The sequence below is a fragment of the Chelonia mydas genome, chromosome 1 (assembly GCF_015237465.2).
Source record: "Chelonia mydas isolate rCheMyd1 chromosome 1, rCheMyd1.pri.v2, whole genome shotgun sequence".
Lineage (NCBI taxonomy): Eukaryota > Metazoa > Chordata > Testudines > Cheloniidae > Chelonia > Chelonia mydas.
This window is the reverse complement of record NC_057849.1, coordinates 63,771,509-63,915,687: the sequence shown is the minus strand read 5'-3', so window position 1 is coordinate 63,915,687 and position 144,179 is coordinate 63,771,509.

The following is a 144,179-nucleotide window of genomic DNA, read 5'->3' as shown; positions in this document are numbered from 1 at the left end:
ATTTCCCCAGCCCCATTCCCTGTTCCCATTTCCCCCCCACACACACACGCCCTCACTTCCTGATTGACTGCAGACTATATAGTAAAACTTGAGTTCAGCTTAGCTATACCTTAACCAATCATTTTCCTGAAATTTAACTAACCAATCCTAATGTATTGTAACATGATTATGTAACCAATTATATCCCACCACCTTAATTAGTTTACACCCAGCAAAATGAATTATACAGCAGATAGGAACAATCACAAAACCAGACGGAGATTATACAGACAAACAATAGCAAAGTGGGAACTATAATGACAAAACAATACAGAAGTGAGGATTTCACATCCCAGCTATTGATAAGTGAGGTCTTGCCAGACAGGATGCTATCAAACTAAGTTTCCTTTTACATCTTCTAGGCACTTCTCTTTCTCTGGAGGCGATAGGCACTATCAGGACAGGACTGTATTCCTAACAGCCCAATAGCACCTTATTTCAATGTAACTAGTTTGGAATGTGAGGAGGTGACCGGTCGCTTCCCAGCTTATGGCTGCCTCTGCTGCTTAACCAAAGACCTTAGCCTAAGAACAGGGCCTCAGATTGTGACAGTAAGAGAAGGCCCTTACACTGGCAGACAGTGATTTTGATTCTTTCTTTTATACCTCTAACTAGCCAAGTGATAAGAATATAAATTCTTAGAGTATAGGCCTTTACAGACAGGCCTGAATATCTATATCCTAACAATCACACCCGCCTGCCACCTGGTTCCTGACTCTTGGTTTGCCCTTTGGCCCATCTTGAACCCTGACCTCCTGGTACCTGACTTGGAGCAGGAGTTGGGAGTCAGGCCAACTTGGTCTCACTGTCCTCATTTCAGTCATGACACAAAGATGTTCAAAATCAAATTCAGTAGGTAAATCTGTTTGCATCTTTCACGCCATGTGCTGACCACTCACTTCATTTTGTTGAAGAAGCTGCTGCAATAGTTGTTCCCCACACTGTTCTAGTTTTTAATTGCTCATAAATTGCATACTCTGTCTTCCACTTCTACTAGTCTGTGGGATGTGTTGAAAAAGCATCCTACCGTTACATTAAAATGCAACAACAAGATGGTCAGCATGGGCAGAGGTGATCCGTCAACTATTAAATCAGGTTAAGCATCTTTGTAACACATGAGGTGAGATCAAAGTCTTCACATAGTCTTAAACCACAGCATAAGTTACAAGCTGGTAACTTGCAAACAAACATTTCTGAGCTTTTGGTGTTTTGGTTTGGCCGAGATGTGGTATAGTATCAAAAATTAACATTGTGAGCAAAAAACTGTGGAGTGTAGATCTTGGCATTCAAACGGCTTGTGGTTTACTTGGTAGCCTTTGAGACCCTTTATCAGAATTACAGTCTTCTGGGGTCATTACATGTAAGGAAGCTGCTGCTCACAGGCTGAACCATTACGTGTATCCATGCACTTCAAAAAGAAATGACATGAGGGAGGAAAGTAATGCCAAGCAAACTTCCAAAGATGGAAGGTCATGAAATCCTGGAAATTTTTGAATGCAAGGTTTTTCAAACCTGCCTTAGACAAAATATTAACACAGTTGGATGACAGGATGCATAAATATGATGGAGTCCGATAAGTGTTCACTCTTTTGATAGTGTAAAGTCTCAGCAGGCCTAAAGAGACATGCTCAAAACTTAGCAAGCAGCTACCCTGAGAATTTAAACTCAGTGTTTTGAGAATGAGACTGAATTCTTTGCCAATTTTGGCAAGCAAAATATTATTGATTACTTGGAAATGAAGGTGCCCATTGATCTCCTTATATACACTCACAAAAAGTCTTTAAATGCAAGTTCCTCCAACAGCACTGCATATTTTTGCTGTCTTCCTGTAGCCAGGGCTGCTAATGAAAGGAGTTTCAGCAACCTAAAAGTAATCAAGAGCTATCTAAGAACATCCATAGGTCAGGAAAGGGTAAGAGAACTGGCAGTTATTTCTGTAGAGAACTTGGAAGCAAGATGGATAGACTTTGATGAGGTAATTAATGAGATTCAAAGAAGACTAGGAAGGTCTCTTTGTAAAAGTACTTAGTGGAGATTATATCATTTGTTGGTTTTGTAGTGGAGAGATGGTGGGAGATTTCAGTTTTCAAACTGGGCCAGAACATCCTTGGTAAGATACTGAGGGGAACTCCATCTGTTTACAAACTGACAGCCTATAGATTAAAATAAAGTGTAATCGTATTTGTAGTGTAGTAACTATTTGTCTATGGACAAGGTGCAGCACAAGCTTCCCCAACTACCTCATCAATGTGTATAAATCTTAGACCTGCAAGGACCTGCTCTAGGGGCAAGAGCTTAATTCATTCCTGGGTCCCTATGCTGAGGCAATTTTAAAGGTCAACTGTGGAGGTGTTTTTGAGCTGTAGATACCTGTCTGCTAGGAACTCAGAAAGCACTTTTCACCTAGGGCATTGAACAGTCATCAAATAGCATCAACTTTGTCACTTCTTTTGTTGTTCTATTTCCTGTCCCTCAACTATCTCCTTTATGATATTTTGAATATTTCCTGCTGCTAGCTGAGCTTGAAATACCAGGAGAAGAACTCTTCTTGAAGTATTTTGATTCCTTTGATTCCTGTTGTGACTTCAAACAGGAAATGCATAGCGCTGAACAGTGCTTTCTTTTCAAAACTAGCCAAATATGTCCTACTTTCCTCCAACGTGTGGTACAAATTTGGAGTGAAAGATTTGGGTACTCTCACTTCATTCAAATCAACTCACTCATGTCTCCTCTTCTGTTGAGGATGAGGGTTCTATATTTCAACAGTTTCTCTCTCTTCTATAACAATTATTCTCTAGTCTTTTCCCATTCCCAGCCCCCCCTTCATTTCTCACAAGCAACTCTTTTCTTCAAAAAGAAAAGGAGTACTTGTGGCACCTTAGAGACTAACCAATTTATTTGAGCATAAGCTTTCGTGAGCTACAGCTCACTTCATCGGATGCTCTAAGGTGCCACAAGTACTCCTTTTCTTTTTGCGAATACAGACTAACACGGCTGTTACTCTGAAACCTGTCTTTTCTTCAAGATCCCTTCTGATCTACTTTCCTCTGCCCATGTCTCCGCCAGCCCACCCTGTCCCTCTGTGTTTCTGCACAACTCACTGTTGTAACATTGTGCTTTGTTCCTTTTCCCATCTTTGTAGATGTATTTCCCTTCTTCACATTCCTGTTTCAGTGCTTTCCACCAGTCAGTCATCCTTTGACATATTCCCACATGTTTACTTAAATCTAAGGATAAATATTTTGTAAGTATAAACCCCACAGCCCCTGAGTTACACTGTCGTTCATGTTGTGGTGCTTTAAATATATATTTTTTCATCTGGGAGTGATTTGGTTTCGAGTCTCTTTTACTTAGAAATAATCAAGATTGCTGTAGGCTTTTGGAAGAAAATAAATATGAAGTTCCTTTCAGAGAGGATAAAGTAGAGGGGCTCAGTTTTCTGGTTTCAGAGTAGCAGCCGTGTTAGTCTGTCTTCACAAAAAGAAAAGGAGGACTTGTGGCACCTTAGAGACTAACAAATGTTACTACATGCTACAGCTCACTTCATCGGATGCATTCAGTGTAAAATACAGTGGGGAGATTTATATACATAGAGAACATGAAACAATGGGTGTTACCATACACACTGTAAGGAGAGTGATCACTTAAGGAGAGCTATTACCAACAGGAGAGCTGGGGGGGAGGGACCTTTTGTAGTGATAATCAAGGTGGGCCATTTCCAGCAGTTGACAAGAAAGTCTGAGGAACAGTGGGGGGTGGGGGCGGAATAAACATGGGGAAATAGTTTTACTTTGTGTAATGACCCATCCACTCCTAGTCTCTATTCAAGCCTAAGTTAATTGTATCCAGTTTGCAAATTAATTCCAATTCAGCAGTCTCTTGTTGGAGTCTGTTTTTGAAGTTTTTTTGTTGAAGAATTGCAACTTTTAAGTCTGTAATCGAGTGACCAAAGAGATTGAAGTGTTCTCCAAATGGTTTATGAATGTTATAATTCTTGACGTCTGATTTGTGTCCATTTATTCTTTTATGAGGAGACTGTCCAGTTTGACCAATGTACATGGCAGAGCGGCATTGCTGGCACATGATGGCATATATCACATTGGTAGATGTGCAGGTGAACGAGCCTCTGATAGTGTGGCTGATGTGATTAGGTCCTATGATGGCGTCCCCGAATAGATATGTGGACACAGTTGGCAACGGGCTTTGTTGCAAGGGTAGTCTCTAAGGTGCCACAAGTACTCCTTTTCTTTATTTAGTTTTCTGGGTTATTCAGATGATTAAAAGAAAACAGTAATTGGATAAAATTCAAAACCTTAACTCTTGAATTTCCAAATGACTGTGTGTGATTTTTAGATATGCAACTCCCATTTCCTGTAATGGTATGTGTAAGGATGGTGATAACTTGGGGAAAGGAATGGGTTACAAGTAATGTAATGGCTTGGAATCTTTTAAGAACACAACATAAGAACATAAGAATATAAAAATGGCCATACTGGGTCAGACCAAAGGTCCATCCAGCCCAGGATCCTGTCTACCGACAGTGGCCAATGCCAGGTGCCTCAGAGGGAGTGAACTTAACAGGCAATCATCTAGTGATCTCTCTTCTGCCATCCGTCTCCACCCTCTGACAAACAGAGGCTAGGGACACCATTCCTTACCCATCCTGGCTAATAGCCATTAATGGACTTAACCTCCATGAATGTATCCAGTTCTCTTTTAAACCTTGTTATAGTCCTAGCTTTCACAACCTCCTCAGGCAAGGAGTTCCACAGGTTGAATGTGTGCTGAGTGAAGAAGAATTTCTTTTATTTGTTTGAAACCTCCTACCCATTAATTTCATTTGGTAGCTTCTAGTTCTTATATTAATGGAACAAGTAAATAACTTTTCCTTATTCACTTTCTCCACACCACTCATGATTTTATATACCTCTATCATATCCCCGCTTAGTCTCCTCTTTTCCAAGCTGAAAAGACCTCGCCTCTTTAATCTCTCCTCATATGGGACCCATTCCAAACCCCTAATCATTTTAGTTGCCCTTTTCTGAACCTTTTCTAATGCCAGTATATCTTTTTTGAGATGAGGGGACCACATCTTTATGCACTATTCAAGATGTGGGCATACCATGGATTTATATAAGGGCAATGAGATTTCTCCATCTTATTCGCTATCCCTTTTTAAATGATTCCTAACATCCTGTTTGCTTTTTTGACTGCCGCTGCACGCTGAATGCACGTCTTCAGAGAACTATCCATGATGACTCCAAGATCTTTCTCCTGATTAGTTGTAGCTAAATTAGCCCCCATCGTATTATATGTATAGCTGGGGTTATTTTTTCCAATGTGCATTACTTTACATTTATCCACATTAAATTTAATTTGCCATTTTGTTGCCCACTTAGTTTTGTGAGATCTTTTTGAAGTTCTTCACTGTCTGCTTTGATCTTAACTATCTTGAGCAGTTTAGTATAATCTGAAAACTTTGCCACCTCACTGTTTACCCCTTTCTCCAGATCATTTATGAATAAATTGAATAGGATTGGTCCTAGGACTGACCCTTGGGGAACACCACGAGTTACCCCTGAACATTTACCATTTATTCCTACCCTTTGTTCCCTGTCCTTTAACCAGTTCTCAATCCATGAAAGGATCTTCCCTCTTATCCCATGACAACTTAATTTACGTAAGAGCCTTTGGTGAGGGACCTTGTCAAAGGCTTTCTGGAAATCTAAGTACACTATGTCCACTGGATCCCCCTTGTCCACATGTTTGTTGACCCCCTCAAAGAACTCGAATAGATTAGGAAGACATGATCTCCATTTACAGGTTACAAACCATAGTTAATAGTTCCGCAATTTCACATTTGAGTTCTTTCAGAACTCTTGGGTGAATGCCATCTGGTCCCCGTGACTTGTTACTGTTAAATTTCTCAATTAATTCCAAAACCTCCTCTAGTGACACTTCAATCTGTGACAATTCCTCAGATTTGTCACCTGCAAAAGATGGCTCAGGTTTGGGAATCGCCCTAACATCCTCAGCCGTGAAGACTGAAGCAAAGAATTCATTTAGTTTCTCTGTGATGACTTTATTGTCTTTAAGTGCTCTTTTTGTATCTTGATCGTCCAGAGGCCCCACTGGTTGTTTAGCAGGCTTCCTGCTTCTGATGTACTTAAAAAAACATTTTGTTATTACCTTTTGAGTTTTGGGCTAGCTGTTCTTCAAACTCCTTTTTGGCTTTTCTTATTACATTTTTACATTTAATTTGGCAGCGTTTATGCTCCTTTCTATTTACCTCACTAAGATTTGACTTCCACTTTTTAAAAAAATGCCTTTTTATCTCTCAGTGCTTCTTTTACATGGTTGTTAGGCCATAGTGGCTCTTTTTAAGTTCTTTTACTTTGTTTTTTAATTTGGGGTATACATTAAGTTAAGCCTCTATTATGGTGTCTTTGAAAAGTGTCCATGCAGCTTGCAGGATTTCACTCTAGTCACTGTACCTTTTAATTTCTGTTTAATTAACCTCCTCGTTTTTGCATAGTTCCCCTTTCTGAAATTAAATGCCACAGTGTTGGGCTGTTGAGGTGTTCTTCCCACCACAGGAATGTTAAATGTTGTTATATTATGGTCACTATTTCCAAGCGGTCCTGTTATAGTTACCTCTTGGACCAGATCCTGTGCTCCACTCAGGACTAGATCAAAAGTTGCCCCTCCCCTTGTGGGTTCCTGTACCAGCTGCTTCAAGAAGCAGTCATTTAAAGTATTGAGAAATTTTGTCTCTGCATTTCATCCTGAGGTACCCAGTCAATATGGGGATAATTGAAATACCCCACTATTTTTATTGAGTTATTATTATTGAGTTTTTTTATTTTGATAGCCTCTCTAATCTACCTTAGCATTTCATCATCACTATCACTGTCCTGGTCACATGGTCAATAATAGATCTCTACTGTTATATTCTTATTAGAGCATGGAAGTACTATCCATATAGATTCTATGGAACATGTGGATTCATTTACGATTTTTATTTCATTTGATTCTACATTTTCTTTCACATATAGTGCCACTTCCCTCCCCCCGTCCCTCCCGCACGACCTGTTCTGTCCTTCCGATATAGTTTGTACCCCGGAATCATTGTGTCCCATTGATTATCCTCACTCCACCAGGTTTCTGTGATGCCTATTATATCAATATCCTCCTTTAACACGAGGCACTCCAGTTCACCCATCTTATTATTTAGACTTCTAGCATTTGTGTCCAAGCACTTTAAAAACTTGTCATTGCTTATTTGTCTGCCCTTTTCTGATGTGTCAGATTCTTTATGTGACTGATTTTCGTCTGATCTGGCCCATACTTTATCCTCTTCCATCCCCTCCTCCTGACTAAAACCTAGAGAATCTCTATCAACAGACTCTCCTCGAAGAGAAGTCTCTGTCCGATCCACGTGCGCCTCTGCAGCAATTGGCTTTCCCCCATCTATTTGTTTAAAAACTGCTCTGCAACCGTTTTAATGTTAAGTGCTAGCAGTCTGGATCCACTTTGGTTTAGGTGGAGCCCATCCTTCCTGTGTAGACTCCCCCCCCATCCCAAAAGTTTCCCAAGTTCCTAATAAATCTAAACCCCTCCTCTCTACACCATCGTCTCATCCACGCATTGCGACTCTGAAGCTCTGCCTGCCTACCTGGCCCTGCGTGTGGAACTGGAAGCATTTCAGAGAATGCCACCATAGAGGTCCTGGATTTCAATCTCTTTCCTAGCAGCCTAAATTTGGTCTCCAGGACGTCTCTCCTACCCTTCCCTACGTCATTGGTACCTACTTGTACCACGACCACCAGCTCCTCCCCAGCACTACACATAGGTCTATCTAGATGCCTTGAGACATCTGCAACCTTCGCACAAGGCAGGCAAGTCACCATACGGTTTTCTCGGTCATCACAAACCCAGCTACCTATGTTTCAAATGATCAAATCTTCCATTACTAACACCTGCCTTTTCCTAATGACTGGAGTTCCCTCCCCTGGAGAGGTAACCTCAGTGCGAGAAGATACCTCAACATCATCTGGAAGGAGCGTCCCAACTATGGGAAGGTTTCCCTCTGTTCCCGTTGACTGCTCTCCTTCTCTGGGCCTTTCATCCTCCTTAACAGTGCAGGGGCTGTCTGACCGGAGGTGGGACAAATCTAGTGTCCTGGAAAGCCTCATCAGCATACCTCTCTGCCTCCCTTAGCTCCTCCAGTTCTGCCACCCTGGCCTCCAAAGCCCGTACACAGTCTTTGAAGGCCAGGAGCTTCTTGCCCTGAATGCACACATATGCCACCTGCCCACAGGGCAGGTAATCATACATGCTACACTGAGTGCAATAAACAGGATAGGCCCCACTCTGCTGCTGGGCTTCTGCCTGCATTTTCTCCTACAGCTACCTCGGTTAATGATAGGGGTTTTGATTAAATCAGGAAGTTTTTATTATAGTTTAGGTTAAAGTTTTTAAAGAATGGCAAGTGTACCTCGCCCCATTTCCACTGCCCTTCCAAACTCCCTCTCAAAACTCCCTGTTAGCGGTCCTTGGTCACTTGCTCACTGCTTTATAAAGCCCTGGCCCTCTTGAGAGCCCCATCCCCTGACTAAGGCTCAGCCAATGAACAGAGGCTTCTAGATTTCAAACCTTGTTTAGAAGCTCACAGCTTCCAACTGCAGGCCACAGCACACGGTCCTTCAAACAAACAAACAAACACAAGCTCAGCACACAGCAAGTAACCACCAAACACAAACACACACTACATACAGCCACTTACCCAAAGGGTCCCGTATTTGCTCCCCTTTCACCTGGAGAACTCCCTCTCAAAACTCCCTGTTAGTGGTCCTGGTTCGCAAAGCTGTTCCTCCAGGGTCATGCCTTTGATAATATGAGAAGCAACTGGGGAACTGATAATTTATTTGTTCAAGGAATGTCAAGCCAGTCATAGATTCATGCTGTGGGGATGGGTTTTGTGCTGAAGTATTACAGCAGGGTACAACAGGTAATGTAATAATAACCAAACTGCTGATTTGCATTCTCACACCCAGTTTCTTGCTGGGTCCAGAAAGAAACTGCCCACTGCAATTTATTTGGACCCTAGCACGTTTTCAGACATGTATTAGTGTGTGGTACAACTGGTAGACCATTATAAATAGCCTGGCAAGAGACTGGTATAATTATTTTCCTCAGACATCACTTCAGTAGTTATCTAACATACTCCCTTCATGTTTCTTCTTCACTGATTGCCTTGATATAGGGAAGATCGTCTATGGTGTTAATGCAGAGGTGTAGGGAGTGGATGTTATGTTCTGAATCTGACTGTGTCACAGAGTTCTTTTAAATCTGTCATGGAAGCTTCATCACACTGAAAATGAATAAAAGATTTCTCATTCTGAGGACGCTTTTTTTTATCTTATAGAAGACTTTTTGCATCCAGGCTGGTTTAATAGTGTGTCCTGTGTCTGGGTCACCTATACCATGGAAACTTTGCCATTAACTTCAGTGGAACTAGGACCTCCACCATGTTTTCTCTGCTTGAGGGGGGTTACATGTTTACTTTTCCCGTATTTCTCAGGTGGGCACGTTAGACAATTGCTAATTTTCTGAAGCCTTTCTTTTTGTGTGTTCCATAGCAATATTGTCTTTCATTCCTCTCTCAGATGTGTATTTTGGGGAAGATAACGAAGAGTGGATGTTTGGATGGACAGGAGCCCAGCAACAGGACACAAAGAGACCCTCCCTTATACCTCTTCACAATGGTTAGGAACTACTGTAGTCATTGATTTCCCCTGAGTGGAAGAACTACTCTAGAATAGTGTTGCAATGGACAAAAAAGAAAGAGGAATGGATGAGACATATTTAATTTGTTTTATGTTAATAGCTTATATCTAGGTTAAGCCTACTTTTAATAAGTTGCCTCCTGAAATTTTTGTATTCAAGTTTTTAAGAGTTGGATAAATAAGTGAGACAGGTAAAAAAAGTGAAGGACAAGCATGGAAAATGTTCATCTTGTAGAACAGGCATACCATTGTGTGTTTTATCAAGGTTTCTTCCAGAGGCTTCGACAATAATTTAAACCTTAAAATGTTGTAAGTGTTGCATAGGGATTTAGCCATGCAATACTCATTAAACTCATCTATATTATTTGTACATCTTTGTTTTGCTTGCAGTGCTGAAGACTAATGCTAACATCAGTAATTTTGTATATTGTATCACTAAAATATGCTGTAGATTTTTTTATAATAAATCTCCTTACCTCCCAAAATTGGTGTTGCAAGGAGTTGACATAATATACAAAATATATGGGGAATGAAGATGTGATCATTCTTCTGTTAGCAAACAAAGGGCCTAATTCTTCACTGCCTTGTACCTTAGGTAAGCATTTATATCAGGGCAGAGTAATTCTTCAGTCAAATCTGGTACCATTTCACATCTACTTTCCACAGTATAAATAACTACATAAAATGTAGACAGTGGAGAAACAGAACCAAATATGTCAATTTCAAATGTGGATTGAGCTAGTGGTCATAAAGTGAATCTAAAACAATTCTGAATTGATTATTAAAATGAAGTGTCATAAAATAATTTAAGGGGGTGATTGGACCCTTTCCATACATTACAAAAACAAAGTTAAGCTGCTCACAGAAACACACAACTAACTTCCCTCCAGCATCAATCTGGTTCTCCTTAAAAGTCCACTAGAGCAGCCCATGCAAATAGATGCACCTTGCAGCGTGGCCTAAAGGGAAATAAATCTAGGCTATTTCAGACTGAGGGAAAATACTCTCCTGCCAGACCCTTCTTTTTTTAATCAAAGGAATTTCTGCTTGAGTGCTTCTGCCAATCACAGCAGTGTCTGTATGACACCAGGAGAGAGGTAGGCTGTCATATAGGAAGCTCCTAGCCCATGTAGGGCTTTACAGATCAAAACCAACACCTTAAATTAAATCCAGAAACCAACAGGTAGCCAGTGCAGATCATGGAGAACCAGTGACCTGTGTTGCCACTGAAAGGCACGATTTAATAGGCAGATAGCTGCATTGTGTACCAGTTTACATTCCAGGACTAGTTTAAAGCATAGCCCCCTGTTGACCATGTTGCAATAGTGCTGTGATTTTAGGCAGATGCCTGCTCAGCAGTTCTCCTCTTTAGTACCATTGTGAAAGTTAGGTCTGTCACACTGTCAGGAGTGGCTCATGACCGTGAGTGCCAACCTCAGCGCAGACTATCAAACAGAAGGGCAGACACCCCAAACTGGTTGTATGTTCTATAATTAGATTTCACCAACCCTGTAACAAATATGAACTCCTGAATCACTGTAACAGGCTTACTGTGGAGTCAGATGGCCCCTTGGGCACAACAGTGTATCTTGCCACCCAGGCAAACTGGAATATGTGATAAATGGACACTTACACCAAAGATCACAAAATATTCAGGTTGCTCCCTGTCCCAAGAGACCACTTACCCCAGATGAATTTGTACCTTAAATCTCACACCAAAGACAACACTGGTAGCCAATCCTATAATAAACTAACAAAAGGTTTATTAACTAGGAAAAATAAATGAGAATCATTTATAGGTTAAAGCAAACAAGCATATACATACACAAATGAATTTCAATCTGTGACTCAAAAGGTGACAGAGTTGTAGTAGTCTGTCAATTAAAAAATTTATTTCAGGGCTAACCCAGGACAAGTAGCATGGGGATCTCTTTGATTATATTTAGAAATCTTTGCCCCTCGTAATTCAGACAGCATGAAAGTGATTCAGTTTCTCCTTGTGAGGAATTTTTATCCCCTCTACTCCAGAGTGCAAAATTGATGGGATAAGTTCTTGTGTAGGTATCTCCCTCCTGGTTAAGAATGCAGTCAACATGGCCTCTGTCCTTTGATGCTACACAATGCCTCATTTGTCTTTAGTAGGCCATCGTGTATATGGGATGAGCACATTTCCTTAATTAATGCTTCTTTTCCTGTTTGGTGAGTTACACAATTACAGAGGTTTACAATGCAAACACTCAATATAACTTTATACCATGGGCTATTATAAGTGAGATCAATATATGCAACAGTCTACAAGCATTTTCTAAAGACTAAACACTCACATATTCTTATCAATTTAACATATAATATCTATTTTGATAATTCTAACACACAGGTTGTCATAACTATAAAGGGAAGGGTAAACCCCTTTAAAATCCCTCCTGGCCAGAGGAAAAATCCTCTCACCTGTAAAGGGTTAAGAAGCTAAAGGTAACCTCGCTGGCACCTGACCAAAATGACCAATGAGGAGACAAGATACTTTCAAAAGCTGGGAGGAGGGAGAGAAAAAAAGGGTTTGTGTCTGTCGGTACACTGCTTTTGCCGGGGATAGAACAGGAATGGAGTCTTAGAACTTTTAGTAAGTAATCTAGCTAGGTATGCATTAGATTATGATTTCTTTAAATGGCTGAGAAAAGGACTGTGCTGAATAGAATGACTATTTCTGTCTGTGTGTCTTTTTTGTAACTTAAGGTTTTGCCTAGAGGGATTCTCTATGTTTTGAATCTAATTACCCTGTAAGGTATCTACCATCCTGATTTTACAGAGGTGATTCCTTTACTTCTATTTACCTCTATTTCTATTAAAAGTCTTCTTGTAAGAAAACTGAATGCTTTTTCATTGTTCTCAGATCCAAGGGTTTGGGTCTGTGGTCACCTATGCAAATTGGTGAGGATTTTTACCAAACCTTTCCCAGGAAGTGGGGTGCAAGGGTTGGGAGGATTTTGGGGGGAAACACGTGTCCAAACTACATTTCCCAGTAAACCCAGTTAGAGTTTGGTGGTGGCAGTGGATATTCCAAGGACAAAGGATAAAATTAATTTGTACCTTGGGGAAGTTTTAACCTAAGCTGGTAAAAGTAAGCTTAGGAGGTTTTCATGCAGGTCCCCACATCTGTGCCCTAGAGATCAGAGTGGGGGAGGAACCTTGACACAGGTAATAAGATTGGTTTCCACCTATGCATTTGTAAGTGTTCAGTTAAGTGTGAGGCCTCAACATGAGCTGGCACTTGGTCTGCCAGGATCACAATGTCTTTTATTGAAACACCTAGCCTGGATTAGGTGTTTAATTTCAGGCATCCTGTGATTTTGTTAAGCAACCCACACTCCTATGAAGCTATTGAAAAATAACTCTAAAGCAAACAACATTAATCAAAGTTTATCTCCAAACTGTGTGGAGCCTGCTAAAATCAAGGATGTCTCAATCTGGCAGTTGAGCCATCATCGGTTTCAGTCTCCAAGTTGAGACATATCTTAGGTTTTAGTGAGCTGCAGTCAATTTGCAAGATAAGATTTGTTTGATGTTATTTGCATAGGGTTGTTGGGCATAATTCTCTCTCCCAAAGGAGAATCAGGCATATTTATTGCTTTATTATCTTACTTAGGGACCATAGTGCTTTACAGAATATTTGGCCAAATTTTTCAAATGTGGATGCCTGAAGTTAGGTACCTTAAATCCATCTTTCTTTTTTGCTTGATCTGAAATATCAGACATTCTTAAAATTCTTCCTTGCTCAATTCCCCTTTTCCTTCTGTGGTAGCAGCTTCAATACTAGTCTAAAAAGTTCTATGCAGAGTATGTCACAAATTGTTTGATCATATCAGTTCTGTGTGTAAATCAGAAATGTATGTACAGGAAGCCTTCCCTAGGGAATGCAGACATTTGAGTGTCTTATGGCTGCACTCTGTTCTTGAGGTAGGGGTTAAAGGCAGTCTTTTTTTACAGATCTATTCCTAAATAAGTCAGACAAACAACTCACCTTACCAAGAACCATGGGGAACTGAACGTAAGGAATCAGAAGTACTCTACTACTTTGTATGCATGACTCTGGCTGGTGGCAAAAATCAATTTGCCTATTTAAAAAGGCCCTCTTGGGAATAGAATAATGCAGACCTCTAATGGCTTTGTGTCTTTGTCTGATGACAAACAGAACTAGAATTGACAACAGAGAACTATGCTCATCTGCTAAAATGATTCATATGTTCTGACTTTCCCCCCACCTTGCTTGAAACACTGTGGGCCTGTTTTTCTAAACTACACATGTACAATGGTGCATCTAATTTACTAGAATTGCATGCACATCTGGTATTTATATGCCCAAATGGCCAGTGGTGTCTAGCTGGCCATTTATATGTCTGAATAGCCTACTGAAAATTAGGCACCCAAATGTATGCTGTGAATACACACACATTTCTGAAAACTGAGCCATACATACTCTGATGAGAATGTTCAGCTAGAGGTGCCAGTCTGTGAGGAAGCAAGCTATTACACAGAAGTCCTGGCATGGAGGCTAGCATACATTTTATGATTGGAGGGATGGCATTTTCCAGTGGATAGAACTCTGCGGTGAGACCCAAGAAACCAAGGGTTTTATTCCCAACTCAGACACTGACCTGATGTGTAACCTTGGGGAAAGTCGCTTCACCTTTGTGCCTGTTTCTCCTCCAGTCTTGCTTGCTCAGATACCAATAGCAGTGAAGCCATGGCAGCATGGTCAGCAGCATGGACTGACAGCCGGAGGAAGCACCCAGGGTGCCGGGTGGGATTGTACAGCCTGCACTCCTGCAGCTTCACTGATATTGGTACCAGAGCTAGCTAGATCAAAGCTAGCATGGGTATGTCTGGATGTGGCGCAATCACACCTATGATTGCAGTGTAGACATATCCTTACTATGCATTTGCCAAATGGGGCTTTGATCTCAGCTGGGGCCTCCAGACACCACTGTGAAAGAAATAATAAAATAGAATAATATCATCTCTCTGATAATTTGCTTTTTCCAAAATTCAGTGAAACTACGCCAATGTATACAGGTTTAGGATCTGGCACAGTTTTAAAACATTTACTATTTTAAACAGATAAATAATACTGTGAATGATTAGTCAAATGGTACTTCCCTGAAATTAACTAGACTGAAGTTTCTGACATACTAAATGACTTAGGGGATCAAATGCTCTAGGGGATGAAAAATGTTTTATACTTGAACTTGTCAAAAAAAGCCATATATCAAAGATTTTATTATTAATTATTATTATTATTTTATTATTTAATGTGTAAGTTTTTATAGAATTTTTTAGGTACTTTGACTAAGTGAAAACCAAACTATATTTTGTCACTGGAAAGGAGGAGGGGGAAAAAAGGAAAGGAAAGAGAAAAAGCCAAAGCAGTTTTTGAAAACTGAACACTTCAATTTAAAAAAAAAAAAATTCACCCAAAATGAAAACTTTCATCAAAATTTTTGTTTCAGTTTAAAAGCCATTTTTTATGTTAAAAAAAAGTGTTGATAAAAAAATCAACTACTTCTTTTTAATCCCAAAGTGCATCATGAATAAATTTAACAAGAGAAAAAAATATATCATGAGTTCACAGGCTATTTCTATCAGGAATAAGACAGCCCCTGTGGTTAATTTATTTTTTGTTTGCATGGGAGGAAAAAGGAGGCCTCAGTCCAGACCAAGCTATTATTGTGTACAGTTGCACTCTGGGTTGTTTGTACAAGCAGATAAGTGATGCATTCAATTAGAAAAATAGGTTTGTCCCCCTCCTCTGGCAAAGAATCCAGGGATCCACTGCTGACTCCTTTCACAGCACTAGGAAGTTTTCCTAATGTGAAAAGACTTATTTTAAAGCTGTGTGAGGAAGAGACTGCTGAATTCTAAATGTTGCCATGTGAATGTTACATTTTCCATATACAATGTCTAATAGTTTATTACGAGTCTGAAGAGGTTATTTTAAAATAAGCTAAAACAAGAAAGAACAGAAGTTAAAGTCTCCATCACACAGTACAGTACGCATCGCTTCTGTCTAGCTGGAATGAATCTGAAAGGAACACAAAGTAGCAGCTACTATCAGCAGACATGTACACATGTAAAGATGCAGTCCAGACCCCATAGTGCTATAAAAGGATTGGGATTAGACGTGGGTTTAGCAGTAGCCTAGGTTGTTATAGTTCATGCATTAAGTTAATGCACGCACCTTCAACACATAATTGTATTTTACCATTATATCCAAACTTATTCTGTTTGTAACTTCCTGAAAAAACTGTCCCGGTATAAGGGTGAGTGGTCATCCCTCCCTGTCAGTCTCTGAGAGAAGCCATGCCTCCTTGTTGTCACACATCTGTAAAGGTGATCTCAGCAGGGGGAATTAGCTGTTCCTAGTGTTCAGGCCCTCAGGCCAGGTAGAGCTGTAAAGCAGTCCATGAGCCCCAGGCCCTCAGTCAGGGCTGGGAAGCAAATAGTTAGAAGGCTCTGGTCTGCAGTCAGGTCAGACAACAAAGTCCATAAGCCCCAGGCCCTTAGTGAGGCTGGGGCAGCAAGCTGTTCAGGGGCTCTGACAGAAATGAGCACCAACACAGTCTAGCGTCCTAGCTAGGCGGATGGTAGAGTAACACAGGCGTCTTGATGGGGAGGCTTCCCCCCAAGGGTGGGATGATATGGGGTAGGGGGACATGGGCCCACCTGACTCCACTGCATCACAGCCCAGGGCCCAAATAGTGGTGGAGTGGTCCGCCACTGGGTCAGCGGGGATCTGTCCACAACACACTGACCTAGTATCAGGCCAACACTCAACCATACTGTTTAGAATCTCTGAAATTCAGCAAGCTTTTTGGCCACAATTCAGAAAAGCCACTCTGTTCAGGAAAGCAGTTAAGCACATGTTTCGCTTTCTGCATGTGCTTAAGCCCCATTGAAGCAGTTAAGAACAAATTTATCAACAAATTATCAAACACATAGATAAACGTGATATGTTGGGAGAGAGTCAACATGGCTTTTGCAAGGGAAATCATGTCTCAGCTATCTATTAGAATTATTTAGGGGGTAAACAAGTGTGTAGACATGGGTGATCTGGTCGATATGGTATACTTGGACTTTCAGAAAGCCTTTGGCAAGGTTCCTCACAAAAGCTTTTAAGCAAAGTAAACTCTCATGGGATAAGAGGGAAGATCCTCTCATGGATCAGTAACTAATTAAAAGATAGGAAACAAAGGGTAGGAATAAACGGTCATATTTCACAACAGAGATAGGTACATAGCAGGGTCCCCCAAGGATCTGTACTGGGGGCAGTGCTGTTCAACGTATTCATAAATTATCTGGGAAAAGGGGTAAAGTGTGAGACGGCAAAATTTGCAGACGATACAAATTATTCAAGATAGTTAAGTTCAAAGCTGACTGCGAAGAGTTACAAAGGAATCACACCAGATGGGTGTGGCAAACAAAACGGCAGATGAAATTTAATGTTGATTAATTCAAAGTAATGAACATTGGAAAAAATAACCTAACTATACATGCAAAACAATGGGGTCTAAATTAGCTGTAACCACTCAAGAAAGATCTTGGAGTCATCATGGATAATTCTCTGAAAACATCTGCTCAATGTGCAGCAGCAGTCAGAAAAGCTAACAGAATGTTAAGAACCATTAAGAAAAGGATAGAATATAAGACAGAAAATATAATAATGCGATGATATAAATCCACAGCACTCCCACACCTTGAACACGGTGTACAGTTCTAGACCCCCATCTCAAAAAAAAAAAATTAGAACTCGCAAAGGTGCAGAGAAGGAGAACAAAAATGATTAGGGGGATGAAACATCCTCCATATGAGAAGAGATTAAAAGACTGGGAGTGTTCAGTTTAGAATAGAGATGACTAAGGGAGATATGATATAGATCTATAAAACCATGAATGCTATGGAGAAAAAAAGTGTTATTTACCCCTTCACATAACACAAGAATTAGGGGTCACTTGATGAAATTAACAGGCAGCAGGTTTAAAACAAACAAAAGGAAGGCACAGTCAACCTGTAGAACTGATTGCCAGGGGATGTTGTGAAGGCCAAAAGTATAACTGGGTTAAAAAAATATTTAGATAAGTTCATGGACGATAGATCCATCAATGGCTATTAGCCAAGATGGTCAGGGACAGATTCCTATGGTCTAGGTGTTCCATAACCACCGATTGCCCAGAAGCATTTGGCATTGACCATTGTCACAGACAGGATACTGGGCTACATGGACCACTGGTCTGATCCAGTGTGGCTGTTCTTATGTGTTTAAATGCTTTCCTAAATAAGGATGGACTTTAACACCTGCTTAGGTGCTTTCCCACATCAAAGTCTGTTTTAGCTACCTAAATTTGAATTTAGGACTATAATCTGGCCCATCTAATTTAACTGTGATGTAAGGATAATCCCATTTTGAGGAAGCTTTGGCTAAAAACAGACAAAAACTTCATATGCATTTGGTAACTGTAGTTTTCAGTAAAGTTATCCACAGTTGTAAGAACTGGTTTACTCTTCTGAGTTAGAATGATCTTATTTGAGACAAGTTCTTTGGCACGGCACACTTTATCCCTTATTTGTGAACAGTATTCCACTGAGGAGCTGATGCTGAGCCTTTGCCAAACTTTTAATCCAAATTTCAAAGTTTTTTGAACTGACTTTTTATTGATTTGCTCCAATTGCTATGTTCACATGCAGAGTGTTATAAGGCTGACTGACATCATTAATGTTCTATGTACAGTGTCCATTCCAGGCAAAATCGGTTTGATGTCTTTTGTCCTAAAGGTATCTCAAGTTTTACTTCAAAATGTTAGTTAAGCTACAGAAACTCTCAGTTTCTTCTAAGCACAGTAAAATTTTAAGTTAGTAATAGATTTTCTCACTGATTTTAAATTTTGATAAATATCAGCTCTTTCTTTAATATTTCTTAAACTTAATATAAAATAAGCTTGCATAAGTATTTCCATTTATTCTTTGATGCTGGACATCTCAATATTTAAATATTGTTGATGAAGAGAAAGTTAATTAACACTAAGAATTTCTAGAAACCTCCTCTCGGGGTGAAATTCTGAGCTCCCATTCAAGTCAATGGCACAGTTCACAGTTGATTTGAGTGAGGGCAGGATCTCACAAAAGGAGTTAAAAGTGGGATGTATACATTTTCTGCTCAGTTTTATAACAATGTATTCCATACATTGTCCTAAAAAGAACATAAGAACGGACATACTGGGTCAGACCAATGGTCCATATAGCCCAGTATCCTGTCTTCTGAAAGTGGCCAATGCCAGGTGCTTCAGAGGGAATGAACAGAACAGGTAATCCTCAAGTGATCCATCCCCTGTCGCCCATTCCCAGCTTCTGGCAAACAGGTTAGGGACACTTCAGAGAATGGTTTTGCATCCATGCCCATCCTGGCTAATAGCCATTGATGGATCCATCCTCCATAAACTTTAGTTCTTTTTTGAACCCTGTTTTAGTTTTGGCCTTCACAACATCCTCTGACAAAGAGTTCCACAGGTTGACTGGGCATTGTGTGAAGAAATCTTCTACCCATTAATTTCATTTGATGACCCCTAGTTCTTGTGTAATGAGAAGGAATAAATAACACTTCCTTATTTACTTTCTCCATACCCATTATGATTTTTAGACCTCTATCATATCCCCACTTAGTTGTCTCTTTTCCAAGCTGAAAAGTCCCAATCTTATTAATCTCTCCTCATATGGAAACTGTTCCATACCCCTAATAATTTTTGTTGCCTTTTTCTGTACCCTTTTCCAATTTCAGTATATCTTTTTTGAGATGGGGCGACCAGATCTGACAGGTTGGAAGTGTGAGTGAAACACTGTTCACAGCTAAAAAGAAAAGGAGTACTTGTGGCACCTTAGAGACTAACCAGTTTATTTGAGCATGAGCTTTCGTGAGCTACAGCTCACTTCATCTAATGATTCTGAAAAGAGTTAAGAATGTTCTGTTAACTCAGTGAGACAGAATATTACCTCTAAATGAGACTTTAAGTATGGAGTTATGTTAGCTATATCCGATATGATAGCTATGTTAGTTAGCTTGATCTAACAAACACCATATTTGCCTGCTTGACTAGGATTTTAGAAGACGTGTAAGATTGAGCTGGATCAAGCTAGCTAATGTGATCCAACAATACACCTTTACATCTTAGTTTTGGTAAAGCCTGAGGGGGAAAGGCTGAGCTGAACTTTATCTCATTGTTAATTCCTTTCTTAACTTAGAAAGGTGGTGACCTCTGATTCTACCCAACTCTGGCCTTTGTATTAGATCAGGTTGGGTAAGATACCTGCTCACAACCTCGTACTACATCCCAGGGTTTTAACATTCCCCAGGCTCTTTGGGAACGGTGACAGAATCAAGTATTACCTTAGAAGCACAGTGGAGAGTCTTCTATTGAATTCTGCCCTTAAAAGCCATAAGTACTTCTAAGGGCAGAATTTGGCCAACAGTGTTTCTTGTTACCTTCTGAATTTCCAGTGAACCAGTATCATTTCACTTGAAATAAACTAAGCAAGTTTGGTAGCACTACACTTTGATTAAAAAAATGCTGTTTGAAAAAATATGTATTATGCCCTAGTCACACTGTCACTTTATATTAACTTGCTTATCCATTTCACCTATATACTGTCCACTGTATTCATTCATTTTTAACCAACTTATATTTTTTTCACCCTGGAAATGGATTTTAAAGAGGCAGGAGTGTCCATAGGAATCAAATAGAGAGTTATTACATTGGTAATTAAAGACAGCTTGAACTCTTAGTAACTTGATGAAATGCTATTTCTACATTCCTGTTCTTACTGTAAATAACGATGATGAGGCAGTGAACTTTTATACAGCTTTTCAGTCTTGGATCGCAGTGTTTTGGAAAGGTAAGTAAGCAATTCACTATCACCAAGTATAATGGGGTCCTGGTCCACAACTAGGGCTTCTGTGGTTCTACAATAATACAAATAATAAATTTGTATTATTATTGACTTTTTTTCTGATGCTGTGGCTGTGCATTAAGAATTACAACTAAGGCTTCTGCAGTTCTGGGCATAGCAAAGAAACTTGGCCATTAAGAATTACAATGTACATAAAATGGAGATACATTTAAATTGTTGCACTGAAATAATAGTGAGTCTGAAATAATATTTAAGTGGCTAATATGTTAATAAGCAGTTATGAAAGAGTTATGCAATATGTATCCTCCCTCCCATTAGGATAGAGAAAAATGGATTAATTAGGAAGCTTTGATAATAATCGCCAAGTTTCTTTGCTATGCCCAGTTTCCACTGGGCTCAACAGATGATTGGGATGAAGATGGACCTGGAGCCTGTTACAGTAACCTGATCCTCTGGCCAGTCCTTGTTAGGGCAAGCTACAAATTGCTTTAAACTTTGACAGGTGGTATCAGTCCCCAAAGAACCTTCACCAGCTGGACATCGCCAGAGCACAGAACACTCTAACCACACCCCTCCTCATCTCCCAAAGCCTTCTACAATTGGGCTGCAGGGGGTGGCATCAGAACCTCTGCTAGATCCACAATTATGCCCCTGGGAAGTTACAGCCAGTTTCTGATCCCTTGGCACCATTTGAGTGGTACAAAGGGAGTGGAGTAGCAGAGACTCTGGTCTATGGGGTGCAGAAAGGAGTCCAATTGTTGGAGCAAAATTCCAGTCCTCTGAGACCTACAGACATAAGAGAGATGCAAAGTTCACTATGTGAATTTAGCATTTGGGTGGGGCTATAAAGCCAGAATCACTTGTAGTTTTGAGCCACACAAAGCCCAGAAGATTACTGATTTCCACTGTGCAGCAGGGTAATTTATTCAGGTTAGCCTTCTTTCTGGGTTGGACTCCCTACAAAAATTACCCCTCTGCAGTGTCATTTGTACATCTGCTGTGAAAGTCTGGGAGCACTCTGTTCAGAGCCATTGCTGTATCTGGTAGGCCAGGGAAGATACTATAATCTGCATGGGTTCAAGAAAACCAGTCCCATATCTTTTTGTAAATAAAGCAAGATACTAACTTACAAAAGTAGTTTGCTTTGTTGTACTATCAAAATGGGACTTACAGTTTTTCTAACAAATTCTAGATTAAGCCAATGATTACTTGTGAATATTTATCAAAATTAGATGATCTTATCAGTGACATTTCTGGCTTTTTTCTTAGCTCTAACACAATTCTATAATTAGCAATAATTATATATCCTACTCTTGTGAGAAATTATTTTAAATCTAGTTTTATAAAGGTCCTTTTAAAGGGAAAATAAGGAAAAAAAATAATGTATCATCCTTGTGTCTTGTTCTCACTGGTCACAGAAATAGGATTTTTTTCCCTTCTCTCTACATACTTCTGTGACCCTCATCATCACAGTGTCTGAGAATCTCACAATTTCTAATTAATATAAATAGAGAAAGCAACACCCTTCTGAGATAGGGCACTACTATTATCCTCATTCTAAAGATGGGGATCTGAAGCATAAAGGGACTAGATAACTTGTCTAAAGTCATCCAGGCAGTACATGGTAAAGCAGGGACAGGAACTCAGCTCTCATGTCCTAGAATAACACCCTGTCCACTGGACCACCTTTCTTTTCCAGAGTAGGCTTCGTCCAAGACCATCCTTCCTTTTCAAGGCATTCCTAGCATGTTAGTAGTGTGAAAGAGATGATCCTTTTATTTCGTGGTGACAAACCACATTACCATGTGACTTCTTTCACCCTCAATAAGGTGGTTTTCAATAGAGGATTACTCTACAGAACTCATTAAAGTCCCTCTTGAGAAAATCCATCATGACATCAAGGATATTCAAAACTGTATTCCATGATTTCCTGTCTTTTTTTAAAGATGCTCCACTTTCTCCTTTTTCCTAGTTAGATTGCTAGTTATTTGTAATTATTTTGTTTTCATTCAGTTGAGGGCTTTGCACATGTAGACAATTTTTTTTCATTGCTCCTGTTCCTTGGTGACCTTCATTATCACAGAGTGCACAAGAGACACTGAATTTCTAAGTAAACCAAATACATGAGTTGGACAAATCATGTTTCTCCACCTGTCTTATTCCACAATTTGGTTTTTCAGAGCATAAGTGCTAACTGGCTCAACCCTTTCCTGTGGGAGAGCAGAGAGTGTCGAGCACATCTGTTGTAATGGCAGATTCCAACAGGAGCTCATGATGGAATAGGTCTGTCATAAAAATTAGATTTTATTCTGTATCTGGTTTTGAAAATAATCTGAGTGAAAGAGACAAAATACCAGTGATTACAAAATTCCCAGTCCTCCATTAGGGTGGTGCATAGAGGGAAAGGTCTATCTGCACAGAGCAGCTTGCAGGATCAGGGCCTTACAAAATCAAATAAATAAACTGTAAGATTTAGTGGGGGGGAAATCACAAGTGTTAACTATGCAGTATCTGAAAGGGATGGAAGTGATTAGTTGGTAATTATTCACACAGGGTGAAATTCAGAGTGAAAATTCACCTTAGTGCATAAAGCTCATCACCCTCAACTGCGTGAGCTGAACGAAGGTGCCCTGGATCTGTGTTTATATTGATTCAGTGGCATGGAACTCAAAACTAGTTACTTAGGCCATGTCTACCTTACAGAGGTATAGTGCTACAGCTGTTCCACCACATTGTAGATGCTTCCTACAACCATAAAACCCCTTGTTCTTGGTGTCCTTAGCTTCTGATTGCCAGAGCTGGGAATGGGTGACAGGGGATAGATCACTTGATGATTACCTGTTGTGTTCATTCCCTCTGAAGCACCTGGCATTGCCCACTGTTGGAAGACAGGACACTGAGCTAGATGGACCTTTGTTCTGACCCAGTAGGCCGTTCTTATGTTCTACATCAACAAAAAGGACTTTTCCTTCTGAGAGGAAGTAACTAGGTCGACAGAAGAATTCTTCCATCAACCTAGTTATATCTACAGCGGGGGTCAGGTCGACTGAACTATGTTGCACAGGGCATGACATTTTTCACAGACCTGAGTAAAGTATCTAGATCGATCTAATGTTCAGGTGTAGACCTTTGTCTCTGTTAAGGAAAGAGTGAATTTCAGCCACCATGAATGTGCTGATTATTGTTTCATCACATTCAGTGTTGTTGCTATAATACATAAATAACATGTACACAAAGAGATAAGATAAAATAAGAATAACAATGAGGACGAGAGAGAGAGAATCAATAAGACAGCAGTCTTCCCCATTATGCTATGAGCTCTCTCTCTCTCTCTCTCATAGGTCTCCTGACTGCCCCATCCAAAGTCAAACAACTTGCAGGTAGCTTGCCTGGCAGATGGCTGAGATGCAGCACACATACTGCTATTACTCATACACAGATGTCTGAGCTTGTGTTCCCAGCAGCAGCCACGCTTTTAAGAGGATCACTCACAATTTTAGCAGAGGAAGAGAGTACTGTACTGGAACTCACTCTTCCACCATAGACTCAGTGTTTAATTCAGCATCTTCTTATCGGTTGTAAGCTTCTCAGCACAGGTAGTGTCTTACTGTATGTTAGTAGAGCACCCAGAACAATGGGACCCCTAGATGCTACTGCAACATAAACATATAATAAATAATAAATACAATAATAAATACAATAAATAATAATAATAGCAATAATGATAAATTACATTGGCAAATCTTGACTCTTATTCAACCTTACCTGTCCACTTAGGGAATACAGAGCTCACCAGACGCGGGAGAGCTGGTCTAAATGAATCCCTATTAAACTGATTGAGTCATTATTTAGTCTTCCATGTACCTGGGAGGACATAGCTTGAATTAGAACAGCACAGGTTATACCTAAAAGGCAATGCCTAAACTTAGAAAATTCATATTTTCCTTTGCAATTAGTAGAATCTACTGTACAAATATTTCAGCTCATGGGCTGCCCATGGTGCAGACCTTCCTGTGAGCATTCAATATTCACAAGTCAATATTGGTACTGTATAATTCCTTCCTTCAGTCACACTGTGTTGTTTCTGCTTCCTGATTGGGTGAGTGAAGCTTTTACCAACAGGAGAAGGAAAATCAAAGTGATTTCAAGATAAACACACAAACATTTCTGGCACTAACGTATCCCTAAAAACAGATACCGCTGAGTTTCTGTGAGACCATCATTTTCCACAAACACAAATACTTGTGGAAAATGAATAAAAAATGGTGTTACAAACATTGTGAAAGCAAATTCACTGGTTTTATTCAAATAAATATTTGTGGTTGGTTTGTTGGCTGTATTTGCCCTGTTCTGTTACTCAGCGTGGACTGGATTGGTACCTTGCCATCCACCTTTTGTGAGGGACAAAATGTAGCTATGCTGCTCATGGCCTGGCATGCACTGGGGAGAGGTAAGTGTGGCAGCCTGTTTCCTGGTGTAGCTTATTTCCCTCAGTGGCTGGAGGAAGAGAGAGACGGGAGGGGGGCATGGAGTGAAGAACACAGGACCAGAAAAAGGAGAAGAAGCACTCTGGAAGCTGTTCTGCCCTCATATTGGTACCCATTCTGCAGGCAGTCCTGATAGGAGAGTGCAGTGGCTTAAGAAGTAGAGATGAAAAATGACAATTGTTTTCTGTGAAAATGTTCAAAGGAAACACCGTTTTCACTTGAATATAAACAAAATCATTGACATGTTTTATTTTTCATCCAAAGATTTCTCACTTTCATTCTATACAAAAAGTAATTTGGTTCTGGTTTATGTTTTGGGTTGGAAAGGGGGTGTGGGAGGGGAAAGGAAGAGAAAGGGGGAAAAGAAAGGAAAAAAAAACCCATAAAGCCACCACATTTTTTCTTCTCAATTCAAAATTTGCCAATTAGATTAAACAAGTCAGAAATTATTGAATGATGTCTACATTTAATGAAAATTGCTTTATGTTGTTCATAAAGCTGTTGTTCCATCATATATTTAGATGAAAAAATTTCAGCAAGCTTTTATAAGGAGCAGGCATATAGCCATTGTCACCATTGGGCCCTGTGAATATCAGGTGTTGTACATAAAAAACTCATTAGTGTGTTTTCCTTCAACATTTTGTTGAAAGAACATTTCATTATGATGCAAATGGAGCTAGCTCACAAGGCAGGCTAATTGAATTCTTAGAAAACATTCCTTACGAACCTTATCTTAACTTACTGAACAATAAATATTACACTCACTTTAGAAGATATAATTCATATTGGGCAGCAAGACATTGACTGCCTCACTATTTATGGTATTTTAAATATATTTTATGAGTCCAGAAGTAATTAATCTTGTTACCTCTGTGAAAACTGGATTAGCATTTGCCACTGTAACCACCTGTGGTGTCAGTAATGGAATGAACCATTCTAGCATTGTGAATGAAAACAGTTTCATCCCATCAATGGGGTCATAAACACATATTACCTGTGAATCCATTATGGTGTCTGATAACTTTGCTAGATTGTTTCCTCCCATGCAATAATCTCAACTGCACCGTACCTTCCCCAGATGACTGAATAGCTTCATAACCTCAGCGGCCACATGCCTGTTACTCTGGAACCTCTGAATCCTGACAGCTTTCCCAGTGGAACTATAATAGCCTCTTTACTAGATCTTCCCATCCAATAGCTTTCTCCAGCTGAGCAGTGACAAGTCTCTCCTCTTATCATTGACAAATTTTCCAAACTGGACTCCAGCTGCTATGTGCCCTACCTGCTGGAATCCTTTTCTCTTTATGCCTCCTCTAGTACACATCCCTCAGATCATCTCACTTCAGAAATCAGCCTTCAATTCATGCTAGGACACCCTCTGAACCCCATCCCTGAAGGCTGTAAGGATACCTAGAGAGCTCTGCTACACTGAATCATGAGGACTGAAATCTTGTACCACTTCAAACTCTATCATACAGTAGCAGTATTTGAGAACTCCTCTCTTCCACAACAGGGCTGAAAACTACACTCCAGAAGGCAACTATTGCTCAGTATAACATGGCTTCCAAAGCAGCTGGCACAGAACAAAATATACTGCTATACATCTAGCATCAACAGGGCTTTCCATTTAGGCAATTGGACTATGATTAAAGCAGCAGTACTGTTGTGGTAATTGGGCCTACAAATTTACTCTAGTGAGATCCACTGTAAAAACGAAGTGAAAGCTCACAAGATATCACAATAACCTGTAATAACAAGTGTTGATGGGAAAGGGTATGACAAGGAGACAGAAAGACTGAATTGACCCAAGCTAAGATGCTTAAAGATATAACTCAAGGATTATACCTGGTAAACAAGAGGAGTTGAGGGCTGAAAATGCATAAATACAAATTAATACATCAGCTATTAGGCCTAACTGCTGGACAAAATAATGAGGGAGATGAGCTATTCCACCAATCACTCCCTTTTTGGGTCCTTACAAAAAGAGACTTTGGGGAGAAAAAAATGGCTATTGGAGCAATTTTCACCATAATACCTGCCACCCCCACCAGCTCATGGTACTCCGGACCTTCTTTGTTCTAATCCTGAAAGATGTCCTGACCAGACCAGGACAGAGGGCGGGACCCAGACATGGGTGGCACCTGAAACCCCCCCCAGGGAAGCCCACCAGCCCCACCCCTTCCACCCAAGGCCCCGCCACCCCTCCAGGGCCCCTGGCCAGCTCAAGCACCAAGCCAACCCCCGGCCTACCAGAGTCCCACTCCGATCCCTGGAGTCCTGCCCCAACCCCCAGAGTTCTGCCCCAATCCCCCAGCCTGACCCCTGGGCATGCTGGAATCCCACTCTGACCCTGGGTCCTGCCCCGTGCCCACCTCAACCCCCAGCCCACCCCCTGAATTCCACCCTGCCCCCTGAGCCCGCCAGCCACCCTGAGCCCCCCAGCCACTGTCCCAAGCCCCAGGATGGTCATCTCAGCTCAGGTCAGCAGCCTGGAGGTCGGGGTTCAAACTGCTCGCCCAAGCTGAGCTCCTGCCGGCTTCAGGGTGGTGCCATGGCCTGGGTTTTGGGAGGCTTAGCTTTCCCTGACCTATTATACCTACCTCCACCAGCTCCACCTGAATCCTGAACACCATCTCTTGCATCTCTTCCCCTCTTCCCTGCCCACATATGTTCTTTTGATTTCCCATCTATTTCTTCTCTTTCCTATCCTGCTCTTTTCCTTCAGTCTAATAAAAGTTGGGGTTAGCTGGCCAAGACTATATTTTGCAACACTGCTGTAACCCTGTGAGCAGAAAGAGGAAACTAAATTCAATGCTCTAAAGAGCCTGATGCTCGTACAAGTTTGCCAGGTCTCAGAGGGGCTGATAAGATTGTGTGTTGTGCCTTGGCTTTTCCAGCAGTGCGGTGGCAAGTGAAAGTGAATGCCAGAGTCAAAAACTGCATTTTCTATCTTTCCTGCTCTTTTCTCTCCACTTTTCTGTGTTTTTTGTCTGGTTTTGTCTTCTAGAAAATGGGATCGGACTTTAATAGCATCAACAACAAAGACAGCTCCAACCCATCTCAAGTAACTCTTTCCCTCAAAAGGAACAATTATTACCATCCTTAATACCATCTAAAAGACTATCAAATGTGTAGGTTTTTTCCTTCTAAAAAGCCTCTTCAGCTAAAGGCAAAGGGATGTTGTTAAATTAAAACTCTTACTTAAGAATTTACATTTCAAATGCTTTAGCTCTTTTTCCTTCTTTTTATATCTTTAATAAAAGGTTAAAGTGATGTTTAAGGGTGATTTGCCATGATACTAAGCCTGATCTACACTGGGGGGGAGAAGGGGGGCGTGGGCGAGCTAAGTCGGTCTAAATTATGCACCTTGAGCTATGAAAATAGCGTAGCTGAAGTTGACGTACTTAGAGCTACTTACCGGGGTGTCTTCACTGCAGTAGATCAACTGCTGACACTCCCCCATCAACTCCACCTATGCTTCTCGCTCCGGTGAAGTACCGCAGTCGATGGGAGAGTGTTCGGCGGTCGATTTATCATATCTTCACTAGACTCGATAAATCGACCCCCGCTGGATCGATCGCTCCGGAGGTAAGTGTAGACATGCCCTAAGTAGGCTGAGGCCTCTGTACACAAAACCCCAAACTTTTTTTAAAACTGCTTAAAGTTGGACAGAGACTAGGTTATGTTTACACCTTTGCCCCAAATATTACATCTAAAGTAATAAAACCACACTCAGGGAATTTGGGGCAGTGGTGACAGCAACGTTAACAATGTCATCTTGTCATTCTGGAAGCACCACTCACAGTTCCATAGGTAATGCTGAGTTGAGCTTTACATTTAACGCAGGGATTCCACCACTTTGCTGTGTATGAAGAATATATATTATTCCCAAATTTACTATGCTTTGACTAAGGTGATTCTGTTGTTGTTGAGAATTTACAAAAAAACTCATTAATTAGTTGGAGGTGAAATTAATTTTAAAACAGTTCATCTAAGAAATTTAGCATCCACTGTCAGACTTTTGGTTTTAATTTCAAATGATTTTAATAACAGATTCAAACATTCCCATATAGAACTCACTGAAATATCACAGAATTGTGACATTTGAAGAATTGTTTTAGAATTCATGGTCAGTTTTTGCTATTACTCTTCATATCTAAAAGTTTCTTCTTCAGTAGCGCTCGATGAACAATATTCTACTATTGAGTATTCCATGAAGAACTGTTCTCTTTCAAAATGATGTCCATCTTGCAGAGTTCTCATTGTGACTGAAGCCACAAGTACGCTCAGTTGGCCATTTTGACAAAGGTAGACTTCCATTGTTCTCAACGAGATTGGAAAGTCTTTGCCTCCTATCCTGACACCACAGCGATGACCGTGTTATCTAAGGGGAGTCTGGCTGCATGCTCATTGAGATTGCAATTCCTCATATTCACAGGTTTCAGAGTAGCAGCTGTGTTAGTCTGTATTCGCAAAAAGAAAAGGAGGACTTGTGGCACCTTAGAGACTAACAAATTTATTTGAGCATAAGCTTTCGTGAGCTACAGCTCACTGCATCGGTCACTTCATCGGATGCATTCAGCCAACTGAATGCATCTGATGAAGTAAGCTGTAGTTCATGAAAGCTTATGCTCAAATAAATTTGTTAGTCTCTAAGGTGCCACAAGTACTCCTTTTCTTTTTGCAAATTCCTCATAGGTTTCTCTGAAGAAAAGTATTTTATTCAGCATCCTCTGACAGAAACTTTTCTTTATGAAAATGAACATCCGAAAAAGATCATTAATCTTAAATATCGTTATTGCAAAACTACTGTCTTCACCAGATCTGCTCAGAGAAGGAAATAGGGAGGAGAAAATGGGGATGAGGTTGCATTTGGATGATAGGAGAAAGGGGGACATTGGGATGTGTACAAAGAGGAAGGTGCAAGAGGAAGGAGGAATTTGGAGGAGCTGTAGAGGGAGAAACTGGGGGGCATGCTGCAACTGCTTCACCCTGCTCTGGCTAAACAAAACAACTGTAAACCCAGTTGGTCAGTACCCTCAGACTCTTTTGTGCTGTTCCAGAGTGGAATAAAGCAACCAGCATGAAAGTGAATTTGTATATAAGAGGTAAAAGGGAAAAAAAGATTTAGGCTAACATTTTGTTTCTAAGATTATTAGAAATAGTATATGAAGTTTGTTATTTTCGTCTCCATTCCCCAATTTCATGTCTGGTAACAAAATAAAATAAATAAATAAACACATAATAGAACTTAATTTGGTTCTCAAATAGGAGCAGATTTTGCTTTGAGAAGGAATTGAAATAAGGACAAAGTAAACTATCAGCACAGCAAGGCAAGCACCCGCTACATTTTTTCCTGTCTGAAAGTGTTCCAAAAACTCAGTGGTGCAAGATGCACATACTGAGACACTCACTAAATTATTCATTCTATTTGTATGAAAAGGTTCCAAAGCCCAACGCTGATAAAATGCACACAACACTTAGCACACCCTTAAATTGTTTTGTACTTTGGATGATGCTTTTTCCAAAACCTTAGAGGCTCAGAATGCACCTACCAAGCACAGGCTAAATTATTTTCTTTCTCCAACCAGGATTAGTGGAAACGTGTTTGGTCTGCTGTTCCCTCAAGATATGCACATGCACAGGGAAACACACACACACACACACACAGCCTTCAATTGCTTAAAGAGACACTGTGGCACTGGGGAAAACTCTCAAACAAAACACTTTAATATCTCTCTTGGCTTTTTTTTTAGGTTTTCATTACCACATTTACTAATTAGTGCCTAATTGTGCTCCTGCTGAGGTGAATAGCAAAACTCCTACTGATTTCAGCTTGAAAGCCTCTCTGTAGCATTAATTGGTATCTAAGTGGTGAACAAAGTAAATTACATCTACATGGTGACTGTCAATGGAAATTTCCTGGTGGATTCTGCCCTGCACTTTTTCCAGATTCTAGGGGTATGCATACGCTGAAGCTGAAGTGAGCCTTGCTAGACAGTATCATGCTAGCTTGACTTTAGCTAGCACACTAAAACAAGAGCAGCCTAGGCATTGTGGCCCTGGCAGAGATTTAGATTAGCCACCCATGCTCAGATGCAGGGGGTCAGGTGGGAGTCTTAGTCACCACCTGAACACACAATGCCCAGGCTGCTATTATTAGTGCACTAGCTGGAGCCAACCTAGTGCAAGTCTGTCTACCTGGGCCAGGAGGCTTGCTCCCAGCTGCAGTGTAGACAAGCCTGTTTGTGTTTGGCTTTTCCCCTGACTTTGGTTGTGGTGATAAGCTTTAGCAAACAGGTAGCTGTTGCAGGATGCATCAGACAGGTCTGATCTGCACAACAAAGCTTTTCTGGCATACCTATGTTGGCTAGGACGGGTGGTGGGGGAATCAAACTCCCTAGACAACATAGCTATGCTGGCAAAATCTCAAGTGTAGATACAGCTATGCTGACAGAAGAGTGCTTCGTTCAGCTGAGCCAATGTCCTTCAGGGAAGTGGTATAGCTCTGCCAGCAATGAGACCTCCTTCTTCCTTTCCCTTTTATACTGTATCTATACTAGAGGGCTCTAGTGGCATGGCTGTGCCAACATAGTTATATCACCTAGGCTAAGTAATGTAGGAAAGTCCTTACATTGAGCCACAATAAAGATGGGGCTTGTAGCCTGTCTGAAAGGTACAACATGACCTCTAACAGTCACTATTCAAATATTGAGGTGAAAGCAGGGGTGAAAGTAACTTAAAGGACTTACCAGTATGCCGGAGTCCTGAGTGGGGGCGTAGCCTCAACGAGAAGAGGCGATTTAAAGGCCCCAGGGCTCTGGCTGGGAGCCCTGGGGCCTTTAAATCACCCCGGAGCTACCAGCTGCAGAGGAGGCTGGGAGCCCCGGGGCTCAGGGGTGAATTAAAGGGCCCAGGGCTCCAGCCACCGCAGAGCTCTGGGCATTTTAAATCCCTGCTGGAGCCTGGCTGCCAGAGCCCCGGGGCTCCGGCAGCCAGGCTCAGGCAGGAATTTAAAGGGCCCAGTGCTCCAGCCACTGCGGGGAGCTTCTGGAGCCTTTTAAAGCACCGCCCAAGCCCCACTGCCGGAGCTCCAGAGGTGATTTAAAGGACCCGGGGCTCCCCGCAGTGGCAGGAGCACCAGGCCCTTTAAATCACCGCTGGGGAAGCCGGTCCGGTCCGGCACAGCCTACTTGCTCTTGCCGGTACGCCGGACCGGACCGGACCATCTTACTTTCACCTCTGGGTTAAAGATGAATACAGGTTCCAATCTCGTCCATGCTGTCTGGCCACAGGCCTTTCTGAGGGTACTTCTCCACCTCTGTTATCCAGTGGCAGGGTAATTTTGTTGGCTCTGCTCACATTCAACAGCTTGTGTTATAGAAGATGAATCAAACTTGGCTAGAAATGCTAACAGTACCTGATCCAATGCCTTTTGCTTGATCTTCCCATCAGGTTACAGGGGTTAATCACCTAGAAAATCACACGGGCAACACTGCAATCCACAAAGCCTGAGCTGGAAGCCTAAGTTCCCTAAACAATGCACTAAACTCACGTGCCAGGCCAGTTCCAGTAGGCATGTTCAGAGGCCTCCTACTTCCTCATGAAAGAACTGTGGGGAAAGTCTCCCTTATAATCTTTATCCCAGTCCTGCCTAGTTTACTGAGGAGAAGGAATTTGAACAGGGATCTGCCACCTCACAGGTGAGTGCTCTGTGAGATATTCTGATGTGCAGTTCCCTCAACCTGTTTTACTGAAGCTGTTCCACTGTAATTGAATAATTGAGTATTAATTGGACCACAAAAAGAGTGAGAATCATTCTATAGTCCAGTGGTTAAGGAACTCACCTGAAAGTTAGCAGATCCCTGTTCAAGTTCCTTCTCCACAGACAGGAGACTTAATCTAGTCGTCTCTCACATCCTAGCTGAGTACCCTAACCACTCCGCTAAAAGTTATAGGAAAGAGCCTCCTCCTTCCCCACCCCCCTGGCTGTTTTGTGGGGAGTTAGGTAGTCTTTGAGCATGCTTACTGAACTGGGCCCCCCAAGCAAATTAGGTGGACAAATCTTCCCCCAGTTCATGGATCACCCTGGGGCTTAGGCAGGACATAGGCATTCAGATGCTGAGAGTGAGGCAGAAGTGTGCATGCCCAGAGGCAGAAAACAGACACCTAGGGAACTTTAATGCAACCACCTTACGTGCCAAATGAGTTTAGGATTAAGCAGCAGCCAAGTGGGGTTTTTGCTGATTACAGTGTACCTAAAAACAGGGATTAGATGCGTAAGTCTGGGGGCTAGGCACGATAGTACCTTTGTGATTCTGGGCCCCTCCTCTCTGAAGAGATCAGCATCTCCACTGGTGCCCTCGATTAGTGCAGCAGCCATCAGCTTGTGGTTATAACCAGGAATGGTTGGGGGAAAAAAGCTAAAAGTGTTTTTGCAATAAATAAATGAATTAATTAAAACAAAATTTCAAAAACATTTTAACAAGTTCTACGTTTTAAACTTTCTGGAAGGCTCTTTTGGGGCTAGAAATGCCTATGCACAACCACAGCCCAGGGATGAAATTGAGTAAAATTCCATCAGCTACATTTTGAACTAAATAAGGCTGAAAAAAAAAATTACCCAGGGGAAGAACATTTTAATATGTATGCTTTGGTGATGCATAATTCAGACATGACTGAAATTGGTCTTGTTATTTCTGGTGGGGGTTTTTTTTTAAATAACACTTTGCGTACAGGGGCTTTTAATACTGGAAATATTGGGCCCATTTCTAGCTGGTTTAAATAGTGTAGCTCAACTGAAGCCAATGGAACTGTGCTGATTTATATCAGCTGAAGTTCTGGTGTATTATATTCACGTTTTAGAGGAATAAAGTTGGCCAGAAGTCACTGGTCGGCGATAAAATAATAAAGCTTCCATATGCTGGCTGAAAGTAGCAAGTCTGGTCATTTCATATATATGCAGAAAGTTGTCATTGTAGAAACCTTCCTCTACATAGTTTTCAATCTAAAAACATATACTCTGCTAAAGTCTTTGTACTCTTCTGGAGCTCAGAACTTCCATAGGAGGCTTTTTTTTCCCTTCAGAATTTATAAACTCTTGTCGTGGTGTTTCTAATCATTACAGATCTGAGTCTTCTGCTCTTATTCAGATTGACTAGTGCCAGCAATAGAAACACTTGCAGAGCAAGACACCACTCAGTGTGAATGAATATTTGGAGAACAGTAGAATATTACCAAACATTTCAAAACCTTTCAGTCAAATATTTTGTGAATACAGATAGCTGATACTTTTGCATGTCTCAATTATCTTTTTCCGTCTCCTCTAACAGTAAGTCTCTGCCTTAGCTCAAGCAAGTTACTGGTTTTTGAAGCCCCAGAGACAGTCAGATAGACCTATTTTCTACCCATAAAATACTCTGTCTACCACATAGCTCTTCACTGTATATTAGAATAGTGGGCACTTTCAAAAGACATTCTCCAAATGACAAAAAAAAACAAAAACATTTTTTTAGACATGTGATCCCAGAATATCGGAGAGACAAGATGGGTAAGTCTTTTCTTTCTTCTGTTGGTGACAGAGACAAGCTTTCAAAGGTACACTGAGCTATTCCTCAGGAGTCTTTATTGGAATTTTTAACAAGACTTTTAAAATATTTGTATAGTTTTCCTTGTTGCTTTCCAAATGGAAACTTCTACCTTGATGGCACCTGACTGCTTCTTAGTCAAAGAGAACCTTCAATGGCTGCCAGTGTTGCCGAAGGGTCAATGAAAACAAAACAAAACAAAATGACACAAAGTGACTGTGGTGTGTGGTTACACATTTACAATGTCTATTCCTTCTATAATTGTCAAAGCCTCCTTTGGAAAGGTTGTCCAATTACTTGCAACTAATGCAGTTACAGGTTTTTTTTTTTTTTTCAAAAGTAGTTAGCCTAATTCTTCTTCTTCTGGTCTTATTCCACTCCTCTAAATCCTTTTTCCTGGCATCTAGCTCAACTAGCTAATTTCAGCATTAGAAAACTCTATAGTAGAAAGTAGAGGGAAAGGGTGTGGGGGGGGGGGGAATCTTCCTTCTCATTACAGCTGGTTGAAATATTTTGTTCAAAGATACTTTTTTCAGACAAAAAAAAAAAGTTTTTTTTCCCCCCATCCAAACAGAAAATCTGCTCATAAAATGTGTGGCTTGGGCCAAACGCCCCTCACCCCGGGTTTTCCATTTCAGAAAACTGGAGAGGGAGTGGGAGTTTTTGTGATGACAATCCAAATACTCTGTAAGAAAAGTTTCAGCAAAAAAACAAAATTTTTGTTTTTTGTTGAAGTTTTTCACTGTAACTAAAAATGTTCCCTGATTGTCTCTGCCTCCTAGACCATGAGCCATTGCACAAGCACTAATATGACCTAAGCTAGGGATCGGAAACCTCTGGCATGCGGCCCGTCAGAGAAATCCGCTGGCAGCCCAGGACAGTTTGTTTACCTGCCGTGTCCGCAGGTTCAGTTGATCGCAGCTCCCCCTGGCTGCAGTTCGCCGTTCCAGGCCAAGGGTGGCTGCGGGAAGTGGTGGCCAGCACATCCCTTGGCCAGCGCTGCTTCCCACAGCCCCCGTTGACCTGGAGCGGCGAACTGTGGCCAGTGGGAGCTGTTATCCGCCAAACCTGCGGATGCGGCAGGTAAACAAACCAACCCGGCATGCCGGGGGCTTACCCTTGCAGGCCGCGTGCCAAAGGTTCCCGATCCCCGACCTAAGCACTCCATCATCCTTGCAAGGAAGAAGAACTCCTAAAGATCCTCAGTTCCGCTCCTACACTGCTCTCACATAACCTATATATGATAGCACAAAGTGAGTGCCGAAGGATGTGAGCTCCGTATTACATGGACCATGTGCACTCAGACGCACTCTCCGGGTATCTTCCCACCACAACAGAATTGTCTGAGTTCCATTTTAAAGGGACCCTCCAAACCTCGAGGTGGAGGGAACAGGAATTGCCCCTTTAAGCATCAACTAGAAGGACAATTAACATATGTTTTCTCCATCCAGACTGCTTGGCTAGCCTACAATCAATTGCTTAGTGCTCAATCAGTGTTCTAATTGATTGGCCAGGAAACAGCTTGTTGATAATAACATATTCTAGCCATCTGATGTTTTGAACGATCCAGTAGCTGTCTTCAGCAAAGCTATTTACACTATGTTCCCTGCTTTGGGCATGTATCCAGTTTTCACCATCACCAAGAAGAACAAAGAAGGAGGAGGTCTGTCATAACCTTCAGAATGTTGTGAATATAAGAGCTAAGGATTTCAGAGACAGATGAATTTCTAGCAGGGATCTAACCATGGGAAACTTTTTAATGTTTTTGCTTTATGATCATCATTAAAATAGTATCTGGAAATAAAGATATTTAAATGTATTTTCCAGTAAAAATAATTGTGTATATATTTACAGAACATTTGATACACACAGCAGTAGAAATGGGCCAAGCCAGTTTAGTTAGGGGATGCTAATCTGGAGAGTAACTTTGGTCACATTGACACTAAGATCCTAGAAATGTCAATATTTCCACTTGAAACTGATTTCTATAAGATCAATATTATGCTAGAGTCATATCTGCTGCATTTAATACAGTGGCATCTTTTCTTTTCAGGTACCTAGGACTTTGAAGTGAAGAAAAAAAAAATACTTAGTCAATACTTACAAAGAAAAAGGGGAACAAACACATTGCAGTGGAGCCATTTATGTTACTACGGTTAAGGATCTGTCAACCTTTTCAATACAAATCCCATTTTGAAAAATTGTTGATTTGCTGTAAATAAATGTGCTTCTTTCCAGAACCTGACATATCTCTTATACTCTCTGCTCTTGGGTTAAGACTTATTTGACCCTTCCCTCAGGCTTCCTTCATGTATTCCCAAAATATTAAAATGCCATTTTCTGTGACACCACTCCCAGAAATTGAGAGTTCTAAGAATAGCATTCACAGTTTTAGACATTCAAGGTACCAGTTAGCAACCTCACCTCCCAAGAGGGTACTGCTCCAAGAAAGGGCATGCAAAAGTGGAAGCATGCAGCTGTTCTGACAAGAGTGCGGGTTTTGAAAATACATGTGGTCTTAGGATTTTGGAAACCCTCCTGTTGAAAATGATTTTGAAACCCACAACAAAAAATGTGGCCATCATGTTATTACATGGAGATAGTTGCATTGTGTTTTCTGGCTAGCGTAACATCTGAAGGACAGTCTTGGGCTTAATGTATTGGACTGGGACACAGGAATTGTGGGTTCAGATCTTGACTCAGTCATACACTTCTTGTTCAGCTTTGGGTACATCACTTCGGGTCAGATTCTGTCACACTTATGTAGTATTTAGCTCTACAGAGGGTCCCAACTTGAGGAAGAATGGCAGAATCTAGCCATTACTTTTTGGGTGCCTGAGTTTTCCATCTGTGAACCGCTATGGTACCTTATGGGTCTTCAGATACTACCGTGATGGGGACAATATAGTACCTATATAGATATTGCAGACCTAATAACAGTAGATTAGGGGGATTGGTCCTGCTTTGAGCAGGGGGTTGGACTAGATGACTTCCTGAGGTCCCTTCAAACCCTGATATTCTATGATCCTAGGTTCAGTTTCAGTTTTAACTGCATCAGTGGCATTTGCAGTGCATCCTCATTGTCAGCTGAGGATCGTGTTCCTTGTAACTGCAGATTTGATGGCACTGGAAGGCTACCCATGGAGTAAATCAGGATTTCACTGTGAGTAAGTGACTTCCATATATGTTAACGAATAATAGTTACCTGAACCATGTGAGCCCATCATTTACTCTTAATAGCTTTTTCATTTTTAATCTGAGTTTAGATAAAACTGATACGGGATGTTTAAATTATACAATTATAAAAATACCCTCATGTGCTGGTTAATTTTAAGTTGAACAAAGTATTTTTAAAAATACCCAAAATTTACTAGTGTAAAATGCCTTTTGCACTTGTTAAATGAAAATAGCTCAAGTTTTTTAAAGTAAGAATGTATATTACTTATTAGAAATGTATATTGTGTAAAAACTAGTTCCACTGTTGTAAATCCAGAGTAACTCCATTGACTTTAATACTTTTATTTTGGGTTTACATTGCCGTAAATGAGAACAGAACTTATCCCAGTGCCTAAAGTAGAGAGTCTAATACATTACTAGAACACATGTAGGACAAAAACAAACAAAAGAACAAATTCAGCTGTTCAGAAGTTCCTTTGCTAAAGCTCATGTGGAAACTTTTCAACCACTAATACTTTTTAATGAATTTCCTTTTTAATTCTTCCAGTAAGCACAAGATCCCAATAAGTTTTGTCATCAGGCATCAGGTTGATGTTCTTTAGTATAAAGAATATTAAGGTTCATTTGGCTTAAACAGAGACTCTAAGTCTGCCATAAATTTTTAGAATAAATTAATGTAAGCTTCTTGTAGGGCATCTTCAATCACACTGCATTTTACTACTTTGAGTAATCTGACAGTGCCCACATATTTTCCTCTCTTGCTTTTGTTTCATAAATTTCTGCCTGGAGCTGATCTCACCATTTAGTTTCCAATGGAGCTTTTTATTCTTAGCCAACGTGTTGGCTAAGGTCCCTTTTTACAGATTCTTCAGCTCAGCTGTTCTCCGTTGTCTGCCAGCACTTTGAGATGGCTGCTTTCATTTTATTTAATGTGTGTAGGTTTCAGCAAATATTGTAACTACAACTGTTTCTTATTATGGGTCCCCTTTTTTCCCCATAGTCACTCAACTGGCAGTATTCCAACCCCTTTTTAATTTGCTACAATTAGAAAACTATGCATGCAAGGTCTGTTCACTCTTTCAGAACTTTGACTTTACTATTTAATATTTAATACTTCAAGAAGCGTTGTCTCTGCAGCATTTTCTGACAGATCTTACCTTCCTGCTACTTCATTAAATACAAACATAATTTCATTGTTAAAAGTAAATACTTTGTATTGATGCCCTAAGAATACACTGTATTTTACCTGTCATACAGGTGCTTATCACCACACAGCAATGTTACAAAAAAGGAATGAAACGCAGAAGGGTGGACCTTTCTTTTAGCATTCTTTCTCTCCCATACAGAGATGGGGTCTCTACAAGTTAGTTTATCTACTCCGAGCATCCTGGATATATCGAAATTCAAAACCTAATGTAGTATTTGTGATCTCTTAAAAATATCACTCACTACAAGCCCAGGCACGAGTTATAGATAATGATGTTTAACTTGAATAGAGATTACCATTTTATAGTTGGTTTTATTTCACTGATTCTGGTTCAGCTTTACTACTTCAGTTTCCAATATAACTAGTGATGAGTGAGTCTCCAAAAGATTCTGAATCTGTGCTTATACAAGCGTCCAAAATTTGGATGCTGATTCAAAGCTTATCCAAAGCTCTTGGACCTGCAAAGTGATGCTGGAAATTTCACATGAGTGGGATCCCAGTAGGAGATTTGTTGGGTCTGGTTTCCATTCAGGTTGGCAATATTAGTGATAGCCTTTCTTATAGTATTTCAACACTTTGCACCCAGCTGAGTGAGAAAATACTGAGGTGCAAGGCCTCCAGACCCTTCTGTGGCGGCTTTTAGCCTCCTTCCCACCCCACTTTGGGTGCTAATGGTGCTTCCTTTTCTGGGCTTTTTGGAGCTGCCCCATATTTTACTGGGTCTTTCAGCTCCCCACCCCCTTCCTCAGGGCTGCATGCACCCCAGCTCACCTTCTTGCTCAGGCTCTCTCTTCTCCCCATTAGTTGCTCCAGAGTGCATCTCTCACTGGCTTCACCTACTGTGCTGCTGCAGGTTGGGAGAAAGAAAGGCAATGGTATCGTTTGTTCCACCAGTGGGCTCTGGCAGCCTGGGGGAGTAAGTAGCTGACCTTGGGGGAGAGGAAGGGGTTTTGAAGGCACTCAGTGAAAAAAGAGGGAGTTGGAGAGTGAGGAGGTTGGGAAGGAAGTGCTCAGGTAGGGTGGATGAACAACAGAGCCAGGTGGAGACGCCTCTGATTTTTCTTTCTTTCTCTCCTCTTCCCTCCCTCCCCCCGCCCCGGGTGCACTTTATTTTTAAGCTGGCTGTCAAAGATTGAAAAGCTCAAGTCTCTTTGAGTGATAAACTGTGTTTAGGTAGTAGTTGGGGAGGAGGGGTAACCAGGTTGACAAATTAGGCCCTCGTTATTTTTTATCAAAATTGAAAAGAAACAAATAGTGACAAGAATAAACTAATCAAAACACACAATTTACCCCTACCTATGGGAGGAGGCAAAGCAAGGGATTGTTGGTTTGATTTTTAAAAGCTCACAATGAGCTTGGATGCTAAGGTATCTGCCACGAGATGAAGTGGTAAGACAACATGGACTCAGGTGTCAGTAATAGGTATTCCTAAATGCCCTTCCTGATGCTAATTGTCCCCAAACCAGCATCTGTAAGTAAAACTTTTTACCATCTCCTGTTGGCTTACCACCATCTCTTCTGTTCTATTCTGGTGAGCGATGACCTGTCCTCATTCATACATGCCTTGGTCACACCCCATCTGGGCTACAACAATGCAATATGCCTGGGCATGAAGACATTAGCCCTTAGGTAACTTCAACTAATACAGTACATCTCTTCAGCAACACAGGTTACCAAGAACACATCAGTTGTGTCCTCCACTCTCTACATTGGCTTCCCATAAAATAATCAAGTCAAATTAAAGATCTTGGTCATTTTCAAGGTGCTTAGCAGCTTGGGCCCAGCATATCTAAGGATGTGCCTGCACTGCAATTAAACACTTGTGTCCACTGATTCAGGATTGAGGGGCTGGGGCTATGAAACTGTTTAACTGCAGTGTAGATGTTCAGGCTCAGGCTGGAGCCTGGGATCTGGGATCAGCCTGAGCCCTGCCATCTTGAGTCAGCTGATGTAGGCCATCTGCGAGTGTTTAATTGCAGTGTAGACATACCCTAAAAGATCACCTTAAGCTCTGGGCTGAAAATTGTGGTTGGCAACTCTGCTCCTCAGCCATAGTAGAACTTTCTACCATAAGTGTATAATTCATTTCTGCAGGAAACAGAGATGTCTTAGGGATTGGTCCAAGATTGTTGAACAACCTACTGCAAGAACTAAGGACCATCACAAAGCTCGCCATACTCTACTACAAGTTCACAGTGCACTTATTTGACCTCGCCTTCTCTAACATAAACACACAACAGTATGTATGTTTAAAACAAAACCCTACCAAAACTTTAACACTATCCCACCCACACAATTCTCCCCCAGGAGAGAGTGACCCACATATGACAGATGTTAGTCATCTCACTTAATGAGCTCAGGTAATATGATAATGATGGCAGTCTCTATAGAATAGAATGGTAACTCATGGTAGACTTTCCTGTGTTGGGGATCTTGAGTAAAATTAACCATGACATTTACCTCTCTACAACGAAAAATGAATATTAAGTGGTGACTGCAACATATTTCAAATGGTTTCTTTATATCTTTATAATTGCATGATGTTTCTAGGCTTAAATTCCATTAGCTGCAGACTGCAAGCTGAAGGAAGCAATGGGTCATTTTGTATTAGGTAGCATGAAGTTCTAAGTAGTCACCTGTAACCTGCTGTGACAGTTATACCATTATGCAAATCAACATAACGTTTCATGAATTTAAAAAGGAAAAATCCCTCATAAGAAAAAAAAATTAGTCAATCTGCATTTCTGTCAGACATTTATCAGACTGGATATCTACTAAAAGCAATTATCTGAATTATGCATGGACATGTCAATAATTTCGTACCCACACATCTCCAATAAAACAATTGAGTTTTACCTGTCTAAAAGAAGCCTTTCCAAATTTAACATAAAGATACAGACTAAGTATAAATGTGCACAGTACAAATATGCCACTGTATATTTATATTTTCCACATCCAGTCCCCTTAGGGCTACTACCATTTTGCATCCCAGATTTCAAAAAGCAGAATTTATTGCAAATATCCCCTGCATATTGTTTAATATTTTTAATTTTCATCATAAAAATTACTATCAGATATATTTGCATCTAAACAAGACACACATATTAAATTAATTAATATATTACATCGCCAAAACATCCTATCTTAAAAAAGCATTAAAGTTGCCCAGTCAAGCACTCCAAAGTTAGGAAATATTAGAATGAAGGTTGCCTGTGCAGTAAGCAACTCAGGATGAGGCATATAACAGTAAAACTGGTTACTAATTAAAATTTGGAAATAAATGGAATGTTTCACAGACATGTGTATGCCATGGTCTGAATGAGCTCTCTCCTGCCGTCTATTGATGAACTCCGGGAAAAGACCTCAGGAGCAGACTGTATTTGCAAAGACACAGCTACTTTGCCTAGTGATCAGCAGACAGACCTGTTTTCCCAAGTTGGCTGTTTTGGGTTAAAATTCACTTTAGCTTTATACACAGGAGTAATTGAATGTTTTATCCATGTTGTATGACTAAAGGGCAACAGAACTGTACTTAATATGCCCTAATAGAGGGGGTTACTCTACTTGCTTACTGTCAAGGTTCCTTCCCCACTCTGAACTCTAGGATACAGATATGGGGACCTGCATGAAAGACCCCCTAAGCTTATTCTTACCAGCTTAGGTTAAAAACTTCCTCAAGGTACAAACTTTGCCTTGTCCTTGAACAGTATGCTGCCACCACCGAGTGTTTTAAACAAAGAACAGGGAAAGATACCACTTAGAGATGTCATCCCCAAAAATATCCCCCCAAGCCCTACACCCCCTTTCCTGAGGAAGGCTTGATAAGAATCCTCACCAATTGGTACAGGGGAACACAGACCCAAACCCGTGGATCTTAAGAACAATGAAAAATCAATCAGGTTCTTAAAAGAAGAATTTTAATTAAAGAAAAGGTACAAGAATCACCTCCGTAAAATCAGGATGGTAAATACCTTAGAGGGTAATCAGATTCAAAACATAAAGAATCCCTCTAGGCAAAACCTTAAGTTACAAAAAGACACAAAAACAGGAATATACATTCCCTCCGGCACAGTTTATTTTACCAGCCATTAAACAAAAGAAAATTAACACATTTTCTAGCTAGATTACTTACTAACTTAACAGGAGTTGGAAGACTTGCATTTCTGATCTGTTCCCGGTAAAAGCATCACACAGACAGACAGAACCCTTTGTCCCACCCCCCTCCAGATTTGAAAGTATCTTGTCCCCTCATTGGTCATTTTGGGTCAGGTGCCAGCGAGGTTACCTTAGCTTCTTAACCCTTTACAGGTGAAAGGGTTTTGCCTCTGGCCAGGAGGGATTTTATAGCACTGTATACGGAAAGGTGGTTACCCTTCCCTTTATATTTATGACACTTACTAAGCAGGGACTATTGATGCCAACTCCAAGTGAAAAGCAGAAGGGGTAGGGACAAGTGTTCTCACCTGGTGGTGTGGCCTCTGCTTAAAGAGTCCTAGATACCATTAACCTGCCTCCTCCTGTGTTTAAAGACCAGCTGATCAGATTCCATTTAGAGTTCTTGTTTTTGCTCAGTAATCACTAGAGCTGAAATAACTGATGAGCAAGTCTGTGGCCTTAGACGTGGTGTGGGGACAGCGTTGCACTGAAAGGCAACACAGAGGATACAGTGTAGTGAGGTTCCCATCTACCCAGTAAAATAACTAAGGGCTGAAATCACTCGGAACTTGGCTAAGTAGTGGAACCTCAGAACAGGCATCATAGCTGGAGGCAAAAGCAGCAGCGAGTGGCAAATGATGAGCAACAGCAAAGGCAGAGGAGGCAGAGGCTTTCCTCGACTCCACCATTCAGTGGTAGGAGGTTAACCCACCCCTGAATTCTGGGACTTCACTGACCTCAGACAATGAACTGGAGGGAAAGGGGAGTGGTGTGTTGAAGGGACATTTGTCCATCAAACTTTCACACCACAAAGTAAGAAATTGAGGCAACGACCTACAGCCCAAGATTCTGTGGGGAGGGTGTTTATTTATTGCTTGCATACAGTTGAATCATTGTTGTGGTGTTTTCCTCAATTAATGCTGAGTTCCATCTCCTTTTTAATAAAAGTTTTGTTTTGTTATACACAGACTGAGTGCTTGAGGATAGGGAAGTATTGTCCCTTAGAGGTACACAGGGGTGGCGTTTAGTTTTCCCAGATTTCTGGGTGGGGGCTTGAGCTGATTCAAACAGAACCCCTAGATATTGAACCCAGCTCTTGTTGCTGCTAACACCACTTGGCAGAAGGATTACAGATGTTTCAATTAAGTTTTCATTGGGAAGGTCAGAGAGTGAGCAAGACTCTCAGAGCAGTTTTGCATCCAAGATCAGGGAGGAATCAGAAGAACCTAGGGTCTCCCACAGCCCAGGTCAATGCCCTAACCACAAGTTTCCACACCCATCTTCCCAAATCAAAAAAGCTCAGATTTTGAACTGAAATTTCCATTTTTGCAAAAAATGTTCAAAGTTTTGTTTTTGATCCAATACAGAATGCAAGCAAATTTCAAAACCACAAAAGTTACTGTATAGAGAAGAGTGAGGGAGGATTTGATAGCAGCCTTCAACTGCTTGAAGGAGGGGTTCCAAAGAGGATGGAGCTAGGTTGTTCTCAGTGGTGGCAGATGACAGAACAAGGAACAGTGGTCTAGGTTGGACAGTGGGGGAGGTCTAGGTTGGATATTAGGAAAAGCTATTTCACTAGAAGGGTGGGGAAGCACTGGAATGGGTTACCTAAGGACGTGGTTGAATCTCCATCCTTAGAGGTTTTTAAGGCCCGGGTTGAGAAAGCCCTGGCTGGGATGATTTAGTTAGTGTTGGTCCTACTTTGAGCAGGGGGTTGGACTAGATGACCTCCTGAGGTCTCTTCCAACCCGAATCTTCTATGATTCTATGATTCTATAACAAAATTGTCATCCTGCAATCAGTTCTACTTAATAGGGCTTACAGCCCTTCCACTGGTGCAAAGTTCACTGGCACACGTGCTCATTACATTAAGCAACTGTTTCAACCATCCTACAGTCTCAACACCAACATTAAACTGCCTTCTCTTTTTTTGTAAATAAAGATGGCCACAAGTCACAAAGTTTGCCTTTTGATTTAAATTCAAACTATTTGAAAGTCTGGGAGTTTCTGGATTTGGTCCAGTATATTGTGGAGACCGTGACTAATCCACGTTTGGATCTGGATCCAGCTGCAAAGATTATGGCATATGTTCAGATCCATGGTTTTTTATCTGGACCATCTAAAATGTTGAAACTTTTAATGGTGAAGGATCTAACAGTGTTTGATTTCTTATGGGCTAGACTGATTCCTCCACTTGATGGATAGCTGGGCTCTAACACCACACCTCTGCCTACCAATATTGTTACCTTCAGGCCCTAAGCCTGATTTGGATCTGCATAATACCCTGCACCTTTTGCAGTCCCACTGACTTCAACAGGACTCTGCACAGGCGCAAGGGTCTGCATGCAGAACCGGAGCTTAACTTGGTATTTGGCACCTATGATGCTGGAGCTCATTTTCCTTGGACAACTACCTCATCCTCTCTCTCCCCACTTTAAGAGTGTTTTTTATACTCTAACAAAGTTTGTTTTGATTTTTAAAATGCTTATCTGCTTTGTCTATTTTCCTACTGTGACTTTTTTAATTGCTTGTGTACAGCCCCAAGCAACTTGACAAATGAGGGAGAAGCCGTGAGGGAGGACTAAGAAGAACATTATTGTTTATTGGTATATATATATATATATATATATATATCTCACATGATATGACACACACACGGCATATTTTAAATATTATACTTGATAATTACTTGGAGTTGTAGCCCTCACTCTTGTATAGGAGTTACAGTTTGCATCATTTCCATTGCTGGAACACTTGATCTGAATTGACTCAATTCCCTAGTACTTCGTGGAAGTTTGAATTTAGGCCACATTCCAGCAAGGGGATTGTTTACGTGATTAAAGGCTACCACGTGCTTAAGTGTTTTGCTGAATTGGTGAATTAAAGCTAAATTTCTGTAAAGAAACAAACTGGAACTACTACATCCGAACATCCCCGGCCCCTCAATTTTGAGTAACCTCAGAGTGAATCCAGACACAAACTCTGCATCTCTAGTTTTTCCATTGCTCTAGAACCAGGAGAATTGACGCATTTCTTTTGCATTTTGCTTCATGTTCTTCCTGATTCATTTATTGCTGCATTTCCTCGTGTGTTTACCTTCTCATTGTTTTCATTTTCATTCAGATTTACACCAAATATGGAAATGCAATCCCAATGCATTAAAAAGCACATATATTCAGAATGTTAAACATTCACTATACATACAAAAAATGCTCTAGAGTTGCTCCCAGCAGAGTTTTCCTATCTACAGATAATGAGTTTTAACGTACGGTTTCCTTGTACCTTGCCTTTCTTTATACATCAATTTGTTCCTAGCATCTGTCAAGCAAGCAGTAACAGGGAAATACTCTCTGGGGCTGTGAATGAAATGACACCTTTCTCCTTTACCGGAGTTTGAAAATAATGCCCATATTTCTCTGAAATTCTCCGGGCAAAGTATGCCTGTCTTGTAAAACCAACACCATCTGGCCAGGCAGACGTTTGTGAGCCAATTGACACATAAAAGATTTTATCTGATCTCTAATGTCAAAGATTATTACACTAGGTTATCAAGTTTCCACTTAGCTAGATGACTTACCTTTGTGCACCTGAAATTAAAACAAGCTAGGAACACAGAGTGGTGACAAGGGTTAATTCACTCAAGACCCATGCTATCAAACACCATTATTTCAGTCAAGGGCTCTGATTTATGACGAACAAGGTAATCACATTTTGCTTCAAAGAAAATCTTGGAAAGGCTGGAGTTGACTCATTGGATTTCTGGATCTCGCTGAGCCTAGATTCTGCTCTCTAGATCTCACTGAGCTTGTGTGGATTTTCAGCAATTTTTAAAGATATGGTATATGTGTATAAATATTTATAGGCAAGGTAGCATATATCTACAATGGGAGCTGGGAGTGTGCCTCGCAGTTTGGATAGACATACATGTGCTATGTTTGTTTGAGTTAGGTGTGCTAAAAACAGCAATGGAGATGTTGTGGACAGGTGGCAGTACAGGTTAGCCCTTTGAGTACAAGCCCACCTGACTGGCTGGGTCTGAGCTCTGGTGGCTAGCCAATGCAGCGCTGATGCTGCAACATCCACACTTCTATTTGTAGCAGACTAGGTCAAACAAATCTACCTTGTGTCTGTCTACCTGGGCTGGGAGGCATGTTCCCAGCTGCAGTTAAGACATATCCATATAGACTAAAACTCTGACCTTTTAGTCATTGCACAAGCAAATCTCCCAGGAAAGGTGCTATTTTGGGTATAGCACTGAACTGGAACTCAGGAAGCCATTGACTAACTCACCCTGAGCAAGTGAATTAGCTTCTCTGTACTTCTGCATCTGCAAAACTGGAATAATAATGCTTCCCTATATCACCCAGGTGTTGTAAGGAAACTAATTCATGTCAATGAGGTGTTCAGATAGTATGCTAATAAGTTAACCTATTTAGGATGTTATATGGCCTATGTGAGAAATTTGTGTGTACAGATACTGCAGAATAAGATCCTTATTCAATAAAGCAAATTGCAAGAATCTGAAATAATCCACAGCAAAATATTCATTATGTCAAAACAAATGTTATGGTGCATAAAATGTAGAATTTCATCTTTTTCTCTGATTCATCTATATTCAAGATGTCAAAAACATAATAATGTTACTAAAGTTTCAATAAATGTTGCAATACAGCCAACATATTGCAGTTATACTGGAGGTTGGGTTTCACCTTGATAAATCTGATGGTTGTTCTATTCAGTCAAAATGAGGGAACAATTAAATGCCCCTTCCCAGAGACTAGACTTAATGCAAACACAGCAGTTGAGGATTGATTTGGTTGCAGCTCTGTGAGGATGGGTGGGTCAAACTAAAAGCCAATAAGAAAGCCAGTAGAAAAGCAAACAAAGTCAGGAGAAAGAAGGTGAAGCCTTGTGTAGTGTGGCTCTGAGAGAAAGCCAAGAGATCTTTTTGGGCATAGGACTGGATGAAAAAGACTTGGAATTATGAGCAAGGAAACTGCCTCTTGTTGTTCGATTCCTACTATGTTCAGGGAAACAAGACTTTGTAAATAAACTGGATTACATAAAAAAAACCTGACTTTATAATCAATTTCTCCTCCAAATAGAAACAACCTGCCATACCCTGATTATCAGCTAACTGCCCTAGCCAAAAAGTGGTAACATTTTCTTTTTCATCAGTATTGATTACTACAGATAATTGGGAATTTTTGATGATTTTTTCTTCTTGGAAAATGCTGATTCATTGAAACCAAACCCTTTACTTGGAAAGGGTTGGTTTCAACAATTTTTTCAACTCAAAACAATTTTGAAGAGTTTCAAAATTGTCAAAAGGAAATGTTTCAATATGTTAAATGAAAAATGCTGGTTTTCTAGCTCAAAATAATTTTTTTAAAAAATTAGGCTAATTTTAGTAATTTAGAAAAACAGTAAAAGTAAAAAATGGCCAAAATTGAAATGAAACATTTTGATTCATCCTAATCTTTGTTTGTTTGCTTGTGAAAAAAATCTGAGAATGAGATTTTTCATTCTAATTTGGGGTGGGAATATATTCTGAAATCTCAAAAAATGTTTGCAGGACAGGAAAACCATTTCTCACACTGCTCCATTGAATATAAAGTCATTTAGTTAAAGAAAGGTTCTTCATTCTAAGAAGAGAATTAATAGAAATTAGAGGTGAAAGACGTATTGGATCACCTAGTTCGTACCAGTGGCAGTGCAGGAGTTCTCCCTATAGCATATCTGCAAATGCTCTCTTCAATCTAGTACTAAATATCCAAAATGATAGGATTTCATTTCACGACTTTGTAACATTATCAGGATGTTCTTGGTTTTTTTAATGTTTAACTGAAATCTTCCATTTCGTCCCATTACCACTAGATATACCCCTTTGTCCCACCCTGACTAGTTTTTCTCATTCCTTGGCATTTACACCCTTCATCCTCCCACTTCTCCAGTCTGAGTCATTCATATATTTAGGAATTATTGATAAAGGAATAGCTTTTATTTGGGGTGAAAGTTAAGATGGTTATGCAACTAGGAAATATGCAGTTCTTTGTAGCTGATAACAATAATGTGCTTACATTTATTATTCCTGAGCAGGCTAAGATTTAAAGCCAGGAATAGTTAAAGAAATCATAAAGACCCTGATTCAGCAAAGATCTTAAGCAAGTGCTTGAACCCTATTGATTTCAATGTAGCTTTAACATGTGCGTAAGTGCTTTCCTGAATAGAGATGATTTCCCAAATCAGGGCTAAAGTCGTGACTTTTATACAAGACATGATACACTGTTTTCACTTATGCCCTGATCCAGGAAGCTGTTTTTCCTGAGTCCCCCTGCATGCTAATTTCAATGGGATTCTGTATGGGTGCAGAGGTATGTCCCAATGGAGCAGATTACCTGATTAGGGTCTTAGAAATAGGTCCTCGAAGGCACTTAGGTGCCTAACTCCTTTTGAAATCGGGGCCTTTGCAACCTTAGCTATCTTCTCACCTAAAGCTTCTGTGTTGGAAATTTCCCAGAAAGCTGAATAGGTTACAGAAATGAGGCGTCTGGAGTTTGGAAAGATTTAACACTGGCATTGTATCATACATCTCTGCAAATTTGGAGGGCGGGGGGGTACATTTTGTAGAAATGATGCTCTGCAAAATAAAATGAAATATTGTTACACTTAAATCCAGAGAAGTATCCTTTAAAAACAAACAAACAAAAAAACCAGAACTTCATGAGCTTAGGAGAAGGTTTTTGTCTCCTCCCTGGGGATTGTTTGCAGTACAGCTTGTGCTGTTCCATGCAATAGTAGCTGGTGTGGTTGCTTCTATATTTGGTTTGCAAATGTAACAAAGAAATCATGTTTTGTATTCAATGTAGCCGCCAACACTGGATTGAAGACTTTTCAATTTGAAGCCATCATAATTGTTTTGATTTTCCCCATACCTCAGGAAGGCTCCAGTCCTGCAAATGGCCCTGCCTAAGCAGAACCTTGCACCAAAGAAGTTAGCATCTCTGAAGTCAATGGGGCTCCAAGCAGGATCCAGCCACAGGGAATAGTTTGCTGTACTGGGACCTAAATGGCCTCTTGATAGTGTAACACGGGACACAGGAAAGCAAATCTTGTCAGCATAAGTTACTTAAATACCAACATCTGTGCTTGTCTTGCTTGTAATTCTCTCAGACATTCTGAATAACTGAGCTTCCAGGACTTGTACCAAGTTATCTATCTCTGTCGGCTGGCATTCTGTAAATTCATATAGAAAACTATTATGTTCTACTGAACTGTTGCAGCTCCCTAGATAAAATGTTAAATTTTCCACAGATCTTCCTGTCAACTTCAACCTGGAGGTAGGATTTAGGAAGGTTACATTTCTTTGCAGACAGACAGTTTGAGGAGATTTCCTCAGCACACTCTTCTAGTAAACCAAGCTTTTTTTTTTTCTTTCACTTGCTAAAGAAAAATTTGAACACTATTAATTTTGATTACAAGACTGACCTGTAACAGTTCTGGAAATGTTTCTGCAGGCCTCTGCACTGTATGAAGACCTGATAAGTTGCTTTGCTGTATGGAGTAGTCACAGAACAATTTGGCAGTTATCCCCTCACATGCTTATTATCTAATGTTTGCTCTTTCACTTCCACATGTTTGCAGGTTTGAGCTGAATTCCTTAGAAAAAAACTGAGAAAGACAAACATCATCCTAAAATGATAGCTCTGAAGGTTTTGAGAAATGATCTACTTTTACTGGGGAAAGGGGGGAAAAGGCCTAACATCTTTCTAACAGCCTGATGGCTTACTTATCTTCTGGACAAGTTTAAGTATTCTTTTGGGAATCAAATTTAAAAATCCGGGGAATTGATTTATAGTCTTTCACTTTATTTTTTTTCTGAGAACTGCAGTAGAGGAGAAATAGTACAAAAGGTCCTCACCATATTCTTAGTAAGCTTTCATTCCAAATCTGCCGCTATGGCTAAGTGGCCAAGCACACATTATTACACAGTTCTTGGTTCATCCACTTTCATTAGGAAACTATCAACAACAAAAAGGTCCTTTTTCCCCCCCCTTGCTAACTCCCACTCTGATGTTATCAGTCAACAAGCTGCTTTTTATGGATCTGTGTTAGCTCCTCACACTGCCGCAAACATGGAACCGTTGACTGGCACATCAGAAAGCAATGTGAATAACTCATAGTGGATCAGTTTTGACAGCATAAAATAAAGGATTTGCCCCCCCATCCCCGTTGCTATTGCCTGAAGGTGTACTTGTAGAAAATAAATAAAAATAGCTTCCAGAGGTAAGGCTTTGAAGGGGAAAAATAAAGCACCATCTGTGTCAAAGGAAAAATATGAAAAAAATGTGAAGTCTAATGTCATGCCTCAAAACCCCCCTGCTTTTTTTGAATTACATGGCCACCTGTCACAGTTGTATATGAGCTGCACTGAAACACTAGGATGCTGTCCTGCAAATGGGATGTGTAACATTTAAATTATTTGAACGTGACAGTGGGTGTGTGTGGGGAGGGGGAGGCTCTATATGAGAACGTGACTTTTTTTGACAGAAACATTGTTAAAAATCTTCAATCTTCCCTCTCCCACCTCATCGAGCAATTGGAGGAATATTCCCTTTTCAATAAGGCAAGCAGTGGATACCTTATTACTGAACTAGAAAATGACATGAGTCCCATTGAAACAGCAGAGTGAATTTAGGTAGGAACGCTATGACAGTGGGAGGACCTTGGTTTTATATCTCACCACAGCAACTCAGTGTGACATTATTCAGCACTGACTCAGAGGAAAGATTGCCTACTGAAACCACTAGCACTCAGGGTATGTCTCTAAACTTTAACAACACTACAGCTGCAACGCTGCAACTGCTCTACTGTAACGCTTTAGTGTAGACATTACCTACACCAATGGGAGGGGTTCTCCCATCGGCAAAGGTAATCCACCTCACCAAGGGGTGGTAGCTAGGTCAACGGAAGAATTCTTTCATTGACCTAGCACTGTCTACACTGGGGGTTAGGTTGGCATAGCTGTAGTTCTTAGGAGTGTGAAACATCCAATCCCCTGAGAGACATAGCTAGGCCAGTGGTTCTCAGACTAGGGGTGCCGCTTGTTCAGGGAAAGCCCCTGGCGGGCTGGGCCAATTTGTGTACCTGCCGCGTCCGCAGGTTCAGCCCATCGCGGATCCCACTAGCTGCAGTTTGCCTCTCCAGGCCAATGGGGGGCTGCAGGAAGGGCGGCTAGTACATCCCTAGGCCTGCGCCGCTTCCTGCAGACCCCATTGGCCTGGAACGGCGAACCACTGCTAGTGGGAGCTGCGATCGGCTGAACCTGCGGACGCGGCAGGTAAACAAACCAGCCCGGCCCACCAAGGGCTTTCGCTGAACAAGCCGCGGTCCGAGTTCGAGAACCATTGAGCAAGCCATTTTAAGCTCCCAGTATAGACCAGCCCTCATGAATCAGCAAGAATATTCTGGAGAATACCTTGGAGGCCTGATTTTCCACAGGCATTCACACCTGTGCAGAGTGCTACTGTAACCCCGCTGTTACACATGTGTGTTATATGTCCCTGTCTGTGCCCAAACAGGATAAGAGTTTATTAAAGCCTGGCTCTTCAGCTCAAGCTACACATTCTTTTACCTCAAGGTAGCTGGGTCAATCCTCTGTGTGTCAGCCAAGGTGGTGGTGATCACACTATCATTCTGATTTGGTAAGAGTTTATGTACACTTGTCGCAAGTGTACATGGCTATGCAAGGGAGTAGAGCCATTGGGTTTTACTTTCGGTTGTCCAATGCAAATACTAGCCAGATCCAACTCTCCTTCGCTTGCAAGAGCACAGACTGAAGGGTGTATGACTGCAGCCCATAAAAAAAAGTCGGAATCAAAGGACAGAGCTTCCTGTACATATTTGTTTGCTTGATTGTTTTGATTAAAGTGAGCAAAAAAAGGGCCAACATGGAAGCCAATATTCTTTACCAGATTTAATAAGCTTCTCTGATTTCAGTGGTTTTCAGCATCTCAGAATGCCTTTATCATGTATTTGTTTATCACCAGCATTGTATTTGTTCCTGTATAAACCCCCCAAAATGATCCCTTCTCTAAAGAGCTTTCAAGCTAGAAGCTAGATAACTTTGGAGCTTGTCTTCCCTAAGCACAAAAGGAATAATTACTTAGAGGGTGATGCTGCATATAGGCTTTTTGTAAAGATCTGAATGAGAGAGGAGTGGATGACTAACAAATCTATCTTTCTATGCCTGTGCTGTCTCCTTCTATTTGAATCTGCTTTTAAGCCTAGCTGCCTAACACCTCCTAAAGGATGTCTCACATGAACCACTGGGATCTTCCCTCCCAAATCCTGTGAAATTCCCTCATTCTTTATTATACCTCTGCCCATCCCTGTCACTGAGACCCTTAACCTGTATGTCATCTTCAACATCTCTCTTGCCCTACACACCCAGGTTTTTCCCAAATACTGCTATCCCTTTCTACATAACATTTTGAAAAGCTATGTTTTTCTTGGTCCATTCTGTTAAAATTTTCATCCAGGCCCTTACTTACTTGTCTTTGGCCTTTATGACATCTGTATTATGCCCTCCTCCTCACCCCCACCCCCATACACACACACACTTCAAGTTCATGGGAACTCAGATCATTTTCCTAACCCATTCATCTGGGCATGTAGCTCCCTCCTTGAATTCCTCCATGGACTTTCCCTCTACCAGTGCATCAAGTTCAAGCTCTTTGTCCTTCCCTATATTGCCCTCTGCAATTCTTCTTCTACTTATCTGCCCATGTCTCTCATCACATCAATCCTTACCCATGACCTCTCTGCTCCGCCAATCATACCAGATTCAACACATTATTTGTTGTTCTCTTCTCTCAAAAACATCTTCTCATTTTCTTTCACACAGCTTGCTCTGCAGCCTATTCTCAGCTGGTAAGACCACTAGTATCTCCTCATTCACATCCTTCCTCAGGATCCATTTCTGCTGCAGTGTCTATGAAAAATTAACTTCCTAAAACATCTATGTTGTTTTAAAAGACTCCTTTGTTCTTCAAACTGGGCCTTAGCCTCATTATCGTTTCCCAAATATTTCCTCCTCTCTGATTCAGTTCCCCGTTTATTGTGTCATGCATCTAGTTAGTTTGATAGCTCTTCAGGGCCAAGACCCTGGGCCCCATCCTCAGATGGGGTTACACCACTTTACACCAACTGAGGATCTGGCCCAAAGTGTTATCTACGTCGTGAAGCACTTAGCACACTTGAGTGCTATAAAATAATATATCATTTTAAAACTGGGGGAGAGAGGTTTTCTGTTCCCTGAAGCTGCTTGTAATGCCTGGCTTAATGGAAGAGGAAACCTGCCTCCCCAACAATTTTTAGAAGGGTTTTTTTTATATTATTTATTTTACAGCACCCAAAATCTTTAGCTGGTGTACAACTGTTAGCTTCTTGAAAAGCGGAAAGTGAAAAGGGATCCACAGCAAAAGGATAGCAAAGGATTTTTCTTTGCTACAGCACAATAAACTATGATATAGCTTAGCTTTTATCTCTGCTGTTTGTCTTATTTTTCTTTATGACTTTTGTTTGGTAACTTGCTAGAAGCCCCGGATGGATCTGTCCAGATGATTTTTAAATCACTTTTTTCATTATTCAGGATTTGTTCCCAAGTCATTTTGACATGGCCAGTTTGTGATGAAAATAATTTCTGCCTGGGACCAATTTCAGAATGCAGAAATGGCCATTTGTTTGTACGCTGAATAGGTGAAGGAGGAGAAAGGTTTGTTAAGAAATTGTTTTAGTAGAAATACATCCACAAGTGAACTGTTCCCTCATTGAACTCCAAGTAGAAACAGATAATGATTTATCTTTGTCATAGTGTGTGGTGTCTTTATGACATGCTCTTTGTTGGGATCTTCCATCAATTGCTTATGGTTTGTGTGTGTGTGTGTATATATGTAATTTTCTCTCCCTCCCTTTTTCTATGTATTCGGTTTTTGTCTAGCTGTTGTTTACACTCTGACACTGCCTGTGGTATATTTTTCATTTAATTACACACACACACACACACACACACACACACACACTATATAGTATGTATATATATAGGGGCTGAGCGCAGCTCTGGAGGGCAGGGCGGGGGGTGTCACTCACTCATATATATATGCAAATTTGAAGTTTAACAATAGTGGGAAAAGTGAAGACTGTCTCTAGAGTTCTTGCAAATTCTTTCCACAATACAGTAGAATTTAGACAAAATTGCTAAGTACTTCTGCAGATTACTATCAATTTAGCCAAGGAGAATTCTGTCATCTTGGTTAAAAGAGGAGCTAAAGGCGCTGAGAAAAAAAAAGTCATAGATGATATTAAAAATGTAGGAACTGGGCATTTAGGAGGCTTTACAAAATATTAGATCCAAACTGTAAGTGCTTCTCAATGTGAGCAACAGTTCCACAATCTGGATCTTAATTCCTTCTGTACAACTAGGGCAGTGGTTCTCAAACTAGAGGTGCTGCTTGTTCAGGGAAAGCCCCTGGTGGGCTGGGCTGGTTTGTTTACCTGCTGCGTCCGCAGGTTCAGCCAATCGCGGCTCCCACTGGTGGCAGTTCACCGCTCCAGGCCAATGGGGGCTGCGGGAAGAGGCGTGGGCCAAGGGATGTGCTGGCCGCCCTTCCCGCAGCCCCCATTGACCTGGAGTGGCAAACTGCGGCCAGTGGGAGCCGCGATCGGCTGAACCTGCGGATGTGGCAGGTAAACAAACTGGCCTTAGCCCGCCAGGGGCTTTCCCTGAACAAGCGGCACCCCTAGTTTGAGAACCACTGGTCTAAAGGGATTATGTATTCACTGTGCCACGTAAACTATTAAAATACATTATCATACATGATATTATGAAACACAAAAATTACCAAAAAAGTGGCAAACATATTTATGGTGTATACATTTTATTTAATTATTTAGAAAGCATGTGTTAATTGGCCAAGCATCTAGGCACACTTAGATCTTTAAAAATATAATTACATGAAATAATTAACAACAGAATGCTATCAGCTGGCAGCAAAACACACAATACCCAAATCAATTAACACCACACCACAAAAAATACATCTTAAGAACACCAACCAGAGCTATTTAGATACAGGGAGCTGATTTTCTTTACACTTTTACACTGGTGTAATTCCACTGCCTTCAGTGGAGTCACTCCTGATTTACACTGATATACATGAGAGGAAGGTTGAGCTCCAGGCATCTTCAATCCAAACAGGGGCTGTGGAGCAGCATTTAAAGTGAGTTGGGGGTTGGTTCCTGCCCCTGAGGAGTGGGAGACCCTGGAGGAGGGGGGTTGGAGAGTGAGCCCACCCCACATTCACCCTGCAGTGGCTTCTGGCCCGGCTCCCTGCTCTAGTGCATTGGTTCTCACCACAGTGTGCAGACACGGCCATTCCCCTGCAATGCCCTCCCCACTTTCTGGCTCTGGTGCTTCCAGTTTTCCTTCCTTGAGCTGGGCTGTAGAGGGCCAAAAGTGGTCAGGCTTTGGCCAGGTTTCCCTCTGCTCCAGCTCCATGGCCTATGACTCCAAATCCCTAATAAAGGAAAACTCTAGTTATACAGATGCACCTTGTATCTTACGTGGAAATTCAGGATTGAAATAACTTGGTGGATCTCAGTTGTTGGGAGGATATGTACCAGAAGGGGAAAGGAAGTCTTTAAGGAAGCCGAAATCAAGAGCACAAAGGAATTTGTAAATGAACATTCTGAAAGCAAATAAGACATGCAGCACATGGCTCACAGGTGTAATAAGCTGAATTCAGCAACCAATTCTAAGCAAGCAGTCTGCCATATTTTGTTCTAGCTGCCATTTCTGGATGCAATCCAGCAGCAGAAAAAAAAGTCATATTTTCCTAGTTAATTGCAAATGAAAAACACGACCAGTTGGCATAGCTGCTATTTCAGATTCCAGGGACATAGAAGAGTCCAAGGGAGCCAAATGTCTGAGAGAGGGAGAGGTTGCATAAGAGACAGTCTGCAGTTGGAGACGCAATGTGAGAGGGATTCCACCAAGTGCTGGGAGATGAAGGGAGCAGGAGATGAAAAGGTTGGTGTGGTTACACATTCCGGGGGAGCAGGAGAATGGGAAGAGAAGACAGTGGTGATGATGAGCTCTGAAAGGAAGTGAGGCCTTGTCTACACTACCAAGTTTTGTCCACGAAAACTCCCTTTTGTCGACCAAACAGTGAATGTGTACACACTGCGATGCAACTATTATTGGGGAAAATGCCCAGTTTTGGCAACAAAATGCAGCCACCCCGATGAGAGACATACGTCTTTTTCCTCTACATTTTTATCGACAAAGTGCCAGTATAGACACCACGTTTGATTTCATCACTTTAATTGGCCTCCAGGAGGTGTCCCACAATGTCCATCATGACTGCTCTAGTCAGCAGTTTGAACGCTACTACCCTACAACCAGATAAACAACTATCCACCCCCTCCCTTAGAAGCCCCAGGAATTTTTGAAATTCCATTTCCTGATGGTTCGGCATGGAGAGGTCTCATCGCATCTTCCCAGGTGACCATGGTGGGTTATCGCACCAAATGCTCTCATGCTTGGACCACTGTGGAGCTGTTGGATCTGATCAGTATATGGGGAGAGGAGGCTGTGCAGTCCCAGCTGCACTTGAGCTGTAGGACTTGGTATTCCTACGGGCACATTTCTTGAGGCTTGTGTGAAAAGGGCTATGATCGGGACACATTATAGTGCAGAGCGAAGATAAAGGAGCTGAGGCAGGCATACCATAAGGCGAGGGAGGAAAACCATCGCTTCAGTGCTTCTTCACCTAAGACCTGCTGGTTTTATAAGAAGCTGGACACTATCCTCGATGGCGACCCCACCTCCACCACCAAGAGCCCCATGGATACTTCAGCAGAAAGAGGATGAAGTTATTGATGAAGAGGTGGAGTTAGACAATGACATGCAGCTCTGGGGCAGCCAGCCAGGAACTGTTCTCCACTCCAGAGGTGTCTAGCCAGTCTCAGCAGTTGCTCTCCGGTGAGCAAGAACCAGGAGAGGAGATGCCCGGTAAGTGGCTGTGGTTTGTGTAGTGTGGAGGTGGGTTCAGGGTATAGAAATGTGGGATGCTGGCTGTGTTTCTGTGAGCTGCACATTTCCCTGTGTAGCTAATTGGTATGGCAGAACAGGGTGTTGATGCAATCTAAGATCTCAAAGGAATCTTCCAGAGAGAACTCCAAGAAAGTTTCCTGGAGGTACTCGGCAATCCTCTGCTGAAGATTCCATGGCAGCCCAGCTTTGTTTCTTCCCCCACTGTAGGAAACTTTCCCACACCATTCGGCAATCACTGCTGCAGGGAGCAAAGCGGCACAAAGGCAAGCAGCATAGGGAGCAGGGTGGAAGCCACAAGCATGGAGTAGATGTACTCTCAATCCCTGCTTACCCTTAGCAGTGAGATATCTGCTTGAATGACCCCTGTCTGTGGAAAAGTGTGGGAGAATGTTATAATTTTCCCCCTAGTATGTTGCAGCATGACCCTTACAAAGAGTGTGTGCTCTTTTCCCCATGTTGAGTGCCTGCTCCCCCCCCCCCCCGCCAACACTCACCATGCTTTGGGTGTTTGCAGATATGTGTGCCTGGCAAAGGTCAGTAAGAAGTGATGGCAATGTTGAAAAAGGTGTATTTAACCAAAATGTTTCAATGCTGTATGTAAATTTAACAATCCTGCTTCTGTGCATTGTCCTTTGTGCTTCAGCAGATATGCCCTTCAGAAACACCCCAAGCACCCTGGCCGAGCGTCTCTGCCAGATAAGAAAGCACCCAAGGTACAGCAAATAAGACATGCTCCAGTTCAGAAAAAAAGAGAATGCAAGGAGTGTTGGAAAGCTGAACATTAGGACAGAAAAGCGAATCAGGAGTTTGTTAAGGATGCAACTGAGTGGATGATTAAAGTAATGGAGGACCAAAAGCAGATGCTGAAGTCCTTAATAATACTGCAAACTGAGCGGATCCATGCCTGCCTTCCCCTGCAGCACATTCAGAACTCTTTTCCATGCCCCCCCCAAACTCCGCACGCACATGCCTTTCCACCATCCAGGACTTCTCGGTTTACCCTTTATTCCACCCCCTCATACAACTTTCACAATGATAGCTGGACCTACACACAGTTGTGAAAGTCTGCCATTCCCTGGTTCTTCCTTTCCCACTGAGATAAGTCTGTAGGAAATATTTTACCTCTGTCAAACATTTTTCCATGCCACAACATTTAGAAATCTACAAGAAACATCAATTTTCCAGAATGTATTACTGCTGGAAGACAAAACACATCACTGAATCAATTTGCTCCAAACTGTTACTGTGACCCCGTATTATAGCTTCAAACATTAGACTCCAGATAGACACAAGCAATATTTCCAATGATAGGAAATCATCCTTGCCTTGCTCACCAAGAATGTTCTCAAGGAGACAGATAATAGGGCTCCTTGGCATGATAGTATAAGATCTTCTTAGAGTCAAAAATATTATTTTTGTCATCAGTGAAGACATAAGTGGGAGAATATGGCTGTGGCTTGCAATGACAATAGCCATAGGAAGTTAGGGGGGAAAACAAGGTCTTTTACAAAGCAAGAAAAGGGTAGACTTGCCTCTCTTGTCACATTACACAACTGGCATCAGATCTAACAACTTGGGCTTAAGCATCAGGCATTGGTAATACAGGTTTGCTACTATTTTGACAAAGGGTCCTGCGCGAAGAACTTAAGAACAAAACTAAGTAACTATGCAGTATTCTCCTCTACTTTCTAAAAAAAGATAAAAATCATGACTAAAGTAAACCGAACACCACAACAAACTAACAGCTGGCACTTTATGGTACATACAGTGAGATGGCCACTGAGGCAACTGCACAAGTAACAGATTTATTTTATGTCTTTGGTATAGTGACAACTAATTAAGTCAGAGAACCTGAGAGAGAGAGAGAAGGAGCTATTTCATTGAACCAAGTACAACCAAACTGGAACTGGAATGACAACTTAAAATTAGTAGATATATGTTTAGGTCAATGTACAATATTTTTTTTAAAAAAAAATCTGTTTCTGTGATAAATGATATGACAAAAATAAAGCTAATTTCTCTGTGGTTTATTGTGGGAATCGACTGAAAAAAAGTCAAGTTATGGACTGCCTTCCTCAAGAATGAGAGGATTACTGTATGGTTGCTATAGATTTTCTTCCTATGCCATTTTTCTTTTACAGAAGAAACTAGGAGGCCTTTGTTGACCGGAGAATTAAATATTTTTCCTCTTCTCAGAAGCTGATGCATTTATCTGCCTTTTCTTTTGCGCCTCTTTTCATTCCTTCCTGTATTCCTTTTTCTTTAAATCTTTATCATTCCCTTAATCTGCCTTCATAGGCATAATCCTTTTAAAAATAAAAGTAATCCTCACTTAGAGGCTGATCCAAACCCCATTAATTTAATGTTTAATGTTTCCACTGACTTCCAGGTGCTTTGGATCAGACCCTTAGTGTTAGATGGTGCTTTCAAGCCCCACTTCAGCAAAGCACGGGAACACAGTGCAGCTCAGCCCAAGGGTTTAAACATGTGTCTAATTTAATTTGAGAACCAAAGCCGTATAACAAATGAAGAGGAAGTGCGGAGCATGTCTGCAAGGTTTTCATATTGTCTACCACATGTACTTTTCATTGCATGTAGTGAATGTGACTGATCGTACTTGAAGCCGTGCACGTTGAGTGATATTTTTGGCACCTAGAACTGGTTGATCTGGATCCAGTCTACTGAGAATATTTCTGATCTCAGACAAACTAATTGGGATCATGTGGGCAGATAAAAAAACAAACTGAGGAAACATTTTGCACCAACAAAATGTCAATGCAGCCTCAGACTTACAAAGTGCCCTCTCTGTGCTGTGGAACCCTCCTTTAGGGACACTCCAGTGCAGTAATGGGCAACCTGCAGCCTGTCAGGGTAATCTGCTGGCAGGCCGCCAGTTTGTTTACATTTGCACGGCCGCCCGCAGCTCCCAGTTATCGCGGTTCGCCATTCCCAGCCAATGAGAGCAACGGGAAGTGGTGTGGGCTTAAAGGACGTGCTGGCTGCCACTTCCCACAGCTCCCTTTGGCTGAGAATGGCGAACCACGGCCACTGGGAGCTGCAGGTGGCCATGCAAATGTAAACAAACTGGCTGGTGGCCCAGCAGCAGATTACCCTGATGGGCTGCGTGCAACTCCCGGGTTGTAGGTTGCCCACCACTGCTCCAGTGTCATACTAACATGGAAAGCCTTGGCAATGCAAGTCTATTGGAGCCATACTGCTAAGAACTGGATGGGATATCCTGGGGACCCAAGAGACTGGAGGATCTGGGACCTGAATCCCTTTCTCCTTCTGCAGAAATTCAATTTCTTCACTGCAAGGACCCCTACCATGGGAAAACCCACAGAAGGGAGAGATCTGGCAGAGATTAAGACAACAGAAAAAGATGCAGATACAGTAGGAAACTGAATACATTCTTTGAGCTTCTTCTCCACTAGTTCCCAGATTGGTCTCTGCACAGTGAAACCATTTCAAAACTACATCCATTTGAAGAAAAAAAAAACTCAGTTGATTCTATCACCCTTTAAACAAAAATCAAATTAATTAATTAATTAAATTAAATTAAATTAAATTAAATAAATAAAAGCAAATTTTTCCCACTCTATTTTATGCACAAACCTATTCATAGAGTTATAGTTAAGGGATTTTTAAAAGTTTGCAAATCTCATTATAAGCAATGATTAAAAATGGATGGTTAACCCTGGAGATGAATTTGAAAAGAATGCTAAAGCAGTGAACATTTGCCTCCAGATAATCAAGCCTAGAAAACAGAGTGTAAAGAATATTTGTATACATTCCAAGTAACTCCAAACTGTGCCATTTTTTCTGGGCATAGTTATCCACTTGTTCAATGCTTCACTAACAACTTATTTCTAATTTAGCAGTATTTCCAAATAGAAATTTTCTATATTTGGATGAATATTTTCAACGTTCAGAGGGAAATTGAAAACTTGGGGATGGGGAGTATGAAGAGTTGAAGTTTTCTGCTTAAAAGAGATAGCTTGTGAAAAATTCCATCCACTCAAAAATCCCAATTACCATTAAAAAAATCATTTTGGTGAAAAAATGTTTTGACCAGTCCTACTTGTCACTGTTTCTCCCAACTTGGCTACAATTGTACTATTCCCACACCTTTGAATTTGTCTTAAGAAGTACATGTGGTATTCAGTGAATATCCAGGTTAATGAGGTTGGTGTCCACCAGTAAGGTGAATGAAAATACTACAATTATATTTCTAGATTTTGTAGAAACCAGTCTTAACACTGTCAGTGTTAGTGATTTTCAATCAGAACTGTATAGTGATTTTTTTTTCCTTCTCCAGATAACAGAGTGTAAAAAGAAAAATCGTCTTGTGTAGGTGTGTGTCAGCACAGCTAGCAGGCAGTCAGACTCGGTCCCACAGAAATGCTCTGATATATCTGATATATGAATGACACTATGTTGCAGTAGAGAATAAACAGAGTACTTCTCATGACCTGTGTCTGTGTTTTGCTAAGAGAGAGAAAGATAAATGAAATAGTTTTGGCCCTGGAACATATTGTACTCAAGACAAGGTGCTGGTTATTTCATAGCTCATATTAGCGATAACCTGTCCATATTGTCTTTGTAGGAAGAGGAAGAGTTATGCCAGTATTCTCACAAATGCTATTTCTGCCCCTGCAGAGCTCAACATTTTCTGGACAGCGACATATGAAGACTCAGAAGTATGCTTACTGTTCTGACATAAGTTGTCATGCAATGTCATATTGTTCACCTTGGCCAACTGTAAAGTCAAAGTCAAAAATTGCACAGGAAGCAAAACAAAAACAAAAAACCGCCGTACCATGAGTGGTCAAAAGAACATTTTTTAGGATGTTGGTGAATGCCAATTTTTTCTTAGGACCCAGGTAAATCAACTTCTCCAAGATATCCATTTTTAGATCCATATATTGAAGAAAGAAAGAAAGAAAGAAAGAAAGAAAGAAAGAAAGAAAGAAAGAAAGAAAGAAAGAAAGAAAGAAGTTACTGCAGTAAGGATTGTTGAAATTGGTTGAACACAGCAAAACTAGCATTTGCAAACAAATATTTGTATTCTGAAAAGCAGATAATTTCAGCCATGTGTGTGGCACTTTATGTTCACTATTTCATCACATATCCATATATGAGGTTGTTCACATTTCACTGTTAATCGTTAATTATCTTCCTGTTTAATAATTTCCAGTCTCCCAATCAAGGAACTGAGACAATACCTTGCAACTTAGTCACAGTCACACATCATGAATAATGAACAGTCAAAGTGAACAGTATCTTTGGGGTGAAAATTGTTCACCCAAAGTTTTTGGAGAATACACATGAAGAACAAAAAGCACAGGCAGAAGCCAGGATAAGTTCACAAATTATCTATGAGCAGGAAGAAATAGTGATTTTCATATTCATATATTCACAATAAATAATTTGACCAGTTCTTTTCATTGCTAGTAAAACAAATACTTCATTATATTAAACTGGGTCTGATCCTTCTCCTCTTACACACATGCAGATCATTACTCACACAAAAAGTACTATTGACTTCAGCCCATAGACTGGGGAGGAGCAGCATATGCTGCAGCCCACACAGTGGTTCCAGACTGAGGAGTGGATTTCACCTCCCAAAGCATGCGCGCGCGCACACACACACACACACACACACACACACACACACTCTTCCACCACAAAGATGATTACTTCCACAGATTTGATTACTCAGGCTTTGGGCAGATGAAGTAAATTTCACAGAGTGAATGATACATTTTTTAATTATGTAAGTGTCTGGTGACTTCAAAGATGTGTTAGATAAAAAGAATAACTAAATGATGATCTCTAAACATTAGAGAACATTTTCTCACTGGGGAGATGAAATAGCATCAGATTTCTATTTATCTTTTCATTTATATCTTATGATCATTCTTACATAAAATCTAAGTCTCTTATAGATTTTTGATAGAAGTTGTAAATTTATTAGTATTTTCTGTCATATGTTTTGCACATCGGTACCAGACACCTTTCCATGTCACTTTTATCATTGGATGTCATATTTACACACTCAATATGTGATGAATATTTGTTGTTGTCTCTCTCACACACACATCACCTACTGTTAATTGTTATTTTATTACATTAGATTTTTCTGGCTTTCTGAAAGGGAAACTGAAAAATTATATTTTTTAGTAATTTCTGTACAGTAATTGAGCACTTTTGTCCATGGTCTTAGTATTTATAAATATATACATAAAATACTCAAATACCCATCCTGAGGTTCCATGTTTATTGTTTTTCAGTGACTCAGTATCAGACAATCTACAAATAAAGATGATATTAGATCTCTAACTGCCAGCCCTGTAACTCACCTTGAGGCCTGAAAGTTGGTCTGTGGTTTTTTTTTTTCCAGAGTTGCACATCACCACCAGTAATATATATTCAACAAATGGAATTTAGTGAACAAGACGTCGGATGCACAATCAAGAATATAATCCAGCTCCATTTCTGCCAGCGGGGTTGGCTCCACGGTACTAATAATATTAATTAAAAACAGAAAAAAATATTTTATTCCACAAAGTAATGAGATAAGAAGAGGACACTGATAGAATAACCTAAATGTAGATTTACACATAGACACCCAACTTACTAAGTTTTGGCCTAAGTGATTTACACAAGGCCACAGAGGAAATCAGAATCAGAACCAGCATTAAAATGCAAGAGTTTGTGAGTACTAGCCCTCGGCTCAAGCCATTAGATGACCTTTTCTTCAACACATTCTTTTCAGATGAGCTGAGTGAAGATTTTTCCAGATGGGATCAACCATTATTTGAAAAAAAGATGTTACAGTATTACAGTCCCAAATGCTCTGATGATGATAATAATATATAATGCAGTGTTTTGATTCTTTACTGTGGAATACTGCAGTATTGTCTTTGGAAGAGATTTGTCTATATGGAAATTCCTGAGTTTGAATTGCTTTAAGGATACAGTTAAACAGCATCATAACAGGGGGATGTGGGGGCAATGAGTATTAATAATGAATACTTGTAACAGTTAAAGCTTTCTGCTGCATCAGAGTAGCTGGCTCAGAAAGCATTAAATTAATGACCTGCATCCAATGCACTGTGTCCCTCATGAGCTGGAGAAGTTTGTTCTCTGGCGTACCCTGGAGTATTTTCTAGTGGTGTGAAGAGAGGCATAAATTTTACAGGCATTATGTTCTTCTCATAAAATGCCTGAACTACTTCGTTTTTGTCTGAGCAATGATGCAAGGCAGAGGAAGCTGGCCAGTTACAATGCATATGGAATCACTTTGGAAGAAATCGCTATTTCACATACCTTCATTATGTCTGAGATTCTTCATTTAAGAGGCATCCAGCCATTCTGTGTAAATGTTGATGATAAGCTCAGCTCTGGCAGTTATTCTGAGGTGGGAATATGAAGATTTAGGATGGCCCAAATAAATTTCATGAATATTTTGAAGACTGCAGAAACTAGCAGTAGCAATGTCAAAGGATTTCAGGGACCAGAAAAATATAAAGAAATATTAAGTTCTGCCTTAATGTCGGAAGTTGAAACTTTGTTAAGAAATGTAAAAAAGATGCTGTACTGGCATCACTATTATCATTATTATTAATTATGTAAACATCTGCTGGAACAAAGGGCTTCCTTTCTAATATCAGGCTGTTATTAACCATTTTAAAGCCCCTTTGGAGTATATCAATTACATTTTCCTACATTTCTATTTTCTCAGTCTCTGACTCTGTTTCCTTTCCCAGACATCCTTTTAAAAGAACAGTGAGATTTAAACTATGAGTGATTTGTCACATTGGTGCACAACAAATGCAGTTTTGCAATGAAATCCTAAACTCTTGTAGAGCAAGTGGAGTTTAAGACAGAGTGCTGGTCATGTGTTTTTTTTCAACTAGGAACACAAAAATTGGCAAACCAGATTAGTCATTAGTTTTCATCTTTCCTCAGGAAAATAGCATCTGATACCCAATGCTTCAGAGGAGGGCAAATGCTTTAACCCCCCCCCCCCCCCCCAATATTTACCTAATACATTGTGCAATACTATATACAAGGGTGGAGGAAAGCATCCTTAAACCTGGATATAACAGTTCTTGTTGAATAATGAAAAAAACAGACTACAGGCAAGATTCCAATGCACTTGATTACACCAAACAGAAACTTACCTGAAGAGTAATCCCATTGACTTCAGTGGAACGACTCACAGAATAAAGTACTACTCAATATGATCAGGGGTATCTAATATATAAGTAAATAAACAGTTCAGATGGACTTAGTGCTATTCATAGGGTTATAATATTTGTGAATAGCCAGAAAACAGCTAAGCATTCATGAAATCCCACATACTGTACAATTTTGTGGCAGATTTACATTATATATTTGTTCCTGAACATTCATCATTAACTATTCCTCCGTTCAAAAACATCAAACATCCAATCAGGGAGCAGAAAAATATTGTGTGTGTGACCAATGTGACAGGGTCAGGCCAGATGGCTACAGAAGAGTAATAGAAGGCAGATATATTAGCCCCAGGCTAAGCAGGTCCCTTTTCCCTGGGTAAGGTAACAGGGAAGGTTCCAGAACAATCAGGAACCTTCTGGAGACAATTAAGACAGACAGGCTGATTAGAACACCTGCAGCCAATCAAGAAGCTGCTAGAATCAATTAAGGCAGGCTAATCAGGGCACCTGGGTTTTAAAAAGGAGCTCACTTCATTTTGTGGTGTGCGTGTGAGGAGCTGGGAGCAAGAGGCGCTAGGAGCTGAGAGTGAGAAAGCATACTGTTGGAGGACTGAGGAGTACAAGCATTATCAGACACCAGGAGGAAGGTCCTATGGTGACGATAAAGAAGGTGTTGGGAGGAGGCCATGGGGAAGTAGCCCAGGGAGTTGTAGCCATCACACAGCTGTTCCAGGAGGCACTCTAGACAGCTGCATTCCACAAGTCCCTGGGCTGGAACCCGGAGTAGAGGGCAGGCCCGGGTTCCCCCCAAATCCTCCCAACTGCTGGTCAGACACAGGAGGAGTCGACTTGGACTGTGAGTTCATAAAAATGGCCAAGCTGAGGGCTGCCGTGAAGCTCCAAGGCGAGCAAATCCGCCAATAAGCACAAGTCCCACCAAGGTAGAGGAGGAACTTTGTCACACCAATCACACAACATAGTTAAGAAATAGTAAATAACAGCTAGTTAAAAAAAACGGAAGTATGTTTCATGAAAAGATAAAAAAATCTAATTTTTAAAATAAAAAAATCCTTTTTTGGTTTTCCTTCCTTTTTCCATTGGACTGCTGAAAATGGCTATGAGGGAGGAAAAGAAGGGAGAAGAGGGGAGAACACTCAAAAACTTAAAAGATTTTTCATTTTATTTGATCAGAAAGTCAAAAAAGTCTAACCCCTGCCTTCCCCCGCCCCTACCTCAAAAACATCCATTAAAATGTTAATTTTATAAAAAGGTCAGTTTTCATTTTTTAAAAAAGTTTGTAGCAATTCCTTTTTTTGATGAGCTCTAATGAATAAGTTAAGTCTGTGCACAGTTAGCTAACAGCTGGTAGTTTGAAATTATTAGGTCAAACTCTCTGGTGAATACTTACAAATACTGGACATATTTACAGCTAACAAGACTGGTTTGTGAGTGATTTGCAAATGCAAAAAGCCAAGACTTGTCATATTTTAGTTTGATGAATACTATTGGAGCAAGTCAGATAAACTTCAATATACTATTCTTAATTCAAACAGTTCTTTTCTTTTCTTTTTCCCATTAATCAGGAGGCAATGGTTCTTTCCAGTATCTTATAAAGCATTCCCTTATGAAAAGGAAAATGCACACCTAAAAGCTAGGGTCTTTTTCCTGGTTCTTTGCTCAGATAAATCTCCAGTTGAAGCTTATTATTATTTAAATAGCGGTGGCAGCTAGATGTCCCAGTCAAGATTGGGACCCTATTGTTCTATATATATGTACACATATATAGTAAGAGACAGTCCTTGCCCTAAAGAGCTTACAGTCGAAATAGGCAAGACAGCCAAAGGAAGTATTATTAACCTCATTTCAGATCAGGGATTGAGGCATAAAGGATTTACCCAAGATCACACAGGAAGTCCGTGGCAGGGCTGAGAATTGTATCCAAATGCTCTGAGTGCTAATCCAGTATTTTAACCACAAGTCCATCCTTCATCTCAATGGGACTTTTGTCGTTTAAGGAACATAGTAGGATTTGGCCCCAAAGACTATAAAAGTGATTTCTCTTTCAAATTCACAATGGCTTGAACTCCATCTTCAGCTCCATTATTGATCTTCTGACATGAATCCTTACGGACTTCTTTGACATCTATTGTGAGAAGTGGCATGATTGATCACAAAGTTTACTAGGGAGAGATATAAATGGTATCCCTAAAAATTACTTCAAATATAGTGTGTTTTGAGAGTGCAATCCCTAATATACTTGTAATACAGCAGATACATGTACCACAAGCTTCATCTGACACAGATGTATTATTAAGACATTAGACCACAGTGACATGATTGTGACTGAAATACTCAAAATGCATTTGGCACTGCATCTTCATGTAGTTGGCAGGGTAGTTCTGTACATAGACTCCTTGGCCTTCATTTTCCTTTGTTTCTGCAGATGAGTCAACCTTTAAGGCTATACACAGAGTGAAGCTGGCAGCTGAAAGATCCAGATGCCAGGCTCAGGTTTCCAAGTCCAGAACAGTAGGATTTGTAGCTGGGCACTTCCACGGTCTGCTTTAGCTTCACTGTTCATAAGCTGGAGGTCAGGTACAAAGTTGGCCTGCTGCCCTCCTTTTCTGGTCATTCTTAACTGTGAGGCATTGCTCTGTGTTCTGTGAATAAGGGGTAGCCCACCTGTCACTAAGGGCACATGTATGGTCATGTGTTCTAAGTTATAAACTGTATATCTATCCTCCTGTATTTCCTATGCAACAATGTGTTTGGGCCAGGGGATTAATTCAAATTCCACACAGGCATCCAAGCAGTGGACTGAAGTTTCTCTGTGAAACAAATAGTATACACTGTGAAGACTGACCATAATGTCACACTTTCAAAATGTGAACAAGCCATTGGACAAGGCTTTATGCTAGTACAGTAATTCAGGTTGAGTTTCTATACATGTCCTTGAGATAAAAAATGTTAAGAAGAATGTTGTTCCAGTGTCTGAAGTTCTACAGGGTTTTTTTTTTAAATAGTTCTCTTTATAACCAATGTCAATATTTATTTTGAAATAGGTCAACTAGTGGGGTAGCCCAATGTTTCCCTAATGCATTAAGGGCCCAGTCCTAGAAGCATTCCACATACAGAACCCCGCTGAAGTTACCTGGATTTCCTAGAGTGCCTCTACATGTGGCTCAGGCCCCAGATGTCTACCAAGAGCTCACCGCTATCCTATTACATTACTGAAAAGTTACTAATAGTCGTGATCAGTACAAAATCACTGCAAAATTAATAATAATTATTATTTTTTGTAGAAAAACTTCTACAATCTAATACTTGTTTTTCCATAGAACTATCTAATGTACAAACCATGGGTTATCAAGTCTGTTTTTGAAATTTACTAGGAAGGTCATTTCAATATATATTTTTATTTTGCTTAAATGTCATTCCTCTACATAGCCTTGTGATTACTGCAGTGAGCAAGGACTAATCACCTCACTAACAACGGAAGGATCAGACCCTTTGTTTGTGAATAGGTCTGTGCTGAGAAAAAAATGGAAAAAAAGAAATGCATGTTTCACTGGATGAAAGTCTGGAATAAAGAGTTAAGGGCTGAGTGAAGGCTTGTGTTGAAAGAAAAATGTATAACCCCAGATGTCATGATTAAGGAACTTGGTAAACAGACTTGAACAATATATGTATTCTAAAGAAGAAAAGCCAGGTGTTGACCTCATTAACTTATACAAAGTTCTGAAGAGGAGAAAAGAAGAGACACTCCAGGACTTTGAGATTTTGTCAAATAAAAAGACTAAGGGGCATGAAACAATTGCGAAGGTAACACCTAACTATAAAGGTCTTTAAAAATAAATGAATAAAAACAGCTCAATTAGTGCTGCATATGTAATACCAACTATCAAACCAGCCAAGCCTGCATACATAGCTGTAAAAAGAATTTTTCAATGTATTCGAAAGACGTGATGACATGATAGAGTGGAAAGTAACTGGAGCTGATTTAATAACTGGGCTCTGTATCTAAGAATATTGTCAGCACCACTAACCCTACAAATGCTACTTAGCATTATCCTTAAGCTCAGAAAGGTTCAGCTATCCAACATGGAAATAGAAATGGTACTATGTGACATAGGGCAAAATCCATTCCTACCCTAATTTGGGCACGGGTGAAATCCACTCTTCAACCTATGGCCATGGCACAGGGCTCCCACACAGCCTGCTATTTCAGCTGATAAACTAGAACAGTAGAAACAACTTCTTCATACAAGTTATGTGAAATACTAGGGCCACTGGGTCCATGTAAAAAGAGATCAGAAGTTCCTGCCTTGGCTCACATTGTAGCATCCTTACCCTAGCAGGCATGGAGACTTTTTCCATAGCACAAAAGGGGCAACCACACACCTCTGAGCAGCCACTGAAGCAGCGGGGCCCTCCGTACAACATCTACACAAGAATTAAGTGGGACAGAAGGGTAGCACCTCCTCCACTGAGCTGAATGTCACCCACCATGACAAGAAAACTGCTCAGAGCACTCAGTTAATGGATCATCTGTAGTACTCTGAATAGCAAACACATTCAGGAAAATCCTCGTTGGGTTTTTGATAGTTCACAAGCAACACAAATAGATTTTTCATTATGTATAGTTCACCCAGCTCATCACTTATTCAATATGTGCCCGATCAAAGCCCGTTGACCTCAATGGGCCTAGGGTCATACCTCACGACAAGACACACTTTGGTGGGCTGGCCGTTGCAGCTCCATCTCAAAAAAAGTTTTCTTAATACGCAAACACCATAAAGTAGCCATCCACCTTGCAAAGCTCTCACTTCCATACTCCCTTTCATACAGAATCAAAGTTTTGTTTTGAATTTGTTATTATAATAAGTTATGCCTGATGCATTCTGTCTTTTTAGTTTTCCTCTTTGGCTTCAGTTAGCATGAGCCACACGATATCTTTAAGATCTGCAAAGGGGAGTTTTCAGAGTCCTTGCACATAATTTATTCAGGTGGAAAATGAATAATGTTTGTGAACAAAAATAAGATACAGGGCACTATTGATCATCTTGCCCATGCACATTCAACATCTGTAGTTCAAATCACACCAGATTAATTCAGAAACACTCCATGTACCTTCCATGGATATAAGTAACATGAATGCTCCTCATTCTCACCAGTAAAATCAGTTGAAAATAATGATGGGGGTGTTTAATTATTGCTGTACGCAGTATATCTGGCCTGTAATATCTTGGTTGTATAATGGGTGAGAATGTGAAATTAGTTTTATGTCAGATGAGTTAATTGTTTGGTGAGTCAGCACTCTCAAGGAAAAATGCAAATATTCTGCCATAAACAAGCACAGCAGGGCTTAGAGCTATTGCCTGTTTATTCTCATGAGCCAAGTATATTCTTAGTTGTCTTCATTTTGCAGCGGGTTTTTTGGAGGGGGAGGGATTGTTTTGGTTTTTTAGAATTGTAATTTGTTCGCAAGTTACATGGAACATTTTGAAGAAGTCCATTCTCCTCTGTTCCTTATAATTTTGGACATATAGTAAGAACATGCAATCTGAAACTAGTTTTTTATTTGTTAACTAATAGGACTGGTACACTTTTATAACATGAGCAACTGCATGAAAACCTGCCAAGATCAGACAAGCAAAAACAACAACATTAAAAGAAAAAGGGATTTCATTCATTTAAGAAATTACTTTATAAATTTGCAGTTTTCTGCAATTCTTTTAGAATAGACTCAAATACATGGGGGGGGGGTAGGGTTGGGGGAAAATTTGCGATACCTATCTGTTTAGTCATTTGATTGATCAAAACACAAAGAGATGGTTATTTTGAGCTTTGGCCATCCTGAGATAATATACACAGTACACAGATAATATACACAGATACATCCCAAAGTACTCTTGCCAGCAAGTTAAAGAAGTATGGGCTGGATGAATGGACTATAAGGTGGATAAAAAGGTGGCTAGATTGTCGGGCTCAACAGGTAGCGATCAGTGGCTCCATATCTAGTTGGCAGCCGGTATCAAGCGGATTGCCCCAAGGGTCAGTCCTGGGGCCAGTTTTGTTCAACATCTTCATTAATGATCTGGAGGATGGTGTGGATTGCACCCTCAGCAAGTTTGCAGATGACACTAAACTGGGAGGAATGGTAGATACACTGGAGGGTAAGGATAGGATACAGAGGGATTGGGCCAAAAGAAATCTGATGAGGTTCAACAAGGACAAGTGCTGAGTCCTGCACTTAGGATGGAAGAATCCCAGGCACCGCTACAGACTAGGGACCGAATGGCTAGGCAGCAGTTTTGGGGAAAAGGACCTAGGGGTTACAGTGGACGAGAAGCTGGATATGAGTCAACAGTGTGCCCTTGTTGCCCAGAAGGCTAACGACATTTTGGGCTGAATAAGTAGGAGCATTGCCAGCAGATCAAGGGAGGTGATCGTTCCCCTCTATTCGACATTGGTGAGGCCTTATCTGGAGTACTGTGTCCAGTTTTGGGCCCCACACTACAAGAAGGATGTGGATACCACATTGAAAACGTCCAGCGGAGGGCAACAAAAATGATTAGGGGACTGGAACACATGACTTATGAGGAGAGGCTGAGGGAACTGGGATTGTTTAGTTTGCAGAAGAGAAGAATGAAGGGGGATTTGATAGCTGTTTTCAACTACCTGAAAGGGGATTCCAAAGGGGATGGATCTAGACTGTTCTCAGTGGTAGCAGATGACAGAACAAGGAATAATGGTCTCAAGTTGCAGTGGGGGAGGTTTAGGTTGGATATTAGGAAAAACTTTTTCACTAGGAGGGTGGTGAAGCACTGGAATGCGTTACCTAGGGAGGTGGTGGAATCTCTTTCCTTTGAGGTTTTTAAGGTAAGGCTTGACAAAGCCCTGGCTGGGGTGATTTAGTTGGGGATTGGTCCTGCTTTGAGCAGGGGTTGAACTAGATGACCTCCTGAAGTCCCTTCCAACCCTGATATTCTATGATACACAATAGACAGCTTTTCTCACCAAAAGTGAACATACCAGAAAATATAACAACTGGCATTAACAACACAATCTCTCCAACTTTCCACCCAGGAAAGTACGTGTGAGAGAAGAGGAATCCTGTAACATCCACTGCAAGTGAACAGATCCTGCTCTGCCAAGTCAAGGGAAGAAGCAGAGCCCAAAGCCAAATGCCCCTCCCAGGGAACAGCCTACCAAAAGCAACTCCCACTGTAACACAGGAACTCCATCTCATACTTACTATGTGGCAGAAATATAAATATTGCTTGATTTTTTTCTCAAAACACAAATGCAACATGCAGAGTGCAATAGATTTCTTATCTCATCCCCATTTGATGCTAGTTGTTTTGAAAATTCTGCTCCATTGCCCGAGCTCAATTCCTTCAAGCACCTTTGCGCCTTGTCTCTAGGCCTCCTCCACAGCCTGATCTCAAGTGAATTCCCCCAGCTCCCCCTGGCTATTCTCTGTAGTTAGTAAACATACCACATATATGTCTGGTAATTCTTACTTATGGTGATCTCCAAAGTCTCCTCCTTTCAGTAGACAGTTCATTACTTTGTCCAGGTTTATTTCTAGGTTTTCTTGCATAGGCTTGCTTTTTTTTAACCAAGTTCTCTCAGACCTTTCACTGCCTTCTTCCCCAGAATGCATTGCTGCCCAACCTGCCATTCACAGGGCTCTGCTAAGAAATTCACTTCCCAAGATTCCATTGTTCCATACTGAACCAGGACCAAGGCCCTGCTTGGCTGATAGCGTCCCTTAAAGGATCAGTGCCCTATTACAGAGAGGCATTAGAAATAATAGCTATCATCGTCACATGGCATGGCACGCTGCATTTTAATACTTGAAGTCCCCTTAGTTTCTGATTGCTAAATTAGAAGGCTTTATGAGCAACTCTAGTTGCTTATGAAATAGAAGAACCTGCTCTATTAAGAAATGATGCCCTACACTGAGGAAAATGTCAAAATAATCCTAATCTCTTCTTGATTCTTCAGTTCTGGCACTGTCAGTACTGGGCATATCAGAGGACACCCACATGGACATGGAAAGCTCTTGGCTACTCAATTCAATGTTTCATGTTGAAATCAGCTTGAAGAAATTCAGAAAAAGCCATAACAAATGGTACTCATCTTTAATACATGCACTGAAATGAGTGAATATGGATGTGGGAGTAGTACAAAAAGAGGAATTAAGGCCATATTTCCCTTGGCTTTTCTACAGGTGCATGGAAGTGGAAGGAAGAAAGGAGTGTCCCCCTTGAAAGGGCCAGGCACAATTACACTATCAGTGTGCCAGGGATCAGAGGGATGGCTCTTTCTACGGTCTCCAGAACTTCAAAACACCCTAAATGGGGAGTAGTAGAGAGGAGATGGAGCCAGAGCACCTGGAGTCAGCAGCATACAAGTGAAATTGCCAAGAACTTTCCAGCCTAGTAAAGGAGAGTCAGATAGGGTAAGACTCTTAAGGTATGTCTACTCTGCAATTAAAAACCCATGGTTGGCCTGTGCCCGCTGACTTGACCTCATAGGACTTGGGTTGCAGGGCTGTTTTATTGACATATAGACTTCCAGGCTCAGGCTGGAGCCCAGGCGCTAGGGCCATGTGAGGTGGGAGGGTCCCAGAACACAGGCTGCAGCCTGAGCCCAGAAGTCTACGCTGCAATGAAACAACCCCACAGTCTGAGCCCAAATCAGTTCTCACAGGTGATTTTTAATTGCAGTGTAAATGTATGCGTAGCCCACGGATTGGCAGCCTTTGGTACGCGGCCCATCAGGGAAATCTGCTGACGGGCCGGGACAGTTTGTTTACCTGCAACGTCCTCAGGTTCGGTCGATCGCAGCTCTGACTAGCCACGGTTTGCCGTTCCAGGTCAATGGGGGCTGCGGGAAGTGGCGGCCAGCACATCCCTCGCCCCGCCTCTCTTCCGACAGCCCCCATTGTCCTGATACAGTGAACCGTGGCCAATGGGAGCTTCAATCAGCCGAACCTGTGGACGCTGCAGGTAAACAAAACATCTCGGCCTGCCAGAGGATTTCCCTGTCAGGCCGTGTGCCAAAGGTTGTCTATCCCTGGCGTAGCCTTTGCTCCAGCTCTTGACAAGAGAGGCAGAACCTTCAAGCTTTCTACCTCTCTGAATACCAGAGCTGTGGGGGAGATAGGGAGGCAGAGTAAAATGGATCTATACCTCTCTAGCTCTGGAGCTAGTGAGAGGTTGGGAGGAAGATAATCCAAGTGCTCAGTCTCAGCAGCCATCCAGGAAAGCTTTTGTCAATTTCATTGGCAGAAAGTAAAATTGACAAGCACCCTTCAGGCAGGCAGCCAGGGAGCATAATCAATTTTCTTTTCAGCAAAACTGAAATTTTCCTACAGAAAACTTGGGTTTGGGAAAAGGGCATCGGCCTGCTCTGTTGCCAACTCTGATACTTTTACACAAGTTTCATTATAGTGTTTTCTCATTAACGCCCCTGCCCCTGGAATCAATTGAACAGATGAGAATCTCAACTTTCATTAAAAATAAAAGTAGGTTTCTAGCCCTCTTGGTTGTGGAAAAAAACTTGAAAATTTGAAACAAATGTATCTGAAAAACTCAGGTACCAGAAGCCAAATGAAAAGAATTCCCTCCACAATGATTACATTTTAAGACAATCCTTAATTTTTGAGGCATGACTCATAATATTTTTGAAATATTTAGAGTTGGTAATATTGTAATTAACATGATTAATTGTATTAAAGTAAAAATAGTAAGACTTGTAAATTCCTGTTTTGGATTGTATATCCTACAATTTTTCATAGATAATTTCCTCTGAACCTTGAAATAACTCTCTATGAGCTGAGTAAAGCGGCTACATAAGCCTTCTTTGAAAAAAGTCATTCTTTTATGTGTTTAAGAAAAATAGTCAACTATGTATCCTGGAGGGAGCGATGGGAAGGGTGAAAGGGTTCTGTTTATTCAATGGTTTTTTGTAACACTCATTATAAATAAATATGTTGGGCCTGTATTTAGAAATATCTTTCTCTCTCCCCAACCACCTTTCTCCAAATGTGGGGACCAACTATATGAGGTAATGAGCATCTCCTGAGGAACGTTGAAATTATTCAACTCCAGCTGGAGGTTCTGATCCTATGTGGTGCTAAGAACCCACAATTCTCAACAGAACTAGGGAGTGCTCAGAGTCAGAACCTTTCAGAAATAGGCTCTTTGTAGGTATCAAAACACTCCACTGTTCCCCCAAGTTTTGAAATATTTTCATGATCTGTATGTTGAAGTCCTTTAAAAAAAGGAGAGTCAAAAGAAAAATAATCAGCATTGGCTCTTGATAAACATGGTATTGGATAAATTTCCTATTCATTCTAGTTAGATTCTAAACTGATTGTAATTTTTCAGATATTTGAGCTGTGAAGATCTGAATTGGATTTAAATAAATAAAGGGAGAATTGATATTGCCTGTTTGAGGAAATGAGAACAAACTACCATTGCCCCATAAAGAGTTGAGGCAAGATTGAATGGAGTGAAATCAAATACACTGATACAACCCTGCTGGAGTGTTCTAAACTAACAAACCAAGGAATGTGATTGGTTGAGAGAAAAAGATGCTGCACATGTAAACAACGCTAAGTTCCCACCTGAATATGGCTGAAGAGATAGAACAAAAAGAGCTACTGGGATCCTTGGATGCATAAACTGTGGAATCTCAAGTAGGTATAGAAAGGATACTTTACCTCTGTATTTGGCATGGGTCTGACCACTACTGAAATGCTGTGTCCAGTTTTGGTGTCCACAGTTCAAGAAGGATGTTGATAAATTGGAGAGGGTTCAGAGAAGAGCAACAACAATGATTAAAGGATTGGAAAACATGTCTTATTGTGATAGACAAAAGGAGATCAATCCATTTAACAAAGAGAAGGTTAAGGGGTGGCTTGATTACAGTCAGTTAGTATCCACATGGGGAACAAATATTTAATAATGGGCTTTTCAATTTAGCAGAGAAAGATATAACACAATCCAATGGCAGTAAATTTTTAAATGTGAACTTAATTAACCATCGGAACAACTTACGAAGCATCATGGTGGATTGTCCATCATGGACAATTTTTAAATCAAGATTGGTTGTTATTCTCAAAGTTATGCTCTAGGAATTATTTGGGGAAAGGTCTATGGCCTGTGTCATACAGGAGGTCAAACTAGATGATCACAATGGTACTTTCTGGCCTCGGAATCTATGAATCTGAACACATTGTGTGCTGCAGTTTTTGTAGCAACATGAGGCTGGGATTTGGCATGTTAGGTACGCAAATCACAGTATATTTGGGTTCCATAGCAAGAAAAGAAAGTTTGAAGAAATTCTGGGAGAAAGGCAGAGGGAAACTTTGAGCTCAAGCCTGCCAGTTTTTCAAGGAAATGTTCCAAATTATTCTGTGTAAGGCACGTTGGGAAGTCGAGATATTGGGACAAATATCACAAAAGTCTGGGGTGATTGATTTGATGTGACTGAATGATGAAGAGGCTACGTAAGTGAGAGACTGTCTTGGCAGCATAATTTAAGAATGACAAAGATCTAACTATTCCTAGAATGAGAGAAGACAACAGGATAAAGCAAGGAATACTGGACCCCATCCCAGAATTGCTTTGAGAAAGACTTTGAATAATACTGTCGGCAGCCACTCAGAGATAGAGGAGAGACAGATTTTTTTGGATTCTGAGGCTCAGGGAACCGCAGAGACAAGTATAGTTCTGATCTTTTAACTGGTGCACCTACAACACAAATTTCAGACTCCACTTGCCAACTGATCCATAATTGTCATCTGAAGAATCATCAGAGGACTTTGCAAGTCTAAATAATTGTTTAAGTGGTAAGTCACTGCTTCCATGCTGCTTGAAATTGCCTTAAGCGCCATACCTTGCAACAGATTGCAGCAAAGAGAAGTGAAAGAACTAAAAGTCCTGATTGCTAATAATCCTAGAAAAGAATCTTGCTTACATTAAGTTTTCAGGCTAGCAGAAACTAGTTAAAGTCAGTACTGATTATTTTGGATGGACACTGACTGACTGAGAATTTGATTGTTTGGAAAAAGCAAGGGAGTTATCAAGTGAAATTAATCAGGAAAAGAGATATTAATGTTTACAGTTAAGTATTGCGTTGACCATTTCTGACATAATCTGAGTTAGTTAAATAAAACCCAGCAAGAGGGAGACAATTAACTTTTTTTTTTTTTTTTTGGAATTCTGGAACTAGATGAAGATAATACTTGTAAACAAAATGTACTAATCCTGTGAAAATCAAAAAAGGGTATAATTTCAACTTCTTTTATTGAGAAAGAGCGCTTGTAAATGGTGTTTTTGTTATATAATAATTGCATGTTTTGTTTAAAGAATTGAATATACTGGTAAATTGAGTGATCATAGTAGAAAACAGTGTAAATTGCCACAGTTTTTGTTTTGGACAATAAAATATGATAAATCTTAACAATCATTAAAATGGTGTGTGAATTGATCCTTTCTGAAGACTAATTTTTAAAGTTCAAAAAGGGGATACCCTGAAGCTCTGAATCATTTGTTGTTGTTGTTCTTGGCTGGGGGTTGTGGGGGAGAAGGAAGGGAAAGCAAAGGGACAGAGCTTCTATCCTGGTCCACAATTCAAGCTTAAGAAGTCTCTTTGGACTAGATAATGATATTTTCACTCACATTGAATATTACCTTATGTGGAAAGTAGTCTCATTGGACTAATTGGTAACACCCGTTAAGGTACTACTCAAATTGACCAAAGGTACCAGAATCTCACCCTTGGTAACTGTAGCAACTTTGACATATCAGTGTTGCCATTTTGGTGATTTTATCATAAGACTTGTAATATTTGCGGTATTTTTATTAAAGCCCCAGTTCCTGGAGTCATGTGATTATATGAGAAGCTCAGCTTCTTTTTTTTAAAGTAAGATTCTAGCCTTTACATTTGAGGTGAAGAGTTTGAAAACATGAACCCTAAAGACTAAAACACCAGAAGGCAAATAAAATAAATCCAAATATTATTTTAATACCTCATGATTTGTAAGCTTGTGCATAACAATATTATAAGGTTATATTATAAGATTGGTAATAGTACTGTTAAATTACCCGGTGCTGCTACTGGCAACCATTTTCCCAGCTGTCATAAAAGAATACGTAAGAACAGCTGGGCTTCATTTTCTAGATCAATAGAAAGGAGCAGAGATAGATTTAGAGAAACAGAAGTCAACACTTCATGAAGGAAACACAAAGTTAAGTAAAAAAAATGAATTTTCATCATACCACCTGAGGAATTACATGCAATTTCTGTCACTGGTAACAAGGTTTGTGCATGTAACTCCCTGCATGCTGAGACGAAGATTTACCGCTAATGTCTGATTTGATTTCCTTATCAGGCAGTTAGTGTATTATTCAAAAATTGACTGCAGGGTCAGTCTCTTCTTGGTTTACATAATTAAGTTACCTACTTTCAGTACTAAGTTAGCAGTGTTTTGTAATCATTAAAGTATATGGGCCCCATCCTACAAATGCCTGTGCATGTTACTTTACTCAAGAGAGTAGTCCCATAAACTTCAATTGGACTACTCCGCTGAATAACTTACTCACCTGCATCATTGTTTGCAGTACGATTCCTACATGCTGTAATGACACCCTAACTTCAGTCCTGACAGAACATAAGTTAATTATGTGACTGTAAGGGTGGAAGAGACTTCCTTTTTACCATGTAGATTTAGGTTATTTTATTTACAACTGGCTATTTTCACTTCCAATATTTTATGAGATACAATTTTATCTAAGATTATTGCAAGATTCTCATCCTGTTTCCTCTTACCCAATAAATAGTTAATTCTAAATTCTTGGCCAGAAATATGACTTTTTTGCAAGGGCAAATGAATAAATACATATGATTTATTACCAAGCTTCTTAATGTTTGGTTCTGATTCTCCTCCAGACCTCGTGTTGCCTTTCTGGTGGCTCTTTCTTTCTGCTTCTTCTTCTGGTAAAGAAGGTTAGAGATATATTTTGAGCTCAATCCTATTGCAGTTGAAGCTAATGGAAACTTGCAATGCTTTCCATAAGGCATGATGAAACCATTAGGCATTGTAACATATAGAAAGGGGATTTTTCAAAAGCACTCAGCACTAGTCTAGCTCTATTCCTGCTAAACTAATTAGTAGAGTTCCCAATGACATCAACGGCATAAAGGTAGGATAATACCAAGAAGTTCTGAAAAATATTATTATTTATTATTTGTACAGGAGTTCTAGTCATGGACCAGGACCCCATTGTGTTAGGCACTACACAAACAGAACAGAAAGATGGTCCTCAACCTGGTATGTCTATGTCCAAGTTTTTCTTATGGAGCTTCTCTCCTTATGATGCCAAAGAAATGTCAAAGCAAATAACTTGCTAGGATACTGGGGTTTCATAGAAAAGAAATGGATGTCCACATCATGTTACTCTTGCTTTCCTTGGAGCTTTCTCCCTTTTGAATAACACTTCTTTCATTACCTAGACTATAGACATTCTTTGGGGGCCCAAGAGTCTCTGTCTCAGCCTTTAAAGGTTGTCTCTGCCATAGCTATAAGAGTACTATAAAGGTGTAGTGAATAGAGCTAGATGAATAAAGTAAAATTGTTCTGCAAATATCCATACGAAAGTGCTAGTGAATTCAAAATAGCCACATTTATATCCCTTCTATGATACTTTCCAATGAAATATTCAAGGAAAAGAGTTGAACAGGCAAAACAGAATTTCAAAGATGAACAAGTATTTGAAGAAAACAAAATGTAAACATGCTCCATAAAACCAACATCACATGATTTATCTGATCAATCACAGTTCATTGGTATATCTCAAATTTCAAATACATATAGTGAGCCTATAGAGAAAATAATAGTTTAAAAGATATAACAACTATGTTAGAAGAAACTGTGATCTATTTATGGATATTTTGAAGAAAAGAGAATAGGAAACTAAAGTTACTAAATTAATTAAATTAATTGCAAATTATTTTCTCAAATGCAATGCTGAATACTGTGCTTGCAGTTAATTTCATCCTTCCTACTGATTACTTTTCTGTAGGATGCTACTAAAGCAAAGTTTAGCCATAACATTTCCTTACATTGCAACTTTTGTTGGGTTCTTTAAACACATGCTTTATTTTTATCTTAAAAAGCTAAGGCACGTACCACTGAAAAACTTCTTTGAGGCAACAGGCCTCAGAAAGAGAAGGACAAAGAACGGAAATCAGGGAAACTCTGTTTATTAAAAAAGTAGGGGCAAAGAGTCAAACTACAATGTACATTTAAGAAGTGCTGATTAAAAAAAAGTAAAAACTATTCAGGTTTTCCTTTCAAATCTGTCTTTTTCTTTTCTTTTCTTTTTTCCATTTCAAATTCCAATCTTTAGGGAGAAGCTCCTCTAGATGAGACAAGGACAGAAGGAATTTTTGATGAGAAGTTAGGAGCATGCCTTAAAGGTATGCCTAGAAAACTGTGTATTTGAACTGGCAATGAGTAAATGATTGACAGTCTGCATAAGTACTTTGAAAGCCAAGGCTTTGACCGGTCATTCTTTAGAACCCCTATGAAGTGAGCTGTAGCTCACGAAAGCTTATGCTCAAATAAATTTGTTAGTCTCTAAGGTGCCACAAGTCCTCCTTTTCTTTTTGCGAATACAGACTAACACGGCTGCTACTCTGAAACCTGTCATTATAGTAAGTGACATCCATACCTAGTTCACGTACCACTGAGATGCCAATTTTTTTTCTCTAAAAACCTTAGCTATGGTGAATTTTAATATGAAACATGCTGCAAAAGAAACTGATATTGTTGGTGGTGGTGGCAAGTGTGGGACGATGAACATTGTATGCAAAATTTTGAACTAAAACAAAGTTATCAATACTGCAAAAATATATCAAATGTTACAGGTAACACAAGAAAGTATATGGGGAAACTATAGACAAGATAACACAACGAAGAGAATGAATGTAAATATTCCATATATAATGACAGAGACATACATGCATGGACATGGACATACATTGAATTTGAAATAAGCCATTGAAATTAATGCCTCATTATTATACCAATAATACTAATAATTATAATAGTTTGGAATGTTTAATGGACAGTGCACAAGACACATGCAAATAAAATGTAAGATATGTCCTTTTCCTTCCCCATACAAAACAATATGCACTTCATAGATACCCATTTTTTATCTCCTTTACTTGGGTGTTCACGACTATATAGAAATATATGGATGGGTGTTTTGTTTACAGTGGGACTGGACACCTTATTTTAAAACAAAAACCTCTTCAGATGAATAATGTGGCTTTGAGCCAATGCTTTAATGGAGCCAACACATTTAGAGGAAGAGGCCCACTGGATTATAGAGCCATTCTTGTTCTTTCTCTGTCCCAATTAATATTTAATTAAAGTGGAACAGCTTCAACAAGAGAGATGGAGAAAGACTCCCATCAGAACATCCTATTGCCCAGTGGTTAGGGAATTCACCTTCAAGGTGGGAAACCCTTATTCCGTTCTTTCTCCTCATAAGGCAGAGGTGGGAATTGACATGGGGGTCTCCCACATTCTGCGCTAGGTTAGTTCCTTCTCCTTCCTCTGCCACCCCAGCTATTTTGTGTGGGATTATGCAACTTCTGAGCACACCCACTGGAACAGGCTCCAGGGGAAAAATAGGTGGAGACATCTATCGTCCCCCGCTTTGACGACAGACAGGGGCTTAGGCATGAGATGTGCATCCAGATGCCCAGAGTGAGGCAGCTGTGCACATACTCAGAGGCAGAAACTTAGGCACTTACAGCAAACACTTAGGCACCGAGTGAGCTTAGTCACCTACAGGTTGAGGCATCAGCCAAGCAAGGTTTTTGTGGATCACAGTGGTGCCTAAAATTGGGGTTTAGGAAGTGATGAGCTGCCAAAATCTTAATAACCGGTTCCCTCCTCACCCCACGAGGGAGTCGTACCCCGCCCCCCCCCCCCCAGGACCCCTGCCCCATCCACCCCCCTCCCCTGACTGCCCCCGGAACTGGGCAGGAGGGTCTCGTGGGACACCGTAGTGGGTGCCCACTCCGCCCCACCCCTAAGAGCCAGAGGGACCTGCCGGGGGACGAGGTGCGGAGTCCCGGCAGTGCTTACCTGGGGCGACTCCCAGGAAGCATCCGGCAGGTCCCTCTGGCTCCTAAGGGCGGGGTAGTGAAGCTGGGGGGGGAGCAACCACTCCCCCCACTGATCACATCAAAAGTGGCGCCTTAGGCCTGATGGCTGATGGAAATGTCTAGAAATGGATGGAAATTACCACATCTGAGGTGGAAGAAAGACTTAACAAGCTTAATGAGCTCAAATGGTGGAAAGGATATTTTCAGAATACTGAAATATCCAGAATACAAGATATTCTGAAAAATCCAGAATACTGAAATAACTGGTATATGAGATTGCTGGTGTGGTTGCAAGAATTTTTAATAAATCTGGGGTAGTACCATATGACTGGAAAATAGCTAACATTGTACCTCTATTTAAGAAAGGGAAAAAATGACCCAGGCAATTACAAACCTAAAAGTTTGACCTCAGTAGTACACAAGGCTTTAGAATAAGTTTTGAAGGAAAGAATTAAATTCATGGAGGTAAATGGTAAAGGGGGGAGGGTAATGCAACATGGGTTTAACAAAGGTAAATTATGTCAGACTAAGATGATTTCCTTCTATTGGGAAATAATTGTGCTTTTTTAGTTAAGGGGAGTGCAGTAGATTGAATACACTTAGACTTCAGCAAAGCATTTGACGTAGTATACCATAGGAAATTATTAGTTAAATTAGGGAAGATGAGGGTCAGTACAAGTACTATAAGGTGGATAAGGAACTGACTACAGACAAGAAGAAGGCAACGGGTTGTGCTGAAAAGTGAATTATCAGACTGGAAGGAGGATACTAGAGGAGTTCCTCAAGGATCAGCCTTAGGACCGCTCTTATCCAAGAGTTTAATTAATGGCGTTGGAGTGTGCTAGTGAAATTTGCTGATGATACAAAGTTGGGTGGCATTGTCAATACAGAGGAGGATCGGAATATTGTACAGGAAGATCTGGATGACCTTGAAGACTGGAGTGACAGAAATGGGATAAAGTTCAATAGCACAAAGAGCAAGGTCATGCACTAGTGTCTGAAAATAAGAATTTCAGCTACAATCTAGCGGCTCTGCAGCTCGAAGCAACAGAGGAAGAGAGAGCCCTGGGTATATGAGTCAATCACACGATGACTATGAGCCACCAGTGCTGTAGCTGTGAAAAAGGCAAATGCAATCCTAGGATGTATCAGGCAAAGCATTTCCAGTAGAGAGAGAGAGAAAAGTATTAATGCCATTGTACAAGGCACTTGTAAAACCTCATTTGCAATACTGTGTACAATTCAGGTCACCATGTTAAAGAAACAAGTTCAACATGAACTTAAACTGGAATAGGTGCAGATGAGAGCCACTAGGATGATCAGGAATATGGAGGACCAATCATAGGAGAGGTGACTGGAAGAGCTTGGCTTGTTTAGTCTAATAAAAAGAGGGCTGAGAGGGGTCATGATTAAATACCAGGATGGGTGGAGAGCTATTTAAGCTAAAGAACAATGTTGGCACAAGAAGAAATGGACATAAACTGGCCATGTGTACATTCAGGGTGGAAATTTGAAGACCCATCAGAGAGGTGAGGTTCTGGAACAGCCTCCCAACAAGAGATGTGGGGGCAAACAACTTTAAATAGTTTTAAGAGAGACCTGAACAAATTTATGAGCTCAGTTGTATAATGGGGTTGCTTGTGACGGTAGATGACAGAACTCAGCAGCTCAGGCTCACTTTCAGTGTATGTTTTATGCTTAAAAGCTTGTGCTTCAGGGTTTTAGCCAGCCATCTGCAGTTGTCAGGAAGTGATTTATTCTCTCCCACCAAGGTTTTACGGAGTTTGGGGGGGGGGGGTTATTGCCTTCCTCTGATGCATCAGGGGTGGCCACAGCTGGAGATGGAACATTAGGTGGGGTGGGCCAGGGCTTTGAGGTAGCAGCGATCATTTTCTGTCTCAGTGGGTTGGCTGGGCAGTTCTTGCTCACATGCTAATTGATCACATGTGAGGTCAGGAAGAAATTTTTCCCCAAGTATTATTATTATAACCTTGCGGGGGTTTGTCTTCCTTTGCAGCATATGGGTGCGGGTCACTTGCCAGGATTATCTGGGTATATCTCACTTAATCATCACTCACCTCAGGCTCTGGAGCATCTTGGTCCCTCCTGTTCTCTGCCTGTGATACTTAATAATCTAGTCTCCCCTGGGCTGTACTACTTTGGTCTAGCATCAGTTGTTGGGTTTAGTGTGCTGGTGCTGGGTGGTGTTGGCGGCTTGTGATATACAGGAGGTAAGACTAAATAATTTGGTGGTCCCTTCTCGCTTTAAATGCTATGACTCTATGCATTCAGAAGACAGTTTCTGAAATGTGTCAAGTGAATTCTTCACTTTCTGTATGTATGCCCCACATTCACTATATCCATAGACTTAAAAACGAGAACTTCATGTCAGTAGGTTTCTGCAGACTGCAGTAATGCTATTTCTAGTCCTACATATTTACAGCTCAGGCTCTTTTTATATAGCAGCACCAATTCCTCACTCAGTGACTGCAAATAACTAACTAGACTTGAAAGCTAACCTGTGTATTTATATAAACTGAGAAAGCCAACTGCTTGCAGTCTGACAAATCATACAGGGAAGTGTGGCAATTTTCCTAAGATGTAATGCAAAGCTATCAGTCAAATTGGAAATTGCAATGGTTGCTGAAGTTCCAACGTATAAGAAAGAAAGAAATAGGACACATTCTTGGTCCATGCAAACAACTGTTCTCCATACCTTACAAGGAAACAGGTTTATTGGTCTGGGAGATTCAAAAGAGGTTTAGTATTAAATAATGTAATCAAGTTCTGTGTGTGTGTGTGTGTAGACAGACACACAGAAAGAGAAATAGAGAGAACTCTAGAAAATGTCTCTCTATATATTGTTGTCTACATTTTTTAACCAGGTAGATTTATAATAAAAGAGACCAGGAATTGTTGCAATTGTGAGGGATATATACAGTAAATACAACTGTTAAGAAGATTTATAATAAAAGAGACCAGGAATTGTTGCGATTGTGAGGGATATATACAGTAAATACAACTATTAAGAATGTAGTTCAAGGAAATCTATGTAGTTCAAGGAAATCTAGGCCAAATCTTGGTCCCAATAACAATCATGGTCTTCAGTGAGACAATTATTTGTTCCTTAACATGTACGTTCATGCAGATCAACACACAAGACGTCCAGTTAACTGTTTTGAGAAGAAACTGTTCAGAAAGAAAATTGTGAACCAAAGTTCATAGGAATGGGAAGTATTAGTACCTCACCTTTACATTCAAAAAGATTTGGGGATTACAAATTTTGAATCCAGCTAAACGAAGAAAAGTTCTTTAGTACCAAAAGGAGATTGTTTCCAATTTCCACTTGACCTGAAGAATAAGTGTCATGACAATCTCTGTCCTGCAGGAAACAATATACATGGGAGACTGCTTGGATAAAATTGTGATTTCTCCCACTTCAATATTTGGAAGAATATTCTTTTATTAAATTAGACCTAAATTAAGATTAAATCTGTGCATATGCCTATATATGCTTTTGAATTTAAAGAGGAACTATCATCTTTTTATTAGATAGATAGATAGAGTCAGTGTGTGTGTATTAACCTGATAGTTTCCCTTCAAATATATCTATATAGCTACACAATTTCCTGCTCATATTATGAAAAACACCTTGATTCCTATCAAAGAATCATTGAAATGTAGAGCTTGAAGGGACTTCAAGAGGTTACCCAGTCCTGCTCTCTGTGCTAAGGCAGGACCAAGCATACCCAGACAGGTATTTCTCTAACCTGTTCTTCAAAACCTCCAATAATGAGGATCCACAACTTCCATTGAAACCCTATTCCCGTGTTTAACTGTCCTTATAATTAGAAAGTTTTTTCCTAATATCCAACCTAAATCTCCCTTGCTGCAGATTAAACCCATTATTTCTTGTCCTACTTCCAATGGATATAGAAAACAACTGATCATCATCCTCAAAAGTATGCCTTTTAATACATCTAAATGTAAATATATACTAGGGCTGTCGATTACTCGCAGTTAACTCAGGCGATTAACTCAAAAAATTAATTGTGATTAAAAAAATTAATCATGATTCATCACAGTTTTAATAGCACTGTTAAACAATAGAATACCAACTGAAATGTATTAAATATTTTGAATGTTTTTCTACATTTTCAAATATATTGATTTCAATTACACAGAATACAAAGTGTACAGTGCTCATTTTATATTATTATTTTTATTACAAATATTTGCACTGTAAAAATGATAAACAAAAATAGTATTTTTCAATTCACCTCATACAAGTACTGCAGTCCAATCTCTTTATCATGAAAGTCCAACTTACAAATGTACATATTTTTGTTACATAACTGCACTCAAAAACAGAACAATGTAAAATTTAAGAGCCTACAAGTCCACTCAGTCCTACTTCTTGTTCAGCCAATCACTAAGACAAACAAGTTTGTTTACATTTACAAGAGATCATGCTGCACGCTTCTTATTTACAATGTCACCTGAAAGTAAGAATAGGTGTTTGCATGGCACTGTTGTAGCTGGCATTGCAAAATATTTATGTGCGAGGTATGCTAAACATTTGTATGCCCCTTCATGCTTCCAGAGGACATGCTTCCATATTGTTGACACTTGTTAAAAAAATAATCCTTTAATTAAATTTGTGACACTAACTCATTGGGGGAGAATTATATGTCTCCTGCTATGTTTTACTTGCATTCTGCCATATATTTTGTGTTATGATAGTCTCGGATGATGACCCAGCACATGTTGTTCAATTTAAGAACACTTTCACTGCAGTATTTGACAAAACACAAAGAAGGTACCGATGTGAAATTTCAAAAGATAGATGCAGCGCCAAGATTTAAGAATCTGAAGTGAGCAGAAAACATCTGAATCTGAAGTGAAAACATCAAACATCAAGTGAGTAGAAAACATCTAAAAATATTTAAATTAATGGTATTTATTTATTTAACAGTTAATAAATGGTATTTATTGTTTAACAGTGCAATTAATTGCGTGATTAATGGCAATTTATTTTTTTAATCATGCAGTTAATTTTTTTAATCATTTGACAGCCTTAATATATATATACACACACACACATACAGGAACACATAACGTTGGTCATATTTACAAGATGGGACTCTATTCTGGGAAGCAGTGTCTCTGAAAAAGATTTAAGTGGAAGGTTTGTGGTGAATAAACAGATGAACATGAGCTCCCAAGTGCAACACTGTGGTCAAGAGACCTAATGTGATACTTAGATACACAAACTGGGGACTCTTGAGTTGGAGCAAGTAGGTTATTTTACCTCTGTATTTGGCATGGGTATGACCACTGCTGGAATGCTGTGTCCAGTTCTGGCCATAATTCAAGAAGGATGTTGACAAATTGGAATGGGTTCAGAGAAGAGGATTGCCTTATAGTGGAGGTTCAAGGAACTCAATCTATTTAGCTTAACAAATATAAGACTGAGGGTGACCTGATTACAGTATATATATATATATATATATACTTACATGGGAAAAGTATATTTGATAATGGGTTCTTCAGTCTAACACATAAAGGTATAACATGATCCAATGGCTGGAAGTTGAAGATAGATAATTTAGGCCTGGAAATAAGGTGTACATTTTTATCATTGAGAGTAATTAATCACTAGAACAACTTATCAAGGGTCGTGATGGATTCTCCATCACTGGCAAATTTTAAAATCAAGACTGGATGTTTTTCTAAAAGATCTGCTCCAAGAATTATTTTTGGGAAGTTCTATGCCCTGTGTAATACAGGAGGTCAGACTAGATGATCCTTCTGGCCTTGTAATCAATGAATCTATGAATAACAGCCCTTAATATATTTGAACACTGTTGTCAGATCCCCTCTTAGTCTTCTTTTCTCAAGACCAAACAAGCCCAGGTTTTTCTTAACCTTTCCGTCATTGGACAGATTTTCTAAACATTTTATAATTTTTGTTGCTATCCTCTAGACTCTCTCCAATTTGTCCATATCTTTCTTAAAGTGTGATACCCAGAATTGGAAATAGAACTCCAGCTGAAGCCTACACAGTGCCAAATAGAGCGGCACAATTATCTTCCATGTCATACATACAACAGTCCTGTTAATACACTGTAGAATTACATTAGCCATTTTCACAACTGCATCACTCATATTCAATTTGTGATCACTATAACACCCACAAGATAGATTACATCCAGTCTAGCCAGCACATTGTAAATGGACTATTCAAGTTGTTGGCTCATCAACTAACACAATGGGCCAAAGAAGAAGCTTATCACCACCGGATGGACTTTCCTGTGGACATTTTAGCCAGAATATGGGTAATGGTCGCTGCTATGATTCATCAAAGTATGCAAAGTACTTCACTTAGGAAGGAACAATCAGTTGCACACATGCAAAACGGGAAATGACTGCCTAGGAAGGAGTACTGCAGAAAGGGATCTGGGGGTCATAGTGGACCATAAGCTTAATATGAGTCAACAGTGTAACACTGTTGCAAAAAAAGCAAACATCACTCTGGGATGTATTAGCAGTAGTGTTGCAAGCAAGACATGCAAAGTAATTTTACCGCTTTATTTGGCGCTGATTAGGCGTCAACTGGAGTATTGTGTCCAGTTCTGGGCTCCACATTTCAGGAAAGTTGTGGACAAATTGGAGAAACACCAGAGAAGAGCAACAAAAATGATTAAAGGCCTAGAAAACATGACCTATGAGGGAAGATTGAAAAAGTGGGTTTTGTTTAGTCTGGAAAAGAAAAGACTGGGAGGGGATATGATAACAGTTTTCAAGTACGTAAAAGGTTGTTACAAGGAGGAGGGAGAAAAATTGTTCTTCTTAACCTCCTAGGATAGGACAAGAAGCAATGGGCTTAAATTGCAGCATAGGAGGTTTAGGCTGGATATTAGGAAAAGCTTCCTAACTGTCAGAGTGGTTAAGCACTGGAATAAATTGCCTAGGGAGGTTGTGGAATCTCCATCACTGGAGATTTTTAAGAGCAGGTTAGACAAACACCCGTCAGGAATGGTCTAGATAATACTTAGTCCTGACATGAGTGTGGGGGACTGGACTAGATGACCCCTTGAGGTCCCTTCCAGTCCTGTGATTCTGTGATTCTATGAAAGTATGCACGGGCATGTGACCAGCTCATGGGACACTAAACTGTGCCTGTACTTTTCCACTAACTGTGCTGGGGGCTTTGTTTGGGACAATGAAGTTCCCTCCACATGGCAGAAGCTATTAAAGGCCCTGGAAATATTTACACTTTTCCCCTTTCTTGGTCTGATCTCTGGACTATGGACTTATATTAATGGGAGCATTCTAACCAAGGGGCTGAGGACTTTTCAATCTTTTGGAAGCAACCATTGAATTAACAAGCTGGCAGTTTATTTCATCATTGCTTCAAGCCTGATACAAAAACTTTGCAATAAGTGTATGTTTGTGAGTCCTTTGACTATTTTAACTCTCTCCTCTTTCTTTTCTCTTACAAATAAACCTTTAGATATTAGATACTAAAGGATTGGCAACAGCATGATTATTGGGTAATATCTGAGTTATATATTGACCTGGCTATGTGGCTGGTCCTTTGGGATCAGAAGAACCCTTTGTTTGATTAATTTGTTTTTAAATAACCACTCATCTTTAAGTCTAGTGTCCAGGTGTGAAACAAGGACTGGAATACCTAAGGAGACAGCATTTCTGACTTCCTGTCAGTCAGTGTGGTGAGACTTTGTTCATAGTTTGCTATATCTTATGGAAGAATATAAATGTATAGCTATTTTAACCCGAAGGAGACAACTGGTTTATAAACAGTATGTAACTATCAAATTCTAACTGAATATTTTATCTATTGTTGCCTGATTAATCTGATTATCACTCAGTTTAACAATCACAAAAGTATTTATATATTTAATTGACAAACACAACCAACTCCAGTAAAGATGGTTGTATCTTTCATTGAGATAAAATAAATACTTTTCCTTGGGAACTGAAGTAATAAAAGTACAGCACATTTTCCAGTCAAATCATTTAAGGCTTTTCTTGGATCCCACGAGTCTCTGTAACTTTATCAAAGAGCAGAAGAGGAGGAAAAACCCACCGTGGAAAAGAAAAATTATTGCTCACCGAGTTAGTAATTATAAAAGAAAGAAAGAAAACGAGAGTTGCTTAGATCTCTGGGGAAAGGATTTTAATGACATCCCCCCCAAATACCGTAACCAGAGGAATTTCATTACAATATATTTGAAGGTTTTTTTCTAGGGATGTTAGGGTCAGAAAAATGGGAGGTTTGGGACACTGCTCAGTGCTGGTGAAGAAACAGCCTGTACTCCGATAAGACCCAAACCCAGAGGTATCGCTCAATCTAATGAGCCAACGTACACCAGATTGGTCTAATAATTTGTAAGGAAGGAATATGATGGAGAGGGGAGTATCGGAACAGCTTCTGGCCCAGATTCGTTAAGGTCCTTAAGCATGTGCTTACTTTTACTCACATGAATAGCCTCAGTGAAATCAATGGCACTGCTCACATGCTTCCAGCTAGGCACCTTGCTGAATCAGGACCTGTGTGATTAAAATTCTAGACCATATAAGAGGTGAAACAGCTCTTAGTAAATATAAAATCCCCTCCTATATATATAGGAGGGGATTTTATATATCATAGAGAGATTATGAGATATATATCATAGAGAGATTAATAAAATATTTTTGTGTATAAACCAAAGTGTTTTGTATCTACAAATCTAGTGCTCTGTACATATCAAACTGAAAAATTCTTTGGACTAAGGTTGGATCATAGTGGGTGACCAAATAATGGAATGTGTATAATCTTATATTCTAACCCTGCTAACCTGTGGAGAATTGTGTCCCCATGCTCCTGGTCACTAACAAAGGATGCCTGTTACCACAGATGTATGTTGTGATGAACAAGATGGTGTGATAGATTATGATCCAGAGACGTTCTGTAATTGGTAAGGGATATTTATTATTGCAAATGTTTTCTTTGATTTATGAAATAATGACACATTGAAAGATGTTTTTAACTCATTAGGAATTGTTTATCGCCACAAATGTTCTTAGTAATAAGGACTGGATTAGAAATTCCTTCAGTTTATCAACCATGTAAACTGAGATACCATAAAAGATGTTCCATTAGTATCAGGTAAATTGAGATACCAGAAAACATAGTGGGATAAATTGTGGGAAAGTAGTTTCTCTTCTACAAAAGAATTTCTTTTCCCCACACCCTATGAAAGGGAAGAGTTTTGGGGAGTTAACTTGGAAGTGCATAAGCTGCTATTGTTTCAAAGCGTTTGATAAAGTGTGCTTTACTTTCTGTATTGAACTGTATTCATCTTTGACTAATAGTCTCTGCTTTCATAGTTCCAACAGAACTGATTATCTGATATCTCATGTTATTAATATTACTATTATTAAATTCACTGTGTGCAGTGTTGTTGTAGCCATGTCAGTCCCTGGATATTAGTGAGACAAGGTGGGTGAGGTAATATATTTTGTTGGATCAAGTCCTACTGGTGACAGGGACAAGCTTTTGACATTATTTAGATGCTTGCTGCTTTATGATAACATTGGTTATGACACTGAATCATTATAGATATATTGATATAGTAATATCATGAGATGGCCTGATAAACACTACAGAACTACTATTAATACCTTTGGATTCTGTGCAAGGAGCATTTTGATTAGCTGGGAATTAAAGCAAATCCCACAGAGTACAGGATCTTGTAGAAATTCAGACTGACATAAGCAATCTTAAGATAAAGAAAATGAAAGAACCTGATTCAAGTTCAAAAAACAAACAAGCATATACATACATAAACACAAACATGCATGCAATCATGCACAACAGACTTTGTGGAAGGAAGATGGAGGAGGGAAAAACAGGAGGCCACAGTTCAGTGAAGATTCTTAATTGATTAGAATGCCCACAGCAGTAAGAGACAACGGGAAGAATCAATTAAAGATTAGAGATGAGTTATGGCAAGCAGAAAACTCTTAAATAATCAAGCACAGAAGAAGAACAAAAATGAAATGATAAAAGAACCAAGGAGCTGACATGTAGCAAAGTTTTCTGTGCCCTTCACATTAAATTGTTCTCTTTGCCACTTGATTCCATTTCTTGAGTTTACGACTTTTCTTCTCTGTGGTAATTAAAAATATCCCATTAAAATCACTTCTGTGTTTATAACATTGTAACATTCAAAGATATTCAAGAAGGGGCATGTTGCTTTCTCTAGCTCAGTCTTCTGGTCATAAGAGTAGGAAAAACTTTCCTGTGAAATATAGTTTTAAAAAATTTACATAATAAGATTCCGTATCACCCTCTTACACAAAAGCCATAAATTGCTGCAAGCTTGCTATACGTTGTCCTAACATAGTTATATACTAACCACTGACATTTTAACTAGAAGTAACTCATAGCAAGCTTAATAAACCCTTATGACTCTCACAAGGGATTGGCAGGTATTTTTAACTCAGGGAGGGACTCAGAGGAGATGGTAAGCAAACTGTTTAGTGACACTATACACTCACTGTAATTTCATTATGTTGTAAAAGCCTTCTTATAACTTTTGAAATATTGTTTTATAGAAGATTGGCTGGCTACATAAATTGAGGTAAGTGGGTTTTCATTTCACTGGAAGTAAAATACAATATACACAAGAACATATATGTTTAGTATTTACATAGTCTGTGTTGCTATAGTAAGCAAAACACTTTAGCTTGAGATATTTAGAGATCTGCCCTACATGCAGTGAGACTATCAGGTTAGTCTCACTGCATGTATGTCATAAAGCATTTAAAATGCCAGAGTGAAACTATAAGATGCTTCCTCTCACTATCCTAATACCAGTAATTTACATTTAAATAAATGCTTTTTATCTAGAAGGATTGCAAAGCACTTCAGAAACGATATTCCACCTGCAAGAGATAATTACCTCTCTTAAAAGACCACTTTAATTGTTGTTTTCAGCACTGTAGACATATTGTTCACAGGATATTAGAGAAATATGGTGGGTGGGGTATTATCTTTTCTTAAAACAACTTCTGTGGGTGAAACAAGCAAGCTTTCGAGCTTACACTGAGCTGAAGAACCTGAAGAAGAGCTCTGTGTAAGCACAAAAACTTGTCTCTCTCCCCAACAGGAGTTAGTCTAATACAAGATATTACCTCATCCACCTTTTTCTCTCATTCAAATTTCATTATTTCTAAAGATACTCAGCTCAACAGCAAAATCCTTTCAACTTCAACAAATAACCAGCTACAAAGTTCACATCCAGTATCTCACAATCATACTCAAGTGCACCACCTGAACTCTGACCTCAAACTTTCATTTACAAATAGGACCTGATAGGGTTTGGTTCGCCATTAATATGCACTTTGTGAAAACAATTACCCTTGTGCAAGATGGATGTTAAACTTTATCATTCTGATTTGGTAGCATTTCACACCTACTCTTTATATACTTTTTAAAAAATGTGCAAGGAAATGGAGAATCCTTTCCTATAGACTATCCCACTACATGTATGTCTACAGGAACTATATTAGGGGAATTTGATGTTCCAATCCCCCCTTCCCCAACAAAATCTTACCCAAAGTGGACCTGAGGGTCAGTATGGCCAAGATATAGTGCAGTGACACCTTTTTCTACATATAAAATTGTCACAGCTTTGAAATTTGGTATCTTGAAAAGGGGAGATTATCAACTTATCTTTCAAATGCATCCCAGCATCCACTCCTACTACTGAAAATGCATGTGATACTGCATTGAATAAATTGTGACTTTTTTATGAATGATAGTCATGGTGAGTTACGTAGACTGCCACAGGTCAGTGTTGAAAGAATCTTTTCCCCACACCATCCCATATTCTGTATTGGCATATATGTTACAACAAGAAAAAACTACTTTGGACATGCTTTAGAACATTTTTAGCATTTTATCTGTAAAGCCAGGTTACCATGATTTTCACTGTACAGGGCTCAGAGGGAGCCATAAATGACTAAAGAGTATTTTTCATATATCAAACCACAAATCACAACATTATTATATACAGAAAGTCTCTTGTAGATAAATGCAGAAACCTCAAATCATAGAACCATAGAAATGCAGGGTTTGAAGGGGTCTTGAGAGGTCATCTACTCCAGCCCCCTCTGCTGAGGAAGGACCAGGTAAATCTAGACTCTCTCTGACAGTTGTTTGTCTAACCTGTTCTTAAAACGTCCAGTGACAGGGATTCCAAAATCTCCCTTGGAAACCTATTCCATTATTTGACTATCCTGAGGGTTAGAAAGTTTTCCCTAATATCTAACCTAAATCTCCCTTGCTGCAGATTAAGCCCATTACTTCTTGTCCTACTTTCAGTGGACCTGGAAATCAACTGATCACCCTCCTCCTTACAACAGCCCTTAACAGACTGTTACAAGGTCCCCCACTCAGTCTTCTTATCTCAAGACTAAACTTGCCCAGTGTTTTTAACCTTCCCTTATAGGTCAGGTTTTCTAAACCATTATTAATTTTTGTTGCTCTCCTCTAGATTCTCTCCAATTTTTCCATATATTTCTTAAAGCATGGCACCCAAAATTGGACACACAACTCACCAGTGCCAAGTGGAGCAGAACAATTACCTCCTGTGTCTTACATATTACACTTCTGTTAACAATGCTCAGAAAGATATTAGCCTTTGGCAAACTGAGTCACATCACTAACTTATATTCAGTATTCAATCTGTGATACTTGATAACTCCCAGATCCTTTTCACCAGTACTGTCACCTACTCAGTTATTCCCCTTTTTGTAGTTGTGCATTTGATTTATTCTTCCTAAGTGTAGTACTTTGCACTTGTCTTTATTCAATTTCATCTTGTTGATTTCAAAGCAATTCTCCAATTTCTCATGTCATTTTGAGTTTTAATCGTGTCCTCCAAAGTGGATGGAACCCTTCCCAGCATGGTGTCATCCACAAATTGTATAAATATACTATCCATTCCATTATCCAAGTCATTAATGAAAACATTGAATAGTACTGGAACAAGACAGACCCCTGCAGGATCCCACTAGATACATCGCCCCCAGTTTGACAATGAACCATTTAGAACTACTCTTTGACTATGGTCTTTCAACCACTTGTGTAACCAACTTATAGTAATTTCATCTAGAACACATGTCCCTAGTTTATTTATGAGAAAGTCATGTGGGACTGTGTCAAAGGCCTTATTAAAATAAAGATATATAACATCTACAGCTTTCCCCATATCTACAAGGCTAGTAACCCTGTCAAAGAAGAAAATTAGTTTGGTTTGGCATGATTTGTTCTTGACAAATCCATCTTATTTTCCAGGTGCTTACAAATTGATTGTCTAATAATTTGTTCCAGTCTCTTCCCAGATATCGAAGGTACGCTGACTGGTCTATTTTTGTCATTTTTCTCTCCCCAAGGCATGTATAGTTGGGGCATTTTACCAAGGCAGCTTGGCTTTGCAACAGAAATTATATAAAAAAGTGGTAAGAAGAATTTTGTAACTGTTGAAAAATACTGTAAAATAATTTTTCAGTAAAAATTGCATAACAAACAAGCATATGATGGTTTGGAGTTGTATAGAGGCTTTGACATCCTAATTCAGCAAAACCCTTAAGCAAGGGCTTAAGTCCTATTGACGAGACTTAAAATGGGCTTAAATATAAGAGCATGTTTAAATACTTTTCCCAGTAGTGATGGATTTAAGAACGCACTTAAGACCTTTGGTCAATTGGTGCCGAAAACTGTATTAGTATTTCTTAGGGATGACCTGCATAGCCTACTTACAGATTCACCACACGTGAATAATTCTCAAAATTGGATTGCACTACATTCCCACTCCCATGTTCCCCCAGGGTAGAGAATGCGAGAAAGAACAAACCACACATGACAGAGGTTGGTTACATCACTAAATGAACTACTGGAAAGAATTTAGGGTCAGTTTTTTAAAGGTATTTAGTGGAGCTGGTCAGGAAATCAATAGGTAAACAGATTTTCATTAGAAAATGCCAATTAATCAAAACCTAAATTGTTTATGAGAAAGGGTTGGTTTCAATGAATCTCCCAATTCAAATTTTTTTGGGGAAAAAAGTTTTAAAATTGTCAAAATCTTCCACTTCCACACTTCTGAAATGAAAATGTTTATTTTCCAATTTGAAACAACTTTTTGCTTTGAAATTTTAGTTTCCATATGCTCAAGAAAAAAGGCTATTTTTTTAAAGTCAAAATTGAAATGTTTTGAAATTATCAACATGAAAAGCTTAGAAGAACTAATACAAACATTTTTTTTCAGATTATCACTTTGAATTTTTTTTCAGTATTTTGACATTTTGCCCCAACTTGTGACAGGAACAAATATCAAAATCTCAAAAATTCTCACTGGATACGAAAACTGTTTCCCGCACAGCTCTAATATTTAGAAGCCTAAAGAGGCAAATCGGCGCAGTAGGTTTTTCAAAAGCACCCATCTCCTGTTGATTTTATCAGTCCCATTAGGTGCTTAGCTACGTTATTAGGCACCTAATTACCTCTGACAATCTGGCCCTTGGATTCTATAGTGATGAGCGCAGTATAAGCACCTAAGCAGAACAGAAAGCAACAGGACAGAACAGAACATGTTGTGTGGGCCTCACCAAACATGTTGGAGGGGTAGGGGATTCTTCTTCCTTCCCAGGAGTTGAAGAGAGATCTCCCTCCCCTCAGAACTAGCAGGGCAGCAACATCATCTCTATTCACTTCAGAGAAGCAAGACTGCCAGCAGGTAACCCCCAGTATTTACCCCAGCAGCCATGGGTGTGTGGGTAGACCTGACCTATTGCACTTTTCTCCTCCTTCCACACACAAAGTTGGCTGGAGAGGTGCTGGTGGGAACTCCAGAGCATTGAGTCTTGGAGGCACCAATTGAGACACATGATATAGTTCCCCAACTCAGTCCTATTGTCAGACTATCTGCAGACTAAGGTAGACATCTCTGCACTGGGTCACATTTTCAAGTTTTTCTTCCAAACTATTAGGGCTAGACACTTATCTTTTTTTTTTCTGAAATATAAGCTAAGATTCTGACGTAATCACACAGCTACAGAAGCTAGGGGCCTTAGGCCTGAGCTTATAGTACATCTCCCTTAGCCAGCCCTGCCTCCCCAAATTTATGCCACTAAAACCTTTGCATCATTATACACTACCTTGTTCTTTTTTACTGTCTTTCTCTCTTTATCTGTACACCCAAAAAACATCAGTACGAGAGAGAGAGCGACATATATAGTTTCCATTTTCTTGTCTTCAATACTTTTCAAGGGAAAAAATCTCTATTATATTTCATTTTATTTTCAATCTTTTCCTCAGCTGGGTAGCTAGGATTTCTGCTTGTGAAATAAACTGCAATATAAATTCCACTTTGTAGTGATATTTTTTCTATGGTAAAACTTTCCTGTTTCTTGATTTACCATTGTGTTCAGATATCCTACTGTTCAACTCTTTCTTATTATCTATTAGAGGATATGGTCTTTCATTCACAAACACCTTATATCTACTTGTAGATATTTGGGTTATGTCCACTTATTGATTTATTGGGGCCATTGCTAAGTTTTATTCCTGAGTATGGGGATTACAAGAATTTACATTTCTAGATTGTGCTTCCTTATATTATAATTTTTTTCAATGTTATAATAGACAATCATATTATAGCTACCTTCAGCTAGTGAAAACCAAAACAGATCTGTAATTCCCTCAGAAAACCCACCAAAAGTCACAGGAAATCCAAAGTAAAGGTCTGTTCCAAAAGTCCTTATGAAGTCAGAAGAAGTCTTTCCATTGATTTCAATGAGCTTTGGATAAGTCCCATAGTCAAAGGGCCAAACAAAGGACAGAACGCTATTCAGATGTACAAATTGCTAATGTGAGGCCCTCAATTCAAGTATCATGCCCTCCTTCATATACCCAGTTTCTTTTGCCACTAAACAACACGCTCATCCTAATCCACAACACCCTTTTCTTACCACCATTACTTACCATCCCTGGTGGCCCTTGCCAATTCCTCAACCTCTCCATATTTCTGATGGACCTGTCCTATTCTCACTCCTCTAATTCCCTTCATTACCCTGGTGACTCTGTCCTTCTTCTCATGCTAACATTCTATGTCCGTTCTGTTTCCTGTGGTCACAAGTCTCCCCCTATTGATGAACAGTTTCATTGTTCCAGTGGAGTAAGACTTAAGTGAGGCTGTAGTTGTGGAGAGAAAACCAGACTTTCACGTAGTTAAGGCCAATCCCATGCAGCACTTTACAATTCAGAACAGAGACTGTGCACTGGATTCTGTGTTCCATAGGGAGCCACTTCAGAAAGCAAAGCAGCAGGGAGGTATATTTCTGGCAATGTGTGTTACTGAGCAGGCAGACTGCTGTATTCTGTATCAGTTTGTGGCTTTCAAGGCATTGGGCTTCATTCCTAGACAAAGAAAAAATTCAGTAGTCAATCCTGGAGATTACAATACTCACAGTCTTTAGTTTAGTTCCATTCTTCAGCTGGAGTGCTATGTGTGAAACGTTAGCAGAATATGGTTCTAAGGATCTCATCCTATTGTGTGGAATCTGTAGTTCTTTGATACAGTGAAAGAGGGAAAGTCCACTAACACAGGCTGAAGAAGGTAATGAAGTAGGCTCCAGGTTAGAGAAAATATATTTTAGATTAAAATGACACATCATATTATTACTCTCCCTTAACTATTCAAATCTGGAATTTCTCTCTTTTCTGTCCTATTGTATTTACACAGTAACCTACAAAACACATTTTAATTAAGAGAAAAAAAAACAACAATCCCTAAATCGTTAAAGCTATTTCCAGAATGGCAACTTTTGTGAAGTTTCCTAATATCATTTTAGTTACTAGTTTTCTTTTTTTGTTCTTTGAAAAATGATATGCTCCATTATTATTCCTAGCACACGGTAGGTTTCTGCCTGTGAAGTTTTAGTGAACGGTGACTTCTTTTTCTCGTTTGAATTTACAAATGCAAATGAACGTACAAATCCTTTTCAGGTAAGGCTCAGAAGCACAATGTAAGGACTCAATCCTACTAACCTTTACTCATGTGAGCAGTCCTTACTCTTGCTCTTTGCCCTATTGACTACACACACTTTGCAATACATTTCTTTTTTCCCCTCACATATTTTTTACTAGTCTGTAGTTTTATCCTTCATAATAAGTATAGTAACCTTCACAGTTGATAGAAAACAAGCAGTTATTCCTCCCAAAGAAAAGCAGGAACTGAATCAAGAGTAACCCCCAACTGGAGTTTGCCAGCTCCTGAAACTCTGGACTCAGTCTCTAAGGGGCCAACACTATGGAATACAACAATAATGGCTACTAGAGTTCTCTGATACATTTCCCTCAGTGGAAGAGGACAGCCTGACAAAGAGACAAGGTTTAGTTAAAGTTTTGAGCTTTTTTGCTGGGAGCTGGAAGAGAAGCAAAACAGTTCAGGGAGTCTTGCACCCCCCTGCAAAGGAAGTCACTGAAGTGCTGTGGGTTCTAGTGCATGGTAAGGCTGTTCAAGCTCTGTGAAGACCAACATCCAGAGTGGCAATGATCCAAGCCAGCACCAGCTACTGAGAGCTAGATCCTGGGGATTCCAGACCAGGAAGCCAGGAAAGGACCCTTCTCCACCCAGGGTCAAAGATATAGTAAGGGGACCGTTTTTGTTTAACATGGCCAATATTCAGTGTACTGTAGCACTCATCTCTGGACTCATTCTCAGTGTACCATTTGTCTGAGAAAATGCCAGGGAGGGAGCTGGGGGTTGGGAAGACTTGTGAGTACTGGGAGGTCAGAAATTTGTGGATTTGTTGATGTTTCTTGTGCATTGGGTTTTATACTCTTTGCCAACAGTGGTAGCATTATTCCTTTTCCCACAGGATAGCACTTCTTTTGTCTCAGGCACAGTGAGGATACCTTGGGTGGAGGCACCAGGTGTCACAAAAAGAACCCAGGACACAATGCATGCAAGGAGAAAGGAGAAGCCACGCTAAGCAGCAAGCCCTAAGGATGAGACCGGAGTCCAGCTTTGGAGGAGGGGCTACACACATCATCAGAATTATTATTTCAATAGATTCCAATGGCCATAATTAAGTTCAGGGCCCCATTGAATTAGTCACTGTATTAACATTTAGTCAGACACAGCCCCTGCACCAAAGAATTCACAATCCAAAGTCCCATGGAGTGCTCTTGAAGACATCACATTCAGATTCCTGGAGGTTTCTTTTGAACAAACAAAGATAACCCCTGCCCTCCCCTCATTTTATTCAGAGCCCAGTGAATTCTGGGATGGGATTTTAGGAATTTAAGCAATGCTGTGTGAGTACTCAAACACTGCAGCTATACTGGGGCCAGATCCTCAGCTGGTGTAAACTCTTCTAGCTCTACTGACATCAGTGGAACTATGATAATTTTAACCAGCTGTGGATCTGCCACATAATATATCTCATAGTTACATATTTACTATTCAAACTCAGTGCCTTGATAGAACAGAGCAACAGGGGAAACTGATTTTTCCATCCTCTGAGAATTTTTGAGATTTCAGACATTTTTCGCTTAACTCAGAACAAACCATCAAAATCTCAGTTCAAACCAAAAACAAAAAAAAAATACTAATTGTACTAAAAATGTCCAAAAAATTCCATCCAGTTTTAATAAGGAACACACAGCAATCTAGGACACTATATCACCCCACCATAAACTTTAACCCATTCAGTTTCAAATTTTTTTTACCACCCCTCCTCAGATGATGTCATATCCTATCTAGACCCTCGGGTTTTCATCTTACTTGTGTGTCAAGTATTGAGTACAAGTGCTGAGCTCTCCATGCCTCCATCTGTGCAATGGGGATAAGGATGCTTATCCATCTTTGTAAAGTGCTTAGAGATGTATAAAAGAAAAGTGCTTCATAGGAGCTAGGTATTCTTCTTCTTATTTAAAAATTCAGACAATTAAAGCAACTTCTGGGTTTCAATTTCACTCTCTGAAATTCCCCCAGTTAGGTTTCAGAAATCAAACCACATCGACATGAAATGTTGAAGTTCCATCAAACATTTATTTTTAATCTTAGCCTTGAATCCAGTATTCTGTGGAGTTTGTTTTGGTTCCATTCCAGACTATTTGAAAACCTCACTAGCTACAATGCTTGTCTTGTTTTTTCTTCATTTTTATTTTTTTCCCTACTCACTCTACCCCTCTGGATAATATTGCAAAACATCTCCGTCTGCTCTAATTTCTGTAGAGCTGTGCCCAGCATCCATGTACAATTAAGTTGATAGGTCACACTTGAAATTAAGTTTGTCAAATAAGGGTATACAATTTAGATTCAGTAAAACAATTATTACCACTTTTAATTAGGAAAAAGTAGGACCAGGTCTGAGAGACGTTCCTAGATATGACCATGCAGAGAGCCGGTCTGCATGGTGTATCAGTTAGCTAGTCACTGATCATTGCAGTAGTTCTATTCAAATTCAGCTCAGGGTGCATTCATCTGTCAGCAGAACAAACCTCAATTCAAAAAAGAAAGATATTTGGAAAGGTATAGTTTCAAGATCTCAGGTTTTTGTTGATTGTAATGGTTCTGTTTCAAATTTAATAAATGTGCAGTGTCCTTTTTGAAAGTGGTTACAGATACAGTTTCACATCAGGCGAGATCTAACTTTTGGGATGAGCTGCCTTCTAATGAGTGCCAGTACTGATCAGTGTAAAAGCTATGGATTTTTTTTCCCCTTCAGTGGGTTAGTCACACCTGTCAGTCCTTGAACAGCAACATATTATCTGTCCATACCTGTCAGTTTAAAAGGTAAAGGTAAACACTGGCAAAATTTTCAATCACTGCTCAAAAACGAGATAGGACTGGAATAGCAAATTGAAATAGCAGGGGTGTTCCAGGGCCAGATTGAGATTTAATGACATAGCTGTGTGGGGAAGCTTGCAAAGCATCTGCATATTCCTTGTCTGTTTCAAGCCAGTGCTATTACTCCCCTCTCAGTTTTATGAGCATTAAATATAATTGAAAAATACTAAGAAAAGAATAAAAGTAAATTTCAAATGCACGGTAATTCATAAAGCAATGTATTGGTGTAGAAATTGATTGTGCTCTCACTTACTTTGGGTTTAGACCAGTGCAGTTCTACTGACTTCAGTGGAGTTACCCTGGATTCACAGCAGTGTCAGAAGATAAGGAGGGCTATTGTACATGAAGAACCACATTTTCAGTTGTTCATATAGCTGCCTATGCCAAACCCACTGTCTTTGCGACACACATTTGTGTGTGAAAAAAGGGCATTTGCACACAAGAAAGAGGTAAAATGCCTGTATAAAAAAGGAGACTGGTGTGACTTTAACCATCTAAACATCTCTATGCACATGCAAATGCAGGTTTAACATGTGCAAATATGGTTCATAAAAAATTTGTCACCTATGTCTGAAAATTTAGCCAAAAGTTCTAAAGCTACCAGGACCATTTAATCTTAACGATGCTATCCAGATTTATTTCTATAATACCATAGAATACACAGAATTCCATCCTGACATCATACAGTTTTGGTTTTTTTCATTGCTCTCCTTTCTAAACCTCCAACCGTATAAATAATATTGGAGAGAGATGCCAAAAATGCCCCTATTTTCAAAGATTGTAGGTCAGGACAGTATTTTGAAAATCTGGAAATCCACTACCATATCTCGCATCATCAAGAGTTCTTCTCACCAGATGTTTATTTCCTGCACAACTAGCTCTTTAGAGTATTGCAGTGAACAGGTTTATTTACATATCTTAGCTGTGCTCCCCTAACACAGAAGTGATTAGCATACCACTATAATTCTTTTCCTATAGTGCTGTACATTGTGTATTCATTGTATTCCTGTGACTTCTAAGCTACATAACCATAAGTATAAAAAAAACCCAACACTGTGAAAACATAATCAAAGGACCAGAACACTCATTTGTGACAGCCTAGCTCGCATAGCTTTCCTTTATATTAGAACAATATGTTTGCTTTGTTTATCAGAAAATCATGGATTTAAATGACAGGAAAAGTAAGTTTGCAAATTCAGACAGATTATATGAACCCAACAATCAGTTGGAAATTTTAACAAACCCTCAAATTCTGCAAAACTTTGCCCATCCTAGAATGTATGTCCTGACACTTTGTTCAGTTCTGAAATGATTTTTAAAGGGTTCCCCCTCTGCCCTTGGCCCAGCTTTTATTAAACATGAATCATGAAGTAAAATTATGCTGGTGAATTTGTCAAAGCACAATTATTTGCATCATGACAACAGATCATAGGGCAATTTTTCCTTTCAGTTATGCTAGTAAAGTTCAAAGTTCCAAAGATTCATGAAATTTAAGACTCCAAGGGACAATTAGATCATCTAGTCTGACCTCCTGTATATCACAGGCTATTGAATTTCACCCAGTTACCCCTGCATGAGCCCAATAACTTGTGCTTGGCTAAAATACATCTTCCAGAAAGGCATCCAGTATTGATTTGAAGACATCAAGAGATAGAGAATCTACCACTTCTCTTGATAGTTAATCACCCTGCTGTTAGAAATGGGTTCCTTATTTCTAATTTGAATGTATCTGCCTTCAGCTTCCAGTCAGTGGTTGTCGCTATACCTTTCTCTGAGAGATTAAAGAGTACTTAAAGAGCCAGTGAGTCTGCTGACTTTGCTCCATTGATTTACCCCAGAGCAACCGAAAGAAGAGTCTAGCCCAGTGACTTCAATAGGACAAAAAGAAAAGGAGTGCTAGTGGCACCTTAGAGACTAAATAAATTGGTTAGTCTCTAAGGTGCCACAAGTCCTCCTTTTCTTTTTGCGATACAGACTATCACGGCTGCTACTCTGAAACCTTTCAATAGGACAGTACACATAAGTAGGATCAGGCAGAAATAGAAAATGAGCTGTTAAAAAAAAAGTAAAAAAAAAAAAGTTCTATTCAAGCACAAATATCTTCAATAAGTAGCAATATCAGCAAGGGGAACAGCGAACTGCAGCCACTGGTAGCTGCGGGTGGCCATGCCTGCGGGCGGTCAATGTAAACACACTGTCTCGCGGGATGCCAGCGGATTACCCTGACAGGCCACAGGTTGCCCATCACTGCTACAGGGTCTGACACCTCACATTCTTTAAAGTTTTATCCTCACAACACCTCTGTGAGGTAGGGAAGTATTACCCCCATTTTATTCATAAGAAACTGAGGCAAACAGGCTAAAAGACTTGTTCAAGGTCACGCATGAAGTCTATGGCAGAGCAGGGAACTGACTCCAGGTCTGTAGAGGCTCACGCTAGTTTGGTCCTTCACTCCTTTCAGCAGCTCTGCCATATATTACAAAACAGATCCAGTCTATTTTGGAACAGGAAAGTTTCTTCCTGTGCTGAGGGCACCTCATGGAGAATGCTCAACTAATGTCCCTCTCTCTTGTAAATGAAGAGGCATCCAGCTCAAAAGTTTCCACTGATTGCAACTGCAGCAGTTTAGGCATATAATAGACATATAATTAGACATACAATACTCAGGGCTCTACAATATTTAACTAACTCATTTTTTCAGACTGAAGGATGTACATACCAGTATGATTAAACTGCCACCTCTTCTGAAAAGAAATCTAGAGCCAGATCCTCAGCTCCAATCTAGCTGTACTTCAAGATGCTTTTGTGTTTCCCTAATCCTTGGGGAGCAGTCTCTTTCACCCCCAACCCAGCATAAGCTAGAGCATCCTCAGGTGTACTCAAACTAGACCAATGTCAATGACCTCGTAGGTGCTCCTCCATTGGCCTTGGACTGCAAGACTCTGACCATACCCTGGAAAATGCTTCCCAGCAGCCATGTTCCTCTTTGCACAACAGGGCAGTGCAAAAAGAACATGCCAGAGGCCAAGGATCTGGACCCTGCTTTTAACATCCATCTGTCTGTTAGTCCTGTCCATACTGTGGACTGCAAAATCGAATCTGTTGAACTCTTAACTTCACTGCAAATTAATCTGAGATTGACAATTAGCCAAGAGATTGTGTGTGCATGTTCTGGCCTAAAAAAAAGCACATTACGGGTCAAAGACCTCATAGTTAATGGACTTAAAAGTTAAAGTAATCTATAGATATATCCCATCTTAATAATATATATTAGACTATGTTTTTAAACATTAACTCAGTGCCACTAATCAATGGATCATTATTAAAATAGCCTTCTCTGAAACTGAGGATTTCATAATGAATATATACCTGGCAATAGTAAATACACGGCTAATTTGTCCCTGTGTTCTCGAAATAACAATGCAGAAAACTATGCTGCTAATAATGCTATTTGAATAAGTCTGGGACATGACTTGGGACTATATCAGAATTATTCTAAACTCTTTTGAAAACAATTTTTAATAGATTTTTATTAGACCCTAGATTATTAGATCAAAGCTGATTTAGGGCTGTTAACATGTGTTGGCAGTAGAAATAACAGCCTTCTCACCTTCCGCTTATATTGCACTAAATTTTGACCATTATCTAGCAATGCAGACTGTAAGAAGAGAAGCACATTGCTCCAGAAAGGATAACATCTCCCCAAGCCCAGTCTGTTGGAGATACACTGAGAGGGAAAGCAGCAGACAGGGGTGTGTTAAAGTGCAGGGAGAAGAGTTGGTTAGGTCTACTGGAATTTTGTCATGTTATACTGACACACTAGCTCCTCACAGCCTGATCCCCAAATTCAGTGGAAATTCTGCACACTGCAGGAATGTAACTTACCAGCTATAAACCGTAATAAGTCAGTGCAGGATTGTTCCCTACGGTATATTCTCAAATACTTTATCCAGTCTAGGATTAAATTATTCAAGTGATGGGCTTCCAATGCTTCCTTAGGGAGATTACAGCAGACTAATAACCTCACAGGAAGGTTTTCTGATGTAAAGCCTACATTTTTCTTAGCTCATTTTCATTCCATTATTTCAAGTTATGCTCCCTTGGACCATTCTAAACAATTCCTATCCCTCCTAGTATTTACACAATTCAAAACCTTGTATACAGATCTTCTATCGTCTGCTATGCATTGTCTAGTCATGCTGTACATGCTCCATTTTTTTCAGTATTTCCTCATAAATCAATCCCTCCAGCTTGTTAATGAGTCTGTTATTCTCTTAATTCCCTTGACTTTATTTATGCCTGCTGGAGTTAATGGGAGCCATTGAGTGCTCAACACTTCTGAGAATTAGGTCACATATTTAGACACCTAAATGTGAATTTAGGATCCTAACTTCAAGCATCCTTTAAAAAATTGGCCCAGTTTTCTTCTCTTCAAAGCCATTTTATCTTGCCCATAAGACTGAATTGAAAACAAGTCTTTAATGAAAACAAAACAATGGTTGAAGACAAAGGAAATCCCAGCTGGGAGAATGTGTTCTCTCATAACATTAATCTTCCTGCATTAATTTTCCATGAAAGACATTATTGGCAAGTCTGTCCATAAGAAACTCAGCCATGTGTTGCTAATGGTTCTGAGTCATTCATGTTGACTCCTCCACCTTCTACTATTTCATCTAAGACTTTTCTGAGGTTGCCTCAAAAGTATAAATCTAAATTCAAGATTATTTCCTGAGGTAAAACAGACCCTTCAAATCTAACAGATCCACTCTCTTTCAATGTAGGCTTTAAAAAACTAGTGAAATATTAAATCATAAAGGGCAACCTTCCATCTTAATTAATATTTTCCTCAGTATTGGATCTTGTATATGTAAAAGAATGGAAGAGGTAAGATCATATTCCTCATTCTTTAGCAGATCAAAAGAGGAATGATTCCAGGATGGGCACGGATGGTGTCCTTAGCCTCTGTTTGCCAGAAGCTGGGAATGGGTGACAGGGGATAGATCACTTGATGATTACCTGTTCTGTTCATTCCCTCTGGGGCACCTGGCATTGGCCACTGTTGGAAGACAGGATACTGGGCTAGATGGACCTTTGGTCTGACCCAGTATGGCCATTCTTATGTTCTAATGATTTGTTTTATTATCAACATATCTGCGTGGAGAGTATTTTTTTAAACATCTCTAAGGACAACCAAGTACACAAATATATTCTACTATATCACTACAATTTGAGTGAGTTTCAAGTCTTTTAACAAATTTAAGCTTGCACTAGGTCACCAGCTGGTTTGCACATAGCTATAGCACAGTATAGGAATCATATGGACATCCCACAGAAAGGCACAACAGAGTGGAGGAGAAGGGGCAACAAAAGAAAAGATAGTGCCAGTATGAATGACATGAACAGTCAGATAGGTGATACCGGCAGTGAAATGACTGTACCAAATAGGGCAAGGAATCTGGGTGAAGCCAAGCAGAAACAACTAAGATGACTGTACACCAGTGGAGGGCAACCTGCGGCCCACGAGCTGCATATGGCCCGTCAGGGCAATCTGATTGCGGGCTACGAGACATTTTGCTGACATTGACCATCTGCATGCACGGCCCTCCACAGCTCCCAGTGGCTGCGGTTCACCGTTCCCAGCCAATGGGAGCTGTGGGAAGCAGCAGCCACTACGTCCCTGCGGCCCACCGTTTCCGCAGCTCCCATTGGCCGAGAACGGCAAACCGGGAGCTCCAGAGGGCCGTGCCTGCAGATGGTCAACGTCAGCAAAATGTCTTGCACCACAGAATCAGATTGCCCTGATGGGCCGCATGCATCCCCTGGGTCGCAGGTTGCCCACCGCTGTTGTACACCAATGCAAGGAGCCTGGGTAACAAAATGGAGGAAACGAAACCAATATAGTGATAATGGAAACATGATCAAATACCTGTACTAAAGGGTACGTACTGTTCAGGAAAACCAGAAACAAAGGTAAAGGTAATAGATAGCATTATATATTAATGATGAGGTAGGCTATAAAGACATTAGAAGTGATGGAATAGATGCAACATAATCTGTTTAGGTCAAAAACATTTTGGGGAAGAATGGTAACAGAGGATCCACTGGGATAGTGTTTGGGGTCTGTACAGACCCCCAGGATCCAATCTGGATATGATAGAACCCTCTTTAATATTTTAATGAAATAAATACTACTAGAAACTTTGTGATTATGAGAGAGTTTAATTTCCCAGATATAGATTGATGGACAAGTGCTACTAATAATGGTTGGGCCCAGATATTCCTGAATGTGATAGCTGACAGATTTCTTCACCAAAAAGTTACTGAACCAAACCAGAGGTGATGCCATTTTAGATTTAGTATTTGTAAGTAGTGAGGATCTCACAGAAGAACTGGTTGTAGAGGACAAACTTGGTTCAAGTGATCAAGAGTTAATTCAGTTTAAACTGAATAGAAGAATAAACAAAACCAGATCTGAAACTAGGGTCCTTTATTTCAAAAGGGCAAACTTTAAAAAAATAAGGAAGTTAGTTAATGAAGTGGACTGGACTGAAAAATTCAAGGATCTAAATATGGGGGAGGCCTGGAAATATTTTAAATCAACATTACAGAAATTACCTGAAACCTGCATCCAAACAAAGGCAAATAATTCATAGGGAAGGGCTGCAGACCAGACTGGATGAACAAGCATCTCAAACAGGTTATTAAGAGAAAGCAGAAAGCCTACAAGGAATGGAAGAAGGAATGGATTCACAAGGAAAGCTACTTCTCAGAGATCAGAAAGCGTAGGGAAAAAGTGAGAATGTCCAAAAGCGAAACAGAGTTGGATCTTGCATAGGAAATTAAAACCAGTAGTGAAAGATTATTTTAGCCACATAAATAAAAAGAAAACCGGAAAGAGGAAGTGGGTGGAGCATTGAGGATGGGGTGGAGAATAAATATAATCAAGGTATGGCTCTGCACCTAAACAAATACTTTTCCTCAGTTTTAATAAGAGTAATGAAGAGTTTGGTTACAGTGGCAGTGTGGCTAATGAAAGAATAAATTACCACATCCGAGGCTTGAAGCCAAACTAGAACAGCTTAATGGGAACAAACTGGGGACACGGATAGTCTTTATCCAGGAATATTAAAGGAAATGGCACATGAAATTGTAAGCCCAGTGATAAGGATTTTTAATGAACCCATAACTTGGAAGTCATACCCTATGACTGGAGAATTGAAAATATAGTACCTATATTTAAGAAAGGAAAAATGATGTGGGAAACTACAGGTGTAATAGTTGGATCTTGTGTGCAAGGTATTAGAACAAATTTTGAAAGAAGGAGTAGTTACAAAAATAGAGATTAATAGTAACTGGGATAAAATACAACATGGCTTTACAAAAGGTAAATTATGCCAGACCAACCTGATCTCTTTCTTTGAGAAGATTTTCTAGACAATGGAAATCTAGTAGATCTAATTTATCTGGATTTCAGTAAATCACCAAATACAGCTCCACATGGGAAATTATGAGTTAAATTGGAGAAGATAGGGATTAATATGAGACTCAAAGAGTGGGAAAGGAACTGGTTAAAGGGGAGACTACAAAGGGTCATGATGAAAAGTGAACTGTCAGACTGGAGGAAGGTTACTAGTAGAGTTCCTCTGGGATCAGTCTTGGGACCAATCTTATTTAACGTTTTTTATTACTGATCTTCACACAAAAAGTGGGAATGTTCTAGTAACATTTATGGATGACACAAAGTTAGGAGGTATTACCAATACAGAGGAGGATTGGAATGTCATACAAAAAGATTTGGACGACCTTGAAAATTAGAGTATTTTACTCTAATTTTACTTTTCGCGTAGCTGAAGTCAAAGTATCTTAGTTCGAATTATCTGGCCGTCCTCACAATGGCGGCTTCCCATCAACTCCGCTTACTCCTCCTGCCAAGGTGGAGTACAGGTGTCGATTTGGGGATCGATCACTACCCACCGATCTGGTGTGTAGTGAAGACGTACCTTGAGGGGAAATATGATTGCTCTCCCTAAATACGTCAGAGAGATAACTTAAATAACTCCTGGTCCCTCATGTTTAAGAGCCAATGCTGACACAAGAACAAATGGATATAAACTGGCCAACAACAAGTTTAGCCTTGAAATTAGATGCAGGTTTCTAACCATCAGAGGAATGAAGTTAACACCTCTCCAGTCTTGAATGAACTCACACAAGAAAATGATAAAAGACAAAAACACCCAACCATCTGTGGGTGAACACTTTTCACACAGCAATCACTCTAGATCTGACCTACCAGTCTTCATCCACAAAGGAAACCTGCACTTTCAAAAGATGAGCATGGGAGCTTAAGTTCATAAGTCTGCTACACACTACAAATCATGGGCTGAACAGACACACTGGCTTTATGGCTTACTACAACTAGGGTGACCAGATGTCCTCATTTTATAAGGATAGTCCTGATATTTGGAGCTTTGTCTTATATAGGCACCTATTACCCCCCACCCCGTCCCAATTTTTCATACTTGCTACCTGGTCACCCTAACTACAACAATCTGTAACCCCTTAACCCCCTCCTTTTGTCCTATGACAGGAGAGGTGTTAACAGGCAACTGTACCTTGAATGGTCCCTTAGAACAGCGTCTTTCAAAGTTCAGGTCATGACCGTACTGGGTCACGGCATGTAAGGCAATGGGTCGCTCTGGTCAGCACCACCAACCGGGATGTTAAAAGTCCTGTCAGCAGTGCTGCCCAGCTAAGGCAGGCTAGTGCCTACCTCTTCCGACACCATGCTGTTCCTCGGAAGCGGTCAGCGGCAAGGGGGCAAGGGGGCCACAGGGCTCCGAGCGCTGCCCCCACCCCAAACTCTGGCTCCGCACTCCTGTTGGCCAGAAACCGGCCAATGGCAGCTGGGGGGGTGCCTGTGGGTGAGAGCTGTGCAGAGCCACTTGCATGCCTCTGCCTAGGAGCCGGACCTGCTGCTGGCCGCTTCCGGGGGGCAGCGCAATCCAAGGTACCAGGACAGGCGGGAAGCCTGCCTTAGCACCCCCACTGTGCTGCTGACCAGGAACCACTGGAGATAGGTCAGCACCCCAACTCCATGCCTAATCCCCTGCCCCAGCCCTGAAACCCCCCAACCCAGAACCCCTTCCTTCACCTCAAACCCCTCATCCCCAGCCCTACCCCAAAGCCTGCACCCATTGCCCCATCCCTGAGACCCCCAAACCTGGAGTCCCTCCTGCATCCCAAACCCCCCATTCCGGGCCCCACCCCAGGGCCTGCACCCCCTGCCCAGAGCCCTGACCTCATCCTGCACCCCAGCCCCCTGTCCCAGCCCTGCGCCCCTCCTACAGCCCAAACCCCTCATACCCAGCTTCGTTGTATACTAACAAATACAACTACAACTACACTGCATATCTCCACGATAGTCACACCTTAATTTGCGGTGTAGATGTACCCTTACATTGGGGATCTGCTCTTTTGTACATTGTCCACAGTCTACACAGTAGGAGAAGATGCTATGAACCTGATCCAAACCCCATTCGATCATGGAGTTTTCCCAGAATTTCCATGAACTTTGGATTATGCGCCATGCTACTACAGCAACATTTTAGCACTGGCCTCCACTGTGCTTGTGATGCTTGCAAGTGGGGCACCCATGTCCCATCCCTACAGTCTGAGGACACTGCAAAGGCAAACCCACCTCTTATGAGGGTTTTTTTTTTTTGTAGCTCTAAAGAGTTATTCCTCTTCACTCTTTATTTTAAGATGATCCTTTTTTATCTACCCAGAAACGTTGTCTCTTTCCTTTAGCAAAGAATCCCATGCTACTCCTCCAGACAAATGCTTCCCTTGCTGAGATCAAGGAAAATGGTAAGATAAAAAATTGTTTTCCTGACAAATATGCTGGACATGCTATCAATGGCACAGGGCAGAAATTAAAACTCTAACTGCTACTAAGACACACACACAAAATGGCTGATTTATGTCTGTCTCCAGTAAATAGTTTTATTTATGCTGTACTTTGTCTAGAAATTATGTGGCAGCTGCACAATAAACAGCTGTGAGCCTGTCTTACTAAAACTCATCACTGAGCATGTTTTTCTTCCTCCAGTCCGACATGATTCAAGGATGGGTGGGGAAAGAATGCCAAGCCAATGTGACTTATTATGTAAGGTCAACAGTTATTGGTTCCTCAAATTAGTTGAAAAGTGCACAAGCACCATTTGCTGCTCTGTGCACCCACGCCCATCTGTGAGAGCCTGTTAGTTGGTGGTTTTTCAGTCAGGCTGGAGTGTAGGGAGGAAGAGCTGCCAAGTATAAGGCTTGTTACAAAATATAAAACTTAGTAGTAGATTGTCTCCCCTCGCCCCCAAATAGCTGAAAACTAAATTAGTATAGTCTCTGTTATCAAAATAGGAATTTCCATACTAGATCAGAACCATGGTCCATCTCATCATGCCTCCATAGGCACCACTGTAGTTAAGTGATGACTGGCCACAGGGAAAATTTATTTTCTAAATCCTGATATTTAAAGGTTGGCTTATGCCCTGAAATACAAGGATTTATATCCCCTCTTTTTAAAATAATCTGGCTATTGTGACTCTAGACATTCTCATTATCCATACAAATGTCCAATCCTTTTTTCAGAGTAGCTGCCATGTTAGTCTGTATCTGCAAAAAGAAAAGGAGGACTTGTGGCACCTTAGAGACTAACACATTTATTTGAGCATAAGCTTTCGTGAGCTACAGCTCACTTCATTGGATGCGCAACCGATGAAGTGAGCTGCAGCTCACGAAAGCTTATGCTCAAATAAATGTGTTAGTCTCTAAGGTGCCACAAGTCCTCCTTTTTTTTTTGCCAATCCTTTTTCGAATCCCACTAAATTCTTGCCTTATTGATATCTTGCGGTGATGAGTTTGTCAGGCTAATCAGGCATTGTGTGTGTGGGGGGGGGGGGAAATCAGTATTTGCCAACAGTTACCATCTAAACTACCCCCATTCTTTTCTGATATGTGTGATAAAAGTTGACTTCTAGTGGCTTCTATTGTAAGTGGCTGCAAACTGCATAGCTTTGGGTGCCTCTGCCCACCAACACACTCGTATTTTCTCCCCATCACCACAATTTGTTTGAAATTGTATAACTCAAACTCTGTGCTTAAAACAAAACAAAACCAACAAAAAAAAAAGGAACTGAAAAAAGAGAAGAAATGAAGGCAGCTCTGGCTTGCTAAGGCCTCCTGCCTTTCTGAATTTAGATGTTCTCAGAGATAAAAAAGTCTCTCTCAACCAATATAACTTATAATAATACATCAAACTCAGTGCTTTTCTAAGTCCTTCCTGAACAGAAATCAATTAATATAATTTGCCAATTGGAAAATCTTGTGCTTGTCAACACTCTTTCAATAGATGCTGCAGTCATGAGCTGGATGCTGGCAGAGGTATAGAAAATATTTGCAGAAAGAGAATTCCCCAAAGGCAAAGACCTGAGAATTAAAAAGGCCAGAGGGTGCCCAGAAGGTGCTACTCATATAAACTGGTAGTGTATTGACTATTTTACTAATTATACAAGTATAAAAGGGCCATATTGTTCCAGGCCTGCACTGGGAAATAGAAGATGTCACACCACAGCAGCAGAAGCACTGGAAGCCATTATTCTTCAGCTAGTTTCTGGAACTCCTTGCTGTGAAATGGGAAGAGCAGCTGCCACATCATCCTTTAGGATCATACAGCATGTTCTTCCTAGTATGTCTGGCAAATTTTTCTAGACAATGTAGAAGGGAAGGGAAATGACCCTGGTGCCATCTCCTACCTTTCCCCTTTGGGGTGGCTAATGGCCTATGGATCATTAGCAGGAAGCAGTCACTGTGCTCAAGAGAGTGCAGGTACTGAAGATATGGTCCACTATCCACATTCCCTACACAGGGACATGATACAAGTGGAAGGCTCCTGGTACGCTCCCTACTCCACCTTGTGCAGCAATGCAAGGGTCTGCCTTAGTCTGGTCCCAAGTGCCCAAGATTTTTTAAATGCTTTGAGACATAAGAGAATATGAGCTGCATGGAGTGGTGAAATGGGGATATGAGTTAACAGCACTTTTCCAGCCTATTTTCTTTTCAGGAATTTACTGCCAAACATTCACAGAGGGTCATTTAGAGTGATGCTTAAACACTATGCATTCCTTTACATACACCAATAAATGAAACATCCTCATTAGCCACAAGTCCTATAGCTTCTCACACTGGCCCCAGGTTTAGCCCCCTTGTCCACGTCTCCACCTCTCGGAGTCACAGCCCTGTTCCCGGCCCCAGCTCTAGCGGTGGGCACAGACAGAGGTAAGAGGGGGCATGAGGTAAAAATGGGGATTTGCAGTTTCATTGGCTTTCATAACCCCCACTATAAAAAGTGTTCCAGCATCACTGTGCAACAAATAGACAGGGGAAGCAAAAGGAAACAGTGAGATAATACTAGCCCACACGATAAAGAGCAGTTACAGCACATCAGCTACCTAACTGCTCATTAGGGCCTCTGCCAAAGTTTTAAGAGGGCAGACAGAGAAGAGGCTGCATCCTGGAAATGCTATGGACGAAGACACTAAAAGATTTGGAAACAACTTGGGTGTGCCAATCCACAGAGAGGGCAGAGTTCAAGGTAATGGCCATGTTGTGGAGCTGGAAGAGTAGGATGGTGGTGGTGACAGAAAAGGACTAGGGGTGAGAAAAGGATTGTCAGGAAAGATCCGTAGATGAGTCTGGGGCATGTTAAGTTTAAATTGACAGAAACCTATCTGTCAGATACCTGAGATATAGAACAGAACAGAAGGAGATAGGTCAGGAGTAAGGAGGTTAGATTCAAGAGTCATAAGCTTTAAGCTGTGTGATCAGGTACAACCACCAAAAGGGAGACTTTAACAGGTACATATTAATTGCAACAATTAAATATGTATTAACTTAATCAGAAGCATCAGACAGAAATTATTCTCCTTTCATCTGTTTAACTGATCTGTGTGAATAAGAAATTATTGAAAAGAAGAATTAAAGAAGTAGACTAAGGGACAGCAAAAAGGCATTTGTGTTCTAGGTGGATTTCAAATTACCAAGTCAGCCTTTGACAACAGCATTTCAGAACTCTGCAAATGTAACACTAGAGGGGTTAGTGGAGAGCAAAGGTAGAAGCAGCTACTGGTGTTAAAAAGTCAGAGACAAAATTTTGATTGCATTTCTGAGATTTCCTAGGTATGTGTGTTTAAATAGCATACCTGATTCTATAATAAATGCTTTGTGACATTTGTAATTGACTGTAGGTCAATTTGGTAGATTGTCCCCTCCTGAAGCACTCCAAAAGTCCACTTATTTTTCCCTCTCAATGGCTCTATGGTGTACCTTAAGACACATTGGGTCCTGAGTTTTTTGCTCTCCTTCCCTCAGAGAGTTACAGGGGATCTGCATATCTTCCTGCTCTGGAAGCTGACTCCCAGCACCCATCTCCCTTCTCTTAAACACTATGCCTGACCAGGTTGAGTGCACAAGTCTGGACAGTCCCAATCACATGCAAGCTATCCTGAGTTTGCAATTGGTTGCTCTAGTATGTCACTGAGGCCCCTGGGTCAGGAATTCTTACCCTTCTTCTCTGGCCCAGCCCCCGTTGGATGTCTTGGACACTTAGGCTAGGTAGACCTTTGGAGGCCTGAAGGCCCTCCGCCTTTCTGGAGCCTCCTGAAAGGATCCCTGCTCAGGGTTGCTGGGCAAACACTTTATTTTGTAAATTGCAGGTTGGTACCCATAGGGATTGCTGCTTATAGGGTCCCAAAATAGGATGGGGGACTATACATATTAAGCATTACATAAATTAGAGGGGCTGGGCGGCATTTTGATCTACTCGTCACCCCGGCACCAATATAAAAACATATTTGGCCAAATTTTGCTTTCTTCCCAAGAGTATTTCTAACGAATTAAATAAATCTAGTCATAGGCAAGGTAAGGAGAAGTTGGCTACTGTGAGAATTACCCAATCAGAGTAGACCAAAGGTCCATCTAATCCAGTATCTGTTTCCTACAACAGGCAACGCCAGAGACTTTGGAGAAAGATGTCAACCCCACATAGCATACGTGTACCTTTTAGTGCCACACTGCACTTCAGGCAGAGATTTCCCTGAGACTAACTATGATTGCATTACAGCTGAAAATATGAAGTTCTCCATGCATAACCTATTTATTTGTTGAATTCACTATAAATTGTTTTTTGTTGTTTCTTTTCATCCTGGAAAGGCAGATGCCCCGAAGGGTTGACTATACTGAGCATACATATGTAGAACTTAGAAACAGTCGATCTCATTAAGCAATGAAAATTGTCAGCATAGCACAGGAATGAAAGAATATGACATTGCTAGTCTTATTTACACAGATGATTAGAAAGATATAAAGTAGCTGACCTAGACAGCTAATAAATATAGCATAAAAACCACAATATTTTCTTCTCTTTTTTTTCACTCTGACCCATTTTTGTTTCCCCTAATTGCCTTACAGTTGTATCCTGAGTTCATGTATTGGTTACATCTATTATTCCAACTTCAGTATCTTCTAGTTATTTGTTAAATTTAGTAAGAATTTTTTTCTATTAGATTTGATTTACTTCCTCTTGGGAAAGTGGATGCCCTGAAGAGTTAAGCAGGGTAAACAAAGCATGCATATGTACTGCAGGAACCTACACACATTCTGCATCTCGCTAAGGAATGAAAATTGCCAGTGTAAAGGGGGAAAAGAAGTCAGTGTTATTCTTATTTACACTGATCATTCAAAACCAGGGCCTGATTCTTTGATTTGTTAAATTGGTTTTCTGCTGGTATAATTCCAGAAAATTCAGAGTTAAACTGGCTTAAAACTTGGGTAAGAGGAGTACATAAAGGTTGAAATAATCACAGTAGAGAGTTTTCCTTGTTTTGCTGTTTCATTCTTTGATAACTTTTTCCAGTGTATGGGCCATACATAGCTTGCCTTACTCACATAAGTCTGAGGTTTAGATGATCATCATGGTACCTTCAGGCCTTGAAAGCTAGGAAATAGGCCCATTAACTGCAGGTTGTAGGTAAGGAAAGCAGGACTGCCTTTTGTCAGGTTTTGCTTATTATGAAGGAACCAAAAAGAAACACACCTAAAATGTTAAATCTTTTTATTTCATTTTCAGATCAAAGCTGTTAAATTTTCCATGCGCTAGAAATTCTGTGTGGAAATTTTACCACTTCCATATTGTGCATCTTGTCACTCTTTCCAAAGCTATAAATTGTCAGCCTCTTAAAGTTTTTGCTACTTTTTTAAAAAGCAATTTAATTTTAGTTGCAACTATGGTGCTTCCACTTCAGAAAAAAGTAAATTCAGAGGCATTATTTTCACAATAAAAAGTATGACCTTTTTCTCCTACCAAGTGAGTAGCTAAATAAACAGAGAAATTTACAACATGTGTATCATGCTTAAGGTTGTATTTCCCTTTTAGGGGACAAATATTTTTCCTTCCCTAAAGGTAAAATATCATTCATAAAATGTACTATATACACACACACATAATTATATATATAAGTAAAACTATTAATATAAATATACAGGGTTCATTCTGATAGACCTTTATGTGACTGCACAGAAGTGGGGAAGTATGCAAGGAGATTCCCTCCTTTGTATATCCCATGCAAGGACTTGACAGAAGTGGACTCCCAGACCTTCCCATAGGCCGGTGGTTCCCAAACTTGTTCCACCGCTTGTGCAGGGAAAGTCCCTGGCGGGCTGGGCCAGTTTGTTTACCTGCCGCGTCCGCAGGTTTGGCTGATCGCGGCTCCCAGTGGCCGCGGTTCGCTGCTCCAGGCCAATGGGAGCTGCTGGAAGCAGCGCGGGCCGAGGGATATACTGGCCGCCGCTTCCAGCAACTCCCATTGGCCTGGAGCAGCGAACTGCGGCCAGTGGGAGCTTCGATCGGCCGAATCTGTAGACATGGCAGGTAAACAAACTGGCCCAGCCCGGCAGGGGCTTTCTCTACACAAGCGGCGGAACGAATTTGGGAACCACTGCCATAGGCATATGTGTAGGGCCCAACCAAAATGGACTGTGAATTTGGTAAATTTCATGGTCATAGGATTTAAAAAATTACATTTCATGATTTCAGCTATTTAAATCTGAAATTTCACAGTGTTGTAATTGTAGGGGCCCTGACCCCAAAAGGAGTTGTGGGGAGGGGGGTGCAAAGTTATTGTAGAGGGGTTGCAGTACTGCTACCTTCATTTTTGTACTGCTGCTGGAGGTGGTGTGGCCTTCAGAGCTGGGCAGCTGGAGAGCAGTGGCTGCTGGCTGTGTAGAAGTAGGGATGGCATCGTATGGTATTGCCACCCTGTGATATTCCCCTGTGGGGTTATCTGGACTGATGATCTGCTAGGTCACTCTAATCCTTGACTCTGGGAGCCAGCCTTACCCTACTCTGCTGTGAGAACCCCCACTCCTGTGCTGTTCACGCACAGCCTTTGGCATGTAAGCTGCTCCTTGGATTGTGCAATCAAATGACACTAGCCAATATCTCCAGTCCCAGACACAACCTTAAGAACCTCCGTCTTGCAGTGTCCAGCTATGCCCACTGGACACTGCAAGCTTGTATGAGTTCATCAATTTAACAAAGAAATTGATATGTACCAGGTTTGTTATCCCGAGGGGAGTCCCTGACACGCTTCAAACCAAATTCCCTGCTTCGGGTAGAATAAACAAACAAATTTATTAACTATAAAGATAGTTTTCAAGTAATTATAAGTCAAAGCACAACGAGTCGGATTTGGTCAAATGAAATAAAAGCAAAACGCATTCTAAGCTGATCTTAATGGTTTGGGATTATTTAGAAAAGCTGGACGAGCACAAGTCCATGGGGCCGGGTGTGCTGCATCCGAGAGTGCTAAAGGAGTTGGCGAATGTGACTGCAGAGCCATTGGCCATTATCTTTGAAAACTCATGGCGATTGGGGGAGGTCCCGGGTGACTAGAAAAAGGCTAATGTAGTGCCCATCTTTAAAAAAGGGAAGGAGGAGGATCCGGGGAACTACAGGCCAGTCAGCCTCACCTCAATCCCTGTAAAAATCATGGAGCAGGTCCTCAAGGAATCAATTCTGAAGCGCTTCTGAGGAGAGGAGACGAAAGTGATCAGGAACAGTCAGCATGGATTCACCAAGGGCAAGTCATGCCTGACTAATCTAATTGCCTTCTATGACGAGATAACTGGCTCTGTGGATGAGGGGAAAGCAGTGGATGTGTTTTAGCAAAGCTTTTGACACTGTCTCCCACAGAATTCTTGCCAGCAAGTTAAAGAAGTATGGGCTGGATGAATGGACTATAAGGTGGATAGAAAGCTGGCTAGATTGTCAGGCTCAACGGGTAGTGATCAATGGCCCCATGTCTAGTTGGCAGCCGATATCAAGTGGAGTGCCCCAAGGGTCGGTCCTGGGGCCAGTTTTGTTCAATATCTTCATAAATGATCTGGAGGATTGCGTGGATTGCAGCCTCAGCAAGTTTGCAGATGACACTAAAGTGGGAGGAGAGGTAGATACGCTGGAGGGTAGGGATAGGATACAGAGGGACCTAGACAAATTGGAGGATTGGACCAAAAGAAATCTGATGAGGTTCAATAAGGACAAGTGCAGAGGCCTGCACTTAGGACGGAAGAATCCCATGCACCGCTACAGACTAGGGACCGAATGGTTAGGCAGCAGTTCTGCAGAAAAGGACCTAGGGGTTACAGTGGACGAGAAGCTGGATATGAGTCAACAGTGTGCCCTTGTTGCCAAGAAGGCCAATGGCATTTTGGGATGTATAAGTAGGGGCACTGCCAGCAGATTGAGGGACATGATCCTTCCCCTCTATTCGACATTGGTGAGGCCTCATCTGAAGTACTGTGTCCAGTTTTGGGCCCCACACTACAAGAAGGATGTGAAAAAATTGGAAAATGTCCAGCAGAGCGCAACAAAAATGATTAGGGGACTGGAACACATGACTTATGAGGAGAGGCGGAGGGAACTGGGATTGTTTAGTCTGCAGAAGAGAAGAATGAGGGGGGATTTGAGAGCTGCTTTCAACTACCTTAAAGGGGGTTCCAAAGAGGATGGATATAGACTATTCTCAGTGGTAGCAGGTGACAGAATAAGGAGTAATGGTCTCAAGTTGCAGTGGGGGAGGTTTAGGTTGGATATTAGGAAAAACTTTTTCACTAGGAGGGTGGTGAAGCACTGGAATGTGCTACCTAGGGAGGTGGTGGAATCTCTTTCCTTTGAAGTTTTTAAGGTCAGGTTTGACAAAGCCCTGGCTGGGATGATTTAGTTGGGAATTGGTCCTGCTTTGAGCAGGGGGTTGGACTAGATGACCTCCTGAGGTCCCTTCCAACCCTGATATTTTATGATTCTATGATTCTATGATTAACACTTTCAGTGCCCTTACAAACTTAGATGCTTCTCACCACAGGCTGGCTGGTTTCCCTTCAGCCAGGCTCTCCCCTTTCATCAGCACTTCAGTCGCTTGGTGGTGATGTCTGTAGATGGAAGTGAAAGAGATAGGAAGGGCCTGGCTAACGTCTCTCCCTTGTATCATGTTCTTTCTTCCCTCTTGGCTTTGCCCCCTCTCCCCCCCTTCAGAGTCAGGTGAGCATTACCTCATTGCAGTCCCAAACTGACCAAAGGAAGGGGGTGACTCACTGGAGAGTCCAACAGATCCTTTGTTGCTGCCTAGGCCAGTGTCCTGTGAGGCTGGGCTGGGTTTGTCCCATACATGCCCTGATGAAGTGTGAACTGCAGCTCTGCTCTTGGAGATTTTTTGTCTGGGCTTTTTTTAAGCCATGGGGACCCATTTTCAGCCTCATAACTATATACATGAAATTACAACCTATAACATTACTATAACAACAAGCTCAGTGCATCATGAGCCTTCCAAAGACACCTGACATGACAAACTTTGCATTGGATACCACACAATCATATTATAAGGATAATATGGGGGTGCAGGGTATTCCCTCAAGGTACAGAATGTCACACACCCTTACTTCTGCATTGCTGCCTGTAGAGCTGGGCTCTCAGTCAGCAGCTGCCACTCTCCAGCTGCCCAGCTCTTCAGGCAGCAGTAAGGGTGGGTTGGCATAGTATGGCATTGCCACACTTACTTCTGCGCTGCTGCTGCTGCTGGGGGTCTGCCTTCAGAGCTGGGCACCTGGACAACAGCCACCACTCTCTGGCAGCCCAGCTGTGAGAGCAGCACAGTAGTAAGGGCGGCAATACCCTGATCCCCCTAAAATAACCTTGTGAATCGCCTGCAACTTCCTTTTGGGTCAGGACCCCCAATTTGAGAAATGCTGGTCTCCCCTGTGAAATCTGTATAGTATAGGGGAAAAGCACACAAAAAAACAGATTTCACAAGGGGGAGAGCAGATATCATGGTCCGTGATGCATTTTTCATGGCTGTGAATTTAGTAGGGCCCTACCTATGTGGCTCTCATATTGTCAACCCAAGTATTCATAAACTAAGCTCCCCTCTCCTCCCACCATAATTAGAGTGATTTACAAATCATGGGAGTTCTTTAAAATAATAGATATTGGGTTCTTTTTCGTTGCCTCTTGGTGTTTGTGTCTTAAGCATTCACGTTTTCAAACTGCAGCCCTGAGAACAAATTGAGGACAAAACCAACTTTTTTTTTAAATGATAGCTTTTTTTTTTTTTAATGACAGCTGAGTCTCTCTTGATTCCAGAAGCTTGGCCTTTAAAAAACAAACAACAACAAAAACACAAGGTTTGAAATGCTGGTCTCTGAACCACCCTATCAGCCTCCATGTACCAATGCCGGACAACTCTGCTTCATTCTGTCATGAATGGGATTTGTTTCAGAAGTCTGAGGTGAACTTCTCTTGGGTGGAAATCCAGCTGCTAGAGCCCAGTCCAGGTATCTCCACTGGGTGATGGGGATTTCTTCAAAGAAATAGGGATGAATCATCCCTTCAAGTCTTTAGAGTGATAGGGCCTGATGCAGGAAAGTGCGTAAGCAAGTATATAACTTTGAATATGTGAAGAGTCCCATTAAAGGCAATGGAACAACACATGCACATAAAGTTAGCCACCTGCTTAAGTACATTGCAGTATTGGGATATTACTGAGCCACTTCAATCTGAAAGCTAAATCAGTTTCCATAACCTTAGCATGCCCCTTCTGAGGTGTTGGGAAAATAAATGATCCTCAAAGAAGTCAATATTCTGAATCTTGGCCCTGCTTCCTCTCCCCTGGCCAGCTCCTGAACTCCCTCAGAAGACCCTATCTGGGCTCTGTGCTGGTAGCCTACAAAGCTGGAATTATTACTAAGCGGTCCCTTGTTTGCTCCTTAGTTTCGCAATTACTACTGTCCAGGTGACATTGTCTGTCCCGGGGGCACATTGAGGCTGGATTCATAGATATTAAGGTCAGAAGGGACCATTATGATTATCTAGTCTGACCTCCTGCACAATGCAGGCCACAGAATCTCACCCACCCACTCATGCAATAAACCTCTCACCTATGTCTGAGCTACTGAAGTCCTCAAATCATGGTTTAAGGACTTCAAGGTGCCGAGAATCCTCCAGCAAGTGACCCGTGCCCCATGCTGCAGAGGAAGGTGAAAAACCCCCAGGGCCTCTTCCAATCTGCCCTGGAGGAAATTTCCTTCCAGACCCTAAATATGGCGATCAGCTGAACCCTGAGCATGTGGGCAAGATTCACCAGTCAGATACCCAGGAAAGAATTCTCTGTAGTAACTCAAATCCCACTCCATCTAACATTCCATCACAGGCCATTGGGCCTATTTACCATGAATAGTTAAAGATCAATTAATGCCAGAATTAGGCTATCCCATCATATCATCCCTTCCATAAATTTATCAAGCTTAGTCTTGAAGCCAGATAGGTCTTTTGCCCCCACTGCTTCCCTTGGAAGGCTGTTCCAGAACTTCACTCCTCTGATGGTTAGAAACCTCTCTCTAATTTCAAGTCTAAACTTCCTGATGGTTAGTTTATATCCATTTGTTCTTGTGTCCACATTGGTACTGAGCTTAAATAATTCTTCTCCCTCCATGGTATTTATCCCTCTGATATATTTATAGAGAGCAAGCATATCTCCTCTCAGCCTTATTTTGGTTAGGCTAAACAAGCCAAGTTCTTTGAGTCTCCTTTCATACGACAGGTTTTCCATTCCTCAGATCATCCTAGTAGCCCTTCTCTGTACCTGTTCCAGTTTGAATTCATCCTTCTTAAACATGGGAGACCAGAACTGCACACAGTATTCCAGGTGAGGTCTCACCAGTGCCTTGTATAACGGTACTAACACCTCCTTATCTCTACTGGGAATACCTCACCTGATGTATCCCAAGACCACATTAGCTTTTTTCACAGCCATGTCATATTGGCAGTTCATAGTCATCCTGTGGTCAACCAATACTCCAAGGTCCTTCTCCTCCATTACTTCTAATTGATGCGTCCCCAGCTTATAACTAAAATTCTTGTTATTAATCCCTAAATGCATGACCTTACACTTCTCACTATTAAATTTCATCCTATTACTATTAGTCCAGTTTACAAGGTCATCCAGATCCTCCTATATGATATCCCGGTCCTTCTCTAAATTGGCAATATCTCCCAGCTTTGTATCATCCACAAACTTTATTAGCACACTCCCACTTTTTGTGCCGAGGTCAGTAATAAAAAGATTAAATAAGATTGGTCCCAAAACTGATCTCTGAGGAACTCCATTGGTAACTTCCCTCCAGCCTGACAGTTCACCTTTCAGTATGACCCGCTGTAGTCTCCCCTCTAACCAATTCCTTATCCACCTTTCAATTTTCATACTGATCCCCATCTTTTCCAATTTAACTAATAATTCCCCATGTGGCACGGTATCAAACGCCTTACTGAAATCTCGGTAAATTAGATCCACTGCGTTTCCTTTGTCTAAAATATCTGTTACTGTCTCAAAGAAATCAGATCAGGTTGGTTTGGCAGGATCTACCTTTTGTAAAACCATGTTGTATTTTATCCCATTTACCATTGACCTCAATGTCCTTAATTACTTTCTCGTTCAAAATTTTTTCCAATACCTTGCATATGACAGATGTCAAACTAACAGGATCACTTTTTTTCCCCTTTCTTAAAAATTGGAACTATGTTAGCAATTCTCCAGTCATACGGTACAACCCCTGAGTTTACAGATTCGTTAAACATTCTTGCTAATGGGCTTGCGATTTCATGTGCTAATTCCTTTAATATTCTTGGATGAATATTCTCCCCTGATTTAGTCCCATTAAGCTGTTCGAGTTTCGCTTCTACCTCAGATATGGTAATATCTACCTCCATATCCTCATTCCCATTTGTCATGCTACCATTATCCCTAAGATCCCCATTAGCCTCATTAAAGACTGAGGCAAAGTATTTGTTTAGATGTTGGATCATGCCTAGATGATCCTTAACCTCTACTCCATCCTCAGTGTTTAGCGGTCCCACTTCTTCTTTCTTTGTTTTCTTCTTATTTATATGGCTATAGAACCTTTTACTACTGGTTTTAATTCCCTTTGCAAGGTCCAACTCTACTTGACTTTTAGCCTTTCTCACTTTATCCCTACATGTTCTGACCTCAATAAGGTATCTTTCCTTGCTGATCCCTCCCATCTTCCACTCCCTGTATGCTTTCTGCTTTTTCTTAATCACCTCTCTAAGATGCTTGCTCATCCTGTTTGGTCTACAACTCCTGCCTATGACTTTTTTCCCCTTTCTTGGGATGCAGGCTTCTGATAGCTTCTGCAGCTTTGACTTGAAGTAATCCCAGGCCTTTTCCACCTTTAGATCCATAAATTCTTCAGTCCAATCCACTTCCCTAAATAATTTCCTTAATTTTTGAAAGTCAGCCTTTTTGAAATCAAAAACCCTAGTTGCAGATTTATTTTTGTTTATCCTTCCGTTCAGTTTGAACTGAATTAGCTCATGATGACTTGAACGAAGGTTGTCCCCTACATCCATTTATTCTATGAGGTCCTCACTACTCACCAAAACCAAATCTAAAATGGTATCCCTGCTTGTCGGTTCAGCAACTATTTGATGAAGGAATCCATCAGCTATCGCATCTAGGAAAATCTGAGCCCTATTATTATTACTAGCACTCGTCCTCCAGTCTATATCTGGGAAGTTAAAGTCTCCCATGATCACACAATTTCCATTAGAATTTGCTTCATTAAAAACATTAAAGAGGGCTCTATCCATATCCAGATCGGATCCCTGAGGTCTATAGCACACCCCAAGCACAATCACAGGGGAAGCTCTAGTAGTTTTCTTCCCCAATGTGATTTTTGCCGAGACGGACTTTGTCTTATCCATTCCATCGCTTCTTATTTCTTTACAGTCTACCTCATCATTGATATACAATGCTACTCCACCACCTTTACTTTTATTTCTGTCTTTCCTAAACAGCACATACCCTTCAATACCTGTAGTGCAGTCATGACTACTATTCTACCATGTTTCTGTTATCCTTATAATATCTGGTTTCACTTCCTGCACCAGTAGCTCTAGTTCCTCCGTTTTGTTACCTACGCTCCTCGCATTGGTGTACAAACATCTTAATTTTTGCTGTTTGGCCTCGCTCACATTCTTTACCCGATTAGGCACCGACATTCTAAAGCCAGTATGACCTATTAGACTGGTATCCACACTGCCCTTCCTGCTTATGTCCATTCTCCTGCCCATGGCTGAATCCTTTATTACTTTGTTTTCTTCCCTCTCAATGTTAAAATCCAATTACCTGGACCTCTCCCAACCATCTCCCCCAAATTCCTAGTTTAAAGCTCTCTTAATCAGTTGTGCAGGATTATTTGGTATCTTTACACAATTATTAAAACATGTCACTTTTAAAAAAAAAACTCAATAGGGTCAATGTATTTAAAACTGCCCATGTGACTGCACTATTAATATGACTGTATTTTAGATCTAATTTAGTGCACATTATTTTTGCTTGGGTAAAATAGGGTCTGATTAAATTAGTTTTGTTCTAAAAAATGTTATTTCCTGAACTCTGTCTATAATAATTTGCATTCCATTGTCCCTGCTGCTGTCTGACATCTACCATAATATAATCATATCCCTTTAGTTTTGTTCCATTTCCTTTCATACCTCCTCTTAATTACCCCTTTTGTACCTCTAGACTGTGGTCTCTGTGCTTCTAATACATGGCTTAGCCAATTCCACAACCCCCAAGGCTTGTCAGGTTAAAGATTAATGAGTAGACTATACCCAGAGGCTTTACAAAGGTTAAACATAATTATAAATGGGTATTTTATGCAATGTTGGAAATGTGAAAGCTGGTTAGAAAAAAAAGTAGTGGGAAAAAGTAATGAAACTTATGGGATTCAAGTCAACCACTTAAATCTTCTGAAAAAGCAGAAATTAGCATAAAAAAACAAGTTGGGAAGTTCTACCCTTTGTTTCAAGGATGATGATACAAACATAAACACCATATGGTAGAAATTAGACCGAATCTCAGGTTTGCAACATCATTGCCTCCTAATTCTGCCTCATTTTGTGTTAACGAAAACATGTTCCATCAAGAATGGGAAAAGAAAAAGGTCTAAAAATGCCCCCAAACCTTGGGTTTCAAAGCTTTTCATATTTGTCTCTTGGTTTAGGAAAGATAAAACTTCCCCAGTGGCTGGAACGTTTCCCATGAGTGCATTATTGACTTTATAGATTTTTTTAACCTAAATATCTGAAGAAATAGCCATGTTGGATAATTAACTTAATTTGAGCATTCCCAGACTTTTCAAAATATAAAAATACTGTAAACTGTGTGTAACACATGAGACAAGGTTTTCAAAAATAGGAGTTTAAAGTCCAGGTATAGGTTCCTAAAGAAATGGTCTGAATTTCAAAGTGCTGAGCACCAAGCAAATCCCACTGAAGTTAATGGGAGCTGCTGAACACTCAGGACCTTTTGAAAATCAGGCCATGTAGCCTTGGCATGGACTTAGGAATCTAACTTTAAGCACTGTTCTCATTTTTAAATGTCGGAGGGTGTTGGTGTGTGGAAATTTCAAAACATTTAATTCAGACAGTGTTATCAGGGTTAAAATATTAGACCAAATTCTTCAGAAATGTCCAGTAAATTAGGATGCCTCGGCATTTGTGGGTTTGACCTGAAATACTAGGGCCTGATTTTCAGAGGTGCTGGGCACCTGTGGTTCCCATTGATTTCAACAGCATTTGTAGTTGCTCTGAACTGCTGAAAATTATACTCTACACCAGTTTCAAAGCACTTTACAATATTAACTAGCTGATGACCAGATACTGGAACCCTTACTCACTATGAGTAGCATCTGACTGCACAAGTGATTCTACTGAAGTTAATGGGACCATTTGCTGAGTAATGGCTCTATGCAACTGTTAGGGTACTAGAGTTTCTTCTAGAGAGTACTTGACTAGGCACAGATATTCAGTGCATTTCTCTTGTACTTTCAGTTCTCAGCTGTCCAGTTTTCTCCAGTTTTATTTCTTCATCTCCAGAGCTGACAGCAAGACTTGTCTTATCTTCATTCTGATTGGGCACTAGTCCAACTCTGTTTCAACAAGAGATACATAACTAAGTTGTTTCAGTTTAGCAAAAACAGTTATTGTCTGTTAACACATCTATGTCCTCTCCTCAAATACAAGCATAGCCTCTCTGTTGATTGGTTTGAATCCTTGGATACTAAACTCAATGCAGGCTCATGAGATCATAGATTTCAAGGCCTGAAGAGACCATTGTGATCATTTTGTCTAACCTCCTGAATAATACAGGCCATAGACCTTCCCCAAAATAATTCATAGAGCATATCTTTTAGAAAAACATGGTAAGCTAGGAGCAAGCAAACAATATGTGTTTTCATATGTCTAAATGTAAAAGTATACATCTAGGATCAAAGAATGTAGGCCATACTTACGTGATGGGGGATTCTATCTTGGGAAGCAGTGATTCTGAAAAAAAATTGGGAGTTGTGATGGATACTCAGTTGAACATAAGCTCCTAATGTGACACTGTGACCAAAAGGGCTAATGCAATCCTTGGACGCATACACAGAGAACTCTTGAGTAGGAGTAAAGAAGTTATTCTACCTCTGTAGTAGGTACTAGTGTGACCACTGCTGGAATACTGTGCCCACAATACTGGTGTCCACAATTCAAGAAAGATGTTGATAAATTGAAGAGGGTTCAGAGAAGAGCCATGAGTTATATGGTCAATACACACACATAAATTTGTGCACCACTGCTCTGTAATGGAACACAGCCTAAAGATGCACTGCACTTCTGAATATGCACCAAAGAATCATGAACCCATGGATCAAATATAACTGTACCTGAGACAGTTGTGATTTTCATGAGTTTTATTTGTTTCTCTGCATTATTTAACAAACACTTTATATGAATATCCTCTTTTATAAATAGTCTCTTGTGAATATTCAATGTGCAAAATTTGAGGGATTTAATTTGGCATATGGTCAGATGATAAGTTCCTCTACCCTCACTGAATGAATGGAAAACAGAGAAAAAAGATTTCTGAGCAACTGTTAGTGTTTACATATTCATAATTCTTTTTATGACGTTTTCCAAAAGTCATCTAAAAGTTGCTGTTTCCATGAGTATTTAGTCCAGTGAATATATTAATTATTATTGGTTTGAAACTTTGCATATTTGTAGAAATATTTTTGCAATATTCACCCAGCCTTATACATAAAGCACAAAAAAATACTAAATTTAGGTTCTAGATCTAAAATGTCTATTTCCTTTAACAAGAGACCCTACAGAGAAAGCCTTTTTAAAATTGCTAACGAAATGTAAACACAGTTGCATATTTTGCCGAGGGGACTAACACTTAATATTAAAAGAAAAACAAACAAATGAAAAAAATGCCTAGTAGTGCTACCATGTCCAGAGAGCCTACCAAAAGCATTAGTTCCTCTGTTGTTGTTTTTTATATCATCCACTATCATTTGCAGTTTGTTCATAAACAGAGCCCCTTTTTGGAAAAAGGAATAAAGTGTCTGTTCTATAGGAAACTTCTCCCTTATCTCATGTCTTCTTATTTCAGCACCAATATTGATATCTGCAGTTCTCCAATTCAAAATGGCCTTTTAAGTCAACATCATGAAAAAAGCATCCTTTGCTAATCTGTGTTTTGGCCAATATTTTCAAAAATGGGTGCCTAAAAAGACCTTCTTATAGCTATACTTAGGCACATAAATAAGGGCCTGAAGGCAAATAAGTGCCCGGATGCAAGTATCTTTAAAAAAGGGAAGAAGGAGAATCCGGGGAACTACAGACCAGTCAGTGTCACCTCAGTCCCCAGAAAAATCATGGAGCAGGTCCTCAAGGAATCCATTTTGAAGCACTTGGAGGAGAGGAAGGTGATCAGGAACTGTCAACATGGATTCACCAAGGGCAAGTCATGCCTGACCAACGTGCTTGTCTTCTATGATGAGATAACTGGCTCTGTGGATATGGGGAAAGCGGTGGACATGATATATCTTGACTTTAGCAACGCTTTTGATACGGTCTCCCACAGTATTCTTGCCAGCAAGTTAAAAAAACTATAGATTGGGTGAATGGACTATAAGGTGGATAGAAAGCTGGCTAGATTGTTGGGCTCAATGGGTAGTGATCAATGGTTCAATGTCTAGTTGGCAATCAAGCGGAGTGCCCCAGGGGTTTGTCCTGGGGACGGTTTTGTTCAACATCTTCATTAATGATCTGGATGATAGGATGGATTGCACCCTCAGCAAGTTCACGGATGACACTAAGCTGGGAGGAGAGGTAGATACGCTGGAGGGTACGGATAGGGTCCAGAGACAAACTGGATGATTGAGCTAAAAGAAATCTGATTAGGTTCAACAAGGACAAGTGACGAGTCCTGCACTTAGGATGGAAGAATCCTATGCAATGCTACAGGGTGGGGACCGACTGGTTAAGCGGCAGTTCTGCAGAAAAGGACCTGGGGATTACAGTGGACGAGAAGCTGGATATGAGTCAATAGTGTGCCCTTGTTGCCAAGAAGGCTAACAGCATATTGGGCTTCATTAGTAGGAGCATTGCTGCAGATCGAGGGAAGTGATTATTCCCTTCTATTCGGCACTGGTGAGGCGACATCTGGAGTATTGTGTCCAGTTTTGGGCCTCCCACTACAGAAAGGATGTGGACAAGTTGGAGAGAGTCCAGCAGAGGGCAGAGAAAATGATTAGGGGGCTAGGGCACATGACTTATGAGAAGAGGCTGAGGGAACTGGGCTTATTTAGTCTGCAGAAGAGAAGAATGAGGGGGAATTTGATAGCAGCCTTCAACTACCTGAAGGGGGGTTCCCAGAGAGGATGGAGCTAGGCTGTTCTCAGTGGTGGCCGATGACAGAACAAGGAGCAATGGTCTCAAGTTGCAGTGGGGAAGGTTTAGGTTGGATATTAGGAAAAACTATTTCATTAGGAGGGGGTGGTGAAGCACTGGAATGGGTTACCTAGGGAGGTGGTGGAATCTCCATCCTTAGAGGTTTTCAAGGCCCAGCTTGACAAAGCCCTGGCTGGGATGATTTAGTTGGTGTTGATCTTGCTTTGAGTAGGGGGTTGGGCTAGATGACCTGCTGAGGTCTCTTCCAACCCTAAACTTCTATGATTCTGTGTTCAAATTACTGCACGTGCTTCAATTCACTTTGAAATCTATGAGAGCTGTTGAGGGTTCATCACTGTGGAAAATTGGGGAAGTACCTAAATATGGATTTAGGAGGTTAATTTGGGATCCTATTTCTGAAAATCTTGGCCAACATGACCATGTATTAATGCTAACTAATACTGAACTCTTTTGTATAGCAGTAAAATGATATGGGCAGTTTCAAAATATATATCTGGGCAATCATGATGAAAATCAATATATATATATACTTTTAGAATAGCACCTGAAGACAAAGCAGCAACTACCCAAATGGAATATCCATCCTGGAGCTGTATCCCCAGTTGTAAACCACTATAATAAAATGCAATTTTTCAAGCAAGTAGAATATGCAATCAGCTGGCTCCACTTACTGTAGCACATCAAAGATAACACAGGAATAATTAATTTGACAGCTGCTTGGTTTAATACTTTTACCCGTACCTTATTATTAATACTGAGAAATAAACATCAATAAACAGTGGAAACTCTTATTTGCACAGCTGTTCATCAGATCTGACTTACTAAAGCCAGGTCTATACTGCAAAGTTTTACCGGCATAGCTAAGTCAGTTAGGACTGTGGGGAAAAAAAATCATCCCACTGATTGACACAGCTATACTGGTAAAAAACCCGGGTCAATGAAGCTTACGCCTGCAAAAGAGTCCATTTGCCAGTGTAGCTTACTATTTGGGAAGGTGATTTAACTGTACCAGCAAAAAAAAAAAACCACCTCATATAGACAACAAACTGTGCCTCTACTAGGGCTAATCTACACCTCTGTAGCACAGACTAGCCCATAGTCACCGGACTGCAGGATAAAAATGGACAGGGTGTGTGCAGAGACAATGCATGTGCCCGATAAGACATGGACGTAAATGCAATTCTCAATCACTTTTCTATGTGCTCCCCTATTTGACCTTGTTCCTTCTGCAAAAATGGGGTTAATTGGTGACAATTAAGTAGTGCTGTCATCATTACTTCCCCTGGTGCCAATGACCTACCTCTGATGCTCATCACTTTATACCTTGTGCTTATGGACCTGTTTTTTCAGGTGTTGATAACCTACTGCTTTCACTGATGTTAACCAGAGTTGTGGGTGCTCAGAACTTCTGGAAATCAGGGCTAAGATGCGCAACATTTCCCTCCAGCACTGTGCTGGATCGAGCTGGATTATTTAGTTAAAATAGTTTGCCAGGAAAAGATTCACTGAGATTATCACATTTTATTTCTCAGTGGACAGGAGGGGAGAGGGAAAGAGACACAGCTACAAATGAAGCAGTAGTGTACTAAAATGGACCAGCCTCAGCCAATCAGGATGCAAGAACACTATACAACTCCTGATGCAAATCTGAACAGTTTTGCCTCACTTATGCATTTCCCTACACTTGATGGTCTCTGATTTGCACAGCAGTGCACAGGGAGTACCCACAGAGCAGGGTGTCAATGCATGCAAGGGGCATGTTTCCTGTGTGGTTTCCCCAAATCCTAATCCTTTTACCCACATCCACTGGAATCAGCCTGGAGGAGGAAGAGGCAGAATTTGGTCCACAGTAAAAATATATATATATTTTTAAAGCTTACATTATTTATTGTTGGCTTGTTATTGGTTTACTAATTAATTGTGATTATTGTAATGAGGATTTTTTAATATTTTGTTGTTTTACTGCTTCTGCTCATGAACGGTATGGACAAGTTTTCCCAGTTGTCGTAAGTTACAGTTTTATTTGTATTGCATCCCTCAGGCAGGGTTTCCTTAACATTAAAATGTATTAATTCTTCTATACTATCCTACAATTGAAAGAAAACAGCTCAATAGCTAAATGGCAAAGTACTAACTATTAATTAACTAACTTACTCTTAATATTAGACAGTAAGACTTCATTTATTTTGAGATCAACCGCCACCCACCCTACACTTGGAGCATCAGGTAGCCTGATCAGTTATTACACTTATAAGATCATTTATTGGAATGCAACATGCACTTTTAACAAGCTTAATAACCTATTTACTAACGTTCACCTATTTGCCCTCTATGCATGTTCCAAGCCAATCAGCAATACATTCCTGTCAATCTTATACTCCTATAATGTCATGTTACCTCTAGCAAGCATAAAATCACCCTCAAGACATGAGACAGGGTCATAGATCACAAGATCAGGTCTGGGTCTGGGTCAACAATTCTTACAATATTGCAGATTCATCAACAATACTGTAATCAAGAACCTGTTCATCCTGCTATAAACTTTCAGGTGCTGCACCAAACATCAATTAAAAATTATACTGGAATACTTTCTCCATCTCTCAATTGTCTGTTTGTACAATTCATAGCACAGTGGGGTCCTGGTGTATGACTGAGATTCGTAGGTGCTACAAGAATATAAATAATAATAATTACAGTGTAACAAAGTTAAATCCAGGCTCCTGCAGACTGAGGGGGAGGAATGAAATTCCACAGCCAAGAAACCCTCACAGTGCATGCCCAACCACTAGCCTCTTCCCATTCACTCTGAGAGGCTACTCGCTTTGAGTGTCTTTGCTGATCTCAAGGATGGTAGTGTGACAGAAGGAGACAAGCTGTCTGATTCTTGGCCTGAATCTGCTTTCTCTTATCACAGTTTCACATGATGAAATTCCATTAATTTAATTGAGGCTCATCTAGATTTACAAGGGTCTAAGTGGGAAGAAAATAGGGCCTTACATGTTTTTCACTGGTTGTACAGGAGATGGTACATCTATTATTGGGTCATCAGTCAGAGGCAACTCAAGAAATTAGCAACTTCCCATTGTTTAGATGAGGGAGTGTTGGCAGGACCAGCCTTATGGGTTGGCACCATGGGCAACTGCCCAGGATGCTGTGGTCAGAAGTGTGCTGTTGTCAAGAGGCAAGGAGCAGGGCAGGATGGACCTTGGGTGTGAGGCCACAGAAGGGAGGGAGGGGAGGCACTGGGGGGGGCGATGGATGGGGAGGCAGTGGAGGCTGTAATGCAGGAGGTTCTGGGGCTCAAGCTGGGCAGCCAAAGAGCTGTGGCTGTTGGCCGGGCACCCAGCCCTGAGTCTTGGGGCCTAGCAATGATAATGCTGGCATTGGCTAGTGATTCATCTTGCTTTCTTCTCAGGGCTATTTAGGGATTAAGAAGAGGCTTCTTGGTTCCTGAGAATAAAAGACAACAGAATTATTTGGTCCTTCACCTGCACATAAATAATTTCATTGACTTCAGCAGGACTACTCATACATGTAAAGTTATTCATAAGCACAAGTGTTTCCAGGACTGAAGCGTTTGTTTACATATGGTCTGTCTTATTTTACTAAGTAACACTTTTGCTTCCTCTCTTCCTATCATGTTTCCACACTTTAATGCTGTTCTGTGTTACAGTGCTTCCAGGAAGGAAAATAAACATATGGAATGAAGTAATTTTATTCCTGCTCATCCCATGTGTTCTATGTTGCTGAGTAAGGTATTCTGCACATTTTCATTCCAACCAGCAGTAAAAACACTTGAATATCAGCTCAAAAGAATCAGAATGGAAACTTTTACATAAATTATATATTATTAAGGGTCAAATCATGGTCCATCCTGTGAGCTGGTAAAAAGGATCAGAAAGTGCCTCCTTACTTCCTTGCACTTGAATGCTGCCTCTTGCTTGCATGGAAAGCAGGCTCTGCAAAACTGCTACATTCTTCTTTTCATTCAGGTCTCAGAGACTCAGACTTTCAAGTCAGAAGGGACTATTGTGATCATTTACTCCAGGGGTCAGCAACCTTTGGCACCTGGCTCATCAGGGTAAAGCTGCTGGTGGGCCAGGCTGGTTTGTTTATCTGGAGCATCCACAGGCACGGAGCCCCGCAGCTCCCACTGGCCGCTGTTCCCGGCCAATGGGAGCTGCGGGAAACAGTGCCTAGCACGTTGCTCGGCCCACGCTGCTTCCCACAGCTCCCATTGGCTGGGAACAGTGAACCGCGGCCAGTGGGACCTGTGGGGCTCCGTGCCTGCAGACGCTTCAGATAAACAAACCAGCCCAGCCTGCCAGCAGCTTTACCCTAACAGCCAGGTGCCAAAGTTTGCCCGACCCCTGATTTAGTCTGACTTCCTGCACATTGGAGGCCACAGAACCTCACCCACCCACTCCTGTAGTAGGCCCATAACCTCTGGCTGAATAACTGAAGTTATCAAATCATGGTTAAGAGACTTCAAGTTACAGAGAATTCATCATTTACATTAGTTTAAACCTGCAAGTGATCCATGTTAGATATAGTGCATGCAGGCTGTATTTATAGGTGGCTTCTGCTTTCATGAATAAAAAACATGCAAGTGTGGGTAAAATGTTCATGTGCAAAACAATGTACCTTAGTGATGTGTTTTGCATACGCAAATTTTCTATCACTGATGATCAACGAATAAATATCAAGTCATGCAGTCGCTTGCCACTGCATGCAGGTGTTGGTGCACAAAAAGTGTAAATGCAAGTGTGTGCATGTGCAAAGCAGCTTGTAGAGAAGCTGATTCTAAACTTAAGCCACACAGAAATCAGGCCTGTCTATTGAGAGAGGGAGCATAAAAGACACAGAATGCAGCTAGAGAATACGTTGCTGAATTCTTAATTCCTAGAATGTACACTAGTTTCCCATATTTTTCAACTGATGGTGCTACATAGAGATTTGTATCATTACCAAAAGATAGGGGTGTTTTAATCAGCACACTGGATACTGTTGCCTTCCAGCTGTCACAAAAATGTTGTTAATATTTTCCTGGACTTTGTCAAAGTCCATAATTCGATGGCTTGAATTTCATGTCAACTTGTCTAAATATTCAGAGTGCAGCCATGTCCTCCAGCCTTAGCTCTAGATGGGGCATTGAACCGGTGCATGCATCCATCAGCAAGTAATTTGGGCTGGATCACATCACAGCATCTAAAAGACAGAAAAAGCAATACATTAACTGATGTTTCTTTTTTATCTCCATATAATGTGATATACTCAGGTTGCACTATAATGAACTCAAGAGCTAATGGTACCTCTATTAATATAAATTAGTATCAGCCACCACTTCTTTCTTGCTTCTATGTGCAGTGAAAAAATACAAGACAAATAAAAGCTATTGTCTGTGGGATAACTATTAAAAGTGTGTGTTGGTTACACAGGAAGGCAAAATGTCAGTGCAATAGCCTTGTTTTTATATAGCACTTTGTCTTCAGTAAATTGAGAAAAATGCATCCTTCTATTGATTACTATGGTTACACATACTGTTTTTAGCTCAAATTAACAGGGTTTCAAGGAACCATGTAGCAGACATGAAGAAAGCTGTACAGATGCCGATATCCCTACAGGAGGCAAAACATACGTAGGTGCCCCTGGAATGAAAATGAATAAATATTTTGGAACACAGTTGGTTGACAAAGTCATCACTCCTGTATAGTAATTCACAAAATGGAGCACAGAAAAGAAAGCATTTAATTCTCGGGCTCCGTTTAATCATATATATTAAATTTGCAGGTACTACTCTTAATTCACAGTTTTAATACACTTCTGTTAACTCAGAAAGAATTGTTGGATCCTGTAATTTCCTACTCCTAGTTTGTTGTTTATGAAAAAAAACAACCTCGCCCTTTAGAAACATTGATTGTCCTCCTTACAGTCTGCACAACAGCTATAAAAGCAGCATGATACAGCTGACAATGGCTCAAGGAAAAAAACAGGAAAGCATGTGCCTGGCATAAATTAGTTACAGTGTATACATTTATAACCACACCTGTTCAAGTTCATTGTTCTGAGTTATAAAGAACAATATAAAGGTGTCCTGCAAAGTCATTGACCTCCTAGTTCTAGAACATTTTGAGCCACAATATAAAATTCTGCTTTAAAAGTCTGACTCTCACAAACCATGAGTGGGTTCTAGAATAATCTTCTTGGAATAGCAAGCAAATGGTACTAAAGAAAATTTAGTGAAGGCCGAAGACTAACTGAATGTAAAGAATTAAAAGATCATTGCAAAATTAATGTCTATCAACATTGTTTGACAAACAAACTGGATATCCTTTTTGATGTGATTATAAATAATTGGTTGAGAAAGTTATCTGTGCCAGCATAACATATTTTGACTTAGTAGTTCATGATATTATGATTAAGAAATTAGCACAATAAAAAATCAAAATGTTTTCAATGATTATAAACTGGCTAACTGATAGATGGCAAAAAGTAACTGTAAATGGGGAATCATCATCCAATTGGGGGATTTTTAGTAGAGTTCCTTAGCGATCCATTCTTGGCTCAACACTATTCAATATCTTTATCAATGTTCAGAAAAAATATCAAATCGTTGTTCAAGCAAGGTCATAGACCTCAGGAAAAAAAACTAAGTTGGGTCACAATTATAGGATCAAGGTCTGTATTTTGGATCTCGGAGGCCATGGTCGATGCCCTGTTGAATATGAGCTCTCAGCGTGCTGCAAAGAGAGCAAAGCAATCCTTGGATGTATAAAGGGTGGGACTACTGAGTAGAAGTAGGGAATGTGTTATTTCCATGCTATAGATGTTAGTGAGACCATTACTAGAATACTGCACCCAGTTCTGATGTATACAAATTGGAAATGTTCAGAAAAGACCTATAAGAATTATTCAAGGTTTAAAAATACTAAAGAAGCTCAATCTATTTAATTTATCCAAGAGGAGGTTAAGAGGTGATTGATCACATTCTCCGAGTATCTACATGGGAAGGTTTCTGATAGTACAGAGCTATTTAATTTAGCAGACAATAGCTGGAAGCTGAAACTAGAAAAATTCAAACTAGGAATAAAAGAGCAAATTTTAACAGTAAACGTAATCAATCGTTGGAAGAACTTCCTGATGGACACAGCGGATTCTCTATCACTTGAAGTCTAATTTGTTTCTAAAAGATATCCTCTAGTTATTGGCTTGATGCAAGAATCATTTGGTGCAATTCTGTGTCGTGTTATGAAGGAGGTCAGATTAGAGTATCATAATGTTCCCTTCTGACATTAAAAATCTATTACTCTAAAAAGCATGGTATTATGAAAAAAAATAAGGGAGGTAGGAAATGAACTGAGAGAGAAGAAAATGGGACCCCTGAAATGAGAAAAGGACAAAAGCCTTACTCATCCTGTTTAGAGCAAGGAAGAGCACAGAATATAGTTATTTATACTTTTCTAAACTGAGGAAGCACTATGTAAACTCTCATAGTCACCTCTTCAGTGCTAATCAGGCCAGGAGTGCAGCCCGCACAGAAGAAGTCTCTTGGAGCACATAGTGGCTACCTAAGGAAAGAGGAGGATGACAAATCCACTGAAAAATGTGTTAGCTTCAAGCAGCAGCACTCTTCGCAGCCGCTATGGAAAGCAGTAGGGAAGGAGATGCCAAAGCATAACTGATGGTCAAACATTGCCAGTCCTATCAAGTGACCCAGAGCCAGCAGTACAAGTCAAAAGCAACAAAGGCATGCATCATAGCAAAAAGTGACTATAGTGATGTGACAAGCAAACAATTCCACACAGCGTGATCATACTGATGGTGGGATAAATTGTTTGCACGGTAAGCAAAGCTCAGGAAAGTTTTCTCATTGTAGTCACTAGTCTAAGTCACAGGAGAGAAAACACCAGCCTCAGCCAAGGGAGATCTCATATGAACATAGGCACTAATGTTGATTTGCACATCAGCTGTGGATGCTATACATGTAAATGACCAACTACTAGTGCCTGAAATCAGCAGGTTCCCCTAACTAATATTTAGTTATCAGATTAGCGTGCAATCCCTGATGGGATTCCAGCATAGCTATGTAGATCTGATCCAGTCCACATCTTTTGTAGCCATGCTGTGCGCTCCTGTCATAAATATAAAGGGAAGGGTAAACCCCTTTAAAATCCCTCCTGGCCAGAGGAAAAATCCTCTCACCTGTAAAGGGTTAAGAAGCTAAAGGTAACCTCGCTGGCACCTGACCAAAATGACCAATGAGGAGACAAGATACTTTCAAAAGCTGGGAGGAGGGAGAGAAACAAAGGGTCTGTCTATATGCTGCTTTTGCCGGGGATAGAACAGGAATGGAGTCTTAGAACTTTTAGTAAGTAATCTAGCTAGGTATGTGTTAGATTATGATTTCTTTAAATGGCTGAGAAAAGGACTGTGCTGAATAGAATGACTATTTCTGTCTGTGTGTCTTTTTTGTAACTTAAGGTTTTGCCTAGAGGGATTCTCTATGTTTTGAATCTAATTACCCTGTAAGGTATCTACCATCCTGATTTTACAGAGGTGATTCCTTTACTTCTATTTCTATTAAAAGTCTTCTTATAAGAAAACTGAATGCTTTTTCATTGTTCTCAGATCCAAGGGTTTGGGTCTGTGGTCACCTATGCAAATTGGTGAGGATTTTTACCAAACCTTTCCCAGGAAGTGGGGTGCAAGGGTTGGGAGGATTTTGGGGGGAAAGACGTGTCCAAACTACGTTTCCCAGTAAACCCAGTTAGAGTTTGGTGGTGGCAGTGGATATTCCAAGGACAAAGGATAAAATTAATTTGTACCTTGGGGAAGTTTTAACCTAAGCTGGTAAAAGTAAGCTTAGGAGGTTTTCATGCAGGTCCCCACATCTGTACCCTAGAGTTCAGAGGGGGGAGGAACCTTGACCGCTCCCCCTCCATTTTATGGGTCACATGTATGGATGTTATAACTGGTCAATGTATCCTACAGCAAGTATATATAATTGTTTCTGTGAATTAAAAAATCATGCTTCAGCTATAGAAGACCCAATGAACTCTAGTAATTTTCCTACGTGATTGTCTACCAATTACCTTCCAAACTGAGAATACCATTTTCTGCAAGCATATTTGCCTCAACTGAAAATGTAGGATCCCACTTAATTGTCCGGAAAAATTATTCCACTATGGGTTATCTTGGAGACTATTTACCTAACGCACAGAATACAGGTCAAAAGTATATAATGAGATGGCTGCCTATTGCAGAATAATGTTATACACATAGAGCTATATAATAGATTTGCATAGACCTTTTCCCCAAAGCAATCTATTGTTCAATATTTTCAACAGCAGATCATTAGGATGCTTTCAAAACTTAACTAAATAGCTATTATGTAGTGCAATATTGTACACTAGGGCTTGAAGCATTGTGGTATGTGGCACGTGAAATAGAGTCATGTCATGCACTAAGGTGTAAATCCTCAGCTGGTGTAAATTGTCAGAGTCCTTTTGACTAGAGTAGGCCCATGACAATCTACACCAACTGAGGATCTGCCCCATCTTTAGCTTCAATACAGGAAATCATGAAGTCTGGACCACAATTCTGCTAGACCACTGAACCCTAATAACTAGACAGATGCTTTGCCCTGTATTTACAAAAAGAGTTAGGCCCCAAAGTCCCTGTTTTAGGCCCCTAGCTCCCAGTTTCAGGACCATTGTGATGCATAAAATTCCCACTGAACTCTGTAGGCATTTACTCGGGGCCTAAGTTTTTGCACTTAAAGTCCCCTAGGTGCCTATGTTTCTGCCTCTGGACACACATACTACTGCCTCCATCTTGTTATCTGAATGCCTATATCCCACAGACCAATTCACAAACCAGAGGATGACAGGAGTTCGGCCTCTAAGTTGTGTGTGGGGCCTGATCCAGTAGGCGCCTTCACACACAAAACAACTGGGGGCATAACTTTCAGTCCAGTGGTGAAAGCACTCAGCTGGGATGTAGGAATCCCCTGGTTCAGCTCCCCACCCCCTTCCACCTGAGGGGGCGAAGGGATATAAAAAGGGTTCTGCCACCTCCCAGGTGAATGTGCGTGGCACTGGGCTAAGGGACATTCTGATACAGGGATCTCTCAGTCTCTACTGTTGAAGCTGTTCCATTGTGGATAAATACCTGGAGTCATTTGGGCTGGAGACAAGAAAGAGAGCAAGAGAAACTATTTTCCCTAACCCTAAGCATAAGCGTTAGAATTACTGTAAAATGGTGACTAGAGCACTCACCCAGGATTTGGAGATCCAGGATGCAGTCCCTGTGATCCAATGAATCTTTCATTATTTATCCCAGGGCAACACCTTCAACAGGAGAGACCAAGCCAGCCCCACATCAGAATGGCCCATACCCAATGGTTAGGGCATTCACCTTCTTCAAATCTCTTTGCCTTCTCAGGTAGAGTTGAAGCAGGGGTATCCCACATCCCAAGTGAGTACCTTAATCACTGGCCTAAAAGTTATGAGGGAGGTGGCTGTCCTCCTCCTCCCTTGGCTTCTTGCTAAAACAGCATAGGTGTCTAATTCCAGGAGGGGGTTCACTATCAGAGACAGGCACCTCCCTGCAGCCTGACCTTAGGTGCCTATCTCTAGGAGAGGGGTGGGTCTTAGCACACATGCTGCTCATTGGTCTCTCCCATTCTCCAATTTAGGCTGCTCCCTGCCTAGCAAGGTGGCTTTGGGGAATTGCACTTTGAGGTGCCTATGTCTCCACATTAATTGCATAAGAGCCTACACACCTAACTCAGGTTGTGTGCATCACAGTGATTTTTCTAGGCACCTAAAAGTTAGGTGCTGTGATACTCAGCATCATCATGCTTAACTCCTTTTGTGCATCCAGGCTTTTTATTCCTTGTTGTTGTTCCTGACTGTACTCCTCTCCTAAACAGAATACATTTCCATTTCCCCAAGTTTTGCCAATTATGCCTCAGTTTTTCCATCTGCACAATGGGAATAAAACTGTGCAGGTTCATTGTACAGCTTAACTCATTAGCCTTTGTAAATCATTTTGAGATCCTTAGATGAAAGGTGCTGCAGTAGTGATTGTAGATAATTCATAATAATGTGGAAGGCAAGAGCTTTCCAAGAGTTTCTCAGAGAGCTGAAGCTGTCAGAGTCTTTGTGCCCAGGAACACCTACCAGCAAACTCATTACATCATCACAACCAAAAAACGTGTGTGTGGCATATCTCCTACTACACTGACATACCTGACAATTCAGATTTGGTAAGCAATTTGTGTGTATCTGGGGGATGGACAAAGAAAGCAAAACTCTAATCATCATCAGACCCCTTGGGCTGCAATGTGTCTTGAAGGGTTTTCAATATATGCCTGTCACGGGGTCACTCACCATACTAGCGCCTCCTGCTGGGTGTTTTGGGAATTCGCTCAGTCCCAGCAGGTGCGCCCTCAGGTGGTGGTGGCTCTCCTGTCCTGTCCTCACCTCTGCCTGCAAACCTGTTACGGCTCCTTCCTCTCAGCGTCTGCTTCGTGGCACAGCCCTCCGGCCGTGTCACCATGTGGTTCCGCCCTTCCGGGGGCTCCTCTAACAAGAATCCAGCCACTCCTCTCAGCAGCTTGGCAGTCCACAGCTGGGCCGCTCCTTCAGTGGCTCGTGGTGGAGGCCCAGGCCCACCCCCTACTCCGGGCACCGGCCGAGGGACCTTGCAAACAGCAGCTTCCTGCTGCCTCTTCCTTCCAGTTTACTGTCTCTATTCCCTGGTCCCTTTCCCCACAGCCTCAGTTTCTTCTGCTCCTGCCTCCAGCTCCCTTTGTCCTCTTCCCAGGGCCTCAAGCCTATAAGTCCTGGCAGCCCATCAGGAGCCCTCCAGGAAGCCAGTCTTCTCCCTGTTAGGATATAGATATTCA